The 144179-nt window shown below is 42.8% G+C and overlaps 3 protein-coding genes across 4 annotated transcripts; all 3 read left to right on the top strand.

Annotated features, from left to right (window-relative positions):
- The first annotated feature begins 20975 nt into the window (after positions 1 to 20975).
- LOC112227753 (E3 ubiquitin/ISG15 ligase TRIM25-like) lies at positions 20976 to 43108 on the top strand. 2 transcript variants are annotated; one of them, XM_024392602.1, is made up of 7 exons: positions 20976 to 21614; positions 22191 to 22286; positions 22503 to 22736; positions 22841 to 23000; positions 23105 to 23266; positions 24198 to 24563; positions 42939 to 43108. In XM_024392602.1, the coding sequence occupies exons 1-7, from the start codon at positions 21039 to 21041 to the stop codon at positions 43091 to 43093; spliced, it is 1749 nt and encodes a 582-aa protein (XP_024248370.1). In that variant the 5' UTR covers positions 20976 to 21038; the 3' UTR covers positions 43094 to 43108. The 2 variants fall into 2 exon arrangements, with proteins under 2 accessions (XP_024248370.1, XP_024248369.1); XM_024392601.1 differs by lacking the exon at positions 42939 to 43108 and having other exon boundaries at positions 24198 to 24795.
- LOC112227754 (E3 ubiquitin/ISG15 ligase TRIM25) lies at positions 29650 to 34862 on the top strand. The gene is made up of 6 exons (XM_024392603.2): positions 29650 to 30266; positions 30683 to 30778; positions 31014 to 31247; positions 31369 to 31528; positions 31925 to 32086; positions 32964 to 34862. The coding sequence occupies exons 1-6, from the start codon at positions 29688 to 29690 to the stop codon at positions 33482 to 33484; spliced, it is 1752 nt and encodes a 583-aa protein (XP_024248371.2). The 5' UTR covers positions 29650 to 29687; the 3' UTR covers positions 33485 to 34862.
- Positions 43109 to 45312: 2204 nt separating the features above from the next.
- On the top strand, positions 45313 to 109166 carry LOC112227752 (apoptosis regulator Bcl-2). Its single transcript, XM_024392600.1, has 2 exons — positions 45313 to 46739; positions 108041 to 109166. Exons 1-2 carry the CDS (start codon positions 46182 to 46184, stop codon positions 108173 to 108175), a joined length of 693 nt encoding a protein of 230 aa, XP_024248368.1. The 5' UTR covers positions 45313 to 46181; the 3' UTR covers positions 108176 to 109166.
- The last annotated feature ends 35013 nt before the right edge of the window (positions 109167 to 144179 follow it).

The raw sequence follows: 144179 nt of genomic DNA on the forward strand, positions 1-144179 counted from the left end.
TCAAATTTCTTCCTTGCTAGATCTGCCTCTGGCAACTATAAGTGCTGTTATTGTGAAGTGGAAACATCTACTAGGAGCAACATCAGTACAGCCGTCCACACAACCTCACATGACCGCCAAGTGCTGAAGCGCGTAGTGAGTAAAAATAATCTGTCCTCGGTTGAAACTCTCACTACTGAGTTCCTAACTGCCTCTGATGAAATGTCAGCACACAAACTGTTCGTCTGGAGTGTCATTAAATGGGTTTCCATGGTCGAGCAGCCGCACACAAGCCTAAGATCACCATACGCTATGCCAAGCTTCGGCTGGAGTGGTGTAAAGCTCAGCGAATCTGGGTTTGGCGGATGCCAGGAGAACGCTACCTGCCCCAATGCATAATGCCAACTGTAAAGTTTGGTGGAGGTGGAATAATGGTCTAGGGCTGTTTTCATGGTTCAAGCTAGGCTCGTTAGTTCCAGTGAAGGGAAATCTTAACGCAATAGCATACAATTACATTCTAGATGATTCTGTGCTTCCAACTTTGTGGCAACAGTTTGGGGAAGGCCCTTTCCTGTTACAGCATGAGAATGCCCCTGTGCACAAAGCAAGGTCCATACAGAAATGGTATGTCGAGATCAGTGTGGAAGAACTTGACTGGCATGCACAGAGCCATGACCTCAACCCCATCGAACACCTTTGGGATGAATTGGAAAGCCAAATGTGAGCGAGGCCTAATCGCCCAACATCAGTGCCCGACCTCACTAATGCTCTTGTGGCTAAATAGAAGCGTGTCCTCGCAGTAATGTTCCAACATCTAGTCAAACGCTTTCCCAGAAGAGTGGAGGCTGTTATAGCAGTAAAGGGGGGACCAACTCCATTAATTCTCATGATTTTGGAAGGAAATGTTCAATGAGCAGGTGTACACATACTTTTGGTCATGTAGTTTGTCTACCTCTATCACTCCAGTATCCCTGCACATTGTAAATATGCTATTGGAACTGACCCTGTATATAACTTCTTACTTCTTGTGTTCATATTATTTCTTATTTGTATTTATTGTGTGTTTTTGTTCTATCTTATGGTATTTTTTGTACTATATTGATATTGATTACTGCACTGTTGGGTTTGGAGCTTGCAAGAAAGGCATTTCACTGTACTTGTGCACATGAAGCTTGAAACAACTTGAAACTTGACCTATGCCTCTACTGCCGTGCATTCTAATTAGACTGGTTTTGGATTTCTCTCTGGCCAAGATGGCTGCCATTTTGTCCCCATTCTGTAACTTTGAGGGTTTATGACATAGCCCCTCTAGTGATTTAATAAGATCTCTATTGTCATTGAACTGATAGAAGGTAGGTAGATAGGTAAGCAAAATGGTTGGTGAGGTCTCCAGAGAGACATGGCAAGGTAGAGGTACAGCAGGTGGTATATGTTAGGAAGTAGCTGTTTCAGGACCGAGAAGGGTGTGCTTGAAAGGATGCACATAATTCTGCAATGTTGGGTTGAATTGGAGAGAGTCAATAAATCTTAAATCATTTTCCACTCACAGTCTGTGCCTGTATTTAGTTTTCATGCTAGTGAGGGCTGAGAATCCACTCTCACATACTGTAGGTATGTAGTTGCAAAGGGCTTCAGTGTCTTAACAGTGCAATTTACCAAGGCAAGAAACTCTGAGTGCAGCCCTATCCAGAAATCTCGCAGTGGCTTCTGATTAAATTCAATTTCGATGAGGCTCTCTTGTTCAGATATCGGTAAGTGAACTGGAGGCAGGGCATGAAAGGGATAAAGAATCCAATTGTTTGTGTCGTCCGTTTCAGGAAGGCACCTGCGTAATTGCGCACCCAGATCATATTTGACATTGTCTGTAAGCTTGAGTTCATTTGCACACAAAAAAAACACACAATTATGAAAAGACCTGTGTGTTGTCCTTGTTAATGCGGACAGAAAAGAGCTCCAACTTCTTAAGCATAGACTAAATTTTTCCCCGCACATTGAATATTGTTGCTATTGACGGCAAGAGCCTCTCGGTGGATCCTGCAGTTGACCCAAGTGACGTCGGGAGAAACTACTTGCACGCTCGTTACCACTCCACTATGTCTCCCTGTCATGGCTTTTGCGCCATGTACAGATACCAACACATCTTGACCACCAAAGTCCGATTGATGTCACAAAGCTGTCCAGTACTTAAAAAAGATCCTCTCATGTTGTCCTGGTTTCCAGTGGTTTGCAGAAGAGGATGTCTTCCTTAATTGATCCCCCATAAACGTAACGGACATATACCAGGAGCTGTGCCATGCCCACCACGTCTGTTGACTCATCCAGCTGTAACGCATAGAATTCACTGGCTTGTATGCGAAGCAGTAATTGTTTCAAAACATCTCTTGCCATGTCACTGATGCACTGTGGAACAGTGTTGTTTGATGAAGGCATTGTCTGTATAGTTTTTTGGCCTTTTCCCCCAGCATTGTCCCAGCCATGTCTGTGGCAGCAGGAAGAATTAAGTCCTCCATAAAAGTATGTGACTTGCCTGTCCTAGCCACTCGGTAGCTCACCCTATAAGATGCTTTTAGCCCCTTCTTAATCTGTTGCTTTTATACATGTCTTACTACTCGAAAGTCATCTTTATTCTTAGCTCAAAAGATTCCCGTGGCTTATTTTTCAAATTGCATGTTTCATTTTGAAATGTCTGCGCAAGAGTGAAGGTTTACAGAGAGAGAGTAACGGTTAATGTGATTGGATGTTAATTATTTGACTAGGCTACCTGTATTTGACATTGTGTTGTTATTTCACTGAACACTAGATGGTTTAATTTTATTTTTGGCAGTGAAATGAGGCTATTCAGTTGAGAAAAAAACCTCACCCAAATGTATAGCCCCGTTGGAAAATATAAATGTACTGTTTGAAAATGTGAAAAAATATATATATTTGGCGTACCCCCAACGGCATTGCATGTACCCCTGGGGGTAAGCGTACCCCAGTTTGGGAATACCTGCTGTAGATGACCCTTGTGTAAACCGAAATTACATTTAATAAAAAAATATATATCATTTGTATTTATTTGCACCAAAGAAAATAAGTGATAGACAACAATAAAGATAAAAAATTAATAAATAAAAAAGTGTGCGGGTGTGGTTGGAAGCACAAAGTACAAAAATAAAAATGTTTTTGAAACAGTAATTATCAATGTATAATCATGAAAAACTGTTTTTGTTTTGTTTAAATGTGTGTGTGCATGTGAGTGTGTGAGAGTTAGGCTATATGGAGAACATTACTGGGTAGTTTGGTTCATCAGGCTGACCCTCAGTCACTTGTAGTTATTGAGTTATTGAGGGATGATGATATTTTGGCAATGTGAAGATAAAAATTCCAGAGTAAGGTACCTCTGTATCTGATAAATTGACTATGTGAGGTGTGGCAGTGGGGAGGGTGAAGGTTATTGCAGTGGTGTCATGAAATGGGCTCCTCTCATTGTTCGGGCGGTGCTAGGCGGTCGACGTTCCATTTTTTTGTCTTGTTTTTCCGCACACCTGTTTTACATGCCCTCATCACTCTACGTGTATATTATCCTCTGTTCCCCCTATGTCTGCGTGTGTAATTGTTTGTTACGTGTCATGTGTGACGTTCCATGCTGGTTTTTCGCCGGGTCTTGTTTTTCGCCAGGTCTCGCTTTTCGATTTTGCCTTTGGCGGGTGTGTCGTTACGCAGTTGTGTCCGACTGTTTCCCTTCTGCCAAATAAAGTGCGCCTGTTCATTCATCTCTGCTCTCCTGCACCTGACTTCAGTTAACCAGTTGCGCACACAGTTGACAAGTGGATTTCAGAATGAACCTGTAAGAATCCATCGAAGGGTTTAGGTAAACTGTCTGGGAAGTATGAGTAATTGTAGATGAAAATGCATAATTGGAGTAAATGTATTTCGTATGATGTGTAATTTGTGTAGGTAGGAGGCATATGTACTGGCCCAGACAATATTACAGTAAATGAGATGTGGGTTAATTAAGTTATAGTATAGAGTTAGGAAGAAAGCCTGATGAACCATACTGTCACGATTGTCGTATGGAGTAGACCAAAGCGCAGCGTGGTTAGAATACATTCTTCTTTATTAATTAAGAACACGAAAAACACAAATAACACTTTGCGTGACAGTACCCCACCACAAAGGTGCGGACTCCGGCCGCAAAAACCTAATCTAAAGGGGAGGGTCCAGGTGGGCCTCTTTCACGGCGGCGGCTCGGGTGCTGGGCGTGGACCCCACTCCACCATAGTCTTAGACCGCTTTTGTGGCCTCCTAGGACTGGCAACCCTACTAAAGGACCCCACTGGACTGAGGGGCAGCTCCGGACTGAGGGGCAGCGCCGGACTGAGGGGTAGCTCAGGACTGAGGGGTAGCTCAGAACTGAGGGGTAGCTCAGGACTGAAGGGTAGTTCAGGACTGAAGGGTAGCTCCTGGCTGGCTGACGGCTCTGGCAGCTCCTGGCTGGCTGACGGCTCTGGCAGCTCCTGGCTTGCTGACGGCTCTGGCAGCTCCTTGCTGGCTGCCGGCTCTGGCAGGTCCTGGCTGGCGGTTCTGGCAGGTCCTGGCTGACGGCTTTGGCAGCTCCTGGCTGGCTGACGGCTCTGGCAGCTCCTTGCTGGCTGATGGCTCTGGCAGGTCCTGGCTGACTGACGGCCCTGGCAGGTCCTGGATGACTGACGGCCCTGGCAGGCCCTGGCTGACTGACGGCTCTGGCAGGTCCTGGCTGACTGACAGCCCTGGCAGGTCCTGGATGACTGACGGCCCTGGCAGGTCCTGGCTGACTGACGGCTCTGGCAGGTCCTGGCTGACGGATGGCTCTGGCAGGTCCTGGCTGACTGGTGGCTCTGACGGCTCAGGACAGACTGGCGGCTCTGACGGCTCAGGACAGACAGGAGACTCTAGCAGCTCAGGACAGATGGGAGACTCTAGCAGCTCAGGACAGACGGGAGACTCTAGCAGCTCAGGACAGACGAGGCGCACTGTAGGCCTGGTGCGTGGTGCCGGCACTGGTGGTACTGGGCCGAGGACACGCAGCTCAGGGCGAGTGCGGGGAGGAGGAACAGGGAGAACTGGGCTCTGGCGACGCACAGGAAGCCCGGTGCGGGGAGCTGCCACCGGAGGGCTGGTGCGTGGAGATGGCACCGGATAGACTGGACCAAGAAGGCGCACTGGAGATCTGGAGCACCGAGCCTGCCCAACCTTACCTGGTTGAATGCTCCCCATAGCCAGGCCAGTGCGGCGAGGTGGAATAGCCCACACTGGGCTGTGCAGGCGAACCGGGGACACCATGCGTAAGGCTGGTGCCATGTATGCCGGCCCGAGGAGACACACTGGAGACCAGATGTGTAGAGCCGGCTTCATGGCACCTGGCTCGATGCCCACTCTAGCCCGGCCGATACGATGAGCTGGAATGTACCGCACCGGACTATGCACACGCACTGGGGACACCGTGGGCTCCACAGCATAACACGGTGCCTGCCCGGTACAACGCCCTCTCTCTCCACGGTAAGCACGGAGAGCTGGTGCAGGTCTCCTACCTGACTTCGCCACACTCCCCGTGTGCCCTCCCCCAACAAATTTTTGGGGCTGCCACCCGGGCCTCCAGCCGCGCTGCCGTGCTGCCTCCTCATACCGACGCCTCTCTGCTTTCACTGCCTCCAGCTCTGCTTTGGGACGGCGATATTCCCCTGGCTGTGCCCAGGGTCCTTTGCCCTCCAGAATCTCCTCCCAAGTCCAGAAGTCCTTTGATTGCTGCTGCTGTCCGTGACCATGTGAATCCATTATTTTATTGAATGATGAAAAAAACACAAAGAAGACTTAAACAAAAACAACAAAACGAATGTGACGCTATGATAACGAGTGCTGACACAGGCAACTACACATAGACAATAACCCACGAAATACCCAAAGAAGATGGCTGCCTAAATATGGTTCCCAATCAGAGACAACGATAAACACCTGCCTCTAATTGAGAACCAATCTAGGCAACCATAGACCAACATAAACACCTAGATGAAAACACCCCCATAAATCTACAAAAAACCCTAGACAGTACAAACACCCTAGAATAAGGCAAAAACACACATATCACCCATGTCACACCCTGATCTAACCAAAATAATAAAGAAAACAAAGAATACTAAGGTCAGGGCATGACTGTCACGGGATACTAGGAGTGGTGGGTTTGGAATCAGGCTCAGAGAGCAGGGTTCAGTATATCGTGATTTATTCTCCGGCCAAAACACGGTCACGTGACTGTCACGGGATACTAGGAGTGGTGGGTTGGAATTAGGCGCAGAGAGCAGGGTTCAGTATATCGTGATTTATGCGCATAGAACAGATCAGCCCAAACACAGGACCAAACAGTCCGGAGAATACACACATGAAAACCACATCCAACAGAGTAACAAAAAAACAATCCCGCACAAAACAAGGGCGGGACAACCTACTACATATAGGGAAGCTAATTAAACTAAAATACACACAGGTGAAACTAATAAGACAAAACCAACAGACAAACGAAAAAGGGATCGGGAGAGGCTAGTAGGACGGTGACGACCACCGCGGAGCACCGCCCGAACAGGCAGGGGAGCCAACTTCGGTGGAAGTCGTGACAGTGACACATACCATGCATCTTTCTGACGATACCAACAGATTTAATCACTTTGCTGGAGACAAGTTGAATACTGTATGATCTTTCCAGGATAACTTTTCATCAATTAGAACTCAGAGATCTAGTGGATGTGACTTGTTCTTTTTTATACAATATTTCTTATTCTTACTAGTGAATACAATAAAGTTAGATTTTTTTTACATTTAAAGATAAGTTGTTTATCTGGAACCATTCAGAAAATTAGGCCATGCCTGAGTATGCTTCATTAATTAGTGAATCTAAATTATTGTGTGATAAAATCAAATTGGTGTCATCAGCAAAGAAAAGTACGGTAGAAGACACAGCAGCAAGGTCATTGATATAGATTAGGAATAATGAAGGTCAAATTATCGAACCCTGTGGGACGCCACAGGATATCTTGGCCCTGGTAGATGCATAGCCGTTTGCATAAACAAATTGTTCTCTATCATAAACATAACAACAGCATATAACTAATTATATGTCTAATCATGAAAACCGTAATAATGCAATTTAGAAAGTAATATTTCATGATCAACTGTGTCAAACACTTTGGATAAATCTAAAAAGATGCCAAGAGTGTATTCATTGTTGTTAAGGGCTGTAAAGATTTCATCCACAAGTTGCAAAAGAGACTGTGGAATACTTTTTACCAAAACCATATTGGTTCTCATATAGAACACAGTGTTGATTTAAATATTTCAACATTCTCGTAAACACCACTTTTTCTAGTATTTTTGAAAAACATGGTAATACAGATATTGAGAGATAAATCGTGAAAGAAAAGGAGGATTATTTGTTGGCACAAGCGGGGAGCCCACCCAACAGTGAGTTGCAGTAGTCCAGATGGGAGAGGACAAGTGCCTTGATTAGGACCTGCGCCGCTACCTTTGTGAGGTAAGGTCGTACTCTATGGATATCGTAGAGCATGAACCTGCAGGAGCGGGTCACAGCTTTGATGTTTGCGAAGAACGACAGGGTGTTGTCCAGGGTCACACCAATGTTCTTTGCACTCTGGGAGGGTGACACTGTGGAGTTGTCAACCGTGAAAGAGAGGTCTTTGAGCGGGCAGGGCTTCCCTGGGAGGAAGAGAAGCTCTGTCTTGCCAAGGATAAGCTTGAGGTGATGGGCCGACATCCAAGTTGAGATATCTGCCAGGAATGTGGATCAGGACCTGGGTGTCAAAAGGGGGGAAGGTGAAAAGATCATGTGAGGATATGACGGAGCCTAGTGACTTGGTGTATAGAGAGAAGAGGAGAGGGCCTAAAACCGAGCCCTGGGGGACACCAGTAGTGAGAGTACGTGGTGCCGACACAGATCCTCTCCACATCACCTGGTAGGAGAGGCCTGCCAGGTAGGATGCAATCCAAGAGTGTGCATAGCCTGAGATGCCCAGTCCTGAGAGGGTGGAGAGGAGGATCTGATGGTTCACAGTGTCTAGGACGATGAGAACAGAGGAGAGTCAGCTTTGGCAGTGCGGAGAGCCTCCAAGACACAGAGAAGAGCAGTCTTGGTTGAGTGACCTGTCTTGAAGCCAGAATTGTTAAGGTCAAGAAGATCATTCTGAGAGATTATTGAGTTATTGAGATGGGATTGTTGTAGATGTCTTTTTCTTATTCAACAGTTGATTGATGATTATCCAAGTTGACTTTAAATTATTTAATGGTTCTTGGAATTTGTTAGTCAAATATATTTTGGGGGATATCCAAAGAAGGTGACTAAATTTGTTCTTAAACTTTTAGTAATTTTCAGAATTCATGGGAGAAGGATTTGTGAGAAACTTTTTATACAAAACATTTTTTTTAACATGATTTTTTGAGACTGATTGTAAACCAGGGTTTCCAGAACCCTTCTGCTGCTCTCTTAAGTGGCGTAACTAAGGGGAAACAATTCAGAGATGTGATAAAAGTCTGGTAAGCAGACTCCACATAAGCCTGATTATAAACATTTTCCCATGAAATATCATCAATCAACATCTTAAAGCGCTCACAATTACTTTTAATTTCCAGCTGCCAAAAAGAAGTGGAAAATTGGAAAGTGGTCTGAAATGTCAGTATAAAGTATGCCTGTATTAGCCACAATATTCATAAAAAATAATATCAATAAGGGTGTCAGATAAACTGGTCATCTGGTTGTGATCGTATAGATGAGGGGATACAGATAGCTGGAGTATAAAGTATTCAGAAAGACAGATCAGTGAGTGGTTCTTTTAAATAGGTTTATGTTGTAATCACCCAATAGAAAACACATTTTATCTTCTATTAATCAAATGCAAGGTTGATGCAAGGATATCAATGAAACTACCAATGTCAGAATCGGGTGGCCGATAGATTATCACTTTTTTATCACCAAAAAATGAACAGGAGGGAATTTCTATGAAAAGAGATTGAACATCAATGTTATTTAATGTAAGTGCAAGGTCCTCGCTTACAAAGAACTGAAAATGTTTCTGAACAAAAATGGACACTCCCACTCTTTGTGTTCTACAGTGCTGAACAGCATTATAAGGAGATATGTCATGAAGCATGTTTGTCTCATCTGTCAACTATGTTTCTGAATGGTCAACAACTATCACGTTTCAGGAATGACCCAGATGCAGACAGCGTCAAAGAAACAAAAGTTTATTTCTAAAACAGGGGCAGGCAAAAGACAGGTTAAAGGCAGGCAGGGATCAATAATCCAGAGAGGGTGCAAAGGGTCCAGAACGGCAGGCTGTCTCAGGGTCAGGGCAGGCAGGGATCAATAATCCAGAGAGGGTGCAAAGGGTCCAGAACGGCAGGCTGTCTCAGGGTCAGGGCAGGCAGGGATCAATAATCCAGAGAGGGTGCAAAGGGTCCAGGACGGCAGGCTGTCTCAGGGTCAGGGCAGGCAGGGATCAATAATCCAGAGAGGGTGTAAAGGGTCCAGAACGGCAGGCTGTCTCAGGGTCAGGGCAGACAGGGATCAATAATCCGGAGAGGTGGGGTAATGTACAAAATCGTCAGGTAGGCTCAGGGTGAGGGCAGGCAGAACGGTCAAAACCGGGAAGGACTAGAAAACTGGAACAAGAAACAGGCAAGAGCAGGTAAACAAAATGCTGGTAGGTTTCACAAACAAAACAAACTGGCAACAGAAAAACAGAGAACACAGGTATAAATACACAGGGGATCATGGGAAAGACGGGCAACACCTGGAGGGGGAAGGAGACAAGCACAAAGACAAGTGAAACAGATCAGAGTGTGACAACAACAGAAAGTTCATGACTGAAAGAAAATGGATAATGAACAAGGTGGTCAAGATTTTTAGGAAGACCTTAAACGTTCAAATGGAAGGTAGTAAATAAGATTGTCTTGGTATTAGATCAACTGCTATACAGGTTGCTATATTGCTAAATTTATAGTAATCACAAGTGATAGACTTATTTCTGGATATTTTAGGAAATTTGAATCTGGATCAACACAATAATTTAATTTATTGTTCGCTTCACTAATATATATGGGTTAAAGACCATGTTTTCAGAGTTGATATCCTGCCCAACTAGAGAGATACACAGTCGAAATCAACCAGAGTGGAACGGAAACATAGAAGTGCATGCCTCACATGTCCAATACAACCATACAGTTGTGTTAGTTTTATCAATAAGGGTGGACATCCTATGGACATCCTATGGAATGCACATTGACCCAGTCCACATAACACCACTGAAGACTTCAGAGGGTTATAGCATTTGGAGCAATGTGTGTTTTTGGTCATGAGGTTAAGTGAGAGTGTGTGTGTGTGTGTGTGTGTGTGTGTGTGTGTGTGTGTGTGTGTGTGTGTGTGTGTGTGTGTGTGTGTGTGTGTGTGTGTGTGTGTGTGTGTTTGTGTGTGTGTGTCAAATCAGCTGACTATAGCGGAGCCACTTGCCATAGGCCTACGAGAGGGGGTGAACGACCAGCTGATCATACTTCAGGTATACTATGTTGCCTTTCTTTCATACGTTGGTCGTGGCAGCAGTTCCTTTCTACATCCGTCAGCTGAATAATGGAAAACCTGCAGCAAATGTGTGTGTGTGTGTGTGTGTGTGTGTGTGTGTGTGTGTGTGTGTGTGTGTGTGTGTGTGTGTGTGTGTGTGTGTGTGTGTGTGTGTGTGTGTGTGTGTGTGTGCTCCACAGGCAAGGAAGTAATCAGCCCATGCACCTGATTCCACAAAAGTATTGATTTCTACGTTTGTTTTCCAATGGTTGAATTATGGTATGAAGATCTGTGAAATATCATCAACAACAATTAAAAACACCTGCTTGTTGCTCAGATACAACCAATAGAACTGACAGAAGGTCTCAACTGCCATATGTCTTGGTCAAATATGCAATGGTTGTATAACACTCAATAACAAACGACGACAGTTCTGTACAACCTCTTAAGCTTTTAAACAAAAAGTTTGATTGTTGGGCTGAAAAAATTATCTGGCAATGAGTCTTGTTGGTTCTGATTTTTTTTTTAAGTGATTAAATGATTTTGTTGGAGCACATATATGCTTAATGGCGTTGGCAAATTAGTACAATTAATCAGGAGTGCAAATGAGTTATTGATTTAGCGCTTCAAAAGGAAAACATTCCATTCTGGCGTTCTAGCGAGGTAGCTATGAATCATGATGAAATGACCACTTTGTTTACTTTACTTTCTCATACTAGTTCAGAATCAATCGAAGCATTATATAATCATTTACTCACCCTTACAAAAAAAGACTGCCGTTTTGAAACTGCAGTAAAAGTGCAGTAACTGCAGTCGACTGGTATTTTGGACCCAATAATTGCAGAATAACTGCTGTGTACAAAATTACTGCAGCAAAAAAACTGTTATTTTGGACAAAGTATTTTTCGCATACTGCAGTAATACTGCACTCTGACAGAATTATTCTATTCATAAAGGCATAAATAACCTATAACCTACATATCAGGCCTCCCCGAGACAAAGTCAATCCTCGGGTATGAATGTTTGCTTCAATGATGACAAATGTGCATTAATTTATTTAATACTGATACTGCATTTCAGTCACACAACTCCTATAATAACGTCCATATTAAAATATCATGGCAATGTGCACAGGTTCATCATGTGAGATTTGAATTTCTTTTCAGGGTTTTATTGTTCCTAATATAAGCACATTGTAGGAGGTTATGAAATCTGAAATCTGTTTTACATTACATTTAGGATGTTACGTAAGTGACATCATCATCATGGGACTGACACGCATAACTGTGAGAGAGGCATTATCACTGACAAGTCATGGCAGTGTGGATTGGATTCAACAACTGGGCTTTGATGATTGCAACATCACAGTGCTGGAGAAAAATGATATGCTCCATCAAAGTGCTGAGGGGTAAAGCAGAAAACTAGAAATGTTTCAGTGCCATCTAGTGGTGGATCTGGGGGGAACAGGTGGAATTCACAGCAATAACTGCACTGTATTTCAAGTCCCAACCAACAAATCGTTACAAAGAAAGGTCAGGGACCATAGATCCTAATAATTGTATGACATGTTAATGTATATGGAGTTTGTAGATCATTAAACTGTACTTCATTTGGATGGGAGTAATCGTCATTGGACTTATTAAGAAAAACATCATTGGATCTATTGGCCTTTAACACCATTGGACTTGTCATAAACAATGCAGATAGTTTGCGTCCTCACTCATCTGGGTATTATTGTCAATTCTGTAAATATATATAATATAAGTATTGGGCATCTAGTTTTTTATCCCTAAAATCACATTCTGATGCCTTCATCGCTCACCTAGATCATTGTGAGACATCTGTATGAATGAGCCTCAAGATGACATTGCCCAGAATTAATTAACTTGCTCACTCAACAATTTCCAGGGAAAAAAAGGCATTTTCAGGGAGTACGTTTTCATCTAGCCACCAAGCTCATCATCTCTGTTACGCCATGATAACCATATCATTATGCCTAGACACTCTTGTACTTCAAAATGATTGTCTTTGCCCACATATGCAAAAAAAAAGGTCATCTTCTGTTAGATCCATGAAGAGCAAATAAGGAAAGAATAAAATTGAATCTAATTTAACAAAGACTATACATTTATCTTTCACACATTATATCACACACGTTTGTCTGATCACACACACGCACACAAAACACACCTTGCCCTCATGCACATTCATGAGCACACTCCATACACACACATCCTCAAATCCAGTTCTGTCCTTGACAGGGTCACATACAGCTCAGCTTGCACTCTCTCTTCCCTCTTTCTCACTACACTGTGTAATATTATGTATATCTACTATATACAGGCTGGTTTAATGTTATATATGTCTACTATATACAGGCTGGTTTAATGTTATATATACCTACTATAAACAGGGTGGTTTAATGTTATATATGTCTACTATATACAGGCTGGTTTAATGTTATATATGCCTACTATATACAGACTGGTTTAATGTTATATATGCCTACTATATACAGGCTGGTTTGATGTTATATATGCCTACTATATACAGGCTGGTTTAATGTTATATATACCTACTATAAACAGGCTGGTTTAATGTTATACATGCCTACTATATACAGGCAGGTTTAATGTTATATATGCCTAATATATACAGGCTGGTTTAATGTTATATATGCCTACTATATAAAGACTGGTTTAATGTTATATATGCCTACTATATACAGGCCGGTTTGATGTTATATATGCCTACTATATACAGGCAGGTTTAATGTTATATATGCCTACTATATACAGGCTGGTTTAATGTTATATATGCATACTATATGCAGGCTGGTTTAATGTTATATATGCCTACTATATACAGACTGGTTTGATGTTATATATGCCTACTATATACAGGCTGGTTTAATGTTATATATGCCTACTATATACAGGCTGGTTTAATGTTATATATGCCTACTATAAACAGGCTGGTTTAATGTTATATATGCCTACTATATACAGGCTGGTTTAATGTTATATACAGGCTGGTTTAATGTTATATATGTCTACTATATACAGGCTGGTTTAATGTTATATATGCCTACTATATACAGGCTGGTTTAATGTTATATATGCCTACTATATACAGGCTGGTTTAATGTTATATATGTCTACTATATACAGGCTGGTTTAATGTTATATATGCCTACTATATACAGACTGGTTTAATGTTATATATGCCTACTATATACAGGCTGGTTTAATGTTATATATGTCTAATAAATACAGGCTGGTTTAATGTTATATATGCCTACTATATACAGGCTGGTTTAATGTTATATATGCCTACTATATACAGGCTGGTTTAATGTTATATATGTCTAATATATACAGGCTGGTTTAATATTATGTATGTCTACTATATACAGGCTGGTTTAATGTTATATATACCTACTATATACAGGCTGGTTTAATGTTATATATGTCTAATATATACAGGCTGGTTTAATGTTATATATGTCTAATATATACAGGCTGGTTTGATGTTATATATGCCTACTATATACAGGCTGGTTTGATGTTATATATGCCTACTATATACAGACTGGTTTAATGTTATATATGCCTACTATATACAGGCTGGTTTGATGTTATATATGCCTACTATATACAGGCTGGTTTAATGTTATATATACCTACTATAAACAGGCTGGTTTAATGTTATACATGCCTACTATATACAGGCAGGTTTAATGTTATATATGCCTACTATATACAGGCTGGTTTAATGTTATATATGCATACTATATGCAGGCTGGTTTAATGTTATATATGCCTACTATATACAGACTGGTTTGATGTTATATATGCCTACTATATACAGGCTGGTTTAATGTTATATATGCCTACTATATACAGGCTGGTTTAATGTTATATATGCCTACTATAAACAGGCTGGTTTAATGTTATATATGCCTACTATATACAGACTGGTTTGATGTTATATATGCCTACTATATACAGGCTGGTTTAATGTTATATATGCCTACTATATACAGGCTGGTTTAATGTTATATATACCTACTATATACAGGCTGGTTTAATGTTATATATGCCTACTATATACAGACTGGTTTAATGTTATATATACCTACTATATACAGGCTGGTTTAATGTTATATATGCCTACTATAAACAGGCTGGTTTAATGTTATATATACCTACTATATACAGGCTGGTTTAATGTTATATATGCCTACTATAAACAGGCTGGTTTGATGTTATATATGCCTACTATATACAGGCTGGTTTAATGTTATATATACCTACTATAAACAGGCTGGTTTGATGTTATATATGCCTACTATATACAGACTGGTTTAATGTTATAAATGCCTACTATATACAGACTGGTTTAACGTTATATATGCCTACTATAAACAGGCTGGTTTAATGTTATATATACCTACTATATACAGACTGGTTTAATGTTATATATGCCTACTATATACAGGCTGGTTTGATGTTATATATGCCTACTATATACAGGCTGGTTTGATGTTATATATGCCTACTATATACAGGCTGGTTTAATGTTATATATGCCTACTATATACAGGCTGGTTTAATGTTATATATGCCTACTATATACAGGCTGGTTTAATGTTATATATACCTACTATATACAGGCTGGTTTAATGTTATATATGCCTACTATATACAGACTGGTTTAATGTTATATATACCTACTATATACAGGCTGGTTTAATGTTATATATGCCTACTATAAACAGGCTGGTTTAATGTTATATATACCTACTATATACAGGCTGGTTTAATGTTATATATGCCTACTATATACAGGCAGGTTTAATGTTATATATGCCTAATATATACAGGCTGGTTTAATGTTATATATGCCTACTATATACAGACTGGTTTAATGTTATATATGCCAACTATATACAGGCCGGTTTGATGTTATATATGCCTACTATATACAGGCAGGTTTAATGTTACATATGTTTACTATATGCAGGCTAGTTTAATGTTATATATGCATACTATATGCAGGCTGGTTTAATGTTATATATGCCTACTATATACAGGCAGGTTTAATGTTATATATGTTTACTATATACAGGTTGGTGTAATGTTATATACAGTTGAAGTTGGAAGTGTACAAACACCTTAGCCAAATACATTTAAACTCAGTTTTTCACAATTCCTGACATCAGAACAATAGTAGAGAGAATTATTTATTTCAGCTTTTATTTCTTTTATCACATTCCCAGTGGGTCAGAAGTTTACATACACTCAATTAGTATTTGGTAGCATTGCTTTTAAATTGTTAACTTGGGTCAAACGTTTCGGGTAGCCTTCCACAAGCTTCCCACAATGGGTTTGGTGAATTTTGGCCCATTCCTCCTGACAGAGCTGGTGTAACTGAGTCAGGTTTGTAGGCCTCCTTGCTCGCACACGCTTTTTAAGTTCTGCCCACAAATTTTCTATGGGATGAGGTCAGGGCTTTGGGATGGCCACTCCAATACCTTGACTTTGTTGTCCTTAAGCCATTTTTCCACAACTGTGGAAGTATGCTTGGGGTCATTGTCCATTTGGAAGACCCAATTGCGACCAAACTTGAACTTCCTGACTGATGTCTTGAGATGTTGCTTCAATATATCCACATAATTTTCCTCCCTCATGATGCCACATATTTTGTGAAGTGCACCAGTCCCTCCTGCAGCAAAGCACACCCACAACATGATGCTGTCACCCCCATGATTCACAGTTGGGATGTTGTTCTTCGGCTTGCAAGCCTCCCCCTTTTTCCTCCAAACATAACGATGGTCATTACGGCCAAACAGTTTTATTTTTGTTTCATCAGACCAGAGGACATTTCTCCAAAAAGTGCGATCTTTGTCCCCACGTGCAGTTGCAAACCGTAGTCTGGCTTTTTTATGGCGGTTTTGGAGCAGTGGCTTCTTCCTTGCTGAGCAGCCTTTCAGGTTATGTCAATATAGGACTCGTTTTGCTGTGGATATAGATACTTTTGTACCTGTTTCCTCCAGCATCTTCACAAGGTCCTTTGCTGTTGTTCTGGGATTGATTTGCACTTTTCGCACCAAGGTACGTTCATCTCTAGGAGACAGAAGGCTTCTCCTTCCTGAGCGGTATGACAGCTGCGTGGTCCCATGGTGTTTATACTTGCGTACTATTGTTTGTACAGATGAACGTGGTACCTTCAGGCATTTGGAAATTGCTCCCAAGGATGAATCAGACTTGTGGAGGTCTACACTTTTTTTCTGAGGCTGATTTCTTCAGATTTTCCCATGATGTCAAGGAAAGAGGCACTGAGTTTGAAGGTAGGCTTTGAAATACATCCACAGGTACACCTCCAATTGACTCAAATGATGTCAATTAGCCTATCAGAAGCTTCTAAAGCCATGACATCATTTTCTGGATTTTTTCCCAAGCTGTTTAAAGGCACAGTGAACTTGGTGTATGTAAACTTCTGACCCACTGGAATTATGATACAGTGAATTATAAGTGAAATAATCTGTCTGTAAACAATTGTTGGAAAAATTACTTGTGTCATGCACAAAGTAGATGTCCTAACCGACTTGCCAAAACTATAGTTTGTTAACAAGACATTTGTGGAGTGGTTGAAAAACAAGTTTTAATGACTCCAACCTAAGTGTATGTAAACTTCCGACTTCAACTGTATGTCTACTATATACAGGCTGGTTTAATGTTATATATGCCTACTATGTACAGGCTGGTTTAATGTTATATATGCCTACTATATACAGACTGGTTTAATGTTATATATGCCTACTGTATACAGGCTGGTTTATTGTTATATATGCCTGCCTTATACAGACTGGTTTAATGTTATATATGCCTACTATATACAGGCTGGTTTAATGTTAATTTTGCCTACTTTATACAGGCTGGTTTAATATTATATATGCCTACTATATACAGACTGGTTTAATGTTATTTTTGCCTACTTTATACAGGCTGGTTTAATGTTATATGAGTCCTATATTCAGGCCAACACTGGAATCTCAATCGAGCCCGCTGCTAACGGACTAAGTCATACCTCCACGGCAAATGCCTGTGAATCTTAAGTGTGGCCCCGGACAGCGCCACTGAGCATGATGAATGGCCCTGTGCTGCACTGCGTTCCGCTGCTGTCACAGTTTGCCAGTTGGATGGCTCGCCTGATGGACATAATTGGAATGGACAAAGTCTGGATGGTGGCTGTTTGTAACACTACAGCACGGCATAGGCGCACACATTTACAAAAACGAATACGTTTCGTCTGTCAACAACGTTGAATACAAATATGTATTTGAACTAACTGCCAATGGCCCGTGGGGTTGGTCCTTCAGTCGGTCAACATTTGAGACAAAATATCCCCATTTAAATATTATTAAACCGACTTTCAAAATGCGTATCTCTGTCTGTGGCAAATCAAGACGTGTTTGTTCCTGACCCTAAGACATGTTCACAAGACGGAAGGACATGCAGGCTGATGCATGCATACTTACTGACGTGTTGCAGGTGTGTAAATGGTTTAGCGCATGTGCCAGGTAATAGAAATGTCAATGCAGTACCGGCATTCTAATAAGTTCGGTATTTAATACTTTCCTTTTTCAAAATTCGACCCACTGTAGGACTAACCACACAGACAACCGGTAGGGTATGTTCAAATGTAACTTTATTCAACATTCGACCCACTGTAGGACTAACCACACAGACAACCGGTAGGGTATGTTCAAATGTAACTTTATTCAACATTCGACCCACTGTAGGACTAACCACACAGACAACCGGTAGGGTATGTTCAAATGTAACTTTATTCAACATTCGACCCACTGTAGGACTAACCACACAGACAACCGGTAGGGTATGTTCAAATGTAACTTTATTCAACATTCGACCCACTGTAGGACTAACCACACAGACAACCGGTAGGGTATGTTCAAATGTAACTTTATTCAACATTCGACCCACTGTAGGACTAACCACACAGACAACCGGTAGGGTATGTTCAAATGTAACTTTATTCAACATTTGACCCACTGTAGGACTAACCACACAGACAACCGGTAGGGTATGTTCAAATGTAACTTTATTCAACATTCGACCCACTGTAGGACTAACCACACAGACAACCGGTAGGGTATGTTCAAATGTAACTTTATTCAACATTCGACCCACTGTAGGACTAACCACACAGACAACCGGTAGGGTATGTTCAAATGTAACTTTATTCAACATTCTGGCTTGAAAGGAAAAGTTCCATGTTTTTCCACTGCTTAGTTGTATGCTGTATACCAAAAGCTGGTTTTCACAGGCTGATTCATCAGCCGACACAACAGTTATAACATATTCTACTCACACGCTCTTCTCTTCATGGGTTCTGGATGCAGGATAAACACAGAGTTGATTACACCATCCACTGTCAATGCTGAAGAGCATCAATCCCGTATTAAGAGGATCTTCCCATGTCTTCAAGGAGGAAGATAATGAAGCCGGACACTGTCCTTATGCGAGCATCAATACAAAACTTACTCCGATGAGATTGTTTGCTCTTCTGTCATGATCAGGCTGTGACCACATACAGTACTGTGTCTCATTTGAAATATTTACAACTCCTTTCACATTCAAGGTCATCGATACGGAATCGTTTGTTCCTATCCTTGTTGGCCACTGTGCTCATACATATACTGAGTTTGTTCCAAGCTGTGAAAATACTTCCTGTTGTTATTCACCACCCCTTCAGCCATTACACATGTTTTCTAGAGGGAACTGGCAGTTAAATGCATTAGTGCAGCTAAATCCAATCCCCTGTGGAGAGGAACTACTGGTTCATGGCCATCGGTTTGTAAGAGAGGAGCTAGACTGTTTGCAGACATATCAATCAAATTAAATCAGTAAAATGTATTTATAAAGCACTTTTTTACATCATCAGATGTCACAAAGTATTATACAGAAAGCCCAGCCTAAAACCCCAAACAGCAAGCAATGCAGATGTAGAAGCATGGTGGCTAGGAAAAACTCCCTAGAAAAGCAGGAACCTAGGAAGAAACCTAGAGAGGAGTCAAAAACAAAAACAGTTGGTCCGGGACAATGTAGCACGTACAGTGAACAGGTCAGGGTTCCATTACTGCAGGCAGAACAGCTGAAACTGGAGCAGCAGCCTGACCAGGTGGACTGGGGACAGCCAGGTGTCATCAGGCCAGGTTGTCCTGAGGCATGGTCCTAAGGGCTCAGATCCACCGGGAGAGGAGGGAGAGAGGGAGAGAGAGAGAATTAGAGGGAGAATACTTCAAATCCCACAGGACACCAGATGAGACAGGAGAATTACACTAGATATAACAGACTGACCCTAGCCCCCCTGCACAGAGACTATTGCAGCATAGATAATGGAGGCTGAGACGGGGGGGTCGGGGGACACTGTGGCCCCGTCTGACGAAACCCTCGGACATATCTGCCCATCATAGATACTGGAGACTGAGACGGGGGGGTCGGGGGACACTGTGGCCCTATCCGACGAAACCCCTGGACACATCTGCACATCATCAGTCAGGTGGTTGTATTCGCAAGTAAATAGGCTACCTTTCATAACTCCCACACAATATTTGCATGTTATAATGTCGCCACAGTGTTGTATTGGCAACAACCATAATTCAACAAATAATTACTTGTGTACTACAGTATATAGAGGTTAGGGTTTTTCTAATTTCTCCAGTGTTAGCAAGCCTCCCTTTCTCCTAGCCTGGGTACCAGAGTGTTTGTGCTATCATTCCACTCCTTGTCACTTCTTGTCATGTGACACAGAGTACAAGGAGTGGAACGTTAGCACAGACAGGCCTGGATTTCAGGCTACATTTCTCTTCCGTCTTATCTTCTAACTAACCAGTTTGACAGGATGGGCTGAGCAAGGCACTGTACAGAATCACTGATCTACAAATCATTTTCCATCCCAAATAACTTTTCATTATGTTCTCGCAGCACCTTGCACACACCTATCACCTGGAACACCCTATAGTCTATGACCATGGAGGATTGCTGCAGTACCAAGTGAGATCGCAGCCCAGGACTCCAGTTCACATATTCTAAAATCTTCCCTTGACTTTCCATCCTGCCGCCTTGTGACTTTGTCCTCCTGAATTCTCTCTTTATGAGCCGTATTATCTTCCTCAATAAATCTTTAAATAACTATGTACTTTGAGGTGTTGCGTCAAGAGAATTGGGAAGTGTAGAGTATTGCTTGGCACACATACGTACCATGAATGGAACTTCCACAGGCACCGTAGTCCAATTACAACCCTCTTCCTGGAATCTGCCCAATGCCACATCACCTACAGGTACAAAGTGTAAACACATCAGGAAATGTTCCCACTTATAAGCACAAACATGTCTTGAGAAATGATCATCTTTAATACTCTGCTGCTCAGTCTGTTAGTGTGTGCACCACAATGTCAGCAGCCATGGACTCAATCAGTTGTTCAATATGTCTGGATCTACTGAAGGATCCGGTGACTATTCCCTGTGGACACAGCTACTGTATGGGCTGTATTAAAGATTGCTGGAATCAGGATGATCTGAAGGGTGTCTATAGCTGCCCTCAGTGCAGACAGACCTTCACCCCAAGGCCTGTTCTGAAGAAAAGCACCATGCTAGCAGAATTGGTGGAGACTCTGAAGAAGACAGGACTCCAAGCTGGTACCCCTGCTCACCATTATGCTGGACCTGGAGATGTTGCGTGTGATGTCTGCACTGGGAGAAAACTCAAAGCGGTCAAGTCCTGTCTGGTGTGTCTGGCCTCTTACTGTGAGACTCACCTCCAGCCTCACTATGAATCTCCTACCTTTAAGAAGCACAAGCTGGTCAAAGCCTCCACACAACTAGAGGAGAAGATCTGCTCTCATCATGACAAACTGGTGGAGATTTACTGCCATACTGATCAGCAGTTTATCTGTTATCTGTGTACAATGGATAAACATAAAGGCCATGATACAGTCTCAGCTGAATCAGAACGGACTGAGAGACAGGTAAGGACAACAACTCTGTAATAATTGTTCATTCACAGTATCAATGTGAGAATGCTATTAATGACAAAATATTATTCACTGCACATATATTTCTGTATGACATTGAAAAGCCCACACCCAATAACCTAAGGCTGGCAGGTAGCCTAGCAGTTAAGAGCATTGGACCAGTAACTGAAATGTGTCTGGTTTGAGTCCCTGAACCGGCAAGGTGGGTGGGTGGGTGCCCAGGACCGAGTTAAGGAAATCCTGGATTAAGGCAGCCACTGTCACCTCTCTGATTCAGAGGGGTTGGGTTAAATGTGGAAAATATATATCGGTTGAATGCATTCAGTTATGTGTATCTCCTTTCCCTGAGCTAATGCCTAGGCTTTCAGTGCTTTTGCAGGCGTATGTGCTTTTTTGGCACACAGGAGACCTGGGATAGAAAATGATTGGTCATGCGCATACAGACACGCATGTGACTTTTCTTCCATAAGTCATGGACTTTGACCTATCATGAAGTTTGATCTGTTCTCAGTAAGACAGAGTCACTTGTACACATGAACAATGGACTGACATTTGTTGTTTTTACACCAGAGTCAACTGGGAGAGAAACAGAAGGAAACCAAACAGAGAATCCAGAAGAGACAGAAAGAGATACAGGATGTGAGACAGGCTGTGAAGTCACTCAGGGTGAGAGTTGTTGACCATTTGGATGTATTTACTTAGAAGATAGTCGCCTTTAAAGTAAACTTCAGTAAAACTGAAGCCAGTGATCAGCCCAGTGCTGGGCCATGTTCCATTCCCACTGATCCCACTGTTGGGAATAAGTTGTCTGGGGTTCTTGTGAGAGCTGAGTGAATGAACTGGTTGAAATGGAACCCCTCCTCTCTGTTTGTTTCCTAAAAGCGCTCTGCACAAGCAGCAGTGGGGGACAGTGAGAGGATCTTTACCGAGCTGATCCACTCCATTGAGAGAAAGTGCTCTGAGGTGAAAGAGCTGATCAGAGCCCAGGAGAAGGTTGAAGTGAGTCGAGCAAAAGGACTGCTGAAGCAACTGGACCAGGAGATGGCTGAGCTGAGGAGGAGAGAGGGCGAGTTGGAGCAGCTCGCACACACAGAAGACAACATTCAATTCCTCCAGGTGATATCAGTGACTCTCTGTCCCCAGCATCAGGTGTTACTGCTGAAAGTGAAATGTTTGTATTTCTCAACAATAATCTTTTCTGTTTTTGTATGTCTCTGTAGAGTTTCCAGTCTCTCTGTGTCCCTCCTCGATCTGAACACTTACTCAGCATCACTGTCAACCAACACGTCTTCTTTGAGGATGTAAGGAAATCAGTCACTGAGCTAAAAAGCCAATTAGGAAAAATCTGCTCTGGGGAAATTGCCAAGATCTCTGTAAAAGGTAGGTAACCTAGGCAACTACTGAGCCCTTTGACTTTCTGTAATGTTTTTGTCATGATCAGTATTGAACTGTGTTTATATATTTAATTTCCTATGTTTCCATAGTGACAAAAGTCCACATTGTTCCACCTTCTGAGCCCCGTTGTCTTCCGTCATTTGGCACAACTCAGTCTGGACTGTCAGTTGGAGGATTAGCATCACATGGGAATGATACCACCTGTCAGAAGACGAGGCCTGAACCCAAAACCAGAGAGGAGTTCTTAGAATGTGAGGAAAGAATATACCCCAGCTAGTGCATAACGTTCTGAGAACCATTTGTTTCTTAGAGCTTTGTGAGAGCATGGTTATTTTGCATACAATCTTTCCACAGTATTCTGAGAATGGTGCAGGATACCCAACTAGCACATAATGTTCTGAGAACCATGTTTCTTAGGTAGGAATTTTAGTAGTTCAGCATACGGATTTCTACATGTTTCCTCATTCTTTTAAAAAAAGTGCTACCGGTTGCCTTCAGACAAGTGCCATGACACTTTTGGATGTTGGCCCACCACCTTAAGCTCTACCTCGACAAGATGGAGCTGCTCTTTCTCCCGGGGAATGGCTGCCCACTCAAAGACCTCTCCATCATGTTTGACAACTCCACAGTGTTCCCCACCCAGAGTGCAAAGAACATTGGTGTGACCCTGGACAACACCCTGTTTTTCTCTGCAAACATCAAAGCAGTGACTCACTCCTGCAGGTTCATGCTCTACAAGATCAGTAGAGTACAACCCTACCTCACACAGGAAACAGTGCAGGTCCTAATCCAGGCACTTGTCAGATCCTGTCTGGACTACTGCAACTCTCTGTTGGCTGGGCTCCCCACGTGTGCCACCTTTAACTGGTCCAGAATGCTTCAGCCCGCCTGGTTTTCAACCTTCCCAAGTTCTACCATGTAACCCCACTCCTCCGCACACTGCACTGGCTTCCAGTTGAAGCTCGCATCCACTACAAGACCATGGTGCTTGCCTACGAAGCAGAAAGAGGAACTGCCCATCCCCTACCTTCCGGCTATGATAAAACAAAAAACTTACGTTCACACAGCTTCCAAAGAACCAAATGTGCTAGCTGGGAATGTACAATGCACATTCATATACTACACACACCAACACCTGGATGCACACATACATTTCACCTGTTGTTTTTTCTTCATCCGCAGATTACTGTCAGCTCACATTGGATCCCAACACGGCATTTAACTGTCTGTGTCTGTCTGAGGGGAACAGAAAGGTGACACGGCGTTATAAGGACCAGCTTTATCCTGCCCACTCAGACAGATTTACCACCTACCCCCAGGTGTTGTGTGGAGAGGGTCTGTCTGGAGCCTGCTACTGGGAGGTGGAGTGGAGCGGGGACTGGGTTGATATAGCTGTCTCATATAAAGGGATAAGCAGGAGTGGACCTGACGAGGGTTTGTTTAGAAGCAGTAAACAGGCCTGGTGTTTGGAGTGTGATGCTTCTGGTTGCTCTTTCTATCACAATGATAAACCGATTGTCATACCTGTCTCCTGTTCCACCAGAGTAGGAGTGTACCTGGACCACAGGGCAGGAACTCTGTCTTTCTACAGTGTCTCTGACACAATGACCCTCCTCTGCAGAGTCCAAACCACTTTCACTCAGCCCCTCTATCCTGGGTTCACTGTCTCTAGAACTGTGAATATACTGAAACCAAACAAGATTATTACAGCAAACTAAAACTGAAACTAAAACAAAAACTAAACTTGAAAAAACTATTCAGTAAACCGAAATAAAATAACTAACTAAATTGTAAAAATAAATAAATAAACATAACCTAACTAGGCAAGTCAGTTAAGAACAAATTCTTATTTACATTGACGGCCTACTTAGGAACAGTGGGTTAACTGCCTTGTTCATGGGCAGAACGACCGATTTTTACCTTGTCAGCTTGGGGATTCGAGCTGACAAACCCGTTTTAAAAACTAAAACTATACTGAAACTATTATCTTTGACTCCAAAATAAAATATAACCATCATGAACTATGTTCAGTTTGAGGTTTAAAAAAAAAAAAACTTTCGGCAAATATCTAATAGGGTTTTCAAGCTTTTAAGGTGTTTTCAAGCTACTAAATCAGGAGAAGCCGGTGTTTAAAATAGACCTAGCTTGTGCATCACTATCACTAGGGACAGACTTTGATTTGGAGGCCACAGGCAGATGCCAGTCTGAGCCCACCCTCCCCCTTGAACGAAGCAGATTAAAAAGGCTAATTGAAAACCTTTGAAATACCCTTCATTAGTAAAGGTCTTTGCATCACCACCTACCTCTATGATGAAACTGGCTCACATGAGGACCGCCACAGCAAAGGAAGACCCAGAGTTAGGATAAGTTAATTAGACTTACCAGCCTCAGAAATTGCAGCCCAAATAAATGCTTCACAGAGTTCAAGCAACAGACACATCTCGGCATCAACTGTTCAGAGGAGACTGCGTGAATCAGGCCTTCATGGTTTAATTTCTGCAAATGAATAACTACTAAAGGACAAGAAGAGACTTTCTTGGGCCAAGAAACACGAAAAAATGACATTACACTCGTGGAAATCTGTCCTTTGTCTGATGAATACAAATTTGAGATTTTTGGTTCCAACAGCCGTGTCTTTGTGAGATGCAGAGTAGGTGAACGGATGATCTCCGCATGTGTGGTTCCCACCATGAAGCATGGAGGAGAAGGTGTGATGGTGTGGGGGTGCTTTGCTGGTGAAACTGTCTGTGATTTATTTAGAATTCAGGGTACAATTAACCAGCATGGCTACCACAGCATTCTGCAGCGATACACCATCAAATTTGATTTGCGCTTAGTGGGACTATCCTTTGTTTTTCAACAGGACAATGACCCAACACACCTTCAAGCTGTGTAAAGGCTATTTGACCAAGAAGGAGATTGATAGAGTGCTGCATCAGTTGATCTGGCCACACAATCACTCAACCTCAACCCAATTGAGATGGTTTGGGATGAGTTGGACCACAAAGTGAAGGAAAAGCAGCCAAGCAGCCAAGTTCAGCATATGTGGGAACTCCTTCAAGACTGTTGGAAAAACATTCCAGGTGAAGCTGTTTGAGAGCATACCAAGAGTGTGAAAAGCTGACATCAAGTCAAAGTGTGGTGTTACGGCTCTCGTTTGTGGAATGACCGGACCAAGGTTCAGCGTGGTAGGCGTACATTGTTTTTTATTTGATGACACCAAAAGCAAAATAACGACTAAAAACGAAAGCGCACAGTTCTGTAAGGCAAAGAAACAATACAGAGAACAAGATCCCACAAAACCCAAAGGGAAAATGACAACCTACATATGATCCCCAATCAAGACAACGATAGACACACTCGAACCACACTCGGCCAAAACAAAGAAATAGAAAACATAGAATGCCCACCCAAATCACACCCTGACCTAACCAAATAGAGAAATAATAAGGCTCTCTAAGGTCAGGGCGTGACAGGTGGCTACTTTGAAGAATATAAAATATATTTGGATTTGTTTAACACTTTTTGGGTAACTACATTGTTCCATATGTGCTATTTCCTAGTTTTGATGTCTTCACTATTATTCTACAATCTAGAAAATAGTACAAATCAAGAAAAACCCTTGAATGAGTAGGTGTGTCCAAACTTCTGACTGGTACTGTATGTGGTAGTGGAGTAGGGGCCTGAGGAACACACTTAGTGTGTTGTGAAATCTGTTACGAATGTACTGTAATGTTTTTAAATTGTATTTTGCCAGACCCCAGGAAGAGTAGATGAATGGTGATCCATAATAAATACAAATACAAACCATACATTTTGTGTTGTGGTGGTGTGACAGTGTTATATGATGCACTATTTTATATATTATTTTATGTGTGATGTAAGTGTCTTAATGTGTTTGGACCTCAGGAAGAGTAGCTTCTGCCTTGGCAGGAACTAATGGGAATCCCTAATAAAATACAAATACAAATGGACATGTAGTCTTATAATCTCCACCCGGCACAGCCAGAAGAGTACTGACTACCCCTCAGAGCCTGGTTCTTCTCTAGGTTTCTTCCTAGGTTCCTGCCTTTCCAGGGAGATTTTCCTAGCCACTGTTTCCCTACATCTGCATTACTTGCTCTCAGGGGTTTTAGGATCAGGTCTCTGTAAAGCACTTTATGACCACTACTGTTGTAAAAAGGGCTCTGTAAAGACATTTGATTGACTGATTTATACTAAGCCTAACCCTAAACCTGACCCAATAGACAGTTCACTAGACACAGACCACACCTCCAAATGCATAGTTATTACAATATTTATTTAGGAAGATTAAAATGACGATTCATGAGGACAAAGTCACAAGGTGGAACGATGGTTGAACAGTTGGAGAACTGGAATATGTGAAATGTGCTCTCATTTCCCTTGGCAGGGTGATTGGCGTGAGCGAGGTGCTGCGAGAACATGCCCACTGGGCTCATACGTCAATTCAACACCTATTCCACTTTGGTTCAACGTCATTGAAATGGCGTGGAAATAAAGTTGATTCAACCAGCGGGTAATGTGTTGTTATTTAGGATGCAACATGATTTATTGATCAGTGATTCTGTACAGTGCCTTGCTCAGCTCCAAATTTGAGATTTTTGGATTCAAGCACAGTGTCTTTGTGAGATGCAGAGTAGGTGAACGGATGATCTCCGAATGTGTGGTTCCCACCATGAAGCATCTAGAAGGAGGTGTGATGGTGTGGGGGTGCATTGCTGCTGACACTGTCAGTGATTTATTTAAAATGCAAGGCACAATTAGCCAGCATGTCTACCACAGCATTCTGCAGCGATACGCCATCCCATCTGGTTTGCGTTTAGTGGGACCATCATTTGATTTTTCGACAGGACATTGACCCAAAGCATACCTTCAGGTTGTGTAAGGGCTATTTGACCAAGAAGGAATGTGATGCATTAGATGACCTGGCCTCCACAATCACCCAACCTCAACCCAATTGAGAGGGTTTGGGATGAGTTGGACCACAGAGTGAAGGAAAAGCAGCCAACAAGTGCTGAGCATACGTGGGAACTCCTTCAAAACTGTTGGAAAAGCATTCCAGTTGAAGCTGGTTGAGAGCATGCCAAGAGTGAGCTTGGTGTCATCAAGGCAAAGGGTGGTTACTTTGAACAATCTCAATGACACTCATTATTCCATGTATGTTATTTCATAGTTTTGATGTCTTCACTATTATTCTACATTGTAGAAAATCCCTTGAATGAGTACATGTATCCAAACTTTTGACAGGTACTGTATGTGTAGTAAGTTATTTTACTGTAGTCATAGTTTCACCTAGAAGTGTGCTTCACTGAAGAACTGGTAGTTCACTGCTGTTTGAGAATGACTCAACATTCGGGCTGATCTATGACCTTACAGAACCTCCCCTGGTCAGAGGGGGATGAAGCGACCTCACAGAGCTACACACAACGGCACTTTATGGACATACATCAGACATAGATTGGTGGTTCTGTAATGGCCAGAAAACAGTGTTAATGAATATACTGTGCACAATACAATCTCTGACACTGCTTGAGGAAGACAGAGTAGGACGGTATGTGACATGCAGTAACGAGGATGGACAGATGTCCGGTGCCCTAACAACTGGCCCTTAGCAACCAACCAGTGGTCAGAGCCCCAGGTCACAGAGGGGGCAGAGATCAGCAGGCAGGCACCCCGACTCTTGCCGGAGTGGGCTCCTACTACAGAGGTTTGAGAGGGCTGTGAAATGGTGTTAACAGACACCGAGAGGGAATTCATAACAATTGCTGTGGGTTTGTAATAGAGGAGCAACCAATCAGTATTGTGGTTATGTGCCCAAGTAAATAAGCTACTTTTCACAGCTTTCCCACACAATATGTTTTGCCACATTGTTATGTTGGCAACAACCACAATTAAACTAAACGATTGCTTCTGTGCTACAGTATGTGGAGAATAGGGTTTCTATGTCTCCAGTGTTTGCAAGCCTCCCTCCTTTCTCCTAGCTTGATTACCAGAGGGTTTGTGCTATCATTCCACTCCTTGCCACTTCTTGTCAGGTGACACAGAGTAAAAGGAGTGGAACGTTAGCACAGACAGGCCTGGATATCAGGCTACATTTCTCCACCCTCTTATCTTCTAACTAACCAATTTGACAGGATCGGCTGAGCAAGGCACTATACAGAATCACTGATCTACAACTCATATTCCATCACAAATAACTACTCATTATGTTCTCGTAGTACCTTGCTCACACCTATCCCTGGAACACACTGTAAGTCTATGACCATTGAGGATCGCCACTGTTGCCAAGTGAAATGGGAGCCCAGGACTCCAGTTCACATACTCCAGGTCACCCCCTGATCTACCATCATACTGCCTACAGACTGTTCTCCTGAATCGTCACTTTAATCTTCCTCAATAAATCTGGTTATAGCTATGTACTTGGAGGTGTAGTGGTCTGTATCGAGTGAATTATCAGTTTGAGAGAATGGAGTGTTGCATGACACACATACTATAAATAGAACATCCTTAACCACCTCTGTCCAATCACAACCCTCTTCCTGGTGTCTGTCCAACACAACACTGTGTACAACCAGGAATGTTCCCACTCAAAAGCACAAACAATTCTAGAGCAACGAAAGTAAGTATCATTCGGCTAGTGTGTGCACCACAATGGCAGCAGCCATGGACTCAATCAGTTGTTCAATATGTCTGGATCTACTGAAGGATCCGGTGACTATTCCCTGTGGACACAGCTACTGTATGGGCTGTATTAAGGACTGCTGGGATCAGGATTATGTGATGGGTTTTCTGATCAGCTGCCCCCAGTGCAGACAGACCTTCATCCCAAGGCCTGTTCTGAAGAAAAGCACCATGCTAGCAGAATTGGTGGAGAATCTGAAGAAGACAGGACTCCAAGCTGGTACCCCTGCTCACCATTATGCTGGACCTGGAGATGTTGCGTGTGATGTCTGCACTGGGAGAAAACTCAAAGCGGTCAAGTCCTGTCTGGTGTGTCTGGCCTCTTACTGTGAGACTCACCTCCAGCCTCACTATGAATCTCCTACCTTTAAGAAGCACAAGCTGGTCAAAGCCTCCACACAACTAGAGGAGAAGATCTGCTCTCATCATGACAAACTGGTGGAGATTTACTGCCATACTGATCAGCAGTTTATCTGTTATCTGTGTACAATGGATAAACATAAAGGCCATGATACAGTATCAGCTGAATCAGAAAGGACTGAGAGACAGGTATTGACAATCTATAATTCCGCTCATTCAGAGTATCACTGTGAAAATACCATTCATTGCTGAACATTACTCACTACTGTACAACATAGCTTTGAAAAGGAAGTCAGCCAACACCCAATAATCTAGCTGTGCTAATATACACACTCATGTGATGTTACCTTTACTGAGACCTGAATAGTTGCATTGGCTCTTTCAGCTAATGCCTAGGCTTTGGCTTAGCAGGCTAATGCTATTTTCTGGCACGCAGGAGATCTGTGATCGAACACGATCGGTCACACTCATACAGACTCACACAGACACGCGCATGCCTTTTCCATATTGCATAGACTTTGACCTATCATAAAGTTTGATCTGTTCTCATTAAGACAGAATCACTTGTACAAATGAACCATGGAATTACATGTGTTTTCAAGCAGAGCCAGTTGGGGGGAAAACAACAGCAATCCAAACAGAGAATCCAGGATAAAGAGAATGAGATGCAAGAGGTGAGACAGGCTGTGTATTCAGTCAAGGTGAGTGTTGTTAACCATTTACATGTATTTACTTAGCAGTTAGCCCTCTAAAGTGACGTATTCCTTCTAAACTAAACTGCAGAAAAACTGGAGCCTGTGAGGAGCACAGTGCTCGGATATGTTCCAATCCTATTGAGCCCCTCTGTAGGGAACATGTTGCTGGGGTTCTGATGAGAGCTGAATGAATGGGCTGGTTAAAATGCAACCCCTCCTCTCTTTCGGCTTGTCCTAACAGTGCTCTGCAGAGACAGCGGTGAAGAACAGTGAGAGGATCTTTACTGAACTGATCCAGTCCATTGAGAGAAGGCGCTCTGAGGTGAAAGAGCTGATCAGAGCCCAGGAGAAGGCTGAAGTGAGTCGAGCTGAAGGACTGCTGAAGCAACTGGACCAGGAGATGGCTGAGCTGAGGAGGAGAGAGGGCGAGTTGGAGAAGCTTTCAAACACAGAAGACAACATTCAATTCCTCCAGGTGATATCAGTGACTCTCTGTCCCCAGCATCAGGTGTTACTGCTGAACATTATTTTTAAAAACTTTCACAGCAATAATCTTGTTCTTGTTTTCTAATCTTTTTTGTTTCTTGCATCTGTAGAGTTTCCAGTCTCTCTATGTCCCTCTTGGATCTAAGGCCTTACCCAGCATCACTTTCAATCAACACGTCTCCTTTGAGCATATAAGGAAATCAGTCTCTGGGCTGAAAAGTCAAGTTGAAAAGATCTGCTCTGGGGAAATTGCGAAGATCTCTGTAAAAAGTAGGTAACTTCCAGTATTAGGTCAGTATATGCGATGCAAGTTAGGGCTCGATTAAATCCATAGAGCAGATAATCTGCGTTGTAGCGAGCTTGATATTTAAAGATCATTTCCGATTGAGCCGACACATGCAGCGTTTACTGTGAATGCAGTCTCCACGAACTCGGTACCATTGCCTTTAAATGCCATTCACGCTAGAACGCAGATATTCCACGCTACGGAATTAATCGAGACCCTATCTGCCATTTAGTAAGTTCAGTACATTTGGTGAACTTTATGGTTGAATGTTTGTTCTCAATGGAGAACCTTTTTCAGTTACTTATCCCATTGACTTGCTGTAATGTTTATGTCATGGTCAGTGTACACAAGTGATACTTGATTTCCTGTTGTTTCCATAGTGACAAAAGTCCACATTGTTCCACCTTCTGAGCCCGGTTGTCTTCCGTCATTTGGCACAACTCAGTCTGGACTGTCAGTTGGAGGACTAGCATCACATTGGAATGACACCACCTGTCAGAAGACGAGGCCTGAACCCAAGACCAGAGAGGAGTTCTTGGAATGTGAGGAAAGAACATACTGTACATACACGTGTACAAAAACACACACACACACATGCATACGCATGCGGACACAAACATGCACACACACATGCATACGCATGCGGACACAAACATGCACACACACATGCATACGCATGCGGACACAAACATGCACACATACATGCATGCGCATGCGGACACAAACATGCACACACACATGCATACGCATGCGGACACAAACATGCACACACACATGCATACGCATGCGGACACAAACACGCACACATACATGCATACGCATGTGGACACAAACACGCACACATACATGCATACGCATGCGGACACAAACATGCACACACACATGCATACGCATGCGGACACAAACACGCACACATACATGCATACGCATGCGGACACAAACACGCACACATACATGCATTACGCATGCGGACACAAACATGCACACACACATGCATATGCATGCGGACACAAACATGCACACATACATGCATACGCATGCGGACACAAACATGCACACACACATGCATACGCATGCGGACACAAACATGCACACACACATGCATACGCATGCGGACACAAACATGCACACACACATGCATACGCATGCGGACACAAACATGCACACACACATGCATACGCATGCAAACATGACACAAACATGCACACATACATGCATACGCATGCGGACACAAACATGCACACATACATGCATACGCATGCGGACACAAACATGCACACACACATGCATACGCATGCGGACACAAACATGCACACACACATGCATACGCATGCGGACACAAACATGCACACACACATGCATACGCATGCGGACACAAACATGCACACATACATTTCACCTGTTGTTTTGTCTTCTCAGATTCCTGTCAGCTCACATTGGATCCCAACACAGCACATAAAGAGCTGCGTCTGTCTGAGGGGAACAGAAAGGTGACATGGAGTGATAACGACCAGCTTTATACTGACCATCCAGACAGATTTACCACACGCCCCCAGGTGTTGTGTAGAGAGGGTCTGTCTGGAGCCTGCTACTGGGAGGTGGAGTGGACCGGGGTGGAGGTTTGTATAGCTGTCTCATATAAAGGGATCAGCAGGAGAGGACATAATGAGTGGTTAAGAAGCAGTAATCAGTCCTGGTGTTTGGAGTGTGGTGCCTCTAGCTGCTACTTCTATCACAATGATAAACAGACTGACATACCAGTCCCTCGCTCCACCAGAGTAGTAGGAATGTACTTGGATCACAAGGCAGGAACTCTGTCCTTCTACAGTGTCTTTGACACAATGACCCTCCTCCACAGAGTCCAGACCAATTTCACTCAACCCCTTTATCCTGGGTTCTATGTCACTACCTCTCTCAAGATACTGACACCGACTCAGTGATGAGTTACAGTGATACATTTAGAATAAAGACAAGCAAAAGGGTCAGAATAGTGACCGGAAAGATCCTTATTATAAGATTAAGAAATATTACCAAGTTTAAATAAATGTGCACATAAATTATCGTGATTCTGTTGCCTTAGTGCATTTTTCTAAAATGTGTTTTGTATAAAACTCCCACTTCCACAGTCAACATGAGCCCTCTACCAGAGAGGAACAGAGGCAGGTACGGTATTTAATATAAATACCTTGTCTTTATACCGTGGCGTGTATTCACGGACGGCAAGGGTAGCCAGGCTTCCCCATATACTTAAAATACATGTCTCATTCATCTCTCTCAGTGTGTTAATCATTTTCCATCTATTCGCAAGGGGCTGAATCTCACCGAAAAATAATTTGAGTGAGGGAAACAGTGCCCCTCTGTCTCAGTATGTTTTGCCCAAAATAGTATAACATGTTGCCGCCGTAGCATTTGATTGATCGATGCCAGCAAGCATGTGGCCTTCCTTGATAAAAATACTATAAAATAATTAGCCAATCAGCATTGAGATGTGCTGAACTCTGGGTTGTCCTGGTGCAGTAAAACGCCCCCCAAGGGAGGGTAGTTTGGATTTGGCTTCACACCATTTAAATCACCTCCTATGCTAAATGTAATTTTCACGAAAACGTGTCTGTTTCTGGTCTGCTTGTGTTGATGTCTTGCTAGCTTGCTAAATCGTCCCTTTCCTAAGCCGTGGATGGAGATGGGGATTTGGAATTGTGGTTTTGGCTTAATTCTCCTGTACAGGTCAATGATTATGATCTAACCAAAAATGAAAAGGTTGTGCCACCGGCCTTTTTTTAGCTAGGTAGCCTCTGACAACAAAAACAAAAAGTGTACTGTATGACAGAGTCATAGACTGTTTTGCCAACATGAAAGATAGGAGGATGGTATTGGCATTCAACTAGTCTACAAGAAGGGTGAACACGCAGACATATACACACACACACACACACACACAAATCCGTACCATGGACAGTCACATGATATTTAGCAACATTGATTGGACTAAATTGTTTTTGATATCATTAAGTTTGTTTTCAGTGTATTAAACTAAGCATAAATAGCCTTATTGATTTGATGATGTTTACATTTTTTAAATTGAAATGGTGCTGGAATAGCAGAGGTGGTGCTGCTGTTGTGTTTGTGCTGACTTGTGGTAACTCCGTGATTCTAAATCAGTAGTTGTTTAGTGAACTGTCGAAAACATTAACTTGCTTGACCATACTGCAGGTGATATAACTGTTTGTTACAGCTTTGTGGGCTTCACTGGCACAGCCAGAAGAGGACTGGCCACACCTCATTGCCTGGTTCCTCTCTAGGTTTCTTCCTAGGTTATGGCCTTTCTAGGGAGTTTTTCCTAGCCACCTTGCTTCTACACCTGCATTGCTTGCTGTTTGGGGTTTTAGGCTGGGTTTCTGTACAGCACTTTGATATATCAGCTGATGTAAGAAGGGCTATATAAATACATTTGATTTGATTTGATGTTGCTCTTCGGTTTTGTGATGAAACAAACGTACGTGTAGTTGAATTTATTCCGCCACTGTGTGACTGTTGTCTTTTTGTTGTCACTGCCTTATTGTATATCTTGTATATTTTGTAAAAACATACTTTACCATAAATTAGTGCTTAATATTTCAGTAAAACTGATATTTTCACAATATGTATTTAAACAAGCAGCCATAAATCTGTGCTGTATTGTTCAGGTCAGATTTGTGTTGATCGTTTAGTCCACCAGGTGGCAAACTATGCATAGTTTACGAGACTACAGTAAGGTAGGCAGAGCACTGGTGTTTGGAGTAGTACAGAGCTAGGATTTACACCTAATCCCAATCGCATCTCTCATCATTTTAAAGGTAATGAGATAAATGCACATAGGATTATCAATTAAGGACATGCATGCACCAAGCAGAGTATAGTGCTGCTATTAATTGAGGACAGTAAGATACAGTAGTTACCATTCTGCCTGATTTAATAAAAGATAAGTGGTTTAATAAACTATGATCACATGAAAAAAATTATAGGCGCTGGATTAATAACTCTACTCTACCTACTCTGTACTGGTACACCCCTGTTTATAGTCTCGCTATTGTTATTTTACTGCTGCTCTTTAATTACTTGTTACTTTTATTTCTTATTCTTATCCATATTTTTTTTAACTGTATTGTTGGTAAGCACTCGTGAGTAAGCATTTCACTGTAAGGTCTACCTACACCTGTTGTATTCGGCGCATGTGACTAATACAATTTGATTTGATTTGATCAGCTTTGCATCTGGATTTGTGGATTTTCTCCCATTCATCCTTGCAGATTTTCTCAAGCTCTGTTAAATTAGATGTGGAGTAGCGATGAACAGCAATCTCCAAGTCTTCCCAGAGATGTTCAACGGAATTAAAGTCTGGGCTTTGGCTTGTTTTAAAGTCATTCCAGTATTGCTTTGGCTGTATGCTTGGGGTCATTGTCCTGCTTGAATGTAGATCTTCTGCCTAGTCTAAGGTTGTTTGCACTATGGAGCAGGTTTTCATCAAGGATTTGCCTGTACTTGGCTCCATTTATTGTTCCCTCTATCCTTACCAGTCTCCCAGTCCCTGCCGCTGAAAAGCATCCCCATAGCATAATGCTGCCACCACCATGCTTCAGGGTACGGATGGTGTTAGATGGGTAATGAGCTGTGCCTTCTTTCCTTCAGTCATAGCGCTTTGCATTCAGGTCAAAGAGTAAAATGTTTTTTTCATCAGACCACAGAATCTTTTGCCTTGTGATCTCAGAGTCTTTCACGTGTCTTATTACAAACTCCAGGCGTGCTGTCATGTGCCTTTTTCTCAGGAGTGGCTTCCATCTGGCCACCCTACCATAAAGCCCAGATTGGTGAAGTGATGTAGAAACAGTTGTCCTTCTGGCAGTTTCTCCCATCTCAGCCGAGGAACTATGTAGTTCCTTCACAGTGGTCATTGTGTTCTTGGTAACTTCCCTGACCAAGGACCTTCTTGCCCAGTGGCTCAGTTTGGTTGGACAACTAGCTCTAATTTTTTTCCATTTCCCAATGATGGAGACCACTGTGCACTTGGAAACTTTCAACGTTCTAGAAATGGTTTAGTACCCTGATATATGTCTCATCACAATTCTATATTGGAGATCTACAGACAGGTCCTTGGACTTCATATTATAGTTTCTGCTGTGACATGCACTGTCCCAGAAACACACTGGGACCTTATATAGACAGGTGTGTTTCTTTCTAAATCATGTCCAAACAATTGAAATAGCCACAGATGGACTCCAATCAAGTTGTACTGACATCCCAAGGATGATCAAGGGAATTGAAGCACCGAGCTAAATTTGGAATGTCGTAGCAAAGGGGTGTGAATACTTATGTAAAGGAGATATTTATGTATTTCATTCTCAATAAATGTGCAAAAATGTCTAAAAACGTTTTCACTTTGTCATCATGGGGTGTTGTGTGTAGATGGGTGAGATTTTCTTTTGTTTAATCAATTTTGAATTCAGGTTGTAACACAAAAAAATATGGAATAAGTCAATGTCAGTACATACACATGGGGGTTTTGCTTTATACATTTTTTTTTAAACCAGGTTTGCTGTTGACTTGCACTGTATGAAATGGAATGGAGTTCCAGGCATTTATGTCTCTGTATAGTTTTATTTAACTTGGCAAGTCAGTTAAGAACCAATTCTTATTTTCAATGGCGGCCACAGGGGAACAGGGGCCTTGCTCAGGGGCAGAACGACAGATTTTTACCTTGTCAGCTCAGGGATTCGATGAAGCAACCTTTCAACCTCTCAAACCACTAGACTACCTGCCGCCCCAAAATAATACTATACGTTTCCTTGAATTTGTTCTGGACCTGGGGACTGTGAAAATATCTTGTGGGGAGTTGTGTGAGGAGGTGTGTGTGACAGAACTGTGGGGTAAGTTGACTATGCAAACAATTTGGAATTTTCAACACATTAATGTTTCTTATAAAAAGAAGAAGTGATGCTGTCTGTCTTTCTTGAATTCTTAGCCAGCAGAGACTGGCATGCATAGTATAGTACTGATATTGGCTCTCTGATCACAATAAAGAGCGAATCGTGCCGCTCTGTTCTGTGCCAGCTGCAGCTTAACTAGTTCCTTCTTTGCAGCACTTGACCATATGACCAGAGGATAATCAAGAGGAGATCAAACTAGAGCCTGCAGGACTTGACCATATGACCAGAAGATAATCAAGAGGAGATCAAACTAGGGCCTGCAGGACTTGACCATATGACCAGAGGATAATCAAGAGGAGATCAAACTAGAGCCTGCAGGACTTGACCATATGACCAGAGGATAATCAAGAGGAGATCAAACTAGGGCCTGCAGGACTTGACCATATGACCAGAGGATAATCAAGAGGAGATCAAACTAGAGCCTGCAGTACTTGACCATATGACCAGAGGATAATCAAGAGGAGATCAAACTAGAGCCTGCAGTACTTGACCATATGACCAGAGGATAATCAAGAGGAGATCAAACTAGGGCCTGCAGGACTTGCTTTGTGGAGTGTGGAGTCAAAAAAACATCTAAGTTTTAACACCAAGTAATTCAGTCTCCTCAACTTGCTCAACAGCTACAACAATCATTACTGGATTCAGCTGGTGTATAGAACTTAGGGAATTATTTGTACCAAATACAATGCTTTAAATTATGGGTTAAAACTTTATATGGTATTCTTCTGTATTTACAAAATCTCAATTGCATGGCTTAGTATTTTGGTCTCTTAAATGAAGAATACACATTATTGAAACATTCAAACCAACACTTCAGAAATGCACTTTGGTGAAAAATAATTATAATTTTAATTGAAAGGTACATACATTCTATTTTGCGACTATATTATGACGTGTTTGGAAGAGTTTTAGAGTTTTAGTAGGAATAGGATCATAGAGGTCATATTACCCAACTGTTCAAAAGCTTCAAAATCTAGAGCCAGATTCGGAGGAAGAAAACAGTGTATGTGAGGTGTGCACATCTACCACTTTGTGAAGCCATTAGCGACGTTACTGATGAAAAGTCTCTGGTAGATGGGAACGCTTCCCCAAAAACCTTCTCAATTACAGTAAATGTCAGCTACAAAGTAGCTTATGTTAGCTGGCAGAATGATATCATGATTATTTGCATCAATCCAGTGTTTTTTTTTTTTTTTACTCTACCATCATGTGGTCACAAAGTGCTTTACAGAAACCTGATTGTAAAACCCCAGAGAGCAAGCTAGGAAAAACTCCCTGGAAAGGCAGGAACCTAGGAAGAAACCTAGAGAAGAACCAGGCTCTGAGGGGTAGTCAGTACTCTTCTGGCTGTGCCGGGTGGAGATTATAAGACTACATGTCCATTTGTATTTGTATTTTATTAGGGATTCCCATTAGTTCCTGCCAAGGCAGAAGCTACTCTTCCTGAGGTCCAGACACATTAAGACACTTACATCACACATAAAATAAAATATAAAATAGTGCATCATATAACACTGTCACACCACCACAACACAAAATATCTGATTTGTATTTGTATTTATTATGGATCACCATTCATCTACTCTTCCCAGGGTCCGGCAAAATACAATTTAAAAACATTACAATACATTCATAACAGATTTCATAACACACTAAGTGAGTGCCTCAGGCCCCTACTCCACTACCACATACAGTACCAGTCAGAAGTTTGGACACACCTACTCATTCAAGGGTTTTTCTTGATTTGTACTTTTTTCTAGATTAGTAACGTTATGTATTTAATAGTCCATTTGTGTGTCAAGAGAAAATGTGAATGTCATCAAATTGGGCTATCTAGGCTGCCTATATATTTTTTATCTAGGCTGCCTATATATTTTTTTATCCAAAATTATCACCTGGAATGAATCAATCAACATAATAGTGATGGCAGCCTAGCCTTTTTTTAAAAGGCCTACAGTTGCAAAGGCGTGCATGACGCAAACATGCATAAAGCAAGCTCAGCCCTGTGAGTTAAATTGTCTAGCAGTTGTTGTCTATGTGTCTGGGTAGAGGAAACCCCCCCCTAATCTAGTCTAAATGGGTTGGCAGTTAGTCTAGTAGTTAGAGTGTTGAACTAGTAACTGAAAGGTTGTGAGATCAAATCCCCGAGCTGACAAGGTCAAATCTGTCGTTCTTTCCCTGAACAACGCAGTTAACCCATTGTTCCTAGGCCGCCATTGAAAATAAGAATTTGTTCTTAACTGACTTGCCTAGTTAAATAAATATAATTAATATGACAAAATATAAGGTATAAAAAATATTTTAAAAAAGATGTGACTTGATTAGGAAAAACTGGTCCCATCATAACCCATATAAAAGCTTTTTCCAACTGATTAATCACTGTCATACCTTATAGGGTCCAGAATTTTTCCTAGTTACTGTAGGTTAACATATAAGGAAAAACTCCAGGCCCCAGGTGGTAAAAATTGCCCCACCACTCTGGTGCCACCAGTCTGCTTGCAGTTGTCAGTTATCGTCAGGTACAGTGGGGCAAAAAAGTATTTGGTCAGCCACCAATTGTGCACGTTCTCCCACTTAAAAAGATGAGAGAGGCCTGTAATTTTCATCATAGGTACATTTCAACTATGACAGACAAAATGAGATTTTTTTCCCCAGAAAATCACATTGTAGGATTTATAATGAATGTATTTGCATATTATGGTGGAAAATAAGTATTTGGTCAATAACAAAAGTTTATCTCAATACTTTGTTATATACCCTTTGTTGACAATGACAGAGGTCAAATGTTTTCTGTAAGTCTTCACAAGGTTTTCACACACTGTTGCTGGTATTTTGGCCCATTCCTCCATGCAGATCTCCTCTAGAGCAGGCTGTTGCTGGGCAACACGGACTTTCAACTCCCTCCAAAGATTTTCTATGGGATTGAGATCTGGAGACTGGCTAGGCCACTCCAGGACCTTGAAATGCTTCTTACGAAGCCACTCCTTCGTTGCCCGGGCAGTGTGTTTGGGATCATTGTCATGCTGAAAGACCCAGCCACGTTTCATCTTCAATGCCCTTGCTGATGGAAGGAGGTTTTCACTCAAAATCTCACGATACATGGCCCCATTCATTCTTTCCTTTACACGGATCAGTCGTCCTGGTCCCTTTGCAGAAAATCAGCCCCAAAGCATGATGTTTCCACCCCCATGCTTCACAGTAGGTATGGTGTTCTTTGGATGCAACTCAGCATTCTTTGTCCTCCAAACACGACGAGTTGAGTTTTTACCAAAAAGTTATATTTTGTTTTCATCTAACCATATGACATTCTCCCAATCTTCTTCTGGATCATCCAAATGCTCTCTAGCAAACTTCAGACGGGCCTGGACATGTCCTGGCTTAAGCAGGGGGACACGTCTGGCACTGCAGGATTTGAGTCCCTGGCGGCAGAGTGTACTGATGGTAGGCTTTGTTACTTTGGTCCCAGCTCTCTGCAGGTCATTCACTAGGTCCCCCCGTGTGGTTCTGGGATTTTTGCTCACCGTTCTTGTGATCATTTTGACCCCACGGGGTGAGATCTTTCTGGAGCCCCCAGATCGAGGGAGATTATCAATATCCTAATAATTGCTCCCACAGTTGATTTATTCAAACCAAGCTGCTTACCTATTTCAGATGCAGTCTTCCCAGCCTGGTGCAGGTCTACAATTTTGTTTCTGGTGTCCTTTGACAGCTCTTTGGTCTTGGCCATAGTGGAGTTTGGCGTGTGACTGTTTGAGGTTGTGGACAGGTGTCTTTTATACTGATAACATTTTCAAACAGGTGCCATTATTACAGGTAACGAGTGGAGGACAGAGGAGCCTCTTAAAGAAGAAGTTACAGGTCTGTGAGAGCCAGAAATCTTGCTTGTTTGTAGGTGACCAAATACTTATTTTCCACCATAATTTGCAAATAAATTCATTAAAAATCCTACAATGTGATTTTCTGGATTTTTTTTTCTCATTTTGTCTGTCATAGTTGAAGTGTACCTATGATGAAAATTACAGGCCTCTCTCATCTTTTTAAGTGGGAGAACTTGCACAATTGGTGGCTGACTAAATACTTTTTTGCCCCACTGTATGTAGATGATCAGGGCTTTATTCAGGAATGTTTCTAGTAGGTTAACTGCCTTGTTCAGGGGCAGAACGACAGATTTTGACCTCGTCATCTCTGGGATTCAATCTTGCAACCTTTCGGTTACTATGCCAACAGTCTAACCACCACGCTACCTGCCACCTTGAGAGAAGGTACTCTGAGGTGAAGGAGCTGGTCAGATCCCGGGGGAAGGCTGAAGTGAGTCGGGATGAAGGACTGTTGAAGCAACTGGACCAGGAGATGGCTGAGCTGAGGAGGAGAGACGCCAAGCTGGAGCAGCTCTCAAACACAGAAGACAACATCCAATTCCTCCAGGTGACATCAATGGTTCTCTGTCCACAGCATCAGTTGTTACTGCTGAAAGTAAAATGTTTGTATTTCTCATCTTTTCTCTGTTTTTCTGATTTGTCTTTGTAGAGTTTCCAGTCTTTCTATGTCCCTCTGTTACCCAGCATCACTGTCAACCAACATGTCTTCTTTGAGGATGTAAAGAAATCAGTCTCTGAGCTGAAAAGTCAAGTTAAAAAGATCTGCTCTGGGAGTATTGCCAAGATCTCTGTAAAAAGTTGGTAACTTATCTGGTCATTGATATTACTAAACCAAGTACCTAAACATCTTTCAACTATTGAGCCTATTGAATTACTGTAATGTTTATGTCATGATCAGTATTGAACTGTGATATTTAATTTCCTATGTTTCCATAGTTACAAAAGTCTGCATTGTTCGATCTTCTGAGCCCCGTTGTCTTCCGTCATTTGGCACAACTCAGTCTGGACTGTCAGTTGGTGGATTAGCATCACATTGGAATGACACCACCTGTCAGTAGACGAGGCCTGAACCCAAGACCAGAGAAGTCTTGGAATGTGAGGAAAGAACTTATTGTACAATGCACATTCATATACTACACACACAAACACCTGGATGCGCACATACATTTCACCTGTTGTTTTGTCTTCCTCCTTAGATTCCTGTCAGCTCACATTGGATCCCAACACAGCACATAAAATGCTGTGTCTGTCTGAGGGGAACAGAAAGGTGACACGGAGTGATAACGACCAGCTTTATCCTGACCATCCAGACAGATTTACCACATGCCCCCAGGTGTTGTGTAGAGAGGGTCTGTCTGGAGCCTGCTACTGGGAGGTGGAGTGGAGCAGAGGGGTTTATATAGCTGTCTCATATAAAGGGATAAGCAGGAGAGGAAATTATGAGTGGTTTGGAGGCAGTAATCAGGCCTGGTGTTTAGAATGTGGTGCCTCTCGCGGCACTTTCTACCACAATGGTATACTGACTGCCATGTGTGTCCCCCTTTCCACCAGAGTAGGAGTGTACCTGGACCACAGGGCAGGAACTCTGTCTTTCTACAGTGTCTCTGACACAATGACCCTCCTCCACAGAGTCCAGACCCCATTCACTGAACCCCTCTATCCTGGGTTCTTTGTTGATAGATCTGTGAAAATAATGACATCAACACAGTGATAAATGCCAGGATTCAATCTGAGCACTCTAGTCAACAATGCAGCTTCTGGGTCAATCATTATAGTAAAATATTTCCATTGATAGGTCAATTCCCTTCCCATGATTTTACTGTAGTCACATAGTGTTACCTCACTGTGATTCAGTTATGGTTTTATTGATCATGGATGGATCGACAGATTATAATCATATTGTATTTCGGTCAAATTAACATTTTCACAATGATGTACTTAAACAAGCAGCAATGAATCTGAGCTGTTTAGTTCAGTTCAGATTTGTGTTGATCGTTTAGTCCACCAGGTGGCAAACTATGCATAGTTTACGAGAATATCGTAATGTAGGCAGAGCACTGCAGTTACAATGTCTTTGCAGTGCAGGGCCAGGATTTAAACCTAATCTCAATCTCATCTCTCATCAATTTAAAGGTAATGATATAAATTAGGATGATCATTTAGACATGCATACAATATTCAGAGTAGTGCTGCTATGAATTGACGACAATTAGATACAGTAGTTACCATTCTGCCTGATTTTTTAAAATTTAAGATACATGGTTTAAACTATGATTAGGAATTATAGGCCTAAAGGATCGTTTGAAAAAACAACAACTTAGTGCTGGATAGCTAGGCTTTCAATTACACTTGGTCTTCAACGTCTTACTACTGACATTGTGTTTTCAGATGTATGTTTAGAAGTGATATACCGATATCCAGTCATTAATGTTATGAAATGTCTCTCCAGTCTACAGATGGCTGAAAACTGCAAAGATGGCTGCAGCCAGATATGCCTGGAATTGCAGACACCCACTCAAACGTTTTGAGTTAAAACGATCTACAACATTCTTCTGTGTTTACAAAAGCTCAATTCCATGGCTTGTTCTCTTGGTCTCCCGTAGGAAGAATTCACATTGATGAAAGAATCAAACCCGTGGTGAAAAACAGAATAAAATAAATACACTTCATTTGGACGATATGATTGTATCTGCAGTGAAATAATGAGTGAAAAGGAAATACAATCCATAATCATGATTTTTTTCTGAATACTTGTACACCACATTACCTAACATGACTACAAAGGACGCAGAGGAACACGCAAACCATGCAAATGAACCCATCAACCCCTTCCATCATCCCGACCGCGCACTTGGGACAAGACTGCCATTGTCTCAGAACCCAGCCACCGTCCACCTCCATTCCCACTCCAAGCTCCCTGCACACTTCAAGGAGAAACAAGGAGACTGTTGGTGACCTAAAAGTAACTGCCAGTGAAGAGAAGGCTTGGGCCCATTGTTTCAAGAAGTCGCATACACCACTATTGTAAAGCCCCCCCCCCCTAATGATTCATGTAATTGTGTTCATGTCCTCAAGTGGGACAGGGGTTCTCATCCAGCCGCATGCACACAATATCTTTGTTGTCTCATATTACATCCAGTATTCTGCAACAGGACTATGTTAGGTTTCTATAAGGCTTTCTAAGTCACCATCCACTACTACATGACTGGAGAATAGGAAGCGAGTCCCACACACACATCACATTCAAGTGTGCGCACACACATGCACGCACACACACAAATGCACACACGCATACACACACACACACACACACACCATCTCAATAGACTGTGTAGTAGGGTGATGAATGTGTGTGGTGCAAGACTCTAAAAATGATGTTTGAGGGATTCTCTTTCATGCAAGGAGCTATAGCCCAAACCAAGAGCTTCTGAACATGGGCCCCTAGGAGATGAGTCAGTGGTGGGGGGCTATGGTTAGATATGGGTCAGTGAACTGGAGGCAGGGATTTTTATATCCAATTCTCATTGGTTCCAATAGTGTCCAATTGTCATACCTTTGTAACATTCATATTAAGAATATGTTTAAAAATATAAGAGTTGTGGTGGTATACCTTTAATGTAGCATATTTACCATACATTTTGATGTCTATTTGATCCATACATTTTGAGGTTTATAATGTATTGTCTTTGTTGAGGCATCACTTTACTTTATGAAGACATTATGCTAATCCTGTAACTACACTTTCAATACTTATTCCACTTTGTAGGCTGGGTACTCTGTTATAACATCTGTCAAGTGTTAACGTGTACAACGCAAACAGATGACCATCATATAAATGATATGGCCATATTCACTGCACATAATGACAAGAAAAGATTGAATGGGAGTGACGTAACTTGACGGAAGTAGCCAACCTCACCGAGAGGGAGTAAGTGGCTCGCCTATGTGGGAGTGAACGAGAGAAAGCAGAGTTTGCAGACAACCCTTGGATATGAAGACCCTACTGGAACTGACTGCATGACCAAGCGTCGCTGAAATCGTCTGCAGAGAAGCCACAAAGTAACCTGCGCTGTTCAATTCTTAGAAATCTTCTTCCTTGTGCGTATGTTTTTTTTTGTCTTTTAAGAGCAGCCTTGCAAATTATTTCTCTTCCGTCTTTCTGGAACTGTGTAGTAAATGTCAGAGTATTGAACCCCAGAACGGATAACTATAACTTAATCAACAACTTCGTTTTTCCAGATAAATACACAATATCGATTGACGCAAGCGATTGAAACTCTCTGACGCTTATGTTGACGTGAGGGTCAGCTGAAAGGATATCCAAAACTTATTACTGTTCGGTCTTGTTCCAATGGATTCCTGAAAGGGGGCGTACCATAAGCAAGGAGAACCAGACATTGCGCGCCGATCATGCTACAACATGGACGCATTATACTGTAAAGTTGACTTGCTACTGGAACTCGAAATGCATGTGATAGAATAAGAATGGCATTATTTATTTGATCTGATTAGATATGTGTATGTTTTAATCAATTTGTTCAAGAAAACAGTATTTCCACTTTATTTTATTTGAGGCTATATGCCATTCGGAAATACTGTTGGATTTCATGTATATATATTTTTTTGCAGGGCTGGAACAAGTGTTGCTATGCAAGTAATGCGCTGTAGCAATATGTTAGAGATGCAATTTATCGTCTGATAGCATATCTAATTTTAGGGGATATCTTGTAGGTCGTCTCAACCAACCATTGGAAATGTATTCTGCTTAAACAGCTTGCTGGGTATTAGGCTATAGCACCATGATGGCAAACGATAATCCTTATAACAGTCGCTTTATTGTTGAAAAATACATACATCACAAACTGTTGAAGAAGGGATTTGTATGGGAATTTTATCCAGAAAACGATTCCCCAAATAATGGTTTTGGGGAGCCCTCTCCCCCTAACTCCCCCGAAGTTTTTGCACGGAGGTCCCAACCCTACGCCGAAGGCGTGGACACTGACTCTCCGCTCCAAAACAGGATCCCGCAACCGGACCGACATGCCCGGCTCCATAGGGTGCTGCGCGAGGCGGGGGACGAGATTGAAATAATGTATCAGCGGGACTTTGCAGAGATGTCGGGGCAGTTGCATTTTACGCCCAGTACGGCACAGAGAAGGTTTACTGCTGTTATAGAGGAGCTCTTCAGCGACGGTGTAAACTGGGGTCGGATTGTGGCTTTCTTTGAATTTGGAGGGACAATGTGCGTGGAGAGCGTCAACCGGGAGATGACGTCCCAGGTAGACAACATTGCCCATTGGATGACAGAGTACCTGAACGGACCCCTGCAGAACTGGATCCAGGAGAATGGTGACTGGGTATGTCTGTTAATAAATCATTCCACATTTGCTCAGCCTCTATCCACCTATCACACCTTTGCATCAGTTGCAAATACAATCACTTCTCATCAGTGCCAAGTGCATAAATATACAGCTAATGAATCCCTTCAGGTCTGTATGCACCCTACCCTACTATTTTGATTGACCAAAAATCTGTCTACTAACACATGTCCACCACCATTGTCTAACATTTGGGACTATATTTCAGCCAACCCTGTTATCATGACTAGGGCAGTAGCCTAACCCTACATGGACAATGATTGATTTGTTGTTTGTTTCCGGGGTCCTTATATCTCCTGGCCAATATTTCAGTCAATCTAGGGAAACCCTACCCTACCCCTATTCTGACTGAAGGTCAAGCACACACACACAGAAAGCCCACACTGAATTATCTTGACTGCATACCACTCTGTCATTAGTTCACCAGATGTTTGGAAACGCCTGACTTCCTTTCTCTCCCCCAACATCTGTGGTTTGAGTGGAACTGCTACACAGTATGATTTCTCTGAGGAGAAAATTGGCTTGTTTCCGCAATTCAAGTTTGAATGAATGAACACAGCGTTTCCCTATTTAGAATCCACATCAAATGGAGAAAAAAAGCCTTCCCTCTTTTAGCCTCTGCTCTTAGTTCATTAAATCCCAACCGTCTGCTTTACCGCATCGCTCTAGCATTGAATAATTTAAGTCTGAAATTGGAACAGGCACACCATGCTTTCATACCCACCAATCCTGGTGTAATAGATGTCTAGGTTGTAATAATAACAACCACACTCCTTATTTTGTTAATTCACTCCTCTGTCATTTATTTACATATTTACAACATGAGCAAAGAAACTGGTCAAACAGTGAACATTGGTTACAGGGACTTAACATTTTAATTTGGGGTGAAGTGAATTGAAATGTCATGATATTGATGGGGCAATTTTACTGGCTCTTCATGTCCTCTATACTTGACCCATCACTTGACCTGTCACCGTAGTTGGGGTGGAGTGCATGGTTTCCAAGACACAGGTAGATCTTTCCAGACAAGCAGATACTGTATGCATAGACTGCTATATAAAGGGAGAGTGGAGGTGGTAGCTGTCTGGACTGAGCATCAACTGGAGCAGAATAAATGGCAGAGGCCAAAGGCTTCCCGCACCAACTCCAGGACAGCTAGGGAAATCACATTCTCATTGTATAGTTATGTGGTGTTGTCCCCAGAAACAAGAAGAACTGTGTGGACGTGTGCATGTTTGTGTGTCTTTATAATATATTATTACATAGCTGTAGTAATTTCTCCTCGTTCCATCAGAAAACTATTAGGAAGCAGTCAGCACTGAGGTACTTTTCAAATTAAATCAAAGTTTATTGGTCGCGTATACAGATTTGAAGATGTTATCGCAGGTACAGTGAAATGATTGTTTCCAATAGTTCCAATAGCTTCCATCTCCAATAGTGCAGTAATACCTAGCAATAAAAAAATAAAAAGCAATACACAAATAATCCAGAAAAATTAAGAAATATCAGAACGAGTGTTACGCGTGCTCCATCTCCGGCCTCTAGGTCACCAGGCTGCTCGTTATGCCGCACACCTGTCACCATCGTTATGCACACCTGCATGCCATCAGACTCACCTGGACTCCATCACTACCCTGATTACCCTCCCTATATATGTCACTCCCTTTGGTTCCTTCCCCAGGCGTCATTGTTTCTGTTTCTTGTCTGTGTGCTGTCAGTGTTTCTTGTTTTGTATTATGTTCTGTTTATTAAAACACTCACTCCCTGAACTTGCTTCCCGACTCTCAGCGCACATCGTTACAACAAGAAATGTCAGAGACCGGAATATATACTGTACAGTTGAAGTTGGAAGTTGACATACACTTAGGTTGGAGTCATTAAAACTAGTTTTTCAACCACTCCACAAATTTCTTGTTAACAAACTATAGTTTTTGCAAGTCGGTTAGGACATCTACTTTGTGCATGACACAATAAATTTTTCCAACAATTGTTTACATACAGTGAATTATAAGTGAAATAATCTGTATCACAATTCCAGTGGGTCAGAAGTTTACATACACTAAGTTGACTGTGCCTTTAAACAAAAAAATTCAAGAAAATTATGTCATGGCTTTAGAAGCAGTACGCAAGTATAAACACAATGGGACCAACGCAGCTGTCATACTGCTCAGGAAGGAGAGACGTTCTGTCATCTAGAGATGAATGTACTTTGGTGCAAAAAGTGCAAATATTTCCCAGAACAACAGCAAAGGACCTTGTGGAGATGCTGGAGGAAACAGGTACAAAAGTATCTATATCCACAGTAAAACGAGTCCTATATCGACATAACCTGAAAGGCTGCTCAGCAAGGAAGAAGCCACTGCTCCAAAACCGCCATAAAAAAAGCCAGTCTATGGTTTACAACTACACATGGGGACAAAGATTGTAATTTTTGGAGAAATGTCCTCTGGTCTGATGAAACAAAAATAGAACTGTTTGTCCATAATTGCTATGTCGTGTGTGTAGGTGGCAGGAAAGTCGGAGGGGCAGGCTTCAGGTTGAGAGCCAGACCCTGACCCCCGGTGCCTCACTGCGGTGACGGTCTGCGTCAACTTTCTGGCGCAGTACGACGCACTGAAGGTGGACGTGGGCGGCGTCCCATGTTTCCTCTGCGCGCCGGAACCAGTCATCCACCGCAGGAGCCTCTGTCTGATACCCCAATACACACTGAAATGGAGAAAGGTTATTGGAGGAGTGGGGGAGCGAGTTCTGGGCCATCTCTGCCCAGTGCACGAACGCCGCCCACTCCCCCAGCCGGTCCTGGCAATAAGACCTCAGAAACCTACCCACTTCCTGGTTAATGACCATAATAATGATCCACAATGACCAAGATCGTGGTGTTACTCTGTGAAGGTGGAAGATTGGTTATAAAATCCACCGACAGGTGTGACAACAACCGTTGTGAAACGGGTAAGGGTTGTAACTTACCTCTGGGCAGGTGTCTAGGAGCCTTGCACTAGGCGCACACTGAGCACGAGGAAACACGTCCTTAACTAAAGTGGGCCACCAGTACCTCCCACTAAGACAGCGCACCGTCAGACCGATCCCAGGATGACCAGAGGAGGGTGACGTGTGTGCCCAATCGATCAGCCGATCGCGGACTGCAGACGGAAAGTACAGACGCCCAGCTGGACACTGAGGGGGAACGCTCAATGTCCGCGTCCAGCTCCCACACGACCGGCGCCACCAAACACGAGGCTGGGAGTATGGGAGTGGGATCCATGGACCGCTCCTCTGTCATACAGCTGTGACAGTGTGTCTACCTTAACTTTCTGGGAGCCTGGTCTGTAAGAGAGGGTAAACACTAAACGGGTGAAAAACATGGCTCACCTTGGCTGGAGAGGATTCATTCTCCTCGCCGCCCGGATGTACTCCAGATTGCGGGGGTCAGTCCAGATGAGAAAGGGGTGTTTAGCCCCCTCAAGCCAATGTCTCCACACCTTTAAAGCCTTAACGACAGCCAACAGCTCACAGTCCCTCACATCATAGATTCGTTCCGCCAGGCTGAGTTTCTTAGAGAAGAAGGCACATGGGCGGAGTTTTGGTGGCGTACCCGAGCCCTGAGAGAGCGCAGCTCCTATCCCAGCCTCGGAAGCGTCCACCTCCACTATGAACGCCAAAGAGGGATCCGGATGGGCTAACACAGGAGCCAAGGTAAACAGAGCCTTCAGGTGCCTTAAAGCCCCCCCTTCAGCAGTGAGGTAATGGGAGCAGCTACCTGACCAAAACCCCGGATAAACCTCCGGTAGTAGTTGGCAAACCCTAAGAATCGCTGCACCTCCTTCACCGTGGTGGGAGTCGGCCAATTACGCACGACTGCAATGTGGTCACTCTCCATCTCCACTCTTGACGTGGAAATGCGATGCCCTAGGAAGGAGACGGACTGTTGGAAGAACAGGCATTTCTTAGCCTTGACGTACAGGTCATGCTCCAACAGGCGCACCAGGGACACATGCTCGGCCCGTGTAGCGGAGTATATCAGAATGTCATCAATATACACCACTACACCCTGCCCGTGCAGGTCCTTGAAAATCTTGTCTACAAGGGATTGGAAGACTGATGGAGCATTCATCAACCCGTACGGCATGACAAGGTACTCATAATGCCCCGAGGTGGTACTAAATACCGTCTTCTACTCGTCTCCCTCTCGGTACGCACTCCGGAGATCCAGTTTAGTGAAGGAGCGCAACCCGTGCATTGACTCAATCGCCACGGCGATAAGAGGTATCGGGTAACTGTACCTCACCGTGACTTGGTTTAGACCTTGATAATCAATGCATGGGTGCAGACCTCCATCCTTCTTCTTCTTCACAAAAAAGAGGAGAGAGTTGAAAGAGTCGAGGAGACAGGTGAAGTGGAGGACCGAATGTACCCCTGACGCAGGGATTCGGAGACATATGTCTCCATAGCAACCGTCTTCGCTTGCGACAGGGGATACACGTGACTCCTGGGAAGTGCAGTGTCTACCAGGAGATCAATCGCACAGTCCCCCCGTTGATCGGGTGGTAATTGAGTCGCCTTTGTTTTTACAGAAGGCGAGAGCCAAATCGGCATATTCTGGGGGAATGCGAACGGTGGAGACCTGGTCTGGACTTTCCACCGTAGTAGCACCAACGGAAACCCCTAACACCTACCTGAGCACTCTTGTGAACACCCCGTGAGAGCCCTCTGTGGCCAAGAAACAGTGGGGTTATGATAAGCTAACCAGGGTAGGCCTAGCACCGTGAGGTAGGCCTAGCACCGCGAGAGGCCAGCCGGTTGTCCAGCCGGATGATCAGGTCCACCAGCTCGTCGAAGGTGAGGTTGGTGTTTCTGCAGGCCAGCTCCTGACGGACGTCCTCGCGCAGACTGCAGCGTTAATGGTCGATCAGGGCTCTGTTGTTCCATCCCGCGGCGGCAGCCAAGGTCCTAAACTCCAGGGCAAACTCCTGGGCGCTCCTCGTCTCCTGCCTCAGATGATAGAGACGCTCACCCGCCACTCTGCCCTCGGGTGGGTGGTCGAAGTCTGCCCGGAAACGGCGGATGAACACCTCAAAATGGTCCAACGCCGCATCTTCCCCTCCACACACGACGCTGGCCCACTCCATTGCTCTCCCGGTGAGGCACGAGATGAGGGCGAAACCCTTCTCACGGTCTGATGGAGCTGGTTGGACCGTGGCCAGATAAAGGTTTAATTAGAGGAGGAAACCCTGGCCACGCTTAGAATAGAACCCGGTTGTGCTGGTGGAGGCACTGGAAGAACTCCCTGTCTCTCCCAGCGGTCCATATTCTGGACAACGCGATCCATGGCGACGCCCAGCCGCTTCTCCGTATGCTCCTGGACGCGTTCCTCCACCTCCATATCCGGTGTACTTTCTCCTGCTGACTTCATATTTAGGGTCAGAGATTCTGTCATGTCGTGTGTGTAGGTGGCAGGGAAGTCAGGCGCAGGAGAATCAAACGTGGTATAATGGAGTAGTTTAATAACGTAAAACACACTCCAAAACCAAAGTACATAATCAAATAAAACGTGGGTACAAGAACCCGTCGCACACCAATCCATAAATCACGAGCATAACAAGAAACAATCTCTGACAAGGACATGAGGGAAAACAGAGGGTTAAATACACAACAATTAATGAATGGGTTTGGAACCAGGTGTGTAGGAAGACGAGACCAAACCAATGGAAAATGAAACATGGATCAATGATGGCTAGAAGACCGGTGACGTCAACCGCTGAGCACCGCCCGAACAAGGAGAGGCATCGACTTCGGCAGAAGTCATAACAATAATGACCATCGTTATGTTTGGAGGAAAACGGGGGAGGCTTGCAAGCCGTAGAACACCATCCCAACCGTGAAGCATGGGGGTGGAAGCACCATGTTGTGGGGGTGCTTTGCTGCATGAGGGCCTGGTGCACTTCACAAAATAGATGCCATCATGAGGTAGGAAAATTATGTGAAATATATTGAAGCAACATCTCAAGACATCAGTTAGGAAGTTAAAGCTTGGTCGCCATATGGGTCTTCCAAATGGACAATGACCCCAAGCAAACTTCCAAAGTTGTGGCAAAATGGCTTAAGGACAACAAGTCAAGGTATTGAAGTGACCATCACAAAGCCCTGACCTCAATCCTAAAGAAAATTTGAGGGGAGGCCTGAAAAATCGTGTGCGAGCAAGGAGGCCTACAAACCTGACTCAGTTACACCACCTCTGTCAGGAGGAATGGGCCAAAATTCACCAAACTTATTGTGGGAAGCTTGTGGAAGGCTACCTGAAATGTTTGACCCAAGTTAAACAATTTAAAGGCAATGCTACCAAATACTAATTGAGTGTATGTAAACTTCTGAGACACTGGGAATGTGATGAAAGAAATAAAAGCTGAAATAAATAATTCTCTCTACTATTATTCTGACATTTCACATTCTAAAAATAAAGTGGTGATCCTAACTGACCTAAGACAGAATTCTTACTGAAAACCAGACATCTACATTCAACAAGAGTCGAATGACAGAGGCATACACTAGCTAGAACCTTCTCATCGTGGATCTGGTAGGACAAAAAAGCATGACGGTGGCTGGCCGATTTGATTGTTTCCCCCCATGGTGTTCCTGCACTGTATGATCAAATTAATTAATTTTGAGAAACATTGAGAAATAGTTTGGCCGATAAAAAAAATAATCTAATTGATTTTCCTTTTGATAATCAGCAAGCTAGCTAGTTAGCTCTCATGCCAATTTCAGGTCTTTCTAAAATAATATCTGACACTCTGAAATATGAAGTTAACTTGCTAGCGCATCATGCTTTGTGACATTATGTTAGCCAGCTATCTCCAGTTATATGTGTTTTCAGTTATTGCATCTGCATGCCTGTTGTGTTCTCCCTGGTGCACTCGTTCGTTCGTGAGCTGGCTGCTCATTCTAAATTGTAGAATCGAATCTGTTCAAAGCAGTAGCAGCATGTGCAGCAATAGTCATTCTGTTTTTGACATGCAAAAGTGAAATAGGTGTATTTATCCTGTTGTGCAAATGCACAGATCGTTTTATATATCATCTAAAAGAAATTACTTGTAGTTGGAAAACTTGGCATCCTATTTCCTACTCAAACCACCCTGCGCCCCGGGTATTCAGCCAATCAGCGGCCGCCACTGGCTGTACTTATTATCCTTTCTTTTGAATCCATGTGATTCATTAGTCCTCGGATAAAGCCTGCCGAATAATTGCACCGTCTGTGGAGAGGACATGGTTCAGCTGCGCTACCCTGTGCTTTTTCAGTACAACTGATATTCCAGATCCCCTGCTGGGACCACCCCAGTTTACCAGCATGTGCTCAAGACCCTCGTTTTGTATTAACCCTCTTTGATTTCTGTTTTCTTTTGAGTTTCTACAGAATTTCCTCTAGACGTGCTTTTGTATTTAGTCTACAGTCAACTGTTTGCAAGACATGATATTTAGTTGTTTATTCCCCCGAAAAGATTTTGACTTTGACTGCGGTTTTTGTTTTGGTAGTTTGATCGTCTGGGGGAATCCAGCCCAAACAAATCAGTGCTGATGTCATGCGTTGTAAATAAGGTGGGGAAAAGGATAGGAATGTTTAGAGGCAGGTAAAGGTCACTTGACATTGTGGTAAGGGGACCACTCTTTGCCTCGTGGGTGTCTTGCAATCGAGTTTGGATATTTTCATGAACCCCTTTACTAAAAATAGCCCATAGCTACATTGCAGTTATCCTAACGACAGCTTAGGATAAAGACTTATGTATTGTACTAGAATAGGCTACAGCAGAGAACATCCCAATTATACTCTGATTCCCTATCTCTGTTATTGCAGAGTAGCCAGAGTATGCTCTGTGGGCCCATTATGGAACGCACTCTCTCTGTTTGTCCAGCTTCTTCTATGCTGGGAAGATTTTCCAGCAAATAACCATTTCTGCTTTGTCCGTCAGAAAATGGTTTCATCACAATCAAGGAGCTGCATATAGTAGTCTTCAATTAGTTGGAAGAGTTTTGATGTTCTTAAGGTCTTGGATTCGAGCATTGTTCTTTGTTGATGTGAAAAAGTAGAGAGCCGACTTTGCTCTTTCATGTCTAAATGTAAAAAACGAACAAAAGGCTCCTCAAATTTAAAGTCACTCACCCTCTAGTACTGTGTAGTTGGGAATGTGTCAAGGTAAGACATGAATGGCATGATGATTTGCACTTGCCTGACGACTCAAACTGAATTCTTCCGCTGCTCTATTGTCTGCTACATACTTCAGTCTGAGACTGCCATCTTGAAGTAATTTGTGAGGGGTGTCGTACAAAACAAAGTCCTCAATGATTGGATCATCTCTAACCAATCACAGTATCAAAGCCAATGCCGAATTTTCAAAATGCTGCTATAACTGCGTGTGTTCAGGCCCTGGCCGAATCCCCCGGTTTCTGTGACCAATCAGACAGTCTAGAATGGATTTCCATTCTCGAAATCATTGGGGAGGTACTCAGCTCCAGACTCATTGCAGAGAAGAAACTTACGTCAGTGGGCGTGGCGTAGCACTTGGCCGGAGCAAGGAGTTTGGGTAGCCAGGCAAGAGGTGCACCACACCATGCTGTAGTTCACCGAAGACAGTCCAATAGTTAAAATCACTAAACTGGAAATATCAGTATCACCAACCAGATAAAATAATTTACACATTTCTTTACAAAGTAAAAAAATTTTAAAAAATACATTGGCAGGAAACTACTTGGCTATGCAAATGAGGACAGGTGAAGGGTGTTGATTTGCAAGTGGCAGATTGCAGTTTGCCTAACAAGTTTTCTCTATCTCTTACCATGTTACAAATGATCAATGGTGGTTATCATAATCCCTGTACATATTCCTAACTGCCTATAATGTGGACAAGGGAGAAATTACATTAATTTAATTGGAATAGCCCACTTGTTAATGTACTCCTCTGCTCTTACCTTTTGGCTCAGTTTGAGATGATTGCAGTTAGCCTATTGCTATTAAAATCATTGAAATAATTCCTTTCAGCAAAATCAAAACTAATGAGCGATAACAAACTATTAATTGTCTTAATAGAGCATAAATGTCTCTGCAAACTTAATAGCAAATGTATTTTTTTACGCTCAATCAGGGTGGGATGCTCGGTGTCATTAAGTTAACAACCTTTCAGCAGTTAGTTTGTGTAGACATTCAGGTGCTCAACCCACGCATCACATACCTGTGGCTCTTGCCATTTGTTTGTCTCGATGAAGGACACTAATTAGCTATGTTTAGCAACAGGTGGAGCTCAATTAAGCATGTTTGACCTTGTTGATATTTCTGGGGGTTTAATAGTAGAAAGGTGTTCAAAGGAAGAAAAAAGCGAAGGCGCTTCAATCAGTGGAAAGCTACTCAGGTATTCATTTCCCTGTGTATGTACTCCTTACCAAGCACTTACAAGTGGCATTATTTATGAAAGCGAACTGGACACAGAGTTGTATGTGAAAATCCCCCAAAGATAAAGAAAAGAAAAACCAAGGGGGAGCTTTTCTCTTTCTGTTGTTTCCCCCGAATAATGGCTTCAAACGAACCCACTGTATATCCTGCAGCTGCTGTACTTACCCTCACCACCTCAGGCTATGAGGGCAGAGGAGAGTGAAGAAATGAACCAGGAAGAGTTTGAAAAGAGAAGAGAGCCAAGCTGAGAGATACAGCTTCCAATTGACTCATTCATCCTCCCTCTCCCCTGTAACTATTCCACAGGTTGTTGCTGTAAGTGTTCTCAGTCAACTTACCTTGAAAAGGAAAATAAAATAATAATACAATTGTATCACCCTGTTGCAGGAGAACTTTCCTGGACATGTGAAACTTCTTCTGTATTTGAGGTTTAAAAAGGCTTCTAAAGTTTGACTTTGAAATTTCAGACTTGATTTTTCCCTTTCAAAAAATGTCCAGTTGTTGCAGGATAATTTTTTGAAGAACACAACAGTTCACCTGAAAAAAGACTGCATCCAAACGTTACACTGTTGAATTCATGTGCATTTTACATTTACCGTACTTTCCACTGCATTTGTTGATAACAATATCTAAAAATATTCAGGGTGCATTCGGTAACATGATAAGAATATTCATGGTAAATGTGGGGTAGGTGCAACATAAGACAAAGTAAAGACAAAGGTTTGAGTGAGAGGACTAATTGGTGGTCTCAAGTGGCCAAAACACCGCTCCAAAGTGTGCACAGTTCCTAAGTCATTTCAATGCACTTTTATGACTCAAAGAATAGCCTTCAACTATAAGGTGCTTTTTTGAGCTCTCCTAAATGGGCCGTTGAGGAACTAGAGCAAGAACACTTGTAGTTGTTTTGTTGGGACACAACCTTGCATCCCCGCCATCACACAATTACTGTTGCTGTTTACGCAATCCAAAAACGGCCCATTGCGCAATCTGGGTCAGGTGGGCATCATTTGAAAGTTTGTTCTATTGTCAAAATGACTAGCTAAGTTCTAAAATACAATCTTACAGTGTTAGGCTTTCATAAGACAATTCTGAGAAAAATATCGTAATTTTGGTGGCATAGAAATGAGTCATGGATGCTTTCAGGTACTTACTCCGCAGCAAATTTATCACAATAGACAAACATACGCTCATTCTGTTCAGAACCACTTTTTAGTTCTATATAAAATTAATGTGAGAAAAAAAACATAGCAGAATTTCAGAAAACTGCCGCAAAATCAAGCATTTTTGGCCGCAGAAATCACAAACAAAAAATTGCGAAATCCTGGAGGGACCGACTAATCTAATTGACGGAGTGAAAAAAAGAAGCTTGTACAGAATAGAGATATTACCAAACATGCATCCTCTTTGCAACAAGGCACTAAAGTAAAACTGCAAAAAATGTGGCAAAGCAATTTACTTTTTATCCTGAATACAACGATTATATTTGGGGCAAATACAATACAACACGTTACTGAGTACCCCTCCTAGGGAGTTTTTCAGAATAAAAACTAAAAACAATGGAGCTAAGCACAGGTAAAATCCTAGAGAAAAGCCTGGTCCAGTCTGCTTCCATCAGACACTAGGAGTTGAATGTACTTTTCAGCAGGATAATATCCTAAAACACAAGGCCAAATCTACACTGGAGTTGCTTGCCAAGAAGACGGTGAATGTTCCTGAGTGGCCGAGTTAAAGTTTTGACTTAAATCTGCTTGTAAATCTATGGCAAGACTTTAATGGTTGTCTAGCAATGATCAACAACCAATTTGACAGACCTTGAAGATAATAATGTGCCAAGATTGTACAATCCAGGTGTGCAAAACTCTTAGAGACTTACCCAGAAAGACTCACAGTTGTAATCGCTGCCAAAGGTGATTCTAACATTTTCTCATGGGTGTGAACACTTTTGTAAATGAGATTTCGGCATATAATTCTCAATACATTCACAAACATTTTTAAAACATGTTTCCCTTTGTCATTATGGGGTATTGTGTGTAGATGGGGGGTGGGTCTATTTAATTAATTTTGAATTCAGACTGTAACACAGCAAAATGTGAAATAATTCAAGGAGTATGAATACTTTCTGAAGGTACTGTACATCAAACACATGCAGGGCCGGTTCCAGTTCCAGTTTTTTGGGGGAACTCAATCGGGAGCTCAACTTACTATTGAGAGTAAGAATAGTAGAATACACCAGGTACAATTTTTAAATTTGGTTGTGCATTATCAGATTTTCTCTTGTTATGTCAGTCACTGACAGTCACTCAATTAGCCATGTCAGCTAACCATTTTTAGATTGGTAGTTAATCTAAACGGTTATTTAAACTTGTAGTAATCATAGCAAAATACCAATCGGGCATGCAGGACTCGACCTCCAGGAGGCCCCCATTGATTTTGTTAGTCATTCTCACTATGATATCTTATTAACATGGCGTAAGTCATTACAAAATGTGTAGAATTGCAGGAAATTCATTTTAAAACTGCAAAAATATCTCTCTACCCCATGGCAAAATGGGTAGAATTGCAGGAATTTTTTTCATTTTTCACTCCATGCCAAAATGTGTAGAAATAACGGCATTTTTAAAAATCTCAATATCAAATCATTTCTGGTGTCATGACTCTCTCCTTGGTGAGGATCAAAGCTGCCAGATCAGCTTGGCAAATGGCTGACAGATAGCCAGACCCCCCCCCCTCTCTCTCCCACGGGGGGGGGGGGTTGGGCCGGTTTTATGACTTAACAGCCGGTCATAAATTGTATGCAGTAAAATACTCTTTCTTGCCTTCTAGTATTGGGAAAGGAATGTGCTATGTGTAGAGAAAGACTCTTTCCGCCAAAACATTTTTAAAAAGTAAGGTAAACCAAACCCATCCAAATGTTTGGAATGGTTAGTAGGGATCTAAAGAATAATCATGTCATATTGTTTATTATTTTGTGATGTCATTAAGGATGGTATAACGAAATAACTGTAACTTAGAAAGGAAACATATTCTATCTGTCAAATTGACATCTAAATGTTGTATGAAATAAATGATTAAGTATGAGAGTATTTTTGAAAAGATAGAAATTTGATTTTAGTTTCCTAATGAGATAATTGTTTTTCATATAAGCTATGCACAGTCAGTAGCCACGCCAAAGTGATCTCAGAGTTTGTGTCAGCATGACAGAACGCCCCCTTTGGCCAGAGTGCTTAAAAGGACTCGCTAAGAGTTAACATATAAGAACAAGCAGAGGTACAGTGTGAGCCGGACGTTACGAATGGTTAGACTAGACTAGAAAGCGTGGACGTTGAAATGGTAAGAATCTCTGAACCTCTCAACACAAGTGAAGAAGATAAAAAAATTACACCAGAACATTCACAGTCTGCAGCTGTGGATGTAAAAGTGGTCCTAGAACTTTGAATCGAGGGGGGAAGGAAGACATCCCTTCTCGGACAACCATTGGTGCATCTGAAGTATCTGTCTAACAAAGCTCTACAACTAAGGACATTGTGACCTCTGGTGGACAACCAGAGCATTACACCCATCCAGCCACTTCCTCGTAAAAGGATCAATTGGTTTCAACAGAGAGACGACAGAGAAAGACATCTACGCGTAAATATATACATTGTATTTCTTATCCAAATGAGCAGTGGGTCATTGACCCCTCCGTTTTATAACCAACCGGGTTTTCATTGTATTACATTTCTAATCAATAATCTATACCGTGTGTGTTTATGTATTCTGTGTTATTATTTAGTTAGTAAATCAATAATTAAGCCAATTTGTGTATTGCTCATTCATCAACAAGGTTAGGGTGTATGCGACGTTCAGAAGGAGACTGATATTAGATAATGATTATTAAGTGACTGTTATCGATATAATATATATCTATATATCTTCCAAGAGATTAATTCAGGAGATGGTAACTCGTGGGGCGGCAGGTAGCCTAGTGGACAGAGCGTTGGACTAGTAACCGAAAGGTTGCAAGATTGAATCCCCAAGCTGACAAGATAGAAATCTGTCCTTCTGCCCTCTGAACAAGGCAGTTAACCCACTGTTCCTAGGCCATCATAGAAAATAAGAATTTCTTCTTAACTGATTTGCCTAGTTAAATAAAGGGAAAAAAATAAAAACAACTTATTCCGTGGTGCCCCAAATTTCAAATGAGTTAATTGTTATGTGATTAATTTAATCAAGTAATAAATCAACATAGTTAGTTGAGTCGATAAATAACAGTTGTCAGATTAACGATAGTCACGTCACGACACTGGGTAATAATTAAGTATCTTACTGTGATTGTTTTCAATTAAAATGTTCAAAAAGAAACAAAAATAGCTTCTTAGCAAAGAGTAATTTCTCAAGCAAGAATTTTGCTAAGACTGGGTGGGGGCGGGAAAAAAGTAAATGTGCTGTTATTGGCATAGAAGTTGGAATTATCTTTCTTATTGGTCTATTAAATATTTTACTGCATGGTGATGTCACCATGGAAGGCCAAAACTCTATCCCACCAAAACAGGCAGAAATCAGGCAGTCTTTTTCAAACAGCTCTTACGCTAAAAGGGCATTATCATCATATTCACAATTTCACAGTATTAGTCCAACCTCATAGTATGGAAATTATATAAAACACAGTTTTTGACTGCACTGGGCAATTAGAATTGCAGGAAATGAACTTTAATACTAAAGCTGTCTCCACACACACACTTTCTACGCACCATAAATGACTATTTATGTATATGCCAAGCAAACCTGGGTTCAAATTATATTTGAGCATTTGTTTTTTTTAGCCTGCCTGAAGTGGCAGATGGGTGGTGTTTACTTTTGTACTGGTTCCTTTTCACCAGGCAAGCTGAAACAAATCCAGATAAAATAGCATATGAACCCAGATCCAATGCCAAGTACAGTAAAGGACTGTATAGCATACAGCCGGTTGGGGCCGCCCCAGTCTCTGCTGCAGACTGGCTTGGGTGATCCTTTGTTGACCAAAGCAGATTTGTCTTTTGTGAGGACTGTGGACATCTGATCGTAACTGATTTCTATCCCATTTTAAAGTGATGGGCTACTCGTATAAGTTTTGCAAGACTTTTGTCCATCTGCTTTGGCTCAAAGCTACCAGCTTCCAATATGCTACCCCTCAGTCAGTTATTATCCTTTACTGTGAGTGAGAGAGAGTAAGAGGGATGATTGAGAGACATATACAACAACATAACTCAGAAGAATTGCCAACATAAAAAGCCATAGGCTGATTCCAGTTGCAGGGACTGATAGACTGTAGCCGTTTACGCTTGTACCCATATACGGGTTGAGCTCCTAAATTGGAACGTAAAAGCTGTACAGTAGCATGCTATAAATTACTTCAGAGCTCAGGCTCTGTGCATCACAGCTCTGTATACATTTTGACTGACAGATATTCTGAACTATGCGTGACAAGAAGTTGCCCCCATCCCTCCCAGTAATTGGGTAACTTTTGCACATTTTGTTGTCTGAGTGAAGGAAATGCTGTAAATTAAGATGACTCTATGTATTTTGAAAGATGACACGTTGAGGATTATAATGAATACCGCTTTGATGTCATACAAGCAATTCAAACACCTGTGAGTCCAAATGTGCACTCCACGTAACCCTAACCCATAGGGTGTTCTTTAATGGAAGCCTCTACAACATAATCCAGGTAGAATCAGGAATTCCCCAGGGCAGCAGTCTAGGCCCTTACTTTTTTCAATCTTTACTAATGACATGCCACTGGCCTTGAGTAAAGCCAGTGTGTCTATGTTTGCTGATGACTCTATACATGTCAGCTACTACAGTGAGTGATATCACTGCAACACTTAACAAAGAGCTGGAGTTAGTTTCAGAATGTGTGGCAAGGAATAAGTTAGTGCTAAATATTTAAAAAACTTAAAGCATTGTATTTGGGACCAATCATTCACTAAACCCTAAACCTCGACTAAAACTTGTTATAAATAATGTGAAAATTGAGCAAGTTGAGGTGACTTAACTGCTTGGACTAACTCTGAATTGTAAACTATGGGCAAAACATGTTGATACAACAGTAAAATGGGGAGAAGTCGGTCCCCCTTTTTAACGACACTATCTAGGCAGGTCTTACAGGCTATAGTTTTGTCACACCTGGACTACTGTTCAGTCGTGTGGTCAGGTGCCACAAAGATAGACCTCTGAAAATTAAAATCAGATTCAGGTATCATTAATAATATGCATGTAAATCTCTCAATACTCAAAGTGGAGGAGAGATTGACTTCATCGCTACTTTTTTGTAAGAAGTGTTGAAATTCTGAATGCACCGAGGTGTCTGTTTAAACTACTAGCACACAGCTTGGACACACATGCATACCCCACAATACATGCCACCAAAGGTCTCTTCACAATCCCCAAGTCAAGAACAGACTATGGGAGGTGCATAGTACTACATAGAGCCATGACTACATGGAACTCTCTACCACATCAGCTAACTGATACAAGCAGTAGAATCAGATTTAAAAAATGGATACAAATACACCTTATGGAACAGTGGGGAATGTGAAGACACACATACTGTACACATGATAAAACATGCACTCTACACACACGTACACATGGATGTTATATTGTAAATATGTGATAGTGAGTAGTAGACTGAGTGAACGCACTAAATGTATCGAGTAAATTGTTATTTTAAATATTATGTAACTGCCTTAATTTAGCTGGACCTCAGGAAGAGTATGGAGATCCTTAATAAATAGATTGTGATTTATAGTGGACCGATTTTGGATTGTGTAAACAAAAACAGTAATTGTGTGATGGCGGGAAAACAGGGTTGTGTTCCTAACAAAATAACTACAAGTGTGCTTGCTCTAGTTCCTCAACGGCACAGGTAGGAGAGCTCAAAAAGTGCCTCATGGTTGAAGACTCTTCTTTGTGTCATAAAAGTGCATTGAAATGACTTAGGAACTGTGCACACTTTGGAGAGGTACGTGGCCCCTTGGAGACACCAGTTAGTCCTCTCTCATATTTTTTTGCCTTATGTTGCACCTACCCTACATTTCCAGGAATAGTCCTATCATGTTACTGAATGTATCCAGATTCATTTTCAGATTTTGTTGTTAACAAATGCAGCAAAAAGTACAGTAAATGTGAAATGCACATAAAATCAACAATGTAATGTTTGGATTCATTGTTGTCAGGTGAACTGAATCTTCCCATTATCTCTAAACTGTTTCCTTTCAATTGCTACCATGATTATACATATGCTTTTCATATTTGTTCTGTAATAAACATTTCAATTTAGCCCTTCCTCCCTATATAGGCCATATAGGGTTAAAAACTGTTTACGAAAGTAACCCCCCCCCCGAACCCTACACATCTCCAGACTCATTCGATTAATGACACACCATCATCCGCCTCCGGAGGGACGTTGCTCATGCCATTAGGGGACCAAAAATGACGGCCATAGGCTTTGTTCCGGTATGGGACATCAACATCAAACCCTTTTCCCAACAATGTCTAGTGTTTGGAATGTAGCCTGAAGATAAGGATCTTTACGTGAAGATGTCAGTTTAGTTTCGTACGGTGTTATGTATTTCGGCAGCGCTAAGGTATCCGATGACTGTCCTGATCTTGCACAGAGATGGGGACAAAGCACCCTGTCAGGTCTTAAAAAGGGGAGGCTTTTTTTCCAGTCCTTTAGCTGTGGAGTCATCTGTCTCCCGCACAAAGGGAAATCCGATTTTGTTTGACAAAAAAACCCTGCCGGTACCATGCAAGCCACCCCCTCCCCTTCAAAACACGGCTGATTCAACCACCCACACAAAAGTTGTCAGCCCTGACGGTTGGCACATAGGAACACTTAACTGTAAATCCATGTCTCCCGCTCAAAGCGGGTACAGACACATACTGTACACATAAACAGACAAGTACAAAGACACAACAGACTGCTATTTGCACAAAAGGACATACTATACACCCATGAAAATGATTCAGACTTCCATAAGAACATAATACTGAATATATACACACACACAGAATACATACACACACAGGGTGCACATGCTGAAAACAGAAATGGGCGAAAGACACATGTTCAGATCAATATAAACACTGTATTTGGTGTGCTGGTTGCACCACACGGGTCTTACGTGTGGGAGGGTGTGTGGGCAGGTTTGGTGGGCTTGCTAATGGAATTAGTCTGGGAGCAGGGTACGGATTGCTTTGTTCCCTTAGATGTGTTGCTTGTAAACAGTCTGTTCTGCAATTGCCTCAGTCTCAATTCTGTGATTTGTTCATTTCCTCAATATACACCGATATAAAAGTCTCTTGCATGTAAATTCTGGTTGTCCACCATATTTGTTTGTGTGTTGTGCTTGTCTTCATGTTTTGCTACATTGCTGTGCTTCCAATGTCTCTTTGTTTCTCTCTTGTGTACGAGCACTAGTTTGTTTTATTGTCCATTTCTATCCTGTATTTGGGTCTATTAAAACACAATTAAGTGCGCTAGTTGTTGAAAATTGAATGATGCAAATATATGAGCATTTCTCTCTGCACTGATCTGGAATCAGGAAGGAATGACGAACTGTCCCTAAGGACTCAATGTAATCCCTATTGCTGAAGATCTGCGCGATTGAAAGGAAAAGGTCATTTCCGATTGAGCCGACATACAGTATGCAGTGTTTACCGGGAATGCATTCTCCGCGAACACCTTTTAATTTGTGTTGCGCTAAATAACTAGTGTTTTCATTAACATGCCATTACAGACCAATTTGTCTCAGTGGAGGTTTGTCAAAAGTGTGGCACAGCACACACACGTCCATTCCAAGTTGTTTCTTTCCCTTGGCTCGCGTTATCTGGAGAAAACAGATTCTGGTTCCCCTTAAAGCAGTGAAGAGGGGCTGAAGCCAAGTGTTCCCCCTCTCCGGCACCTCCAGGTCGGGTTCTGGCTCTGCCGCCGACCATCTGCTCCACTGTTTGCACCCGTCATTGCAGGGCCTGTAATCCCGGAAAAAGCGCACACACCAAAAAATGTATTTCCTACCAACGGTCCAACTGGAGCTCAGTACGTGAAAGCATGAATCCCCCTCTTTCATATGTCCACAGTAAGATTCTCTCTCAGGACTAGAGATAGCCAGCAGACCAACAACTCGGCTCCCATTCATAACTGCAATGATTTTGGAAAATATTAGCTCTGTGTTTCCTCACTGTGGTTTTAACATCATGTATTCTGAGTATTTTGTGTGTGCTTTACACTGTTGTGCCCTCTATTGAACAAAATTAGGAGGTTGGTAATCCTAAAAAACAGTGTTCCACCCAGGAGCCGTTGCTCCTTGCCACTGTTGAATGCTAATAAGCCATTGTTAAAAAGATTCAGCAAAGTTTAGGCAGCACTGATGTCAGATATGACAGAATCAAAGTTTGGATAAGTCAACCCGTAACTATGTATTTTAGGTTCCCTCCAATGTGCAATGAATTATTAATCATGCTGGGGAAGGAGGCAATCTTCTTATGTTAACATTAAACATACTGACCCTTTGAAAAATGAAGTCGCTCATTAGCTAGCGACTTCAAGTCTCTCTTGACTGGGTAATGCCTCGGGTCATCCAATAGACCTGAGATATTACTCAGTGCTTCAGTGGTGCTTTGAGTTGGGGCCATTTAAAGCTCACATTTAGGTTGTGTCCCAAATTCGAATACATCTCCTATTAAAATACTTTTTATTAGGAATGTCTCAAAATCAACACTTGTGTTTTGGAGACTCAACTCATCCATGTTCCACTGAACTGCTCACAGGCACATGGCTGCATACATGATTATTCTATTAGCTGCATGTTATCAGTCATTTAATCAAATGAATGATTGTAGGTTTCCATAGAAGCTGGTGGATGTGCAAGATCATTGGCAGGCTTCGGTCTTATAAATAAATAATGCATCACTCTTATGCTCTGTCTGTCTGTCTGTCTGCCCCCTTCCCTTTTTCCTTCCCGCCACCCGTTCCTGGAGCCAATTTCCTGTGTAAATGAATCATTAATGGTGATGTTAATATCCAACCCCTAAATGCGCCGCACTCACAACAAGAGGGCCATGTCCTCCTCTCTGCCGCCCAGTCATGTTCTTGTATGTGGACACAGCTGGAAGCGAGGATGTGTTCACTCCTCACAGATGCGTGTCGTGTCGTCACAAGACGTCATGGGGAGGGTTGACAGCAAGCTAAACATAGCAACCCCTGCAGTGCAGTGTACACATCATGCGCATCACATTTACTGTAGAAATGTATTAACATGCAATGTACAGAATGCTTCCTGCTTTCCTCACATTGTCCTCCATTACTGGCTGTAAATATAGGCTATATGAGAAAGCATCTAGTAATGTTCTGTTGATGTGCTAGTGTTCTTGCACTTAAGGAGCTGGATTGAACACTTTGACTCTAGGAAATCAATTGTATCATCCATAGGAATCACAAGTGAAAAATACACTACTGTTGCGAATCCTGCCTTGAGACTTCCATTTGTTTTTCAAACTTTAGCGACAACCAAGCTCTATCACATGTGTCAAACTCATGGCCCGCGAGCACATTCACCCTTCCTGCGGGTGTTTGAGTAAAAAAATATTGACATGTATAGAAATTATAATAACCCTACATTTACAACCCAACATTTATAGTCTCTTCACTCTGTCCAACATTCATCGAAACAAAAGCTAGACAGTCGTGGAACATCAAAAATTCCAAAAGCGATGATAGAGAACTATTTTTTGCAAATGTTGATATCGAGGAAATATTATGCATTTTAAATATTACCCTCTGAATTTGGCCCGCGGGGAAAATGAATTTGAGGCCACTTCTCTATCAGAAGTGATTGTCCACTCATAAGACTGAGGACATGCAGTACCAATTCCAACCCCACCCTACCTCACCCTACCCTCAATCTTCATTGTGTCTGGGGATTGTAGGGGGATTTCCTGGATCATACAGAAGCCATGGTCAGTGCAGCTGGATTAGTGAAAGGCACGCCAGGGTCGTCAGTTGTCCCCATGCCTCATTCACAAACCACCATGGGTATTATCCCAACAATTCATAAACTGTGTCGTAATTGGGTCGAGCCGTGGCCACAAGCAGAGTGAAACAGGAAGTCTTTGTGTGGGGCGCCATGATGTCTTCCTCCTATAGCCTCAGGGTTACCCCAGCCTTGGCAACACATTTCCACCGTCCATGCCACAGCTGAGGCTTCAGGAAGGGCAACAGCTACATATTAGGCCTTTTCAAAATATATAGAACTAACTTAAGTTCAAGTGTTCACCCCCCGTTCATGGCTATATTTTTTACAACATCACATAATCAGCAACAGACTGCAAAAAGATGCTGGTATGATCCAATTCTAATTCAAATCGAGATTCGTTATGGCTACTAAAAAATACCATTCTCATTCACTGACTCTGCCAAATAAGTGTCCATTTCCATTGATGCTTCTTTTGCAAGGGGGATGTCATTGACAGTCGCGGAATTGTAGTCTGTATTCAGTCAGACAAGGGCTTTCTTCAGAGAGAGGAGGAAGGCAGGACCCACCTCCTATCCCAGGACCGTAGTGATTGGGGAAAAATCGATACGGTTACATATCGGGATATTATTTTTGACAATATTGCAATATTATTTTTGCGCTAGTCGGCTGTACCTACACCAAAATTCTAGTATTTCTTTTACATAGTGAGCCAATATTTTTTTCAGCACTTTTATTTCCCTGACTGATCAAAACTCGTTTCATCATGCTCTCTCTTGTCTCTCTGCAGCAGACATATGGTGAGCAATATGTTTGGAACATATAATCGCAATAAAAAATCATCACAGTATCGAATCGCAATACATATAGAATCGTGAAAACCTCAATGTATATCGTTTTGGCACCTAAGTATCGTGATCACATAGTACTTTGAGGTCCCTGGCAATTCGCAGCCCTACAGGACCGCATCATGATTGATAAGCATCTAAACTTTTAAGTTGTCAAAAAGTTCAGGTGGTGCAATGGTGGTGGCAGCAGATTGGAGTCCTCTCATAGGCTGAATCGGGCTCCTCCCACGGCTCAGCGTTCACCTTTGATGAGAGCTGATGGGGTTTGAAGTTCCCGGGAGAGGTGGAGAGGGGGATGGCGAGGAGGGGGTATACCTGAGTGATGAAGGGAGATGAAAGTGAGGGAACTGTCACATTCCAATGTAGTCGAGTGAAGAAACTTTCTCACAGATTTGCATGCGCACACACACACAAACATACACACACACACATATACACACACACATGAACCCAAATACACATCTAGGTTCTAGTGTTAATAACAACATTCATGTACAGTATATTGTATGTACTCACACATACACACACAAATTTGTACTTTGCTGCAAAGAGGATGCCTCATAACCATTCTTGTGTTTGTTTGGCAGACAACACTCTTGGGAAGGTTGCGAAATGAATTCCTCCTACAAGCTGCTTTGTGGGTGTTCTGCTCAGCTTAGCTTCAGAAACAGAATCTGTCCATGGATAAACTTCACCATCCCTGATGTTATTAGGCTTGTGGTGAGCTGTCTCTACTCCAGTGAGCTGTCTCTACTCCAGTGAGCTGTCTCTACCCCAGTGAGCTGTCTCTACTCCAGTGAGCTGTCTCTACTCCAGTGAGCTGTCTCTACCCCAGTGAGCTGTCTCTACCGCAGTGAGCTGTCTCCACTCCAGTGAGCTGTCTCTACCCCAGTGAGCTTTCTCTACTCTAGTGAGCTGTCTCCACCCCAGTGAGCTGTCTCTACCCCAGTGAGCTGTCTCTACTCTAGTGGAGCTGTCTCTACCCCAGTGAGCTGTCTCTACTCTGGTGAGCTGTCTCTACTCCAGTGAGCTGTCTCCACCCCAGTGAGCTGTCTCTACCCCAGTGAGCTGTCTCTACTGCAGTGAGCTGTCTCTACTCCAGTGAGCTGTCTCTACTCCAGTGAGCTGTCTCCACCCCAGTGAGATGTCTCTACCCCAGTGAGCTGTCTCCACTCCAGTCAGCTGTCTCCACCTCAGTGAGCTGTCTCTACTCCAGTGAGCTGTCTCTACTCCAGTGAGATGTCTCTACTCCAGTGAGCTGTCTCCACTCCAGTGAGCTGTCTCCACCCCAGTGAGCTGTCTCTACTCCAGTGAGCTGTCTCTACTCCAGTGAGCTGTCTCTACCCCAGTGAGCTGTCTCTACCCCAGTGAGCTATCTCTACCCCAGTGAGCTGTCTCTACTCTAGTGAACTCTCTACTCCAGTGAGCTGTCTCTACTCCAGTGAGCTGTCTCTACCCCAGTGAGCTGTCTCTACTCCAGTGAGCTGTCTCCACTCCAGTGAGCTGTCTCTACCCCAGTGAGCTGTCTCTACCCCAGTGAGCTGTCTCCATCCCAGTGAGCTGTCTCTACCACAGTGAGCTGTCTCTACCCCAGTGAGCTGTCTCTAATCCAGTGAGCTGTCTCTACCCCAGTAAGCTGTCTTTACCCCAGTGAGCTGTCTACCCCAGTGAGCTCTCTCTACCGCAGTGAGCTGTCTCCACTCCAGTGAGCTGTCTCTACCCCAGTGAGCTTTCTCTACTCTAGTGAGCTGTCTCCACCCCAGTGAGCTGTCTCTACCCCAGTGAGCTGTCTCTACTCCAGTGAGCTGTCTCTACCCCAGTGAGCTGTCTCTACTCCAGTGAGCTGTCTCTACTCCAGTGAGCTGTCTACCCCAGTGAGCTGTCTCTACCTCAGTGAGCTGTCTCTACTCCAGTGAGCTGTCTCTACCCCAGTGAGCTGTCTCTACCCCAGTGAGCTGTCTCTACTCCAATGAGCTGTGTCTACTCCAGTGAGCGGTCTCTACTCCAGTGAGCTGTCTCTACCCCAGTGAGCTGTCTCTACCGCAGTGAGCTGTCTCCACACCCCAGTGAGCTGTCTCTACCCCAGTGAGCTTTCTCTACTCTAGTGAGCTGTCTCCACCCCAGTGAGCTGTCTCTACCCCAGTGAGCTGTCTCTACCCAGTGAGCTGTCTCTACCCCAGTGAGCTGTCTCTACTCCAGTGAGCTGTCTCTACCCCAGTGAGCTGTCTCCACCCCAGTGAGCTGTCTCATCCCAGTGAGCTGTCTCTACTGCAGTGAGCTGTCTCTACCCAGTGAGCTGTCTCTACTCCAGTGAGCTGTCTCCACCCCAGTGAGATGTCTCTACCCCAGTGAGCTGTCTCCACCCCAGTCAGCTGTCTCCACCTCAGTGAGCTGTCTCTACTCCAGTGATCTGTCTCTACTCCAGTGAGATGTCTCTACTCCAGTGAGCTGTCTCCACCCAGTGAGCTGTCTCACCCCAGTGAGCTGTCTCTACTCCAGTGAGCTGTCTCTACTCCAGTGAGCTGTCTCTACTCCAGTGAGCTGTCTCTACTCCAGTGAGCTGTCTCCACCCCAGTGAGCTGTCTCTACCCCAGTGAGCTGTCTCTACTCCAGTGAGCTGTCTCTACTCCAGTGAGCTGTCTCTACTCCAGTGAGCTGTCTCTACCCCAGTGAGCTGTCTCTACTCCAGTGAGCTGTCTCACCCCAGTGAGCTGTCTCCACCCCAGTGAGCTGTCTCCACCCCAGTGAGCTGTCTCTACCCCAGTGAGCTGTCTCTACTCCAGTGAGCTGTCTCTACCCCAGTGAGCTGTCTCTACTCCAGTGAGCTGTCTCTACCCCAGTGAGCTGTCTCTACTCCAGTGAGCTGTCTCTACCCCAGTGAGCTGTCTCTACTCCAGTGAGCTGTCTCTACCCCAGTGAGCTGTCTCTACCCCAGTGAGCTGTCTCTACCCCAGTGAGCTGTCTCTACTCCAATGAGCTGTGTCTACTCCAGTGAGCGGTCTCTATCCCAGTGAGCTGTCTCTACCCCAGTGAGCTCTCTCTACTCTAGTGAGCTATCTCTACTCTCGTGAGCTGTCTCCACCCCAATTAGCTGTCTCCACCCCAGTGAGCTGTCTCTACTCCAATGAGCTGTCTCCACCCCAGTCAGCTGTCTCCATCCCAGTGAGCTGTCTCCACCCCAGTGAGTTATCTCCACCCCAGTGAGCCGTCTCCACCCCAGTGAGCCGTCTCCACCCCAGTGAGCCGTCTCCACTCCAGTGAGCTGTCTCACTCCAGTGAACTGTGTCTACCCCAGTGAGCGGTCTCTACCCCAGTGAGCTGTCTCAACCCCAGTGAGCTGGCTCTCGTGAGCTCTACCCTAGTGAGCTGTCTCTACTGCAGTGAGCTGTCTCTACTCCAGTGAGCTGTCTCCACCCCAGTGAGCTGTCTCCACCCCAGTGAGCTGTCTCTACTCCAGTGAGCTGTCTCCACCCCAGTGAGCTGTCTCCACCCCAGTGAGCCGTCTCCACCCCAGTGAGCCATCTCCACCCCAGTGAGCCGTCTCCACCCCAGTGAGCCGTCTCCACCCCAGTGAGCCGTCTCCACCCCAGTGAGCCGTCTCTACCCCAGTGAGCCGTCTCTACCCCAGTGAGCTCTCTACCCCAGTGAGCTGGCTCTACTCTAGTGAGCTCTGTACCCTAGTGAGCTGTCTCTACTCCAGTGAGCTGTCTCTACTCCAGTGAGCTGTCTCCACCCCAGTGAGCTCTCAACCCCAGTGAGCTGCTCTCTCTAGTGAGCTCTGTACCCTAGTGAGCTGTCTCTACTCCAGTGAGCTGTCTCCACCCCAGTGAGCTGTCTTCACCCCAGTGAGCTGTCTCTACCCCAGTGAGCCATCTGAGCTCACCCCAGTGAGCTCGTCTCCACCCCAGTGAGCCGTCTCCACCCAGTGAGCCGTCTCCACCCACCCCAGTGAGCCGTCTCCACTCCAGTGAGCCGTCTCTACCCCAGTGAGCCTTCTCTACCCCAGTGAGCTGTCTCTACTCTAGTGAGCTCTGTACCCTAGTGAGCTGTCTCTACTCCAGTGAGCTGTCTCTACTCCAGTGGGCTGTCTCTACCCCAGTGAGCTCTCAACCCCAGTGAGCTGGCTCTACTCTAGTGAGCTCTCTTCCCCAGTGAGCTGTCTCTACTCCAGTTGGCTGTCTCCACTCCAGTGAGCCGTCTCCACCCCAGTGAGCCGTCTCCACCCAAGTGAGCCGTCTCCACCCAGTGAGCCGTCTCCACCCCAGTGAGCCGTCTCCACCCCAGTGAGCTGTCTCTCCACCCCAGTGAGCTGTCTCCACCAGTGAGCTGTCTCTACTCCAGTGAGCGGTCTCCACCCCAGTGAGCTGTCTCTACCCCAGTGAGCTGTCTCACCCCAGTGAGCTGTCTCCACCCCAGTGAGCTGTCTCCACCCCAGTGAGCTGTCTCCACCCCAGTGAGCTGTCTCTACTCTAGTGAGCTCTCTACCCCAGTGAGCTGGCTCTACTCCAGTGAGCTCTCTTCCCCAGTGAGCTGTCTCTACTCTGGTGAGCTGTCTCTACTCCAGTGAGCTGTCTCCACCCCAGTGAGCTGTCTCTACTCTAGTGAGCTGTCTCCATCCCAGTGAGCTGTCTCTACTCTAGTGATCTCTCTACCCCAGTGAGCTGTCTCCACCCCAGTGAGCTGTCTACTCCAGTAAGATGTCTCTACCCCAGTGAGCTGTCTCTACTCCAGTGAGCTGTCTCTACTCCAGTGAGCGGTCTCCACCCCAGTGAGCTGTCTCTACTCCAGTGAGCTGTCTCTACCCCAGTGAGCTGTCTCCACCCCAGTGAGCTGTCTCTACTCTAGTGAGCTGTCTCCACCCCAGTGAGCTGTCTCTACTCTAGTGAGCTCTCTACCCCAGTGAGCTGTCTCCACCCCAGTGAGCTGTCTACTCCAGTAAGATGTCTCTACCCCAGTGAGCTGTCTCTACTCCAGTGAGCTGTCTCTACTCCAGTGAGCGGTCTCCACCCCAGTGAGCTGTCTCTACTCCAGTGAGCTGTCTCTACCCCAGTGAGCTCTCTCCATCCCAGTCAGCTGTCTCCACCCCAGTCAGCTTTCTCCTCCCCAGTGAGCTGTGTCTATTCCAGTGAGCTGTCTCTACCCCAGTGAGGTCTCCCTTGGCCTGATTGTACTCATGTATTATGAAAGTAGCAATAGATTTTGTGTGTTTCATGGACTGTCATAATGCACAGAGTGAGTGGCCAAATCCTAACTGGAAATTAGTTTGTGTATCTCAGACTAAATCATGCGGTGATTTTATTGGTAGACCTGAGCGATTTATGCACAAATCTCAGTTAGGATTCGGGCCCAAAAGTATATAATAGGTTACCCATATTCTTCTTGTTTAAATGCCATTTCATTTGAGCAGAAAATTATACATTGATTACAAGAGTGAGCCAAACTATGGTAGTTAGTTCTACGTATTGAAGTTTCAGCATTTTCATGGAGCCCCTCAATCTGAAGATGTAACTCTCATATGGCTTTTTTCGGTTTACTTCCTGTTTTTGGATTTTCCTTCAACAATTGCAGTCTGGGAAAATGAGCTTTCTAGATGTGGTTCCATGGTACAATAAAGACCATGGCGAGGCGAAATTCAAACTTGAACCTTTGCGTTTTAACATTGGGACCTATAAAGTTCTGAAATGTAACCCTTTGTTCAATTGTCAAAGTATTTAGGGGGAATAGTGAACATCCTAATGCAGGAAGAAGAACAAGGTGAGCACCTGTTTGTCTCATGTTTCTCGTCTTGTCGCTAGGTAACGTTATAGCAGTAACTTCTCCGTGTGGGATGGATCTGCAGAGGAGTATTAACCAGAGACTGTGGTGGAGACAATTTGTGTGGAACTGTTTCTGTTTGTTTTGATAGTCTGTTAATTTCACTGGCATAACACACACAGTCATTAAACCCATAAAGGCAGTTTAACACCTCTGTGATAGTGACGGAGAGTAACTGTCAATCACAAGTGGCTAGAACAATTGATGATGTTGACAACGGCACAACACAAGGCGGGCGTACATGCCCACACACACACAATATCAGTGCACACATTAGTGCCACTGCCACACACATGCGATTACACTTCCTCTCGCTCATGCAAACAGACTTGCATTATTCAAACCCAAACATGGGCTGCTGTTACACTCAGACACTACCACACACACATTCTGAAGCAGGAGATTGTATCTCCATAGGGGCAAGGGGGCGGGCATAAGGGGAACACAGTGGCAGATGGGTGATTTAGCATTCTGCGAGCCCAGAGGGGCGCCCCACAACTTCAGACTGGGGGGGGGTGTACAAGATGGAGAGGGGTGCTAGATGAGATGCATAGCAACACACTCTCTCCTTTCTGCTCAACACAAATGTATGTACCATTGTCTGTGTATTTGTTTGTATTCCTTTCAAGGTTGTTTTTATCACATTGCCCTGTGCCCCACTCGTCCTGGAGGCTCAATCTGTCAAACTACGCTTTGGAATATGTGCTTTTTAAGATCTCTGGGGTTGATTTAGAAGGATGGTCTTAAGGGGCTCCAATGGATAGCTGGGTAGTTGGGGGGGTGCTATGGTTCAGAGAGGACAGAGAGTGTGGAGTGTGGCTGTCTGAGTAACGAGCGTTAGCACTTTGACTCGATGCCCCTAGGACTTCCACTGAAGGAGACCAGACTGAATGGTTAACAACGCAATGGGGACGATTGATTTGAAGGCAGGCTAGAGGTTGCGTTTGCTGTATGTCTTCAGTCACAGTGCTATAAAGACAGAGATGGATAGTGAGGCCTTGAGAATGGAGAGCTGACACCAGTTTGGTAACCTTGACCCCTCAGACGTTACCGGGACCGGTGGTTCCACCCTGTCCTCACCCTGCTTCCTTGTATTGAAAACACCAGAGGGATTATTGTGGCTTTGTCAGGACATTTGTCACCGGCTGGCATCATTTGACTGTTTCCATCGTTTTTTGGACAATGCACTTGGCTGTCTTTCCCAGCAGAGGTACAATGTGTTGTGAATGAGAAGTCATCAAATGCTAACTTAATATTAGTATGGTACAATGCGACAGAGATGGTTGTGATCATTTTTTTTTAAATTGCTTCCGTTTGTTTATTTTGAAAGAACCGATTGGCCCTTGCAGTGATTATAAAACAAGTTCTGAGTCTCAAACTGTTTCGAAATTGAAACAGAGAGAAAGGGCCCAACTACTGTTTTGAAGTGAATGCAAATATATGCAAAGGAGAAAAATCCCCATTTTAGAAGGCATTATCTCTGTTCTGTTTACCATCTTGTTCCCCTGACAGAAATTGAAAGTCCCCTCGGTATTCCCCCCTGCAAAAGGAGAACAAACTAAAACTTCATAACAAAACCCCTGGGGGTTTAGATGCTTAGTTGTAAGTACCATAAGGCTGGCAATAGGTAATAAAGCCACTATAAAGCTATAAGAAATTCTTGATGAATTATGCTATTATGAATATTTTATGACATGACAGATGATGTGTGACAATATTTTCACATGAAAATACATAATTACATTGTGAAATGTTTTTTTTGTTGGGTCTTGATACAATGTGTGTCTTTGAACGCCACAAGTAACAGTCATTCAAACATATACGTGCCTCCTAAATCCAAGACATAATAGCCCCATCTGAGAAGTCATGTTTTCACGGCAAGGATGGGAAAAAAACTCTAGCTGATCTAACACCAGACAGCCTGCCTCATAGGGGAAAATTGTTTGTTCCATACTTTTATCTGGTGATGAGGTCACGGCCCTGGCGTCGCTCTTTGTGTTTTGCAAAAAGCCGCTTTATGGTGGATTACGCCGGAGACGATCACACAAGACTAGGCCTCGCAGCAAAAAGATTTAACAGGAGAGTGGGTCGACCTGAATCGCTGATCCTCATTGTTCTGTTTGGAAAGAGATAACTCTAGGGGGGGAAATAACATCTTTCTGGGCTAATTGGTAACCCTGGCTTTCTGTCAATTTTTATTTGATGATCCAGATGGATGTGAAGCCCATGCTGGTGTAACAGTATTGCTTCCGTCCCTCTCCTCGCCCCTATCTGGGTTCGAACCAGGGACCCTCTGCACACATAGACAACAGCCACCCTCGAAGCATCGTTACCCATCTCTCCACAAAAGCCGCGGCCCTTGCAGAACAAGGGGAACAACTACTTCAAGGTCTCAGAGCGAGTGACATCACCGACGATTGAAACGCTATTAGCGCGTACCCAGCTAACTAGCTAGCCATTTAACTTCGGTTACACTGACCATGTATTCACAGTGCTTAATACTGTATTGATAGAGAAGGTCTTACTGGACTAATTCAATCAGTCTGTTGAACCTTGAATACTGAATAATAATCACTACCTTACATGTTGCATCAGAGACCAGCAAAGTTGTGATGGCATTGACCTTGCATTTGGAGAATTCCAAGAAGAGACACTTATTTAAGGCATTGTGTTCCTCAAAAGTTCAATAACGCATACTCAGGAATCCTAAAGTCCTACATTTCGTAGATAATCTCAGGTTTTCTGTCGGAGTGTTCAGAGCGCTGGCCGTGGAGTAGGGTTGATCCGAGCGTTCTGACCTCACAACGGCAGTCAAGCACCCAAGCTAACTGGCTAACGTTGGCTAGCTCGCTAGCTACTTCCAGACACAAATGAGAACATTTTGCCGACGTTTACTGACACTGGCCATATTCAACGGGTGTTGAGCGTTCGTAAATTCATCAGTTATTCTGCGTTCATCAGTTATTCTGTGCTCAGATGAGAGTGCTCTGAAATCAGAGTAGATGCACCCACTGTCTTCCTCTCTCTCTGTGGCTACCCAAGCCTATTAGTCTGGGTCCCTGTCTGTTTAGCTATCATTCCACACCTTACCACTCCTGCAATGGTATAATAAGAGTACAAGGAGTGGAACGCTAGCTTAACAGACTGGTACTCAGGCTACAAGCCTATTCCACAGAGAGCAAAACAAAGCCAGATTGTCTTACCCACCCCTGTATTAATGCTTTCCTCTCATTCATTTTCCTGGCCAGGGTGAGATCAGCTGATACCCAAAAACACACAGAACGAATGTGAGAGAGGTAAAAAAGGTAATTTAAATTTTCCCTGGTTCAAGCCCCAGACAGAGGAAAGGGGGAGGCATGCGTGGGTGTTGAACGAGAGAGGGAGTCAGTCAGCAGTAGGCGTGCGTGCGTGGGTGTCAGGGGAAGTTGGGGGTGGCGTGGGTAGAAGAGGTGAGACTGGCGATCTCCTCTGCTTACTGCGTGGTTGGGGTGGATACATGAGAGGCCCCAGCTTGAAGCATTTCCAGCAGCAGCTCCCAAACAACCCCCTCTTTACCGTTCGCCCATATGAGCTAATGCTGAAAACATGTTTTCTCTTTCTGCTTTCCTCTCTTTTGTCTGGTCGAATCTGTTCTGGGCCTCCACGTGGTCTGGTCACCACCCACAAAGCTTCTGTGGCCTGGAGAGAGGGAAGATTTGGTAGAAGGACATCTTTCTTTCTTACTTGTTCTTTCTAGTTGTCTTTTTCCATCTCTCATTCTGTCTTCAGGTCTCCTTCCATCAACCTTTTTCTTTCTTTACCATCCTTCATGTCTTTTTGTATATTCCTCTATATCTCCCTGCAGTCTGGAAATGGCTGTTTACCACAGAGATGTATCAAATCACATGAATGTGAAACAACATTAAATAATGTAACCCTGTGCAGGCATGTGGATTCTCAGGCTTAGGGAAAGGACCATGGTGGTGAGCGTAGGCAGGAAATGGACTTTCCCTGCTTGTAGAAGCAAAATGAGCTTTTTTGTTTTCAACATACCAGTCTGTCTTCATTTAGTTGTTTTGTGGTGATATGTATCCTTGATTCCCCTCTATGGAATGAACTCCTGAGAGAAAATGCTTTTTTCAATGCATTTGGTATCATCTTCACTAATTGAAATGGCTGTGAAGTAACAGAAGGTGATTATATATGAACATAGCTTTTGTTAATTGAGATGTATGAGGCAATTGTATTGAAATACTGTTCAATAAGAGCATTCGATGTTTGATCTGATGTTCCCTAACCTTGAAAAGCACAGCAATATTCCCCTGCAATGTTTCTCTCAGCAGTGATATAAAGCTATTTTAATGTATCCCCTCCTTTTCCACCCAACAAGTGGGACAGAAATACGCTCATCCCATCATGCTGGCTATTACATAAATCTCTGTATGATGAAAATAGGTTGAACCAGGGGGTAAAAAAACATGAAGCTGTCTGGGCCCCACCGGACATGTGTGTCTTTTGTCAGGGGTCCCAGCATTATGCAATAGTCTGTCCCACGTGTGTGTGTGTGTGTGTGTGTGTGTGTGTGTGTGTGTGTGTGTGTGTGTGTGTGTGTGTGTGTGTGTGTGTGTGTGTGTGTGTGTGTGTGTGTGTGTGTGTGTGTGTGTGTGTGTGGTGTGCGTGTGCATGCATGCGTGTGTGCGTGCGTGAGAAAAAACAACCCTAGAAAGATGTATTACCGTATCACATGGTATGAAACTGGACATGCCAGCACTGCAACGTGTTCAAGCACCAAGACAACATCAACATTAACTTAAGGACACTTCCATTCTTAGAATGAACTTGTTGACATTCTTTACATGCCTTGTTGCAGTCAGTGGTGACTCATTCCTACCACTAAAATAAACCTTCCTCTTTAAGATGAAATAACATGTCTCTATGATGTAGCTCATGAAGGGGACATTCCCCTTATTTGCACTGGCTGACTCATAGCCAGACACTAGGGGATTGGGTTGCCATTTCTGGACCATAATGATTTAAAGGGAGGAGGGGCGGAAACCATGTGTTTTCGAACACACATGGGCGTTTGTTTGTGTTTTGATGTCCCCCCTACTAAACATAATGGTCTATCATTATAACTCAGGCGTCATCACTGTAGGCTGTCAACTTTACATAATACTGCAATGCCAACTCTGAATTTTCCTCAGTGGGGTTACCCATTATAGTGAATCTGAAACTGGTTTATTCAAGCAAAATGACTTGAATGTTAAAAGTGGCTGAGCTAGAGCGACAGGCATTATATTATTAAGTCTGGGCAGAACCTGAATATTGCTGCTCACACTGTGAAAAAATGTATTTTGGAATTCATCACCTGTTCCCACATCAAAGTCAGGTCCATAGCTCTCCTGAAACACATCAGTGTTACCTCTCCCATCAATAGCTATAGGAGTTTTGCGAATTACTTAATCAAAGTGTATGAAACTGCTTAGCGCCTCCATTTGCGGTTTTGTAATTTGCTAAGATCTCAATGTGAGCAAATCAAACATCAAAAGGGTGTTGAACTAATGTGTTCTACATCAAGAATATGTTGATGCAAAGGTGAAGTCTAGACTGCTTTGAAATCACTAGATGTTTTACAGTAACAAGAAGGGAAGCTGATTTGGCTGTCGTGTCTCATTTTGTTTATTGTTATTGACGACTAACATGAGGGAAAGTTAAGGTTATTTGTTAATTCGGCAATTTTTTCACAACAGGAAAATAATCCTGCAGCAACAGGAAATAGGAATTATTGTGTGGATTATGATGAATGGACATTTTTGTAGGGGGTGATACATTTTTAGTTCGGGCAAATCAAGTCTGACATTGAAAATGGAATTTACAAACTTTAGAAGCTTTTTTAAACCTTGAATACATTACAAGTTTGCATTTTCTGCTGTGTAGGACATTTCCTGCAAGTACAGGGTGATCAACGAAATCTGAAGATCTTCTGGATACATTTGAGGAACATGATAAGAATATTCATGGTAAATGTGGGGTAGGTGCAACATAAGACAAAGTAATGACAAGGGTTTGAGTGAGAGGACTAACTGGTGTCTCCAAGGGGCCACACCTCTCCAAAGTGTGCACAGTTCCTAAGTCATTTCAATGCACTTTTATGACTCAAAGAATAGTCTTCAACTATAAGGTGCTTTTTTTGTGCTCTCCTAAATGGGCCGTTGAGGAACTAGAGCAAGAACACTTGTAGTTGTTTTGTTGGGACATAACCTTGCATCCCCACCATCACACAATTACTGTTGCTGTTTACGCAATCCAAAAACGGTGCTTTATAAATTACAATCTGGGTCAGGTGAGCATCATTTGAAAGCTTGTTCTATTGCCAACATGACTAGCTAAATTATAAAATGTGATCTTACAGTGTTTGGCTTTCACAGGGCAATTCAGAGAAGCAAATGGTATTTTTGGTGCGTAGAGAATGAAGTCATGAGTGCATTCAGATGTGTGGTCCACGACAAATGTTCTTTACAACACAACAAACACATTCTCTTCAGGACAACCCGGGGTATTGTGAAGTGCACATTTGGACTCACGGGTGTTTGGCTTGCTTGTATGACATCAACATTGTATTTATTATAATCGTCAACGTCTCATCTTTCAAAATACATAAGAGTCATCGTAATTTACAGCATCACTCAGGTAACTTTTTTTTCAAATGTTCCCCAATTTGCGGAAGGGATGGGGGCAACGTCGCGCACGGTTCTCAAGTTCAGAACGGATGTCAGTCAAAACCCATACAGAGCTGTGAAGCGGAGACCCTGAGCTCTGATGTCATGTATAGCACGTTACTGTACAGCCACTGCGTTCCAATTTAGCTGGTTATCCAAATCTGCCATTTTCAGCCTGAGTGTAAAGGGCTACCTCAACCAGACCAATTGGAACAGCTGTATAGAACATGTTCTGTTAACAGGAAGATGAAAATGTTTGCTTTTCTTTTTTCTGTCTGTATGAGTGTGTGAGAGAGAGAGAGAGCCTTTATCACTACTTTAAACGCCGCCACTTGGCTTGTAGGGCAATAAAGGCACAGTCTTCAGGGTACATGGTATGGAATGCCACTCTGCATCTCTCTGCTACGCAAAAGATAGGCATAGCAGAAAGAAAGTAGTGCAGAGAGATTGTGAGCACTGCATTACAAATTTAGACGATAGATAGTTCAGGCCTTACATTTGCCCTAACTCTAAGAATACCGGTTGTGGTGAATCTCTTCCATTGTCAGAACTGGTGAGGCGTTCTAGAGATTACAGGACGATGGCATTTGTGAATATTAAAGAGATCTAAAGCGAAGGGAGTTGACCTGTTAATGGAGTGGTGCCAAGTCCAAAAATTAAAGACAGGAAACAAACCTTCCAAATCTATTTGCGGGGAAATGGTCGTTTCTGTACAATTCACCATTTTTTTACTGTCCTTTTTTTACACTGAACAAAAATATTAACACAACATGTAAAGTGTTGGTCCCATGTTTTATGAGCTGAAATAAAAGATCCCAGAAATGTTCCATATGCACAAAAAGCTTATTTCTTTCAAATGTTGTGCACACATTTGTTTACATCCCTGTTAGTGAGCATTTCTACTTTGCCAAGACAATCCTTCCACCTGACAGGTGTGGCATATCAAGAAGCACCTTGTACTGGGGATAATAAAAGGCCACACTAAAATGTGCAGTTTTGTCACACAACTCAATGCAACAGATGTCTTTTGAGGGAGCGTGCAATTGGCATGATGACTGCAGGAATATCCACCAGAGCTGTTGCCACAGAATTTAATGTTAATTTCTCTACCGTAAGCCACCTCCAAAATATTTGTGGATAATTTGGCAATACATCCAACTATCCTCACCACCGCAGAGCATGTCACGATCGTGTGTAGAGACGGACCAAGGCGCAGCGTACGTAGAGTTCCACATCTTTATTATCAAGTGAATCTTAGAACTAAAACAAATAAAGGACAAACGAAACGTGACTACGTGGTGCACAAACACAAAATAATATCCCACAAACACAGGTGGGAAAAACAGCTACTTAAATATTAAGTACGATTACCAGCTGCCTCTAATTGGGAACCAAACCAAAACACCAACATAGAAATGTTAAACTAGAACACCCCCTCGTCACGCCCTGACCTACTACACCATACTACACCATTATAATTATAATACACCCTTATACACAATTATATTCATTCGGGGACAGGTCAAAAAGCTAGCTTGCAGTTGCTAGCTAATTTGTCCTATTTAGCTAGCTTGCTGTTGCTAGCTAATTTGTCCTGGGATATAAACGTTGAGTTGTTATTTTACCTGAAATGCACAAGGTCCTCTACTCCGACAATTAATCCACACATAAAACGGTCAACCGTATCGTTTCTAGTCATCTCTCCTCCTTCCAGACTTTTTCTTCTTTAAACTTTATATGGCGATTGGCATCTAAACTTTCATAGTATTACCACGACGACCGACGAACTCTGTTGTCTTTCAATAACCCACGTGCCATCTCCTCATTGGTTATACCCACATGGGCGATTGAATCTGCTTCTATAAACCAATGAGGAGATGGGAGAGGCAGGACTTGCACCACGATCAGCTTCACAAATAGAACTTCTATTTTAGCTCTTGGCAACGCAGACACTCATTGGCGCGCGCGAGCAGTGTCGTCAACATGTAACTCAGTAAAATATTTTACATTTATTTAACTAGGCAAGTCAGTTAAGAACAAATTCTTATTTTACAATGACGGCCTTATGACGTCATTGTAAATGGCCTTATTTTACAATGTTGCATGTTGCGTTTATATTTTTATACAGTGTAAGTATTGTGCAAGCATTGGCCGTTTTGGTTTCAACTCACATTTAGGTCATGTACAACCCTTCCTAATCTGAATGAGATAACAGAAATGACGTTATGGGAACCTCACCTACACTGTAATATCATTATCATTGAAGTGATTGTGAAGTGGTTGTTGAATCAATGGCCGTATCCGAAACCTGTCTTACCTACTACTTACAAAAACAACTGTTTGTGTACTAATCATATTACATACTATTAAATAACATACTGTTTAGTATAAATGTATTCAGTAAGCAACCAACATCAACATACTAGGATCACCCATACTGCCAGTGCGTCACCTAATGCGCTTTTGAATTGTTTCCTGTCATTGGTTCATTTTGGTACAGTCGAGTTTTAATGACTCCAACCTAAGTGTATGTACACTTCCGACTTCAACTGTATATTCAGACCCATGTCTGTGTTTGAGGATTATTTGATGGTTTCCTGTTGAACAGACCTTTATACCTAGAAAAAAAGGACAGACAGTTGAAGTCGGAAGTTTACATACACTTAGGTTGGAGTCATTAAAACTCGTTTTTCAACCACTCCACAAATTTATTGTTAACAAACTATAGTTTTGGCAAGTCGGTTAGGACATCCACTTTGTGCATGACAAGTCATTTTTCCAACAATTGTTTACAGACAGATTTTCACTTATAATTCACTGTATCACAATTCCAGTGGGTCAGAAGTTTACATACACTAAGTTGACTGTGCCTTTAAACAGCTTAGAAAATTCCAGAAAATGATGCCATGGCTTTAGAAGCTTCTGATTGGTTAATTGACATAATTTGAGTCAATTGGAGGTGCACCTGTGGATGTATTTCAAGGCCTTCCTTCAAACTCAGTGCCTCTTTGCTTAACATCATGGGGAAATCAAAATAAATTAGCCAAGACCTCCGAAAAAAAGACAGACTACAGTTTGCAACTGCACATGGGGACAAAGATTGTACTCTTGGAGAAATGTCCACTAGGTCTGATGAATCAAAAATAGAACTGTTTGGCCATAATGACCATCGTTATGTTTGGTGGAAAAATGGGGAGGCTTGCAAGCCGAAGAACACCATCCCAACCGTGAAGCATGGGAGTGGCAGCATCATGTTGTGGGGGTTCTTTGCTGCAGGAGAGACTGGTGCACTTCACAAAATAGATGGCATCATGAGGTAGGAAAATTATGTGGATATATTGAAGCAACATCTCAAGACATCAGTGAGGAAGTTAAAGCTTGGTCGCAAATGGGTCTTCCAAATGGACAATGACCCCAAGCATACTTCCAAAGTTGTGGCAAAATGGCTTAAGGACAACAAAGTCAGGGTATTGATGGGGCCATCACAAAGCCCTGACCTCAATCCTATAAAACATTTGTGGACAGAACTGAAAAAGCGTGTGCGAGCAAGGAGGCCTACAAACCTGACTGAGTTACACCAGCTCTGTAAGGAGGAATGGTACAAAATTCACCCAACCTATTGTGGGAAGCTTGTGGAAGACTACCGGAAACATTTAACCCAAGTTAAACAATTGAAAGGCAATGCTACCAAATACGAATTGGGTGTATGTAAACTTCTGACCCACTGGGAATGTGATGAAAGAAATACAAGCTGAAATAAATCATTCTCTCTACTATTATTCTGACATTTCACATTCATAAAATAAAGTGGTGATCCTAACTGACCTAAAATAGGGAATTTTTACTAGGATAAATGTCGGGAATTGTGAAAAACTGAGTTTAAATGTATTTGGCTGAGGTGTATGTAAACTTCTGACTTCAACTGTAGGTGTCTAGGAGCAGTATTGCTTCACCCACCTTTCATTAATTTGATATAGCAATCCTCTGAGATCTATAGTGCGACTGCAGAAAGATCACATGGAATACCCCAGTATGGTCTTAGAGAAAATGAATCTGATGGGCATGAATTCCATGTTTGGTGTCTAGATATCACAGAAAGTTTCTTTTAAGACTTACAGTATATGAATTCTAAATGATGATCTTTAATGTATGACTAGACCGCATTTCTCCATATCATTTAATCCAATGTCTTTACATTTACTGTTTGTTTTCTGGTTACCATAGTTACTTGGACTCAGAAAGGGGGGGGGGGAAGCACTGTACAACTAAGCCCCAACTGTACAATTATGGTACTTATATCTGCAATGTGGGCTCCAAGTTTTGGAGTTGGCAGCCTTAGGTAATGCATGGAATGCGACCAAAACAGCAAGGTTTTATTTTGTACCGCTTACCTAAATGAATGTGCACTCTGCTGAATATGTGCGGGTTTTGAAATCAAAAGTCTCTGTCTCTCTCTTCTCTCTCTCTCTCTCTCTCTTCCTCCAAGACTATAAACAAGCTCGGAAATGCTTGCCAGAGCGTAAGGAATCATTATGCAAATTCTTAAGAGTATATTCCCAAGAAGCATGAATTGCTGAAGAAATTGCATGAGCAAGCTCTCTCAGAGGGTCAAGATAATTTGACACGTCTCCCCAAACCATGTTGTGAGGTGCATGCAGCCCCTGCTTGCAGAATATATTTTAAAGCATTTCTGCGATGACCCATAGCGTTAGCGTATGTTAGCTAATGAGGAGCTATCTAGCATATCCCACACAAAGACCCTACTTTTATCATCGCCATCTTGATCGATTGTGGTCTGGCTCTGACTTTGAAGATATAGAACTTTGATCCAAGAAAGCCTGTTGGTGGAATGTTTTAAACTATACTTGAGGCCTTTTTTTTACTCTCCAAAGAGCATGCATTGTAGACCTATATAAGCTACATTTTTAGTTGAAATGCAGTCATTATAACAGTTCCGCAGGTAATATAAGTACTTTCCCTCAGACTATGTTTTGGCTAGTTGGCAGGCATTTCGTGCCTGAGAAAACACACACAACTTACAACTTATGTCATGGTCTCAAAATATATATATGCTTATATACTGCTCTACACATTCAATGTTTTTCACTTGCCTGAATGCCTTTCCTTTTTCCATCAGGACAGTCAATAGTCTTAAAGCAGATTGCTGAGGTAACAATACCTCCTACCTAAGCGGGTTAAAGGAAATATTCCATCTTTTACAGATTAAGCTCAGTCTACCATTTCAACAACATCATATTGTTCTATAAAGAGATTGCAGAAAATCTGAATTTACATACTTCTGTCATAACAACACAGGTCAATGTTTAGTAACATCTCAAAATCACCCCAACCTATATTTCACAAAGAAGCGTCTCAATATAGGAGTGTCTCAGTAAATGTTTTATCAAATGTATAGATTTACACTTCAATGTATCATGACGTAGAAGCAGTTATGTTGGACCATGGTATTTTACAGCAATTGTTATTACATATCTCAGTGTTTTGAGAAATAACATAGTGGTATGTTAAATGGAATTTTCTAAAATGTTATTCTTCATATTCATCATCTCTTTAGCACCCCAACCATCAACATACTGTACGTGAAAATGGCACGTTTTTATGTTTTGTAGTAAAAAAAAATATAGAGGAAGATACGTGTTTCCAATGAAATCATCATCCAACTGGTAGACAATTAGTAAGTACTGCCTCCTCATTGGTTAAAATCAAACAATGCACACCGATGTCATTGGAAACACGTATCTTCCTCTATCTTTTTTACTAAAAAACATAGAAACGTGCCATTTTCACATACAGTATGTTGATGGTTGGGGTGGTGCTAAAGAGATGATGAATATGAAGTAAAACATTTTTTAAATGTCCCTTTAGGTGTCATCACTCTTTCTTGATATTGAAACATGTAGCCTCATAACCCTTGAGACTAAGCCTGATAACTCTCACCACATGCCACACCCAAGGGCTTTTTAAAATATGAAATCTCCTAACTATGACCCTGGGGCCTTGTGCTAGTTGGCTGTTGCTAAACCCACACTAACGCTGTGCAACCTCGGTGCAATGGCTTCTCCCTTTTGAATGTGTGGGATCTTCAGTCGTCCACTGGTTCCCCCTCCTCTTCTGTAGCAATGGTTTCCTCCCAGCCTGGGTTGCTTGTGGAGATTCTGAGCTAAAGTAACACAAAAGCTTTCACTGGTTTCAGAGGCTAAATGGTTAGCTTGGCCCTTAGCCTGCAGGGTCCTCACATTGCATTATTTATTCCTCATCCATTATTGCGCATTCTCACTTGAAAGTGGACATTTCGCCCTTGAATTAGTTGTTGAATTCAATATAATTGACTTGGGATTCAAATGGAAGAAGATCAAGGGCAGAGAGACCAGTCAAAGTGTGGGCTCTATTCAATCAGTATGGCGGAAGTTCAGCTTTACAGCGTGATTGAAATTTAAAGGCAATGTTTCTGCTTTAGCGGAGACTGCATTCACAGTAAACGCTGTATATGTCGACTCAATCAGAAATGACCTTTATGTTTTCCATCGCTCAATCTGTAATGCTTCAGCCATACAGATCGAATAGAGACTATTCTTCCTAACAGGTTTTTAACAGGTCTCAGTAAAGGTCATTATATTTGAGTTGAGTTAAACTGGTTTAAACCTTTAAAGCACTGAGAAGGAATACCAACAGGAACTGCTGATGTAGACTTCTACTGGGAGAGAGATTTATTTAGAAGTGCACATCGTGCCTCTCAGGGTAGAGGCAAAGCACTTGTTCCCTTCCCCCAGTCCGTGAGAGATCTGTGCCAATCCCAATCCCAGAGAAACTGCAGCCAAAATCGCCCTCGCACTACCGCCTCTTACCACAATCACGCCTCCATCTCACGCATTCCAATAGTGCACATCGACCGCACATTCAAAACAGTTTGCAGATTAGACATCTCTACTTTCTACAATACTAATGTTATACACTGGACAAAAATATGAACGCAGCATGTTTCATGAGCTGAAATAAAAGATCCCCAAATTTTCCATAGGCACAAAAATGTTATTTATCTCCAATTTTGTGCAGAAATGTATTTACATCCCTGTTAGTGAGCATTTTTCCCTTGCCAAGATAATCCATCCACCTGACAATAATGGCATATCAAGAAGCTGATTAAACAGCATCTTGTGCTGGTGAGAGTAAAAGGCCACTATAAAATGTGCAGATGTGTCACACAACACAATGCCACATATGTCTCAAGTTTTGAGGGAGCGTGCAATTGGCATGCTGACTGCAGGAATTTCCACCAGAGCTGTTGCCATAGAATTTAATGTTCATTTCTCTACCATAAGCCACCTCCAACATCGTTTTAGAGACCACGCCAGCCCAGGACCGCAACATCCGGCTTCTTTACCTGCGGGATAGTCAGACAAGCCACCCAGATAGCTGATGAAACTGAGGAGTATGTCTGTCTGTTATAAAGCCCTTTTGTGGTGAAAAACTCATTCTGATTGGCTGGGCTTGGCTCCCCACCCATGGCTGCTCCCCTGCCCAGTCATTTGAAATCCATAGATTAGGACCTAATGAATTTATTTCAATTGATTGATTTCCTTATATGAACTGTAACTCAGTAAAATCGTTGACATTGTTGCATGTTGCATTTATATTTATATTCAGTATAGCATCCCCCTCTTTAGAAATCAGCCTGAATGTTGCAGAACATTAGCCAAGTTCTATATTTACAGTTTTTTCCAACTGCTTACACAAGTTTTCAAAACTGTCTCCTTTTTTCAAAACTCTACACACAATTCCCAAAACTGCGCACACAAAATGCAAAATGCCTCACATCTCCTTCAAAATGTAACACTGCATTCAAAATGCCATAAACACATGTCAGAATGAAGCATTTGCATCAAATGGCAAACACTGCTTTCATAATAGTACATTTTTGGATATACCATGTAAACACTGTTGTTCTAAATCTAAAGCTCTTTGGTCTTTCATAGGCTTATATCTACATTTCAATACAATGTTCTACAGTGAAAGTAATCTGCTGAGCGGGGTAACAAGTACACTGTAAACACCAATGCAATGTAGAAACAGAAAATATTTATGTAAACCAAAAGTATATTCTTTAGAATACAGTAAAGACCACAATTTGTGTGTGTGGGGTCCCGGGGGGGGTCAGTCCAGGAATTGGTAGGGGGGGGGAGGGGGGATCACCAGTGCTAAGCTACGCTTCATCGCTTCTCCGGCCTGAGTCTCTTGTACATCTGTAAACAAGCGTCCTCGTCCTCCATGATGTCTTTGCCTTTCCACTCTGTACAGAATTCAAACACAGTATGTGTTCGGCATACTGTACAAAAAATGTAGTACAGCATGATAACCAACCTCATTCATTCAATGCAGTGCAGTAAATTGATGGCTGACAGTTACAAATGTTAATGCAATACTATGCAGTCGTACATATTTTACAGTACATTGCTGTAATGCTAAAATAGTCATTAGATAGTTGCATACCTGTTCTCATTTCAGAAGGTTCGAATTATGGACGCCACTGTAAATCGACTCAATTTGGTCAAACCGTGGTTGATCACATGATCAACAAGTTTTGCCCTAATCTCATCAGAGATGGCTCTCCTTCCTTCTCCTCTTTGCCCTCGTCCTCTTCCTCTCCCTCCTACTCCTCTTGCTCTCTGTCCATTGTTGGCATCCATTGTTCAAAACAGGTAATCTAACCTTTGACCTATTTATAGGCCTATACTACAGTAAAGCAGTGATTGGTTAGTGATCAGTTAAGCTATTAGTGTTTGCACATGTGAGGAGTGTGTGTGTGTGACCTGGTGAATAAGTGTAGCATTTTGATTGGTTGTGTTTGGAAAAGGAAAGCAAGTCACTTCCTGTTTGATTTTTGTGTTTTAGGTAGATAATTGTGTGTAGTGTTTGGAAAAAAGTGTTTTATGCAATTGACAACTGAGTCAAACGCTGAGAAATAGCTTATGGTTTTGGATATTTGGTGTGTAGTTTTGCACTTTGAGTGAGAGGTTTCAAAAATCGTGTGACATGAAAAGATTTTGTGTGTAAGCAGTTGGAAAAAACTGTAAGTTAATTGTCTGTTTGTTAGAAGCAAACAGACCTGGGTTCAAATACATGTGTATTTCAGTATGTAGTATTTAAAATAAAATAAAATCCAAAACAAGTACTTTTATTTGAGTAGTTGAACGGTTATTTATAAAAAAACAAATAGCCTACCAAATTGTATTTGAGAGTATTTTCAAATACTATTTTCAAATATCTGGGTTAAATGCATGGGGCTGTATTTGAGTCAGTGTATTTTAGTATTTTCAAATACTTTCCAAGTGTATTTCCAAATACATTCAACATCATATGTGTTATAAAACCAATTTGCGAGTTTAAGAACCCGAAATTGAAATAGGTTTAGAATATTTATTGAGGAAATGGAATGGACGTGAGAATGAGGATTTGGGAGGTGAATGAGAATGGAGCGGGTGAAGCCAAGGGCTGCAGATGAAGGATCCAGGGGGTGTACTCTGTTTGGCTTGGATTCTCAGGTAGACATCATCGTCAGGCCAGTTAGGCTGCTGTGGTGGTGGCATATATATAGCCTCGTTATTGTTAATTTGTTATTGTGTTATTATTTCCTTTTTATATTCAGCAAATGTTTATTGTTTTTTAACTCTGTATTGTTGTGAAAAGTACTCGTAAGTAAGCATTTCACTGTGAAGTCTACACCTGTTGTTTTCGGCTCAGGTAACAAATAACATTGGATTTGATTTTGATTGGAAATGTCATACTGGAGTGTGTCATGTACAGTCAACCAGCTGCTGCTGCTGTTGTTGTCTCTTGCCCATATAACTCTGTCTATGTAATAACCAAGGGCAGGTTACCTGTGTGTAACTGTATGCCCCTCTGTTCGGGCCTCCCATGCCTCTTTGTTCCAGTAAAAGACTCTCTCCCCCTCTCTCTCATTTCTGGGCAGTCTTCACAAAAACAGGGCATCACTTAGGCTATCTCTGATTCATAATTTCAGGGAAATGTGAACCGGGCCTTAATTTATATTTTGTGCGGTTTCATGGTGTTATTTGTTACAATAGAGGCATTTTTTAGTAGGGCTCTCCAATACTGTCCTGGAGAGCTACCAACCCTAATCTAGCGCACCTCATTCTAATAGTTATCTGGTTGATAAGATTCATCAGGTTACAACGAGTTAGAGTGAAAACCTACAGGAAAGTAGCTCTCCAGGAACAGTGTAGGAGAGCCCTGGTCTCGTAGGCCTTGGGCCCTTTAAACGTTTAAGCAATGCTAAGCCATTAGAGTTAGTAGGCCAAATTCAAATAACATCACCAATTTCCTCTAAATTAGCATTAGCAGTGCTAATAACACTAATGTTCTTTGCCCTAGAAAGCCCATTTCTTCCATGCATGCCAGCTAGGATGTTTTAGCAGGAGATGGGTGGGTAAAATAGGGAGGGATAGTGGTTAGGTTACTAATCGTAACTCTATTGCCGGGCTGCTGGGGTGGAATTCACCAGCACATGTTGTCAGCTGGTGCCAGTCATCGAGTGATGACTCTGTGTGCCAGTCCATTTTCCTCTTAATGCGCCAGCTCTGCTTTCAGATGAAAGAGTTTTATCGAGCGCCAACACACTGCCACGCGTCTGTTTATTTTTAGCATTAGCAGCACCTATAGTACAGTAGTGTTCTCTGATAGCACTGAAAACCCAGATATTGACTTTTGAAGTTTCTCATTGTTAAATTGTTTTAAGAAATGGTACAGTAGTGTAATGATTGTAATAAAGTATGCACCTCCTATTTGGTGAGGTTGTTGACCATTTAAATATAAAAGTATTCTCCCTCTATTTCATCTCCCACAATCAGAGAATGCTACTCCTTTCTGGGAGTTCATTTAACTTTTCCAATTATCTGTACATTGTTTTTAGTAAAATAATAATGATATTTTAATTTCCACATAATGGATGACTGGAAGAAAATGAGTATTTGTTTCCTTGAGAAAGTGTTGGGCCTTACCGGAAGCCAAGCCTTGAGGGGGTTCCGCCTGACACATATGATGTATTGCATGTAACACCATCTTAATCCCTTGCTGGATTCATATTTAATGCCCTGGTCGTAATAAGGGAGTATGTATTTACAACAGGCATCAAGCTGCTAAATTATGTATAAACGTTGAGTTGATAGACATCAGGTATGAGACCGATACTCTTCCAGGGAACACTTTGGAGGATGATTCTCCACTTCTCCACACGATGGAAGTTTGTTTATGTCAGATGTTGAATTTGATGCGTTGATTATTCCTCCCAAATCGTCAAGGTTATGATGCCGTGGAGCATCTGGAAAGTGAGCCAGGATACTGCTATGCCTATCCTAATGTGGAAACAGAATCGATGGATAGGTGAAAAGGTCATTGTGTGTGTGTGTGTGTGTGTGTGTGTGTGTGTGTGTGTGTGTGTGTGTGTGTGTGTGTGTGTGTGTGTGTGTGTGTGTGTGTGTGTGCGTGCACACGGGGAGGGATCATGTTCACTCAGACACACTCCAATTGTAATTATGAAGAGTGATGAGACAAAATCCATCTACAAAGAATTTAAATGTTTTCAGCAAAGCCTTAAACAAATACTCTAAATGTTACCTCAGACCTGCCGCAGATACAGTAGGCCCACCTCTTTAAATACCCAAGTTTTCACTCTCCGTAATAAACTACTAATACTAATAATGCTCAAGGTAACATGTAGTAATAAACTGTTGGTAATGGGATAACGGAAACCAAGGACGTACAAATCTATACAAAAGCTGTATTTTCAATAATTGAATTGTTCAGTCAAGTCATAAAAGGCCCCGGTTTTAAAGGCTGAATGGGTGTTGGGTTTCAAAGAAGCCTCTATGAAAGTGCCCAACATGATATGGAGCCAGCCGTTCAAACAGAACAGTGGACCGAAGCTTTACGAGCCAGGCTTTGACTAAATAAAAAATAGATACTGTACAGTATATGAATAAAAGATATCTAGAAATTCACAACTTGACAGTGTCAAGTGAGAATACATGTTGTGCTTTCTCTTTAACTGAATGAACGTTTTATTTCACTTCACCATTTCAATGTAAATACTTTGTATTTGTTGGCACTTTGCTTGGTGAGACACTTGAAAGTGCAGAGCAGGGTTATTCTTCAGTCAAAAGCCTTTTTTTCCATGCCCTCGATTGTTGCCAAGGCAGTCTTGCGAAGAAAATGTTTCTTGTTCCTTCTGATAGTAACATTTTGTAAGAACTTTGAACATCCTCTGACAATGCCCTCTGACCCTGAAGGATTCATATGCTATCAGTGCTTCAAAAATCCAACCACAACAATCAACCTGTAGATGCCTCAACGAGTAACACAGTCATCGAAAATATCCTCCTGAGGCATGATGTTATAGTCTCTGTCATTAGGAGCATAGCAATAAGGCAGTATGAATATGTACATTATTCCTCACCAAATAGTTTGGGGTTTTGTTTTTGTTTCTTTTCATCTTTTTTTGCCTCTGCTTTCGGGGAGAGATCGAGTTGCGGCTCTCACGGGGAGTGAGTGAACTTGAGCTGCCATGGGAACACAGGGTATGGTTGAAGCCAGGGGACTAGATTCTGTGGCTCCAACATCAAACAATCTCGATGCCATTGTGTGACTAGCCACACACATACAGTCACTCACACACACACATTCTGAATGTATGTGGTTGACGTGAAGGAGAGATTGAACAAGAGAGAATTGACTGAGGAAGGGAGGCGCATGCGCGTACCGATAGGACACATGGGGTGTGAGTAGGTCCATTTTGTATAAAACTATGATTATATGTAGAAACCAGACAGCAAACTTGAAATCAATCCTCTAAACTTGATAAATCAACATATCCCCAAGCAACTGGGAGAGTGTGAGCTTTCATTTTTGTACCACAGCAAAGCAATCAGCTGGTAAAACAGCGCAGCGACACAACAGTCCAACAGAACATGGCCTCCTTCAATGGAAAGGACAAAGGGCAACAAGAGTAATAAACAGTTAAATGCTATCCAGGAAAACATAGCTAAAATACTCTCAATGCTCACAAAAACGATCAAAAAGACAAGAGGCTATCGTGTCAGACATGTACAAACAAGGCGTGCGCTGAACAAACAAGACAAAAAAAATGGGCCTTTTGGAAACAAAGTTAGAAACTTTAGAAGAATCGGACCAGCACGATAACAGAATGAGACGTAACATGAGAATATTGTCCTTACCAAAAAAAAGGAGACCTTTTCAGTTACGTTGTCAAACTGATATCAGAGAAACTTGACGTGGGTATATCACCAGAGGATCTGGACCGATGCCATAGGATCGGAGTGAAACAGAAGAACCCTAAACACCCACGGGTAGTAATCTTCAAACTATGGAACTATCAGACCAAAGTCAACATTCTGAAGGCACAAGGGGGGGAAATGACATCAAAATCCAAGGCCAGACCCTTTGATTCGTCAAGGACATGTATCCTAAACTGAGAAAGAAATGCAAAGAATACCTGCCAATCAAAGTCACTGGAGGAAAATGGGACCAAATCTCAACTCCGCTTCCCAGCAGTGCTGTAGGTATGGAAGGGAATGCAAAGGATGGAATTCACAAGCGCAGATGAAGCCTTAATCAAGCTGCAAGAAACCTTTCAATTTGAAGGCCTACAAACATTACTTCCAGACTTGGAATCGTATCAACTCGCCACCCAAGGCTTTTACTTAAGACATATTGTACATTGCACTAAAGAGGAACAATGGGTACATATTGAAGATGAGCATGCTCATCCCCAGAATATTTTCAAGTGTCTGTTTTCAAAGGATGGATCTAACAACATTAAGAACTTTGACATCGGTTTTGCACATCGATGTTAAACTAGACATTGTGTAAGGGATTTCTTCCATTGACGGAGAGGCGGACCAAAGCGCAGCGTGGTTATTTTGATTCATGTTTTAATAAATCACTTCACATGAACAAACTAACAAAAACAAGAAACGTGAAAACCCAAAACAGCCCTATCTTGTGCAAACACAGAGACAGGAACAATCACCCACAAACACACAGTGAAACCCAGGCTCCCTAAGTATGATTCTCAATCAGAGACAACTAATGACACCTGCCTCTGATTGAGAACCATACTAGGCCGAAACATAGAAATACCCAAATCATAGAAAAACAAACATAGACTGCCCACCCCAACTCACGCCCTGACCATACTAAATAATGACAAAACAAAGGAAATAAAGGTCAGAACGTGACACATTGAGCCGATACCGATGTTGGCATTTTTAGCTAATATTGTCCGATTCCGATATGTTCACCGATATATCGTGCATCCATATAAACTAATGTACAGAATGTATTATACAAGAGACAAAATTCACAAATACTATAGCACAACAGCAGAGTCATGTCTTAAGTGTAAAACTAACAGTGACTCGATGTTTCATGCCTTCTTTGAGTTCTATGAAGGTGGAATTAAACATATTACAATATAAATGTACTTTTAATCCATCTATCTGCATATTTCAAGATGGCATATGTGACCGACCACCTTGATTTAGTCCTATGTAGCAAAATTTGAAATTGTATTTTTTACATTGGATAAAAGCAGAGACACAGAGCTACAAAATGGTATATCATCCACTGCATTTAAAGGAACAATGGGAAAGTAATTCTGCTTTGAAAGTTGATCAACTTAACCTCACTTTTGAGAAAATGGCCCTTCAAATGTTTTGGTACTACTACTGGAGAGCCCTCCCTTGTCTACACCCATTCAGCATTGTTCACACCCTTTTAAGCCGGCCCCACTCACCTCTTTAAGGATTCACATGTGAGGTCATGTGCTAAACAGTGAGTAATGTAGTAAAGATTAAGACTAAACGTGGTAAAAGTAGTAGCCTACAATATGGAGAAATTCCAGGTAAACAAAGTGTCCAGATAAAAATATGTGTTTCAATATTAGATGACACTTACCCAGACACACTTGTCTAAATTGGTGGGTCAAATGACTAAAACCAAAGGGAAAATGTGTATAAATGATAATGGCCCGACATTCTTCACTTTTTCCAGCTCGCTAATAATCACCCAAATTAAAGCTAGACAGTCAGATTATAGAAAATTCCAAAAACAATGGATATAGGATTATTTTTTGCAAATTTTGACAGGGAGGAAATGTAACCAATTTTCAGTGCAGCCCTCCGGACCTTGTTGAAGACAGATTTTACCCCAGGGGTTGCATTGATTTTGATACTCCCGGTCTAGGCAGTCAATCCATTATCTGTCAGACGAGTGAGAACTTGAAAAACATGACCTTGGCAGTGTGTCTCAGTCTCTGACTCAGCTCTTGACACCCCGCCCCATGACGGAGAGAATGCCATCCCGTCGATTCTTGATGGAACGCTGTGGTTGTTCACGGGTTTGCAGGTGCTGGGCGGTCGTGTCTCTGTCTCGCTCTGTCTCGCTTCTAGACACAAGTGGGTGTCCGACACTGCAGGGATTGCACCCCATGCAAATTAGTAGCAAGCCATGGATGTGAGTCAGATTCTCAACAGCTGTGGCTTTTTACACATGCACATACACACACACACACAGTTACACATATACAGGAACATTCAAGCACCCAAATCATACTTCAGCTTCATATGGCTTCCTGTGATTTTGTGTTGTTGTGTACAATATGCAGCACCTGTTCATCCTGCAAAATATCATGCCTAAGTTACCAAGCCAAAACAATCTCAAGTCTCACTCAATCCTGTAGCCAAGCTCAAGGAATGTCTCACAAGGCTCCTCCGTTCAATCATGAGGAAACATGCCTCTGGGTCAGTTTTTTTCCTCTGTGATGGTTTAAACCCTCAGAGCAGATGAATTAGCCGGCCACATAACAAAAGCTAACGCGGCCAACCACAGATGCTAAAGGCCAAGCAGGTCTTCACTGCTCTCTGGTAGTGGTCTCTCTAGTGGTTCCAAACCCACAGAACAGCCAGTAAAGCTGACCTGGCTCTGTGGTGGAAGAGGCCAACAGTTCCTCTGGCCATTAATACATCAGATTATAAATAACTTCCAGCACCTTTTAAAGAAGAGAGGAAGAGAGTCCTGGTGAATGGGGGAGACCTAATGCCTCCACAGACTTTGTGAATGGCCTCCTGACTCTGTTGTGGTCAGTGTGTTCCATCCTTATAAGGATGGTGACAGTTGTCAGTGACACAGGGTTGGATTTCAGAGTGACAGAGGCATCATTTCTTCAGATTTCCTGGGCGGCCTGGCTTGGCGCTAAACCAAGAGATGACTTAACCTCCCCCCACAGATTTAACAGCATAGACACAGCAACTCTAGACTAGGAACTAAGAAACTCTTCTTCCTTTGTCGTATTTTACAATTTGGACTAAAAGAGAGAACGGTTTATATTGGGGCAGGGGCGTGCATCTTCTCAGTGACGGTTCAGCAGCCACCCAACCTATCTGCCTTTTCTTCCTCCCTCATACATCATTCACTTTGACTAGCTAATACACACACAGTAATGGTCCATATCCCTCACACAGTAATGGTCCATATCCCTCACACAGTAACGGTCTATGTCCCTCACACAGTAATGGTCCATATCCCTCACACAGTAATGGTCCATATCCCTCACACAGTAATGGTCCATATCCCTCACACAGTAACGGTCCATGTCCCTCACACAATAACGGTCCATGTCCCTCACACAGTAATGGTCCATATCCCTCACACAGTAATGGTCCATATCCCTAACACAGTAACGGTCTATATCCCTCACACAGTAATGGTCCATATCCCTAACACAGTAACGGTCTATGTCCCTCACACAGTAATGGTCCATATCCCTCACACAGTAATGGTCCATATCCCTCACACAGTAACGGTCTATGTCCCTCACACAGTAATGGTCCATATCCCTCACACAGTAATGGTCCATATCCCTCACACAGTAACGGTCTATGTCCCTCACACAATAACGGTCCATGTCCCTCACACAATAACGGTCTATGTCCCTCACACAATAACGGTCCATGTCCCTCACACAATAACGGTCCATGTCCCTCACACAGTAACGGTCTATGTCCCTCACACAGTAACGGTCAATGCAATGTTGAGCATTTCACACAGTTAGGGCTCTATTTTCAGCTGGCTTTAAGGCGGCGCTACTATTAAACGCCTGTTAGTTTGCAATTTCGTTATTTAGAAACTGGTGCATTGGCATTTTCCAGTTCTAACGCCAGGTTCGGCAATTTACCTGTCTAACATCAGCACACTTGCGCTCAGATGGGAGGGGTGGAAATATTTGAGGTGTGTCCTTAAAAACATGATCTAAAGTGCTTATTTCAGGAAGAGCTGGTAGGGATATTTAAGGCCAACAAAAAGCTGGTTTAAGAGGTAACACGGATGGTTATGTCATGAATGTTGACAGCAGAAAACACAGCCTATCCAGCCATGACACACACTGCCCATATGAGCATGGAACAAGATGTGCTTTTGGTGCTATAAACACTATAAACACATAAAACACTCATACTATCCTTAAACCAAGCATATCCTCCCTTCTTCTCAATGAAGACTGTTTTCTTTTTGTCCTGACCAATGTAGCTAATCAAGTAGGCTAGTCAAGACTGTCAAAGTGTTTGGCTTGTGAGACTGCTTGGAAATAAATCTTAATCACCAAAGCTTTATTAAAATATCAAGTTTGAGAGGAGCTAAACCGTGAGCTGACATTCTCTTTTTATCTATGTATTGTTGACATTATCTTAGCCATGCTTTGGACGTGCCTAAAACCTCCTCCATGATGTAGGCTAAATGTATCCATTGTTTTTCGTTGAATTTTATTAAAACCAAAGTTATTAGAATGATTCACTCTCCAATGCAAATTCTGGAGAAGTGTAAATACGATCTATAAGATGGTTTCAATATGTACACAACCGTTCAAAAGTTTGGGGTCACTTGTTTGGGGTCTGTTTGGGGTCACTTGTTTTTGAAAGAAAAGCACATTTTTTGTCCATTAAAATAATATCAAATTGATCAGAAATACAGTGTAGACATTGTTAATGTTGTAAATGCAGTTTACAGTAGGCCTAGCCCCTTTATCAGTGTGAATGCTATGTATATATTTCAACATTGAAGCTATGCAATTACTTACAACAATGTGGGACAACAGGTTCAAGTGAACATATTTAGCAAAGATGGGATAGGTTTACATTTTGTTATTTTGTTTCTGTAAGCTGTTTAACAAACTATAACAGACTAAAATTGGAGTTGATTCCAAGGCAATACATCAAAGACCAGACCTTTCGCGCCAATGCCAGCCACTTTCGCCAATAATTGTGGTTGTGAAAATAGCAAAAATATTTCTGAACCTACAGCAAAAATATTTCAGTACCTATAGCGGTACCTATAGCGGTACCTATAGCGGTACCTATAACGGTACCTATAGTGCTACCTATAGTGCTACCTATAACGGTACCTATAGTGCTACCTATAGTGCTACCTATAGCGGTACCTATAGCGGTACCTATAACGGTACCTATAGTGGTACCTATAACGGTACCTATAGCGGTACCTATAGCGGTACCTATAGCGGTACCTATAGCGGTACCTATAACGGTACCTATAGTGGTACCTATAGTGGTACCTATAACGGTACCTATAGTGGTACCTATAGCGGTACCTATAGCTCTACCGCCAGCACTTTGATTGACCGTTGCGTTAGGTTTGTTAAAATAGATCCCTGAAGGTTAGCTAAGGTTCTTACAGCTTTTAACTCCGTGTTTTTAAAAAAAACGTTATTTGCTTCTGTTCAAGGACAAGAAATTTGTCACGGATACTAAATGGTAAACTCTGGTCTTTTTCCATTGGCTAACATCAGAAATGGACCAGTAACTGAAAGGTCGCTATTTCGAATACCCGAGCCGACAAGGTGAAAAATCTGTTATTGTGGCCGCCGTACTACAATGGCTAACCCTGTAAAACAACATAGTTTACTGCACCTATGTGGTGTATGTAACAATTTAAAAGTTTGCATGTGACACTTTTTATACTTTCTGTGGGAAAGGGATTTTCATGGAAGACCCTGTTGTCTTCACTACATTTTGGGCACATGTATATGGGGACAGGGAAAGAGGAGGGAAAGGAGAGACAGCTGGATTGGATCTCTTGGAACTTTTGGCAGAATGGTGAATGAAACCAGATCGGTGGACCGCATTGGCTCGGACTAGATTGACCCCATCCCACTACTTCCACTTTCTGTCCTGTGCATCGGTTGTTGATAGCTTTGCTCAGCCACGAACAGGATTTACACACTCAAATTACCAATGTGACTCTCAATGGCCCAAAGCAGGCTTTGAGAAGTAACACATGCAACATGTCTGTTTATAGCAGAAACAAACAAGCATACACTATGTGACAGATGGGAAATATATATTTTTAATCTTCATTACAAATTAGATTATTGGTTACTAGGGATGTTTATATTTACCTTTTTTTTAGTCATTTTGCAGACACTTTTATCCAAAGCGACTTACAGGAGCAATTAGGGATAAGTGCCTGCTCAAAGGCACATCGACAGATTTTTCACCTAGTCGACTCAGGGATTCAAACCAGCAACCTTTCAGTTACTGGCCAACGCTCTTAACAGCTACCTGCTACTTATGTGTGTGATACCATGCACTGTAAAAGAGGCCGCTGTAAGCAGATCTAGCCCTTGTCCCCAAAACAACAACAAAGAGTACTGTATCCGGAGATGAACCAAAACAGGACCAGCAGAAGGTAGCTTCAATAGGAAGAGAGGGCAAGGGGATGAAATAAAAACCCATTAAGTAAAGTGGAGATGGGAGGGGACATGCCCCCACCCACCAAGATATAGGGCCTGCCATGTGTGCCAATCTCATTACCCATAAGGCTTTCCTGAAAAAGCAACAGTCTGGCCCTCCTCTAGGTTCAGTATCTAGTGTTCTGTTTCAACTCTCCCGGCCCTCCTAATCCTCTCATATCAGTGTGAGGCTGCCCTCCCCCGGTCACAGGGTTCAATGCCCCCCCCAAAAAAAATATAAGCCGAGAAGGGAAGACATAGGAGGGAGGGGGGATTGCACCTTGACCCAGTAATCCAATGCATCCTAAAAAGGTAATTACTTGCAGTTTAATCTCCTGACTCTGGTATAGTGCAATAGACAAAATACAAATCTCTCTCCCTCCGGGCTTTGTACATTTAACAGCATTATTCATGTCTCACTCTTACTTATGCCAATAGCATTGTTAGGCCTTAAAGAACAACAGTCAAACTGTGTTTCATCATTAAATTAAGGATATTCTCTGAGGTATAAAGTGTGAGGAAAGAATCATATAACGTCTTGACTAAGCTGCAGCTCTATGTGTGCTACCGCAAGTTAGTTACAGCTCCCTGAGAATGTCTCAGTATCAGTTTTTGTATTAAACACATAATAACATGATACCAAAATAAAACCTATGAAACTGGGTTGACAAGATGTTCATCTTTCCTCTGTGGAAAATGTTAAAAAAACATCACACAGGGACAACATTGCATCTGCCCCAAACTACTTCATATAGACAAAATAATTTACTGCTTCCTGCGTTGCACTCACCCAGCCGTGGGGTGCATACAGATGGAGGTGCACGTTCAGGCCCTGTGGCTACTACATCAAAGTGAACAAAACCCCCCTCCCCACCCCTACTCTCTCTCTACCACACATGCATGCACACGCACACACACCATGGCCTACACACTGATTGGATAGGACTGGGAGGATGTGTGCTTTTTAATTCCCTAATGCGTTTTTATCTGTGATACTGACCCCCTGAGGGAGGGCAACCTGGGAAGGGCCACAGGGGCCCCTGAAGTCAGAGATGGGTCAACCTGTGCACAGCAGGGGGGGGGTCCATCTTCACCTCCGTTACATTGCCTTAATGACTGAATCTTGTTTATCTCAAAGAGAAAAAACTGCTTTTAAGACCTCATTAGTCCACGGGGCTCCATGAAAGTGCGCTGTAAGGAGGAACTGTTGCTAGGGTAACAGCTAAAAGGAAAGTTCCTTGAAATGAACAAATATAATTTCAATGTTGTGGTCAGGGGCAATAAGGGCATAGTTTGTGTGCTTTTGTCGCATGTTAATTTCCCCAGGTAGTCACACTATTTTGTTTTATTATTTGGCATCAATGTATCTGTGACAAGCTATACAAAAGGTACTATGCATATATCCCATGTTGACGTAGTTATTTCTGTATTTGACGTGTACTGTATGAATCATTCTAAAACGTTGAACCGTTCTCACGCAGTGGTCCTTTTAATTAGATGAATGCACTAATTGTACGTCTCTCTGGATAAGGGCATCTGCTAAATGACTAAAATGTCAAATGTAATTGTTGTTTGTATACTCCAGCATGCATCTGTTCCAATGAGAACACTCCTCTTCTTAGGCAGCTCAGTATAGTGTGAACTGTGCTCTGTTCACTTTCCCATGGTGCCTTTATATCTATGACCAGCTAATTCATTTGCTCAGCTGAAAACATGGCGGGGGTCAAAAAAAACAGACCCAGAGGCATCCTTCCACGTGATTGAATGGAGACATTGTACGATATTCCTCCTGTTCAGCTCAGGGGTTGTGTGAAACTTCAGGTCTTTTTGGCTGTATGATAAAGTTGTCGGATGTTACACGTTAGCTCTGCTTAGTGGCTGTGGGAAAGGATGTCATAATGTGTATGGCTCGTAGGAGGCCTGTGGGCCAAACACACATCATGGGATAGGCAGCAAGTAGATCAGCGAATTGTCACACGCTTGAACTCAGGAGTGTGTGAGTGTGCATCTGAGCTCATCATGGGACAACTCACACACTTCTAAACTCAGACACACATAATACAGCCACATCTGAGTACAGTATACACACACAGCACACACATACATACACACACAGCACACACACATACATACACACACAGCACACACACATACATACACACACAGCACACACACGTACATACACACACAGCACACACACATACATACACACACAGCACACACACACATACATACACACACAGCACACACACACAGCACACACACATACATACGCACACACACATACATACACACACAGCACACACACATACATACACACACACACAGCACACACACATACATACACGCACACACATACATACACACACACACAGCGCACACACACATACATACACACATACATACACACACAAACATTGTTAAATCTTATCACATCACTCTGTCAAGTTGTCTTTTCCAGGGCTGGCTACATTTGACATGTGATGTGACAAAGCCAGAGACATGGAGGCTATAACATGAACTATATTTCAAATGGCCCAGCTATTGAAGCCGATAACAGGTCCACTGTCATCTGACAGAGTGGGTGGGCCTGGATTGGAAGCCTCCCCATTTTCTGAGAGTTTTGCTTCCTTTCTCCTCGATTGCGATATCCCTCTGGCAAACTCTTTTTAGAATGTCTGCCAGGAATGAGGCCCTCACACTAAAATCTGTGTGTCTGCCGAGGCAGGGGGCGGAGGTTGGGGGGGGTTCAGCACAAATGAGAGACAGGGACGTGTTGTTGCCAACGTGTGACAGGTGCCTGAGCAGGGCAAAGCCCTCAACGTTCCTATTCTCATTCTCAACTCCCTGTTTAGCCTGACAAGAGTCCAAGAGGAGCCCTTTTCTCACGAGGAGAGTCCTTTGTTGGAGCTTTGAGAACTAATCTCTTCTTGTTTTCTCAGTCATTCCACCTTAAGAAGACTACCATACCTTGAATTGACCCACCTACATCATTTGATCAAAGCGATTGGATGTCTGAGAGAGAGAGAGACACACAGAGAGAGAGAGACAGAGACAGCAACACAGAGAGAGCGAGAGAGACAGCAACACAGAGAGAGAGAAAGAAAAACCGAGAGTGAGAAAGTGAGACACATAGTGAGACAGAGAGAGAGAGAGTGAGACAGAGAGTGAGAGTGAGAAAGAGAGCGACTGGAATATTAGAGAGAGAGATGGGAGTATGAATGGGAATGAGATTGGAGTGAGACAGGAATGTGAGAGAGAGAGAGAGAGAGAGATATGGGAATGAGATGTGAATGTGTGAGAGAGAGAGAGAGATATGGGAATGAGAAAGTAGAAGGATGAGACCGAGGGAGAAAGGAATGAGAGAGATGGAAATTAGAAAGAGAAAGAAAAAGAGAGTTTGATTGTCTCTCCACGATAAGCCATTTTATCATGCTGACCCTCCAATGAACTGAGAGAGGAAACTCCCCAGACGAAGAATTCCCCCATTATCCAGTCTATGCCCTAATCAGCATATCATGCAAATTCGTCTAAATCCATTTGGCTAATCCCCTGGATTAAACGACCTAATCAAGCCCTTATTAACCCATGTGTGGGTACAGTGAGTCAGAGACTGTCACATTTGGCAGGCTATGTTACAATACCTGGGCTTTGATCCAAGGCATTAGGGAAAACTCTGGGAAAGGGCTTGATTGACTTCTTGGGCTGCATACAAAGCAACGTCTGTATAACAAAGAATTACATATGTTTATCTAGCAGTTATTGGATGTGGCATTCTGAAGATTCACAACTTAGTCTAACCCTTTGTAAAGAATCTCAGTAAATATTAGTACAAAGGCAAGTGAATAACCATATTTTTTTATTCACCTCGGGAAAGAAGGGGGGACGACGACAAGAGAGAGTGTGTGTGTGTGTGGGGGGGGGGGTGTATCAGGTGATCAACAAAGCAGCTGTTGTTGTGGGTGTAAATACCTAATAGCCCTTGCTTGTGGAATAAACCGTGACATCAAACCAGCGTTGTCCATGTTATGGACAGCTCTCTATCACGGTACTATTGTGTAGCCCCATACTGTAGAAGTATGACCGTGACAGCAGAGAGCCAGTGTGACATTTATGGTTTACAGTACATGCACGAGGTTGTTCTGTTGACACTGGATATGCATGATGAACTGTACTTTCCTGGACACCTGTTCCCCTCGCTGGAATCGATGAATGGAATTACCCGTGATATGACTTTTATTAATATGCTAATGAGGTATGTATGCTAATGATGCAGTTCCTATGGTGATGCTGATGTGTCCAGACTGAGCCAATCGAGGAATTTCCCACGATGTCATCAATCTATTTTTTGTTTAATGTGTGTTCTCGTCAATGTAAACTTTGAAAGATGCTCGCCTCGATTTCCTACTTTTATTACAGTAAGCACCTTGGTGGATATTGGAAGTGTAAACAATGGCTATGTACGTCATATTGCTGGAAGAGAGGGTATTTTGTACATAATATGATGTGGTGCTCCTCATGCTCCAAGACACAGGATATCAACCTGTGGCTGTCAGAGAAATGGTCAAAGACATGCACTCTTCTCATTGACATATAGTTTAAAATTAGGTAGGTACGTGTGTATGGGAAATTGGGAAGATTACATACTGGAAGGCTACTTTTATATCCTATACATTCTGACTAGAGGATTATCCTATGTTATGAAGACTTTTGTGTGAGCTACACTAATGAATCTATGGTGCTGAATATTGCATCGGCACTCTGACTTGAGCTCAGAAGAAGCGTGAACTCTAGCCAGAGTACTCAGCAGCACATTTCCTCTCTCTCTCTCCCCTTCTACTCTGAGTCATTTTGATGTGCAGCAGTTGTGGGTTAACCTCCTACCAGCACCAGAAGCATGCCGTTACCACTCCTTCTCTTTCCACCCTTTCCTCTCGGTCTCTCCTCTTCACTTCTTGTCATCTGCTCTAGCTGGTTTTGATGTGCAGCAGTTGTGGGTTAACCTCCTCCCAGACATCACATTGGGGAAGCTTCCTTCCTGCAAGCTGTTCAGGGCTAAGAAACGGGTCTGCCCTGCAGATATTCTCTCCACTGACAAGATGCTGGAACCAGTGGGAAGGGGAATCATACAATCCAAACAATTGCGCACGAGCCGGCCCCTCACTGGGCTAGAACACTGGGGCCTGAACGCAGCCTACGGGCTTGAGCTGTAGATGAGAGTCTGTGCCAAATGTAATGTGGTACAAGCACGCTGCAATAAAAACACGGCTTTACTTATTAAGCAGTCTACTCCACTGTGTATGGGGTCTGGGGAGGGGAGGAGAAAACGGAGGCACACTAGTATTCAGTTTACCAACCACACACACACACACACACTGGGATCTAGGGTTCTGGAGCTTAAAGCTACAATATGTAGCTTCGCTATACTCGCATTAAAACCTGCTAACCATGTGTATATGACCAGTAGAATTTTATTTGTATCTTTTTGTGCGACCATACCAAATTCACATAGAAATGTGAGTTATAGATCTTTCTTTCTCCTTGAAAGCAAGTCAAAGAAGCGGTAGATCTATGTGCGCTATTTCTATGCTTCCCGTTCTTCAGTTTAGTTTTAGCGTCTTCTACTTTCAGTTTTGTGCCCCAGCTTTCAACAGCTGAAAATATCATATTTTTGGTTGTGGAAAATATATTTCGCAGTGATTTAGATTGTTTAATTATTTTCTACACGATGACTGCTTGTTTTGTCATATAACCTGAAATTAGGAGAACTACAGCAACCAAAGGCCATAGAAAAGACACACACACACTTAGATTTCACAAGGTCTGGGAATACAATGTTACATATCCAGCTCTTAGTATACAACCTGGGTCGCATACACACAGGAATAAAGTTTACAGTGCTAAACAACCTTAAAATATGTAAAACACTGGAGGCAGTCTAGCACTGGAGGCAGTCTAGCACTGGAGGCAGTCTAGCACTGGAGGCAGTATTGTATGCCCTAAATTTGTAAAGATTCAATCAGAAGATGCTGTACTGTGTATTGTTATAGTGTACTGTGTATTGTTATCTTGTACTGTGTTGTTTTATTGTACTGGACTGTGTGTTATTATATTGTACTGTACTGTGTATTGTTATATTGTACTGTACTGTGTGTTGTTATATTGTACTGTACTGTGTATTGTTATTTTGTACTGTACTGTGTGTTGTTATATTGTACTATACTGTGTATTGTTATTTTGTACTGTACTGTGTGTTGTTATATTGTACTGTACTGTGTTGTTATATTGTACTGTACTGTGTATTGTTATATTGTACTGTACTGTGTGTTGTTATATTGTACTGTGTGTTGTTATATTGTACTGTACTGTGTTGTTATATTGTACTGTACTGTGTGTTGTTATATTGTACTGTACTGTGTATTGTTATATTGTACTGTGTGTTGTTATATTGTACTGTACTGTGTGTTGTTAAATTGTACTGTATGTTGTTATATTGTACTGTGTGTTATATTGTACTGTACTGTGTATTGTTATTTTGTACTGTGTGTTGTTATATTGTACTGTACTGTGTGTTGTTATATTGTACTGTGTGTTGTTATATTGTACTGTACTGTGTATTGTTATATTGTACTGTACTGTGTGTTGTTATATTGTACTGTGTGTTGTTATATTGTACTGTACTGTGTGTTGTTATATTGTACTGTGTGTTGTTATATTGTACTGTACTGTGTGTTGTTATATTGTACTGTGTGTTGTTATATTGTACTGTACTGTGTATTGTTATTTTGTACTGTGTGTTGTTATATTGTACTGTACTGTGTGTTGTTATATTGTACTGTGTGTTGTTATATTGTACTGTACTGTGTATTGTTATTTTGTACTGTGTGTTGTTATATTGTACTGTACTGTGTGTTGTTATATTGTACTGTGTGTTGTTATATTGTACTGTACTGTGTATTGTTATATTGTACTGTACTGTGTATTGTTATATTGTACTGTGTGTTGTTATATTGTACTGTGTGTTGTTATATTGTACTGTACTGTGTGTTGTTATATTGCATCAGATATGCATTCATAATTTTTCCATCCAGTTTTTAAAAAGCAACAAATTACCAGGAACAGCTATTCATTAGGGTTATCCCCTTGCTTGTCATATTAGTATTACACTCTATTACATTCCACTGAACATGTTGGGGGAAGAACCTGAACGTTTCCTTGTAACCGGACCAGTGGACAGATTTGGGGAAGAACCTGAACATTTCCTTTTGTTTCAAAACCAGATAATATGCACAGATACATTTGTTTGTGGTTTGTAGTTGTGTGGGATCGGATGTTTTGGTCTTACTTACTGTATGCCTGGTATGCAAAGAAGCTGTGTGTGTGTGTGGGGGGACAGACAGAGGAGGCTCAGGGATAGAGCCACAGAGATATGGGCCCCATGTATCCATGGTCATTGAGACATTTTACTGATGCATAGTGTCTATATAGATCAATGAAAAAATTAAATTGAAGGGTTGAGGGGGCACGAACTGATATTATAACAAACTAATTTACATGGCGGCTGAATGTTCAGTAATTAGAATAAAGAACAGTTGTAGTGATGATACTAACCTCTCTCTTTCTCTCTCTCTTTCTCAGGACGCCTTTGTGGAGATCTATGGGCAGCAGAGGATCTCTGCCTTCCACTCCTGGCCCTACCTAAAGACAGTGTTCGGCCTGGCCGCCCTGGGTGCAGCCGGAGTCACCATTGGAGCCTTGTTCATCCAGAAGTGATATAAAAGACCCCAGAGGACCTTTCCCCTCCCTCTCGCCTCTCCTACCAGGTTCTTACCCAGTAGCCCAAAAAAGAAAGGCAAACAGCACTTTTTTCCCTTGAAAAACTGGCGACCTATAACTTTGCTGTGCACGGACTACAATATTTCGTCTCTCGTTCCTCGCTTTTTCTTTTCTCTTTGAAAGCACCTCACAGCTCAGCACTGCCCATCCCGGGCCTGTAGCCCGGTTCAATCCCAGAGCTGCCGGATCTTCTTCAAAGAAGACCGCACCGCTCTGTTGCTTGGTTGCTTATTTCATATTCCATGACCCGTCCTCTTGCGTATTGAAAAGATGAAAAAGAAAAATATGTATACAAATCAATCACACGGAACGCAACATGTTTTTTCTGACAAATGCAGCCTTGTATATTCATACAGACTTACAGATGGATTCACCCATGCGTACTGTATACTAGACAGCTACCAACAGGGAATATCATTGGAAAGATTGCATACACACTTGATCATTTTATACTAATGCATAAACACATACCAACGGGTAGATACTGAATGTTACAGGCAAACATATTCACACAAACTCATGTGTGTGCTCTAACAATTAAACAAATTACTTTTATGATGTATGGTTAATGAACATAAGAAAAGTGATTGTTTATTCAGAAACTGAAAAACAAGATTTTCTTTCTTTTTAATAACTATTTTCAGCATGATTCTGTGGTGTATGTAGCATGTAACATTGACAGAAAAGTAAAACATTTTTAAAAAACATCCCAAATGTACTGTACATACAGCTTCCATCGCCAGCATGAGTGGTGAAAGTGGTCGTTTTTGACTGAGTGACCATTTATGCATGATGACTTTTGATGACAGGAATTATTGGTTTGTTTTTCTAGTTTGGGTGGTGAAGGCTCACTGTGCACAAACCCCCAAGGGAACTTCAATCAAATCCAATAGATGTGAGAATTTACTATTAAAGTTCTTGTCTCTGATTCGTCCCCCATGTTTCTTTGTTTGTGGAACACAAGAGCGTGACCTAAATGTTGAGAAGGAATATTCTCTGGAGTTTCTCTCGCTTGCTGTATATTCTAAGGATCGAAAGCCATTTTCAAGCACACCTGAATGTATTATAGCCAGTCCCAATGTGCCACCTACCCTTTGGCCCAAACCCTGATGGGATAGTAAATCGAGGATAGTAAAACGAGGATAGTAAAACAAGGACAATTTGTCAGTCCCCACATGGAAAAAGGCTGTTTTAAGCTTAGGGCTTAGGTTGAGGGTTTTGGTTGCAATTAGGGTTAGAATTAGGGTTTGGGTTAAATTAGGGTTACATGCTGACTACACCGGCCACGCGCATGCGTCCACATGCTTCATTGCACTCCTGTTGATTTCATCCATCCACACCAGACGTGATCACGACACGCAGGTTAAAATATTAAAACCAACTTTGAATCAACTATATTCATCTGGGGGCAGATCAAAACACACGTTCATGGGCATTTAGCTAGCTAGCTGTTGCTAGTTTGTCCTAGGAGATGAGCATCGGGTTGGTATTTCACCTGACATGCTGTATGGTCTTCTTTTTTAAGATGGTTCTTTGTAGAATTTTGACCCGGAGTCATACACCATCGTGTGTTTCTCTACTCCAACTATTAATCCACAGATAAAAAGGGAAACCTGGTTAGTTACCTTACTTTCTCTCTCCTCGTTTGTCTTCCAAGCCTCCACGTGGGGTTAGATCTTCTGGATATCCAATAAGGATCTCCTTCCAGAGAGACAAAAGGGACTTTAACATATGGGGGTTGAATGGAGGTTGAACAAAGAAAACAGACAAATCTAATCGGTCTGTTGCTGCTTCCCCCTAAGAGAGAGATGCATCGATCACCTGGTATCAGATAACGGCCCAAGTCTACTCCGATGGGAGGCTTGATTTCCGATCAGCAGAGACAGACATTGAGGCATGACTATCTGTCAGGGAGACACATGAGGACGTCGCTGATATATTTAAGGTTCTTATTGGACAGAGGGGGTTTTCCATGGACTCTGGTTGGTTCCTCCTGATGTCTAACTACTGTCATGGTACCTCCTGATTAGCTATATCCATAGAAAAGCAGGGAACTGTTCAGGAGGGTACAAGGTTAGGATTAAGATATAAATGTATTGTGAGTTGAGATTAATTAGACTGAAACTTCCAGTCGCATAGAAACCAAAAGGAAGCCGTGAAGTTTGCATATAGTATCTTAACTAAGGGTTGTAGGATCCACCAAATAAATCTATTCTATTTCTGTCGATTGTGTGATAAGTCTGTTAAAGCTGAACATACAAAAGAAGTTCCAAAAAAATGTTGGTTGGTTGGCAGCTTTTTTATTTTCCCACAGCTCGCTCTCTTATCAGGCAAGACAGATCAGGTCATTCATTTTCTTTTGAACTTCCATCCTCTTGAACTTATACATTTTTTTTCTATCCTCAGTTTTCACAGTTTACATTGCCTTTTTGTATGCATCGTAAAAATATAAATCCTATATGCAACAATCATAGCTACATTCTGTATTAATTTGCTTTTACTCATTAGAGCACAGGTCCATGAAATGTCTTCCTGACGTTGCAGATTGAAATGAAAATAGCAAATATAACGCATAACAAATGGAATCATTATTTCCATATGGAAAAATGTAAAGTTTTACTGCACTATTTAAAATGAATACTCAAATACTTCTCAAGTATGGCAATGTCAATGATAGCAGTACTGTACTTTGGTACATTGCCCTGTATCATCAAGAAAATGTCTGATAAAACCCAGACACCCCATGCACAGCAGACTGATGACATCCATCACGTTCTTTGACTGCAATGAAGATCCCAAATATTTTTTACACCAGCGGTTTTGAACAGCACATTCAGATTGTATGGATTAGTAACTGTATATTGACCTAAACAAAAACCACGAAGATGTGATAGCCAACCAATCTTACCAATACATGGGTGAGGGCTATTTCCATAAACCACAGTTTGTTCACAAAACTGATATCAATTATGTATTTATTATTTGACTTAACTGTTATATGTTTACAGATTTACATGAAATATGACCTATAATGAATTAAAATATGAGGTAAGGTAATTAAGTATGTAAAAAAAAGTGCTTTTCTGTATTGGAAAGGTGTGGGCGTACCCCAACAACAGAATGGGGGGGGGGGGGTGTATAGCACTCCAAAAAAATATTTATGACAAGTTAACAGCTGATTGGCCAGCTCATTGGCCAAGGTGAAGTCACGTTATATGAGGAAATAGCAAGCATTTTTGAGGTACAAGTTTGAGGTGGGTTTTTTCTCTAATTCAACAAATACGAGTATAGGATGAGTAAATATTATTTGGGTATGAGTTAACAGAATATGAACTTTTAAAAGTGAGATTTTCACTGGATAGTTACTTGAATTTATGCATATTTCACTTCTAAGGCAGAAATAGTTTTTGATAAACTGTACACACAGACCATCTAGTAGTATTTGACTGGTCCAAACTAAAAACTTTCTCCATCTTGAAAAAGGGACAAAAAATAGAAATAAACGAGAACATTTTCATGACATGGGTTTGTTTTATACATTCTTGGAGTCAAAGGACAAACATGCAGGCAGTGACTTTGCACCTGATTTGCGCCTGTTGTTTGGGACTAAAACTAAAACACATAGGACAAGCAGAAGAAAATAAGATCGTAAAATGAGGACAGTTTTATATCTTTCTTTATTCCTTCTGTTGTTGATTCCCCTCTTAGCGATCTTCTTTCTCAGGGAAATCTAACTATATTCAATAGTATTGCATTGATACTGTATATGCACAAATAGGTTTACAATTAAGTTATTTCATTATAATTCTGTATGTAGACCACATGTCTCTATTCTCCATGGTAATATCTCATTGTATAGCCATGCTACTTCATTATGTATGATGATAACACTTTAATTGCTCTGTGTAATTTTAATATCTTTGATAATAGTTCAAGCATGACTATCTGGTTATTGAACATCATTTTTTAATCATCTGAAATATTGAAATAATTCTAGTAAAAATAGAGAAAAAAAGGTAATTTGTGAAGAAAAAAGCAAGGCTTGAGATCCTAGTATGCCAAGACACACGCATTCATGGATTTTTTTGAATATTTGTTTTGCTTCTGACAATGAGATCAGTTTGTTTAATGTGTATGCTTTGACATATATTTTGTAGACCTTACAGTGAAATGCATACTTACAAGCCCTTAACCAACAATGCAGTTTAAAAAATGAAAAAAAGCATTAAGTAAACAAAAATGTAAATAACAAATAACAAAGTGCGCTTTGTCCGTAGATTGCTAACAATGAAACTAAACAAAGATGTACATTTGTAATTTGGGTGTACTTGTCACGAATGTCGTCAGGGAAATGACCAGACCAAGGTGCAGCGTGGTGAGCGTACATTTTCCTTTATTAAGAATGTCGCCAACAAAACAAGAAACACCAAAAACGAACATGCCGCTTACTAGGGCTATAGAGGCCACTAACAAAGACAACTACCCACAACTGAGGTGGCAAAACAGGCTGCCTAAGTATGATTCCCAATCAGAGACAACGATAGACAGCTGCCTCTGATTGGGAACCACACTCAGCCAAACATACAGAAATACAAAACATAGAATGCCCACCCCACATCACACCCTGACCTAACCAAATAGAGAAATAAAACAGCTCTCTAAGGTCAGGGCGTGACAGTACTATTCCTTTAACATGCTGTATAAAACAAGAATGGTTTACTTAGACTCCATGAATAGAACTCACATTATATCTTCAAAATGCACAGTACTGTACTGAGCTCCATACACTCAAGTGCAGTAAGGTGTGTGAGTGTGTGTATGTGTGTCCGTGTGTGTGTTGTGGTATTTATCATGGCTTCCCATTGCAGTATTACAGTAATAATCACCTAAGAGAAGGAACAAAGCTGTGAAGTGTGACAATGACTCAGTTCGAGGTCGCTAGCATCAAAAAGCCCCCTGGTGTAGGCCTGTACCAAATAGCAACCCCTGCTCTCTATTCTGCCTGCCTCTCTACTGCTGTTACAGCTGCTACAGAGGTCGATGATGATGAGGATGATGATGATAATGATCGTCATCATCAGGTAGTCATCATATCACTGATAATGATCTGGATTAATCCAATGCCAACAGTCTAATTACTACTGTTTATCTCCCTGGACAACCAGGGTTCCAAATTATGATGCAATAACCCCTCTTAGCATCCTACATCCGCAGGACTTAACCCCCGTCCTCAGACTCATAACATACTGTACCATCATGATACATGGGAGGGACACAGTGAGGGATCTACATCCCGCATGGAACTGTGAAATGCATTTAATTTGTGTGCAGAGTTCTCACTGTTGAAAAGAAAACCACACACTCAATGTATGAAATACTTGAGCTGCAGAGAAGGAGAATTTAAAAAAATGTTTTTAGTTGGCAGTTTCGCTTGTGGGGTTGGTAATTGTGTGGATAGCTAGATAATTGCTGGCATCGAGTGCTGTTTTCTCGCACTCTCGGGTATCGAAAACTGATGACTGTGACGGAATTTAAGACCGTGTTTAATTTCAGGGTTAGAAATGGAAGTGGAGAACAGGAGTATGTTTAGTTTTGCTTTTTGTACAGAAAAAAATGTATACAATTTCAGAAACTTGTGCTTAAAAATTCATTAATGTTGCTGCAGCTAATCATCAGTTTAACAGATTCTGCAGGATGAACAACATTTTGCCTTTATAGGAATTCATCCACAATTAACGTTGGTCACAATATGTTTTACTTTGTTTATAAAAAAAGAATCCATCTTAAAATAAGGCTCCAAAAGAAGAATAGATTCTCAGCCCTGAAAGTGAGAGCAATGTTAGATGTTTGTGTCATGTTAAAGGGGTAGTTTACTCAAAATACAAATGAACACAGCCAATGAAAGGGAAAGAGGGATACCTAGGCAGTTGTACAACTGAATGCCTTCAACTGAAATGTGTCTTCTGCATTTAATTCAACCCCTCAGGTAACTGGCAAAATCAGAATTGTTTGTATTTAAAGTGAACTATCCTTTTAACACGACACAAAGGCCTCACCTACACTAGGTCTGAGCGATTAGTGCTTTTTGATGTCGGTTTGGTTTCATTATAAAAAGTCACAGATTTCGGTTTTGATTATTTGGGTTGAATTCTGTAACAACACAGAATAAAACAATTAAAGTCCCATGATGGTAGTGACTGCTCATTACTGCTTATCACTTATTAACCATCATTTATTCACATTACTTTTATAAAATATTTAATTTGTGTATATTACATTTTTATTTTCATTTTTATATGATTACTTTATTATTTCATTCCTAGTGGTGGAAAAAGTACCCAATAGTCATACTTGAGTAAAAGTAAAGATACCTTAATAGAAAATGACTCAAGTAAAAGTGAAAGTCACCCGGTAAAATACTACTTGAGTAAAAGTCTAAAAGAATTAGGTTTTAAGTTTACTTAAGTATCAAAAATAAATTTAATTGCAAAACATATACTTAAGTATCAAAAGTAAATTTAATTGCAAAACATATACTTAAGTATCAAAAATAAATTTAATTGCAAAACATATACTTAAGTATCAAAAATAAATTTAATTGCAAAACATATACTTAAGTATCAAAAATAAATTTAATTGCAAAACATATACTTAAGTATCAAAAATAAATTTAATTGCAAAACATATACTTAAGTATCAAAAATAAATTTAATTGCAAAACATATACTTAAGTATCAAAAATAAATTTAATTGCAAAACATATACTGAAGTATCAAAAGTAAGTATAAATAATTTTAAAGGACTTATATTAGGCAATCCAAACAGCACAATCCAATGTCAGTCTCAAGAGATAAGACAAACTATGACTAAACAGTGTTAGAAGATGTTTTTGTGGATCATATGGAAACCAAATGGGTAAACATATTTTATAAATATCAATTATTTATTGTTTCAATCATCTTTCAGGAGAGTTAGAGAGGAACAGAGTGAAAAAAAACGAGCGAGAGAGAGAGAGAGAGCAAGACATGACTGTTGCATAAGACTATGTCAATCTCAAGAGATAGACATGACTGTGTTGCATAAGACGATGTCAGTCTCAAAAGATAAGACACACTATGACAAAACTGTGTTAGAAGATTATATGTGGATCATATGGAAACCAAATGGGTAAACATCTTTTATAACAAACAATTATTTATTGTTTCAAGAATCTTTCAGGTCACTCCTCTTGTAAGAGCATTGTCAAACTGAGCCAAACTGTTTAGATCTGTTTCCTGGACAGAAATTAGTCCTGGGCTAAAAAACAACTCTAAATGGAGGATCACCACTGAAAACCCGTTTTAGTCCAGTACTAGGCTTAAACTGTGTCTGTGAAAACCAGTCCTCAGAATCAGGTGGTGTGTTGTCTTCATCAGTGTATGAAATTGGATGAGACCAAAGAGACATTAGGGTTTGAGTTTCGTTAGAAACCGTTGATGTCACTTTCCGTGTATAGTCATGAGGTAGTTAGTCTTGAGTCTCAGGCGATGGTCACCAGTAAATGCAAAAGCGGAAGTGAGCTCAGCCACACTTGAGATGAAAAAAATAGTATTTTAGTTAAGGTTAAATATTATAATCACTTATGTTGTGAGTCAGCAATGCACAAAATGGGCTATGAAGTCATTTGGTTGACTTGAGAAAAAGTGATTCAACCGATTCGACCAAATCATTGGGCACAATGTCTCTGTTCACATGTTCACACTACCATTAGATTGAAGCTATGTATTGGATATGCATTGTCAGTGGTTTGCTAGTATAGCTATTGTAACTTTGCCATTATTTCCAAAATACCTTGAAGTGGATTTCTATCTCTCTATTAATGATTGTTTTATTCAATAACTACTCTCATGGACTGTCGCTCAGCCACGAGACAGTTCACTTCACACATTAAATAATAACATAAACAAATGCAAACAGTTGAAAAGAAAAAACTTGATTATTTTAACCATCGAAACACTGGAGAAACAGGGAAGGTAGCAATTCATTGTGGCACCAGAGCAAACAGCAGACAGAAAAGTGCCAAATGCCCTTCTGCCGTGTTATCTTCAGGGGTAGAGTGAAAACAAATCAAATCAAAGTTGATTTGTCACGTGCGCCGAATATAACAGGTGTACCTTACAGTTCGGGTAGCCATTTGATTACCTGTTCAGGAGTCTTATGGCTTGGGGGTAAAAGCTATTGAGAAGCCTTTTGGTCCTAGACGTGGCGCTCCAGTACCGCTTGCCATGCGATAGCAGAGAGAACAGTCTATGACTAGGGTGGCTGGGGTCTTTGACAATTTTTAGGGCCTTCCTCTGACACCGCCCGGTGTAGAGGTCCTGGGTGGCAGGCAGCTTAGCCCCAGTGATGTACTGGGCCATACGCACTACCCTCTGTAGTGCCTTGAGGTCGGAGGCAGAGCAGAGTCGGAGTACCAGGCAGTGATGCTCTCGATGTCAGTCTCCTGAGGGGGAATAGGTTTTGTCGTGCCCTCTTCATGACTTTCTTGGTGTGTTTCGACCATTTGTTGGTGATGTGGACACCAAGGAACTTGAAGCTCTCAACCTGCTCCATTACAGTCCCGTCGATGAGAATGTGGGCGTGCAAGGTCCTCTTTTCCTGTAGTCTACAATCATCTCCTTTGTCTTGATTACGTTGAGGGATAGGTTGTTATTCTGGCACCACTCGGCCAGGTCTCTGATCTCCTCCCTATAGGAAGTCTCATTGTTGTCGGTGATCAGGCCTACCACTGTTGTGTCATCTGCAAACTTAATGATGGTGTTTGAGTCATGCAGTCGTGGGTGAACAGGGAGTACAGGAGGGAACTGAGCACGCACCCCTGAGGGGCTCCAGTGTTGAGGATCAGCGTGGCAGATGTGTTGCTACCTACCCTCACCACCTGGGGGCGGCCTGTCAGGAAGTCCAGGATCCAGTTGCAGAGGGAGGTGTTTAGTCCCAGGATCCTTAGCTTAGTGATGAGCTTTGAGGGCACTATGGTGTTGAACGCTGAGCTGTAAGTAAATGAATAGCATTCTCACGTAGGTGTTCCTTTTGTCCAGGTGGGAAAGGGCAGTGTGGAGTGCAATAGAGATTGTATCATCTGTGGATCTGTTTGAGCAGTATGCAAATTGGAGTGGGTCTAGGGTTTCTGGGATAATGGTGTTAATGTGAGCCATTACCAGCCTTTCAAAGTACTTCATGGCTACGGACGTGAGTGCTACGGATCTGTAGTCATTTAGGCAGGTTACCTTAGTGCTCTTGGGCACAGGACCTATGATGATCTGCTTGAAGCATGTTGGCCTTGTGAATGTTGACCTGTATAAAGGTCTTACTCACGTCGGGTACAAAGAGTGTGATCACACAGTCGTCCGGAACATCTGATGTCCCATGCATGTCTCAGTGTTGCTTGCCTCGAAGCAAGCATAGAAGTGATTTCGCTCATCTGGTAGGCTTGTGTTACTCAACTGCCGTCTGAGAGTCAACTGCGGTATACCGTCTGAGAGTCAACTGCGGTATACCGTCTGAGAGTCAACTGTGGTATACCGTCTGAGAGTCAACTGCAGTATACCGTCAGTCAACTGCAGTATGCCGTCTGAGTCAACTGCAGAATAACGTCAGAGAGTCAACTGCGGCATACCGTCAGAGTCAACTGCAGTATACCGTCAGTCAACTGCAGTATGCCGTCTGAGAGTCAACTGTGGTATACCGTCTGAGAGTCAACTGCAGTATAACGTCAGAGAGTCAACTGCAGTATACCGTCAGAGAGTCAACTGCAGGATACCGTCTGAGTCAACTGCAGTATACCATCAGAGAGTCAACTGCAGTATACCGTCAAAGTCAATTGCGGCATACTGTCAGAGTCAACTGCAGAATACCATCAGAGAGTCAACTGTAGTATACCATCAGAGAGTCAACTGCAGTATACCATCAGAGAGTCAACTGCAGTATACCGTCAAAGTCAACTGCGGCATACCGTCCGAGTCAACTGCAGTATACCGTCAAAGTCAACTGCGGTATACCGTCAGAGAGTCAACTGCAGTATACCGTCAAAGTCAACTGCGGTATACCGTCTGAGAGTCAACTGCAGTATAATGCCAGAGAGTCAACTGCAGTATACCGTCAGAGTCAACTGCAGTATACCGTCAAAGTCAACTGCGGTATACCGTCTGAGAGTCAACTGCAGTATACAGTCTGAGGGTCAACTGCAGTATACCGTCAAAGTCAACTGCGGTATACTGTCTGAGAGTCAACTGCAGTATACCGTCAGAGAGTCAACTGCAGTATAATGTCAGAGAGTCAACTGCAGTATACCATCAGAGTCAACTGCAGTATATCATCAGAGAGTCAACTGCAGTATACCATCAGAGAGTCAACTGCAGTATACCGTCAGAGAGTCAACTGCAGTATAATGTCAGAGAGTCAACTGCAGTATACCATCAGAGTCAACTGCAGTATACCGTCAGAGAGTCAACTGCAGTATACCGTCAAAGTTAACTGCGGTATACCGTCTGAGAGTCAACTGCAGTATACCGTCAGAGAGTCAACTGCAGTATAATGTCAGAGAGTCAACTGCAGTATACCATCAGAGTCAACTGCAGTATACCGTCAGAGTCAACTGCAGTATACCATCAGAGAGTCAACTGCAGTATACCGTCAGAGAGTCAACTGCAGTATAATGTCAGAGAGTCAACTGCAGTATACCATCAGAGTCAACTGCAGTATACCGTCAGAGAGTCAACTGCAGTATACCGTCAAAGTCAACTGCGGTATAGTGTCTGAGAGTCAACTGCAGTATACCGTCAGAGAGTCAACTGCAGTATAATGTCAGAGAGTCAACTGCAGTATAATGTCAGAGAGTCAACTGCAGTATACCATCAGAGAGTCAACTGTAGTATACCATCAGAGAGTCAACTGCAGTATACCATCAGAGAGTCAACTGCAGTATAATGTCAGAGAGTCAACTGCAGAATACCATCAGAGAGTCAACTGTAGTATACCATCAGAGAGTCAACTGCAGTATACCATCAGAGAGTCAACTGCAGTATACCGTCAAAGTCAACTGCGGCATACCTGAGAGTCAACTGCAGTATACCGTCAGAGAGTCAACTGCAGTATACCGTCAGAGAGTCAACTCAGTATACCGTCAAAGTCAACTGCGGTATACCGTCTGAGAGTCAACTGCAGTATAGTCTGAGAGTCAATGCCAGAGAGTCAACTGCAGTATACCGTCAGAGTCAACTGCAGTATACCGTCAAAGTCAACTGCGGTATACCGTCTGAGATCAACTGCAGTATACAGTCTGAGCGTCAACTGCAGTATACCGTCAAAGTCAACTGCAGTATACCGTCTGAGAGTCAACTGCAGTATACAGTATACCGTCAGAGAGTCAACTGCAGTCAGAGAGTCAACTGCAGTATACCGTCAGAGAGTCAACTGCAGTATAGTCAAGAGTCAACTGCGGTATACCGTCTGAGAGTCAACTGCAGTATACCGTCAGAGAGTCAACTGCAGTATAATGTCAGAGAGTCAACTGCAGTATACCATCAGAGAGTCAACTGCAGTATACCGTCAGAGAGTCAACTGCAGTATACCATCAGAGAGTCAACTGCAGTATACCGTCAGAGAGTCAACTGCAGTATACCGTCAGAGAGTCAACTGCAGTATAATGTCAGAGTCAACTGCAGTATACCATCAGAGTCAACTGCAGTATACCGTCAGAGAGTCAACTGCAGTATACCGTCAAAGTCAACTGCGGTATAGTGTCTGAGAGTCAACTGCAGTATACCGTCAGAGAGTCAACTGCAGTATACCATCAGAGTCAACTGCAGTATACCGTCTGAGAGTCAACTGCAGTATACCATCTGAGAGTCTGAGAGTCAACTGCAGTATACCGTCAGAGTCAACTGCAGTATACCGTCTGAGAGTCAACTGCAGTATACCGTCAGAGAGTCAACTGCAGTATAATGTCAGAGAGTCAACTGCAGTATACCGTCAGTCAACTGCAGAGAGTCAACTGCAGTATAACGTCAGAGAGTCAACTGCAGTATACCATCAGAGTCAACTGCAGTATACCGTCTGAGAGTCAACTGCAGTATACCGTCTGAGAGTCAACTGCAGTATACCGTCTGAGAGTCAACTGCAGTATACCATCAGAGAGTCAACTGCAGTATACCGTCAAAGTCAAGTCATACTGTCAGAGTCAACTGCAGAATACCATCAGAGAGTCAACTGTAGTATACCATCAGAGAGTCAACTGCAGTATACCATCAGAGAGTCAACTGCAGTATACCGTCAGAGTCAACTGCGGCATACCGTCTGAGAGTCAACTGCAGTATACCGTCAAAGTCAACTGCAGTATACCGTCAGAGAGTCAACTGCAGTATACCGTCAAAGTCAACTGCAGTATACCGTCTGAGAGTCAACTGCAGTATAATGTCAGAGAGTCAACTGCAGTATACCGTCAGAGTCAACTGCAGTATACCGTCAAAGTCAACTGCGGTATACCGTCTGAGAGTCAACTGCAGTATACAGTCTGAGAGTCAACTGCAGTATACCGTCAAAGTCAACTGCAGTATACCGTCTGAGAGTCAACTGCAGTATACCGTCAGAGAGTCAACTGCAGTATAATGTCAGAGAGTCAACTGCAGTATACCATCAGAGTCAACTGCAGTATACCGTCAGAGAGTCAACTGCAGTATACCATCAGAGAGTCAACTGCAGTATACCGTCAGAGTCAACTGCAGTATAATGTCAGAGAGTCAACTGCAGTATACCATCAGAGTCAACTGCAGTATACCGTCAGAGAGTCAACTGCAGTATACCGTCAAAGTCAACTGCGGTATACCGTCTGAGAGTCAACTGCAGTATACCGTCAGAGAGTCAACTGCAGTATAATGTCAGAGAGTCAACTGCAGTATACCATCAGAGTCAACTGCAGTATACCGTCAGAGTCAACTGCAGTATACCATCAGAGAGTCAACTGCAGTATACCGTCAGAGAGTCAACTGCAGTATAATGTCAGAGAGTCAACTGCAGTATACCATCAGAGTCAACTGCAGTATACCGTCAGAGAGTCAACTGCAGTATCAACTGCAGTATAGTGTCTGAGAGTCAACTGCAGTATACCGTCAGAGAGTCAACTGCAGTATAATGTCAGAGAGTCAACTGCAGTATAATGTCAGAGAGTCAACTGCAGTATACCGTCAGAGAGTCAACTGCAGTCAAAGTCAACTGCAGTATACCGTCTGAGAGTCAACTGCAGTATACCGTCAGAGAGTCAACTGCAGTATACCGTCAGAGAGTCAACTGCAGTATACCATCAGAGTCAACTCAGAGAGTCAACTGCAGTATACCAGAGAGTCAACTGCAGTATAGAGAGTCAACTGCAGTATAATGTCAGAGAGTCAACTGCAGTATATCATCAGAGTCAACTGCAGTATACCGTCAGAGAGTCAACTGCAGTATACCGTCAAAGTCAACTGCGGTATACCGTCTGAGAGTCAACTGCAGTATACCGTCAGAGAGTCAACTGCAGTATAATGTCAGAGAGTCAACTGCAGTATACCATCAGAGAGTCAACTGCAGTATACCGTCAGAGAGTCAACTGCAGTATACCGTCAGAGAGTCAACTGCAGTATACCATCAGAGAGTCAACTGCAGTATACCGTCAGAGAGTCAACTGCAGTATAATCAGAGTCAACTGCAGTATACCGTCAGAGAGTCAACTGCAGTATAGTAGTCAACTGCCCGTCAGAGAGTCAACTGCAGTATACCGTCAGAGAGTCAACTGCAGTATAATGTCAGAGAGTCAACTGCAGTATACCGTCAGAGAGTCAACTGCAGTATACCGTCAGAGAGTCAACTGCAGTATACCATCAGAGAGTCAACTGCAGTATACCAGAGAGTCAACTCACCGTCAAGTCAACTGCAGTATACCGTCAGAGAGTCAACTGCAGTATATGTCAGAGAGTCAACTGCAGTATACCATCAGAGAGTCAACTGCAGTATACCATCAGAGAGTCAACTGCAGTCAACTGCAGTATACCGTCAGAGAGTCAACTGCAGTATACCGTCAAAGTCAACTGCAGTATACCGTCGTCTGAGAGTCAACTGCAGTATACCGTCAGAGAGTCAGAGAGTCAACTGCAGTATACCGTCAAAGTCAACTGCGGTATACCATCTGAGAGTCAACTGCAGTATACCGCCAGAGAGTCAACTGCAGTATACCGTCAGAGAGTCAACTGCAGTATACCGTCAAGAGTCAACTGCAGTATACCGTCAGAGAGTCAACTGCAGTATACCAGTCAGAGAGTCAACTGCAGTATACCGTCAGAGAGTCAACTGCAGTAGTCAACTGCAGTATACCGTCTGAGAGTCAACTGCAGTATACCGTCAGAGAGTCAACTGCAGTATACCGTCAGAGAGTCAACTGCAGTATACCGTCAAAGTCAACTGCAGTATACCGTCTGAGAGTCAACTGCAGTATACCGTCAGAGAGTCAACTGCAGTATAATGTCAGAGAGTCAACTGCAGTATACCATCAGAGAGTCAACTGCAGTATACCGTCAGAGTCAACTGCAGTATACCATCAGAGAGTCAACTGCAGTATACCGTCAGAGAGTCAACTGCAGTATAATGTCAGAGAGTCAACTGCAGTATACCATCAGAGAGTCAACTAGTATACCATCAGAGAGTCAACTGCAGTATACCGTCAGAGAGTCAACTGCAGTATACCGTCAGAGAGTCAACTGCGGTATAGTGTCAGAGAGTCAACTGCAGTATACCATCAGAGAGTCAGAGAGTCAACTGCAGTATACCATCAGAGTCAACTGCAGTATACCGTCTGAGAGTCAACTGCAGTATACCGTCTGAGAGTCAACTGCAGTATACCGTCAAAGTCAACTGCGGTATACCGTCTGAGAGTCAACTGCAGTATACCGTCAGAGAGTCAACTGCAGTATAATGTCAGAGAGTCAACTGCAGTATACCGTCAGTCAACTGCAGTATGCCGTCTGAGTCAACTGCAGTATAACGTCAGAGAGTCAACTGCGGCATACCGTCAGAGTCAACTGCAGTATACCGTCAGTCAACTGCAGTATGCCGTCTGAGAGTCAACTGTGGTATACCGTCTGAGAGTCAACTGCAGTATACCATCAGAGAGTCAACTGCAGTATACCGTCAAAGTCAATTGCGGCATACTGTCAGAGTCAACTGCAGAATACCATCAGAGAGTCAACTGTAGTATACCATCAGAGAGTCAACTGCAGTATACCATCAGAGAGTCAACTGCAGTATACCGTCAAAGTCAACTGCGGCATACCGTCCGAGTCAACTGCAGTATACCGTCAAAGTCAACTGCGGTATACCGTCTGAGAGTCAACTGCAGTATAATGTCAGAGAGTCAACTGCAGTATACCGTCTGAGAGTCAACTGCAGTATAATGCCAGAGAGTCAACTGCAGTATACCGTCAGAGTCAACTGCAGTATACCGTCAAAGTCAACTGCGTCAACTGCGGTATACCGTCTGAGAGTCAACTGCAGTATACAGTCTGAGCGTCAACTGCAGTATACCGTCAAAGTCAACTGCAGTATACCGTCTGAGAGTCAACTGCAGTATACCGTCAGAGAGTCAACTGCAGTATAATGTCAGAGAGTCAACTGCAGTATACCATCAGAGTCAACTGCAGTATACCGTCAGAGAGTCAACTGCAGTATACCATCAGAGAGTCAACTGCAGTATACCGTCAGAGAGTCAACTGCAGTATAATGTCAGAGAGTCAACTGCAGTATACCATCAGAGTCAACTGCAGTATACCGTCAGAGAGTCAACTGCAGTATACCGTCAAGAGTTAACTGCGAGTATCAACTGCAGTATACCTGAGAGTCAACTGCAGTATACCGTCAGAGAGTCAACTGCAGTATAATGTCAGAGAGTCAACTGCAGTATACCATCAGAGTCAACTGCAGTATACCGTCAGAGTCAACTGCAGTATACCATCAGAGAGTCAACTGCAGTATACCGTCAGAGAGTCAACTGCAGTATAATGTCAGAGAGTCAACTGCAGTATACCATCAGAGTCATCAGAGTCAACTGCAGTATACCGTCAGAGAGTCAACTGCAGTATACCCAAAGTCTGTATAGTGTCTGAGAGTCAACTGCAGTATACCGTCAGAGAGTCAACTGCAGTATAATGTCAGAGAGTCAACTGCAGTATAATGTCAGAGAGTCAACTGCAGTATACCAGTCAAGAGAGTCAACTGCAGGATACCGTCAGAGAGTCAACTGCAGTATACCATCAGAGTCAACTGCAGTATACCGTCAGAGAGTCAACTGCAGTATACCGTCAGAGAGTCAACTGAGTATCAACTGCAGTATATACCATCAGAGTCAACTGCAGTATACCATCAGAGAGTCAACTGCAGTATACCATCAGAGAGTCAACTGCAGTATACATCAGAGAGTCAACTGCAGTATAGTCAACTGCGGCATACCGTCCGAGTCAACTGCAGTATACCGTCAAAGTCAACTGCGGTATACCGTCAGAGAGTCAACTGCAGTATACCGTCAAAGTCAACTGCGGTATACCGTCTGAGAGTCAACTGCAGTATAATGCCAGAGAGTCAACTGCAGTATACCGTCAGAGTCAACTGCAGTATACCGTCAAAGTCAACTGCGGTATACCGTCTGAGAGTCAACTGCAGTATACAGTCTGAGCGTCAACTGCAGTATACCGTCAAAGTCAACTGCAGTATACCGTCTGAGAGTCAACTGCAGTATACCGTCAGAGAGTCAACTGCAGTATAATGTCAGAGAGTCAACTGCAGTATACCATCAGAGTCAACTGCAGTATACCGTCAGAGAGTCAACTGCAGTATACCATCAGAGAGTCAACTGCAGTATACCGTCAGAGAGTCAAGAGTATCAACTGCAGTATACCGTCTGAGAGTCAACTGCAGTATACCGTCAGAGAGTCAACTGCAGTATAATGTCAGAGAGTCAACTGCAGTATACCATCAGAGTCAACTGCAGTATACCGTCAGAGTCAACTGCAGTATACCATCAGAGAGTCAACTGCAGTATACCGTCAGAGAGTCAACTGCAGTATAATGTCAGAGAGTCAACTGCAGTATACCATCAGAGTCAACTGCAGTATACCGTCAGAGAGTCAACTGCAGTATACCGTCAAAGTCAACTGCGGTATAGTGTCTGAGAGTCAACTGCAGTATACCGTCAGAGAGTCAACTGCAGTATAATGTCAGAGAGTCAACTGCAGTATAATGTCAGAGAGTCAACTGCAGTATACCATCAGAGTCAACTGCAGTATACCATCAGAGTCAACTGCAGTATACCGTCTGAGAGTCAACTGCAGTATACCGTCTGAGAGTCAACTGCAGTATACCGTCAAAGTCAACTGCGGTATACCGTCTGAGAGTCAACTGCAGTATACCGTCAGAGAGTCAACTGCAGTATAATGTCAGAGAGTCAACTGCAGTATACCGTCAGTCAACTGCAGTATGCCGTCTGAGTCAACTGCAGTATAACGTCAGAGAGTCAACTGCGGCATACCGTCAGAGTCAACTGCAGTATACCGTCAGTCAACTGCAGTATGCCGTCTGAGAGTCAACTGTGGTATACCATCTGAGAGTCAACTGCAGTATACCGTCAGAGAGTCAACTGCAGTATGCCGTCAGAGAGTCAACTGCAGTATACCGTCTGAGAGTCAACTGCAGTATACCATCAGAGAGTCAACTGCAGTATACCGTCAAGAGTCAACTGCGGCATACCGTCAGAGTCAACTGTCAGAGTCAACTGCAGAATACCATCAGAGAGTCAACTGCAGTATACCATCAGAGAGTCAACTGCAGTATACCATCAGAGAGTCAACTGCAGTATACCGTCAAAGTCAACTGCATAACCGTCCGAGTCAACTGCAGTATACCGTCAAAGTCAACTGCGGCATACCGTCCGAGTCAACTGCAGTATACCGTCAAAGTCAACTGCGGTATACCGTCTGAGAGTCAACTGCAGTATAATGTCAGAGAGTCAACTGCAGTATACCATCAGAGTCAACTGCAGTATACCGTCAAAGTCAACTGCGGTATACCGTCTGAGAGTCAACTGCAGTATACAGTCTGAGCGTCAACTGCAGTATACCGTCAAAGTCAACTGCGGTATACCGTCTGAGAGTCAACTGCAGTATAATGTCAGAGAGTCAACTGCAGTATACCGTCTGAGAGTCAACTGCGGTATACCGTCTGAGAGTCAACTGCAGTATTATGTCAGAGAGTCAACTGCAGTATACCGACTGAGAGTCAACTGCGGTATACCGTCTGACAGTCAACTGCGGTATACCGTCTGAGAGTCAACTGCAGTATACCGTCTGAGAGTCAACTGCAGTATACCATCTGAGAGTCAACTGCAGTATACCGTCAGAGAGTCAACTGCAGTATACCGTCTGAGAGTCAACTGCGGTATACCGTCTGAGAGTCAACTGCGGCATACCGTCTAGTCAACTGCAGTATACAGTATACCATCAGAGAGTCAACTGCAGTATAATGTCGAGAGTCAACTGCAGTATACCATCAGAGTCAACTGCAGTATACCGTCAGAGAGTCAACTGCAGTATACCGTCAAAGTCAACTGCGGTATACCGTCTGAGAGTCAACTGCAGTATACCGTCAGAGAGTCAACTGCAGTATAATGTCAGAGAGTCAACTGCAGTATAATGTCAGAGAGTCAACTGCAGTATACCATCAGAGTCAACTGCAGTATACCATCAGAGTCAACTGCAGTATACCGTCTGAGAGTCAACTGCAGTATACCGTCAAAGTCAACTGCGGTATACCGTCTGAGAGTCAACTGCAGTATACCGTCTGAGAGTCAACTGCAGTATACCGTCTGAGAGTCAACTGCAGTATACCGTCAAAGTCAACTGCGGTATATCGTCTGAGAGTCAACTGCAGTATTCCGTCAGAGAGTCAACTGCAGTATAATGTCAGAGAGTCAACTGCAGTATACCATCAGAGTCAACTGCGGTATACCGTCTGAGAGTCAACTGCAGTATACCGTCAGAGAGTCAATTGCAGTATAATGTCAGAGAGTCAACTGCAGTATACCATCAGAGTCAACTGCAGTATACCGTCAGAGAGTCAACTGCAGTATAATGTCAGAGAGTCAACTGCAGTATACCATCAGAGTCAACTGCAGTATACCGTCTGAGAGTCAACTGCAGTATACCGTCAGAGTCAACTGCAGTATACCGTCAGAGAGTCAACTGCAGTATACCGTCTGAGAGTCAACTGCAGTATACCGTCTGAGAGTCAACTGCAGTATACCGTCTGAGAGTCAACTGCAGTATACCATCAGAGAGTCAACTGCAGTATACCGTCAGAGAGTCAACTGCATTATACCGTCAAAGTCAACTGCGGTATACCGTCTGAGAGTCAACTGCAGTATACAGTCTGAGAGTCAACTGCAGTATACCGTCAAAGTCAACTGCGGTATACCGTCTGAGAGTCAACTGCAGTATACCTTCAGAGAGTCAACTGCAGTATAATGTCAGAGAGTCAACTGCAGTATACCATCAGAGTCAACTGCAGTATACCGTCAGAGAGTCAACTGCAGTATACCATCAGAGTCAACTGCAGTATACCGTCAGAGAGTCAACTGCAGTATAATGTCAGAGAGTCAACTGCAGTATACCATCAGAGTCAACTGCAGTATACCGTCAGAGAGTCAACTGCAGTATAGTCAAAGTCAACTGCGGTCAGAGAGTCAACTGCGTCTGAGAGTCAACTGCAGTATACCGTCAGAGAGTCAACTGCAGTATACCGTCAGAGTCAACTGCAGTATAGTCAACTGCGGTATACCGTCTGAGAGTCAACTGCAGTATACCGTCTGAGAGTCAACTGCGGTATACCGTCTGAGAGCCAACTGCAGTATACCGTCTGAGAGTCAACTGCAGTATACCATCAGAGAGTCAACTGCAGTATACCATCAGAGAGTCAACTGCATTATACCGTCAAAGTCAACTGCGGTATACCGTCTGAGAGTCAACTGCAGTATACAGTCTGAGAGTCAACTGCAGTATACCGTCAAAGTCAACTGCGGTATACCGTCTGAGAGTCAACTGCAGTATACCTTCAGAGAGTCAACTGCAGTATAATGTCAGAGAGTCAACTGCAGTATACCATCAGAGTCAACTGCAGTATACCGTCAGAGAGTCAACTGCAGTATACCATCAGAGTCAACTGCAGTATACCGTCAGAGAGTCAACTGCAGTATAATGTCAGAGAGTCAACTGCAGTATACCATCATAGTCAACTGCAGTATACCGTCAGAGAGTCAACTGCAGTATACCGTCAAAGTCAACTGCGGTATACCGTCTGAGAGTCAACTGCAGTATACCGTCAGAGAGTCAACTGCAGTATAATGTCAGAGAGTCAACTGCAGTATAATGTCAGAGAGTCAACTGCAGTATACCGTCAAAGTCAACTGCGGTATACCGTCTGAGAGTCAACTGCAGTATACCGTCAGAGAGTCAACTACGGTATACCATCAGAGTCAACTGCAGTATACCATCTGAGAGTCAACTGCGGTATACCGTCTGAGAGTCAACTGCGGTATACCGTCTGAGAGTCAACTGCAGTATACCGTCTGAGAGTCAACTGCAGTATACCGTCAGAGAATCAACTGCAGTATAATGTCAGAGAGTCAACTGCAGTATACCGTCAGAGTCAACTGCAGTATACCGTCAAAGTCAACTGCGGTATACCGTCTGAGAGTCAACTGCAGTATACCGTCTGAGAGTCAACTGCAGTATACCGTCAAAGTCAACTGCGGTATACCGTCTGAGAGTCAACTGCAGTATACCGTCAGAGAGTCAACTGCAGTATAATGTCAGACAGTCAACTGCAGTATACCGTCAGAGTCAACTGCGGTATACCGTCTGAGAGTCAACTGCGGTATACCGTCTGAGAGTCAACTGCGGTATACCGTCTGAGAGTCAACTGCAGTATACCGTCTGAGAGTCAACTGCAGTATACCATCAGAGTCAACTGCAGTATACCGTCAGAGAGTCAACTGCAGTATACCATCAGAGAGTCAACTGCAGTATACCGTCAGAGAGTCAACTGCAGTATACTGTCAGAGAGTCAACTGCAGTATACCATCAGAGTCAACTGCAGTATACCGTCAGAGAGTCAACTGCAGTATACCGTCAAAGTCAACTGCGGTATACCGTCTGAGAGTCAACTGCGGTATACCATCAGAGTCAACTGCAGTATACCATCTGAGAGTCAACTGCGGTATACCGTCTGAGAGTCAACTGCGGTATACCGTCTGAGAGTCAACTGCAGTATACCGTCTGAGAGTCAACTGCAGTATACCGTCAGAGAGTCAACTGCAGTATAATGTCAGAGAGTCAACTGCAGTATACCGTCAGAGTCAACTGCAGTATACCGTCAAATTCAACTGCGGTATACCGTCTGAGAGTCAACTGCAGTATACCGTCTGAGAGTCAACTGCAGTATACCTTCAAAGTCAACTGCGGTATACCGTCTGAGAGTCAACTGCAGTATACCGTCAGAGAGTCAACTGCAGTATAATGTCAGAGAGTCAACTGCAGTATACCATCAGAGTCAACTGCAGTATACCGTCAAAGTCAACTGTGGTATACCGTCTGAGAGTCAACTGCAGTATACCGTCTGAGAGTCAACTGCAGTATAATGTCAGAGAGTCAAACTGCAGTATACCATCAGAGTCAACTGCAGTATACCGTCAGAGAGTCAACTGCAGTATAATGTCAGAGCAGTATACCATCAGAGTCAACTGCAGTATACCGTCAGAGAGTCAACTGCAGTATACCGTCTGAGAGTCAACTGCAGTATACCGTCAGAGAGTCAACTGCAGTATACCATCTGAGAGTCAACTGCAGTATAGTCAGAGAGTCAACTGCAGTATACCGTCAGAGAGTCAACTGCAGTATGTCTGAGAGTATACCGTCAGAGTCAACTGCAGTATACCATCAGAGAGTCAACTGCAGTATACCGTCTGAGAGTCAACTGCAGTATACCGTCAGAGTCAACTGCAGTATACCGTCTGAGAGTCAACTGCGATACCGTGAGAGTCAACTGCAGTATACCGTCTGAGAGTCAACTGCAGTATACCATCAGAGAGTCAACGGTATACCGTCAGAGTCAACTGCAGTATACCGTGAGATACTGCGTATACCGTCTGAGAGTCAACTGCTGAGAGTATACCGTCTGAGAGTCAACTGCAGTATACCGTCTGAGAGTCAACTGCAGTATACCGTCAGAGAGTCAACTGCAGTATACCGTCTGAGAGTCAACTGCAGTATACCGTCTGAGAGTCAACTGCAGTATACCGTCAGAGAGTCAACTGCAGTATACCATCAGAGAGTCAACTGCAGTATACCGTCAGAGTCAACTGTCAGAGAGTGCAGTATACCATCAGAGTCAACTGAGAGTCAACTGCAGTATACCGTCAGAGAGTCAACTGCAGTATAATGTCAGTCAACTGCAGTATACCATCAGAGTCAACTGCAGTATACCGTCAGAGAGTCAACTCAGAGAGGCAACTGCAGTATACCGTCATCAGAGTCAACTGCAGTATACCATCAGAGAGTCAACTGCAGTATACCGTCAGAGAGTCAACTGCAGTATAATGTCAGAGAGTCAACTGCAGTATACCATCAGAGTCAACTGCAGTATACCGTCAGAGAGTCAACTGCAGTATACCGTCAAAGTCAACTGCAGTATACCGTCTGAGAGTCAACTGCAGTATACCGTCAGAGAGTCAACTGCAGTATATGTCAGCAGAGTCAACTGCAGTATACCATCAGAGAGTCAACTGCAGTATACCTGTCAGAGAGTCAACTGCAGTATACCGTCAGAGTCAACTGCAGTATACCGTCAGAGAGTCAACTGCAGTATACCGTCAGAGAGTCAACTGCAGTATACCGTCTGAGAGTCAACTGCAGTATACCGTCAGAGAGTCAACTGCAGTATACCGTCAGAGAGTCAACTGCAGTATACCATCTGAGAGTCAACTGCGGTATACCGTCTGAGAGTCAACTGCAGTATACCGTCTCAGAGAGTCAACTGCAGTATACCGTCTGAGAGTCAACTGCAGTATACCGTCAGAGAGTCAACTGCAGTATAATGTCAGAGAGTCAACTGCAGTATACCGTCAGAGTCAACTGCAGTATACCGTCAAAATCAACTGCGGTATACCGTCTGAGAGTCAACTGCAGTATACCGTCTGAGAGTCAACTGCAGTATACCGTCAAAGTCAACTGCGGTATACCGTCTGAGAGTCAACTGCAGTATTCCGTCAGAGAGTCAACTGCAGTATAATGTCAGAGAGTCAACTGCAGTATACCATCAGAGTCAACTGCAGTATACCGTCAGAGAGTCAACTGCAGTATACCGTCAGAGAGTCAACTGCAGTATACCGTCAGAGAGTCAACTGCAGTATAATGTCAGAGAGTCAAACTGCAGTATACCATCAGAGTCAACTGCAGTATACCGTCAGAGAGTCAACTGCAGTATAATGTCAGAGAGTCAACTGCAGTATACCATCAGAGTCAACTGCAGTATACCGTCTGAGAGTCAACTGCAGTATTATGTCAGAGAGTCAACTGCAGTATACCGACTGAGAGTCAACTGCGGTATACCGTCTGACAGTCAACTGCGGTATACCGTCTGAGAGTCAACTGCAGTATACCGTCTGAGAGTCAACTGCAGTATACCGTCTGAGAGTCAACTGCAGTATACCGTCAGAGAGTCAACTGCAGTATACCGTCAGAGAGTCAACTGCAGTATACCGTCAGAGAGTCAACTGCAGTATAATGTCAGAGAGTCAACTGCAGTATACCATCAGAGTCAACTGCAGTATACCGTATCAACTGCAGTATAATGTCAGAGAGTCAACTGCAGTATACCATCAGAGTCAACTGCAGTATACCGTCAGAGTCAACTGCAGTATACCGTCTGAGAGCCAACTGCGGTATACCGTCTGAGAGTCAACTGCAGTATACCGTCTGAGAGTCAACTGCGGTATACCGTCTGAGAGCCAACTGCAGTATACCGTCTGAGAGTCAACTGCAGTATACCATCAGAGAGTCAACTGCAGTATACCATCAGAGAGTCAACTGCATTATACCGTCAAAGTCAACTGCGGTATACCGTCTGAGAGTCAACTGCAGTATACAGTCTGAGGGTCAACTGCAGTATACCGTCAAAGTCAACTGCGGTATACTGTCTGAGAGTCAACTGCAGTATACCGTCAGAGAGTCAACTGCAGTATAAAGTCAGAGAGTCAACTGCAGTATACCATCAGAGTCAACTGCAGTATATCGTCAGAGAGTCAACTGCAGTATACCATCAGAGTCAACTGCAGTATACCGTCAGAGAGTCAACTGCAGTATAATGTCAGAGAGTCAACTGCAGTATACCATCAGAGTCAACTGCAGTATACCGTCAGAGAGTCAACTGCAGTATACCGTCAAAGTCAACTGCGGTATACCGTCTGAGAGTCAACTGCAGTATACCGTCAGAGAGTCAACTGCAGTATAATGTCAGAGAGTCAACTGCAGTATAATGTCAGAGAGTCAACTGCAGTATACCGTCAAAGTCAACTGCGGTATACCGTCTGAGAGTCAACTGCAGTATACCGTCAGAGAGTCAACTGCGGTATACCATCAGAGTCAACTGCAGTATACCATCTGAGAGTCAACTGCGGTATACCGTCTGAGAGTCAACTGCGGTATACCGTCTGAGAGTCAACTGCAGTATACCGTCTGAGAGTCAACTGCAGTATACCGTCAGAGAGTCAACTGCAGTATAATGTCAGAGAGTCAACTGCAGTATACCGTCAGAGTCAACTGCAGTATACCGTCAAATTCAACTGCGGTATACCGTCTGAGAGTCAACTGCAGTATACCGTCTGAGAGTCAACTGCAGTATACCGTCAAAGTCAACTGCGGTATACCGTCTGAGAGTCAACTGCAGTATACCGTCAGAGAGTCAACTGCAGTATAATGTCAGAGAGTCAACTGCAGTATACCATCAGAGTCAACTGCAGTATACCGTCAGAGAGTCAACTGCAGTATACCGTCAAAGTTAACTGCGGTATACCGTCTGAGAGTCAACTGCAGTATACCGTCTGAGAGTCAACTGCAGTATACCATCAGAGTCAACTGCAGTATACCGTCAGAGAGTCAACTGCAGTATACCATCAGAGAGTCAACTGCAGTATACCGTCAGAGAGTCAACTGCAGTATACTGTCAGAGAGTCAACTGCAGTATACCATCAGAGTCAACTGCAGTATACCGTCAGAGAGTCAACTGCAGTATACCGTCAAAGTCAACTGCGGTATACCGTCTGAGAGTCAACTGCAGTATACCGTCAGAGAGTCAACTGCGGTATACCATCAGAGTCAACTGCAGTATACCATCTGAGAGTCAACTGCGGTATACCGTCTGAGAGTCAACTGCGGTATACCGTCTGAGAGTCAACTGCAGTATACCGTCTGAGAGTCAACTGCAGTATAATGTCAGAGAGTCAACTGCAGTATAATGTCAGAGAGTCAACTGCAGTATACCGTCAGAGTCAACTGCAGTATACCGTCAAAATCAACTGCGGTATACCGTCTGAGAGTCAACTGCAGTATACCGTCTGAGAGTCAACTGCAGTATACCGTCAAAGTCAACTGCGGTATACCGTCTGAGAGTCAACTGCAGTATTCCGTCAGAGAGTCAACTGCAGTATAATGTCAGAGAGTCAACTGCAGTATACCATCAGAGTCAACTGCAGTATACCGTCAAAGTCAACTGTGGTATACCGTCTGAGAGTCAACTGCAGTATACCGTCTGAGAGTCAACTGCAGTATAATGTCAGAGAGTCAAATTGCAGTATACCATCAGAGTCAACTGCAGTATACCGTCAGAGAGTCAACTGCAGTATAATGTCAGAGAGTCAACTGCAGTATACCATCAGAGTCAACTGCAGTATACCGTCTGAGAGTCAACTGCAGTATACCGTCAGAGAGTCAACTGCAGTATACCGTCAGAGTCAACTGCGGTATACCGTCTGAGAGAGTCAAGTATACCGTCTGACAGTCAACTGCGGTATACCGTCTGAGAGTCAACTGCAGTATACCGTCTGAGAGTCAACTGCAGTATACCATCTGAGAGTCAACTGCAGTATACCGTCAGAGAGTCAACTGCAGTATACCGTCTGAGAGTCAACTGCGGTATACCGTCTGAGAGTCAACTGCAGTATACCGTCTGAGAGTCAACTGCAGTATACCATCAGAGAGTCAACTGCAGTATACCATCAGAGAGTCAACTGCATTATACCATCAAAGTCAACTGCGGTATACCGTCTGAGAGTCAACTGCAGTATACCGTCAGAGAGTCAACTGCAGTATAATGTCAGAGAGTCAACTGCAGTATACCATCAGAGTCAACTGCAGTATACCGTCAGAGAGTCAACTGCGGTATAATGTCAGAGAGTCAACTGCAGTATACCATCAGAGTCAACTGCAGTATACCGTCAGAGAGTCAACTGCAGTATACCATCAGAGAGTCAACTGCAGTATACCGTCAGAGAGTCAACTGCAGTATAATGTCAGAGAGTCAACTGCAGTATACCATCAGAGTCAACTGCAGTATACCGTCAGAGAGTCAACTGCAGTATACCGTCAAAGTCAACTGCGGTATACCGTCTGAGAGTCAACTGCAGTATACCGTCAGAGAGTCAACTGCAGTATAATGTCAGAGAGTCAACTGCAGTATACCATCAGAGTCAACTGCAGTATACTGTCAGAGAGTCAACTGCAGTATACCATCAGAGTCAACTGCAGTATACCGTCAGAGAGTCAACTGCAGTATACCGTCAAAGTCAACTGCGGTATACCGTCTGAGAGTCAACTGCAGTATACCGTCAGAGAGTCAACTGCGGTATACCATCAGAGTCAACTGCAGTATACCATCTGAGAGTCAACTGCGGTATACCGTCTGAGAGTCAACTGCGGTATACCGTCTGAGAGTCAACTGCAGTATACCGTCTGAGAGTCAACAGCAGTCAGAGAGTCAACTGCAGTATAATGTCAGAGAGTCAACTGCAGTATACCAGAGTCAGAGTCAACTGCAGTATACCGTCAAAGTCAACTGCAGTATACCGTCTGAGAGTCAACTGCAGTCTGAGAGTCAACTGCAGTATACCGTCTGAGAGTCAACTGCAGTATACCGTCAAAGTCAACTGCGGTATACCGTCTGAGAGTCAACTGCAGTATTCCGTCAGAGAGTCAACTGCAGTATAATGTCAGAGAGTCAACTGCAGTATACCATCAGAGTCAAGTCAACTGCACTGTGGTATACCGTCTGAGAGTCAACTGCAGTATACCGTCAGAGAGTCAACTGCAGTATAATGTCAGAGAGTCAAATTGCAGTATACCATCAGAGTCAACTGCAGTATACCGTCAGAGAGTCAACTGCAGTATAATGTCAGAGAGTCAACTGCAGTATACCATCAGAGTCAACTGCAGTATACCGTCTGAGAGTCAACTGCAGTATACCGTCTGAGAGTCAACTGCAGTATACCGTCAGAGTCAACTGCAGTATACCGTCTGAGAGTCAACTGCGGTATACCGTCTGAGAGTCAACTGCAGTATACCGTCTGAGAGTCAACTGCGGTATACCGTCTGAGAGTCAACTGCGGTATACCGTCTGAGAGTCAACTGCGGTATACCGTCTGAGAGTCAACTGCGGTATACCGTCTGAGAGTCAACTGCGGTATACCATCTGAGAGCCAACTGCAGTATACCGTCTGAGAGTCAACTGCAGTATACCATCAGAGAGTCAACTGCAGTATACCATCAGAGAGTCAACTGCAGTATACCATCAGAGAGTCAACTGCATTGAGATACCATCAAAGTCAACTGCGGTATACCGTCTGAGAGTCAACTGCAGTATACAGTCTGAGAGTCAACTGCAGTATACCATCAGAGTCAACTGCAGTATACCGTCAGAGAGTCAACTGCAGTATACCATCAGAGAGTCAACTGCAGTATACCGTCAGAGAGTCAACTGCAGTATAATGTCAGAGAGTCAACTGCAGTATACCGTCAAAGTCAACTGCGGTATACCGTCTGAGAGTCAACTGCAGTATACCGTCAGAGAGTCAACTGCAGTATAATGTCAGAGAGTCAACTGCGGTATACCATCAGAGTCAACTGCAGTATACCATCTGAGAGTCAACTGCAGAATACCATCTGAGAGTCAACTGCGGTATACCGTCTGAGAGTCAACTGCGGTATACCGTCTGAGAGCCAACTGCGGTATACCGTCTGAGAGTCAACTGCGGTATACCGTCTGAGAGTCAACTGCGGTATACCGTCTGAGAGCCAACTGCAGTATACCGTCTGAGAGTCAACTGCAGTATACCATCAGAGAGTCAACTGCAGTATACCATCAGAGAGTCAACTGCATTATACCATCAAAGTCAACTGCGGTATACCGTCTGAGAGTCAACTGCAGTATACAGTCTGAGAGTCAACTGCAGTATACCATCCAACTCAGAGAGTCAACTGCAGTATACCGTCAGAGTCAACTGCAGTATACCAGAGAGTCAACTGCAGTATACCATCAGAGAGTCAACTGCAGTATACCGTCAGAGAGTCAACTGCAGGATAATGTCAGAGAGTCAACTGCAGTAACCATGCAGTATACCGTCAGAGAGTCAACTGCAGTATACCAGAGAGTCAACTGCAGTATAATGTCAGAGAGTCAACTGCAGTATACCCAGAGAGTCAACTGCAGTATAATGTCAGAGAGTCAACTGCAGTATACCATCAGAGAGTCAACTGCAGTATACCGTCAGAGAGTCAACTGCAGTATAATGTCAGAGAGTCAACTGCAGTATACCATCAGAGTCAACTGCGGTATACCGTCTGAGAGTCAACTGCAGTATACCGTCAGAGAGTCAATTGCAGTATAATGTCAGAGAGTCAACTGCAGTATACCATCAGAGTCAACTGCAGTATACCATCAGAGTCAACTGCAGTATACCGTCAGAGTCAACTGCAGTATACCGTCTGAGAGCCAACTGCGGTATACCGTCTGAGAGTCAACTGCAGTATACCGTCTGAGAGTCAACTGCGGTATACCGTCTGAGAGCCAACTGCAGTATACCGTCTGAGAGTCAACTGCAGTATACCGTCAAGAGTCAACTGCAGTATACCGTCTGAGAGTCAACTGCAGTATACCGTCAGAGAGTCAACTGCAGTATAATGTCAGAGAGTCAACTGCAGTATACCGTCAGAGTCAACTGCAGTATACCGTCAAAGTCAACTGCAGTATACCGTCTGAGAGTCAACTGCAGTATACCGTCTGAGAGTCAACTGCAGTATACCGTCAGAGAGTCAACTGCAGTATACCAGAGAGTCAACTGCAGTATACCGTCAGAGTCAACTGCGGTATACCGTCTGAGAGTCAACTGCAGTATACCGTCAGAGAGTCAACTGCAGTATAATGTCAGAGAGTCAACTGCGGTATACCATCAGAGTCAACTGCAGTATACCATCTGAGAGTCAACTGCAGTATACCATCTGAGAGTCAACTGCGGTATACCGTCTGAGAGTCAACTGCGGTATACCGTCTGAGAGCCAACTGCAGTATACCGTCTGAGAGTCAACTGCAGTATACCAGTATACCTGAGAGTCTGAGAGTCAACTGCGGTATACCGTCTGAGAGCCAACTGCAGTATACCGTCTGAGAGTCAACTGCAGTATACCATCAGAGAGTCAACTGCAGTATACCATCAGAGAGTCAACTGCAAAGTCAACTGCGGTATACCGTCTGAGAGTCAACTGCAGTATACAGTCTGAGAGTCAACTGCAGTATATGTCAGAGAGTCAACTGCAGTATAGTCAGAGTCAACTGCAGTATACCGTCAGAGAGTCAACTGCAGTATAATGTCAGAGAGTCAACTGCAGTATACAACTGCAGTATATCAGAGTCAACTGCAGTATACCGTCAGAGAGTCAACTGCAGTATAATGTCAGAGAGTCAACTGCAGTATACCATCAGAGTCAACTGCAGTATACCGTCAGAGAGTCAACTGCAGTATACCATCAGAGAGTCAACTGCAGTATGTCAGAGAGTCAACTGCAGTATAATGTCAGAGAGTCAACTGCAGTATACCGTCAAAGTCAACTGCGGTATACCGTCTGAGAGTCAACTGCAGTATACCGTCAGAGTCAACTGCAGTATAATGTCAGAGAGTCAACTGCGGTATACCATCAGAGTCAACTGCAGTATACCATCTGAGAGTCAACTGCAGAATACCATCTGAGAGTCAACTGCGGTATACCGTCTGAGAGTCAACTGCGGTAGTCAACCGTACCAAAGTCAACTGCGGTATACCGTCAAAGTCAACTGCGGTATACCGTCTGAGAGTCAACTGAGAGTCAACTGCTGAGAGTCAACTGCAGTATACCAGTCAAAGTCAACTGCGGTATACCGTCTGAGAGTCAACTGCAGTATACCGTCAGAGAGTCAACTGCAGTATAATGTCAGAGAGTCAACTGCAGTATACCGTCAGAGTCAACTGCAGTATACCGTCAAATTCAACTGCAGTATACCGTCTGAGAGTCAACTGCAGTATACCGTCTGAGAGTCAACTGCAGTATACCGTCAGAGAGTCAACTGCAGTATAATGTCAGAGAGTCAACTGCAGTATACCGTCAAAGTCAACTGCGGTATACCGTCTGAGAGTCAACTGCAGTATACCGTCAGAGAGTCAACTGCAGTATAATGTCAGAGAGTCAACTGCGGTATACCATCAGAGTCAACTGCAGTATACCATCTGAGAGTCAACTGCAGAATACCATCTGAGAGTCAACTGCGGTATACCGTCTGAGAGTCAACTGCGGTATACCGTCTGAGAGCCAACTGCAGTATACCGTCTGAGAGTCAACTGCAGTATACCATCAGAGAGAGTCAACTGAGAGTATACCATTATCTGAGAGTCAACTGCAGTATACCGTCTGAGAGTCAACTGCAGTATACCATCAGAGAGTCAACTGCAGTATACCATCAGAGAGTCAACTGCATTATACCATCAAAGTCAACTGCGGTATACCGTCTGAGAGTCAACTGCAGTATACAGTCTGAGAGTCAACTGCAGTATACCATCAGAGTCAACTGCAGTATACCGTCAGAGAGTCAACTGCAGTATACCATCAGAGAGTCAACTGCAGTATACCGTCAGAGAGTCAACTGCAGGATAATGTCAGAGAGTCAACTGCAGTATACCATCAGAGTCAACTGCAGTATACCGTCAGAGAGTCAACTGCAGTATACCATCAGAGAGTCAACTGCAGTATACCGTCAGAGAGTCAACTGCAGTATAATGTCAGAGAGTCAACTGCAGTATACCGTCAAAGTCAGTATACCGTCTGAGAGTCAACTGCAGTATACCGTCAGAGTCAACTGCAGTATAATGTCAGAGAGTCAACTGCGGTATACCATCAGAGTCAACTGCAGTATACCATCTGAGAGTCAACTGCAGAATACCATCTGAGAGTCAACTGCAGTATACCATCAGAGAGTCAACTGCAGTATACCGTCAGAGAGTCAACTGCAGTATAATGTCAGAGAGTCAACTGCAGTATACCGTCAAAGTCAACTGCGGTATACCGTCTGAGAGTCAACTGCAGTATACCGTCAGAGTCAACTGCAGTATAATGTCAGAGAGTCAACTGCGGTATACCATCAGAGTCAACTGCAGTATACCATCTGAGAGTCAACTGCAGAATACCATCTGAGAGTCAACTGCGGTATACCGTCTGAGAGTCAACTGCGGTATACCGTCAAAGTCAACTGCGGTATACCGTCAAAGTCAACTGCGGTATACCGTCTGAGAGTCAACTGCAGTATACCGTCTGAGAGTCAACTGCAGTATACCGTCAAAGTCAACTGCGGTATACCGTCTGAGAGTCAACTGCAGTATACCGTCAGAGAGTCAACTGCAGTATAATGTCATAGAGTCAACTGCAGTATACCGTCAGAGTCAACTGCAGTATACCGTCAAATTCAACTGCAGTATACCGTCTGAGAGTCAACTGCAGTATACCGTCTGAGAGTCAACTGCAGTATACCGTCAAATTCAACTGCAGTATACCATCAGAGTCAACTGCAGTATACCGTCAGAGAGTCAACTGCAGTATAATGTCAGAGAGTCAACTGCAGTATACCATCAGAGTCAACTGCAGTATACCGTCTGAGAGTCAACTGCGGTATACCGTCAGAGTCAACTGCAGTATACCGTCAGAGAGTCAATTGCAGTATAATGTCAGAGAGTCAACTGCAGTATACCATCAGAGTCAACTGCAGTATACCGTCAGAGAGTCAACTGCAGTATAATGTCAGAGAGTCAACTGCAGTATACCATCAGAGTCAACTGCAGTATACCGTCAGAGTCAACTGCAGTATACCGTCTGAGAGTCAACTGCGGTATACCGTCTGAGAGTCAACTGCGGTATACCGTCTGAGAGTCAACTGCAGTATACCGTCTGAGAGTCAACTGCAGTATACCGTCTGAGAGCCAACTGCAGTATACCGTCTGAGAGTCAACTGCGGTATACTGTCTGAGAGTCAACTGCGGTATACCGTCAGTCTCAACTGCAGTATACTGTCTGAGAGTCAACCCAGAGAGAGTACACAACATGCAACCAACAATTAATAGATCATTATGTTATGAAACAGCTTCTCAGTATGAACTGTTCACAATGGTACTGTAATACACTACACAGTGAGGAGAAGAAGGGTACTAACTATGCCAACTGAGAAGTAAAGGGTCTATACCCATGGGGAAATTTCAAACGTCAATGTTCCAGTCCTTAGAGAGTTACTCTAATATCACAACTTTCAACTCCAATATCAAAACCAACCTTTGTGGTAAAGTGATGCTATTGCGCTGAACCACTCAAAGGCAGGCAAAATCTTGAAACTACAAGGAATACCAAACATTCTTCAAGGGAGCGTTCCTGAAATGGGAATTTTGTGGGAACGGTGAAAGTCACTTGTATGTCGGAATGCGCCGGAGGCGGAGGCTCGGAGTGAACCTGTATCCTGAAGGGATTGGGAAAATCACTTTATCCGTCCTCTTAGTAGAGTGGAGCCTGGTAACGTATATCCTGGGAGGAACTATTTTTCTGCCTTCCCTAATTAGGTGAAGGGAGTCCTTCAGCATAGCACGAACCCTGCTTTTCAAGTCTCAACTCCAGCTCCAAACTGTGGGAAATACCCAATCCTCAACTGAAATGGCTTAATCTGTCTTTCTCTCCCTCTCTCAGTATCTGTCTTTTTCTAACTCGTTTCTTTCAATTTCCTTTATCTCATTGACACATTTCACATCAGCCTATTTATTTTTTCCGCTCTTCTTTCATTTCTACATCTCACTGTATTCGCTTCTACTCCATCTCTTCCCCTCTGCCTCACTTTTTCCCTCTCTTTACCTCCCTCTCTTGCCCTGTGTCTATCTGTTCTCTGCCTTGCCTCACTCTGTGTTGTGGTCCTATTCATTTCCTGGCTGGATTTCTCCTGAGGTAGCATTTTACTTCCTCCATGAATGCTATAGGGTTTCTCAAGGACAGGAGATGGAAAGAGAGAGTTTGTGCTACTTCCGACACAAACAGGCACAGCCAGGTGCTCATCCCCATCATTGTTAACAGGGTGTGTCTGGGGGATTTCTCAACTGAAGCCCTGGCTCAAACACCTGAGCTCTCTCTCTCTCTCTCTCTCTCTCTCTCTCTCTCTCTCTCTCAGGGAGCAGGTGCTGTAGGTGAAAAGGCTGTGTCTACTGCAAGTCTGAAACACAATATCACAGCCGTGGGAATCTGAGATCTGCACAACATGTCTGGTGGAGCTGGTCAGATTAGAGTGGGTGTGGGGATTTTTTTATGATGGAAAGAGGAGCAAAAAATGGTTTTGTGAAATAGATTTTTAATCTAACATTGTACTCTATCCATTTTATATAGGGTGTAAATCCAATGTGTAGGCCAGTGGAATACCAGAGTTGAATATTTTTGTCCTGGTTGAATTAATATACTGTACACTACTTACTAACTAACATTTTGGATTTCAGTCAAGCAAGACTATATGTTTTCACATCTTCAGCATTTGGCCTATCGGCCTATTAAAAATAAAACTGTTAGTGTGATACAATTCTAATGTTATGATAATTAAATCAGGATCACTTGTACCGAGACTGTGCTCTGTAACATTGCACCAAACTGTGGTAACACTGTACTTGAACCCACCATCATAACATTGTAGTTCCACTGCACTAGTTCTACAATACTGGTGTGGTAGTGTAGTGTATGTCACAAGATGTCATGAGAGCAAATGTATAAAATGACAGATCTCTATCGTGTTGCGTACATCAGTGTGCAATCTAACCGTGTCTTACATTTTAGCTAGCTAACGTTACACATTAAACCAAGTTTTCCGGTGTTAAGTCAGATGGCATAATCTGATATCAGTTATTATTCATGCTTATTACATACGTCCTGCTAATGACAGTCAAAAGGCCATTTTTAAAACATGAATAAAATAAGACTGGTCTAGCAAAACAACATTATTTACACTCAAAAGTGAGGACCTTTATCAACTGACCTAGGTTCAGCTCTCCAGACCACTCTCCTAGCCTTACCCACTTCTCCAACACCACACAGATGGTACACTATCAGACAACGAACGAACGAGAAAGAGAATAACACGATTACATATCAATGTTGAAATCATCTTTAGTAACCATTCTATCTGATCAAAAATTAAGAGGTCTTGAAACACTAGATTATTCAAAGTATTTCATTGCATTATTGCTTAATCCATTTCATATTTAATTGGGATCCAAAATCAGGAGAAAGCCAGCTTATCACAGTCTTGATAGTGAGTAGACAATATTATATCATATACAATATTATTATTATATACAATAAACCTTTGTTGTAATTTCTCATATGGGGAGGTTGGAACTTGTAAAGAACGAATCACCATTCCAACAATGTGAAATAAATCTTCCATAGAGTGAGTTTATATTGCCACCTTGTGTTTGAACTACAATATTGGCAATATTCAGTTCAAGAAAAACAGGTATATGTCATGTGTACATTCAATGGTAGCAGTGTGATCTTTCCCCTCTTTCTGAACATTACTGGTCAGCATTACACCTTTACACCAAACATCCTAATCCTGTGAAGAAGAAAAAAACAGACATTCAACATCTAATCAAACAAATCATAAAACAAGAGGAAAGTTGGTCCACATTTACACTGCATGTAAAAAGTTTGGACTGAACCTACAGTATTGAGAGCTAAATCTACTTAGAGCCAAAAGTATTGAGATGAACCTATTGTGCCTTTGGAGCACTTCCAGAACATGTTTTTTAATACAATATTCCACCCATCCACCTGCTACAAATACACAGTGCAGCCCAGTACACCATATTTGTGTCACTGAACTCAAGTCACGCCATTGCCCAGTGAGCATTTCTGAAATACTGTATACACCCTTTCCAAAGGGAGAGCTTATCATTTACCAAACACCTGGTCCTTAGGGCCAAAGTCCCATATGGTATTACTTGAAGGAAATGTGATGGATCATTTTTGATAGGTCTATTTGGCTTAGGTGAGGTGATTCCAAGCATCTTAAAGCAATACATCTAGCCAAGCATGTAACTGTTTGACCTCCGTCAAGTAATTGGAAATAGTTCAATTACGTTACAATTTTACGTTACAAAACAATTGAATAAATTGTTTTATTGTGTGCCATGATGAACATGATCCAGCTGTGATTATGATTTGATCACTAGGATTTAGATGCAATTTTCTCC

This window comes from Oncorhynchus tshawytscha, linkage group LG29, assembly GCF_018296145.1.
Source record: "Oncorhynchus tshawytscha isolate Ot180627B linkage group LG29, Otsh_v2.0, whole genome shotgun sequence".
NCBI lineage: Eukaryota > Metazoa > Chordata > Actinopteri > Salmoniformes > Salmonidae > Oncorhynchus > Oncorhynchus tshawytscha.

What these genes read in the sequence shown, in the direction of transcription:
- LOC112227753 (XM_024392601.1), top strand. Translation starts at nt 21,039, where the DNA reads ATGTCAGCAGCCATGGACTCAATCAGTTGTTCAATATGTCTGGATCTA. An exon ending in TGCCAAGATCTCTGTAAAAG is followed by an intron (nt 23,001 to 23,104) that starts GTAGGTAACCTA and finishes ATGTTTCCATAG; the next exon opens with TGACAAAAGTCCACATTGTT. An exon ending in CAGAGAGGAGTTCTTAGAAT is followed by an intron (nt 23,267 to 24,197) that starts GTGAGGAAAGAA and finishes CTTCATCCGCAG; the next exon opens with ATTACTGTCAGCTCACATTG.
- LOC112227754 (XM_024392603.2), top strand. Translation starts at nt 29,688, where the DNA reads ATGGCAGCAGCCATGGACTCAATCAGTTGTTCAATATGTCTGGATCTA. An exon ending in ACAACATTCAATTCCTCCAG is followed by an intron (nt 31,248 to 31,368) that starts GTGATATCAGTG and finishes TTGCATCTGTAG; the next exon opens with AGTTTCCAGTCTCTCTATGT. An exon ending in TGCGAAGATCTCTGTAAAAA is followed by an intron (nt 31,529 to 31,924) that starts GTAGGTAACTTC and finishes TTGTTTCCATAG; the next exon opens with TGACAAAAGTCCACATTGTT.
- LOC112227752 (XM_024392600.1), top strand. Translation starts at nt 46,182, where the DNA reads ATGATGGCAAACGATAATCCTTATAACAGTCGCTTTATTGTTGAAAAA. An exon ending in TCCAGGAGAATGGTGACTGG is followed by an intron (nt 46,740 to 108,040) that starts GTATGTCTGTTA and finishes TCTCTTTCTCAG; the next exon opens with GACGCCTTTGTGGAGATCTA.